This window comes from Triticum urartu, chromosome 5A, assembly GCF_056163025.1.
Source record: "Triticum urartu cultivar PI428250 chromosome 5A, HENAU_Tu73, whole genome shotgun sequence".
NCBI classification, from domain to species: domain Eukaryota; kingdom Viridiplantae; phylum Streptophyta; class Magnoliopsida; order Poales; family Poaceae; genus Triticum; species Triticum urartu.
In genome coordinates this window covers 675,321,368-675,445,292 of record NC_141877.1, presented here as the reverse complement: position 1 = coordinate 675,445,292, position 123,925 = coordinate 675,321,368, and the positions used below count along the sequence as shown (strand labels likewise).

General features: G+C 46.7%; 5 protein-coding genes and 6 pseudogenes across 8 annotated transcripts; 8 read left to right on the top strand and 3 right to left on the bottom strand.

Moving 5' to 3' along the window:
* Window positions 1-45,492: 45,492 nt before the first annotated feature.
* On the top strand, window positions 45,493-46,387 carry LOC147974006 (uncharacterized; annotated as a pseudogene).
* A 539-nt stretch (window positions 46,388-46,926) lies between these two features.
* LOC125507629 (uncharacterized) lies at window positions 46,927-48,245 on the bottom strand (annotated as a pseudogene).
* A 1,422-nt stretch (window positions 48,246-49,667) lies between these two features.
* LOC125507628 (uncharacterized) lies at window positions 49,668-54,385 on the bottom strand (annotated as a pseudogene).
* A 1,804-nt stretch (window positions 54,386-56,189) lies between these two features.
* Window positions 56,190-59,212, top strand: LOC125511597 (uncharacterized). Its single transcript, XM_048677010.2, has one exon. The coding sequence runs from the start codon at window positions 56,190-56,192 to the stop codon at window positions 59,049-59,051; it is 2,862 nt and encodes a 953-aa protein (XP_048532967.2). The 3' UTR covers window positions 59,052-59,212.
* Window positions 59,213-59,372: 160 nt separating this feature from the next.
* Window positions 59,373-63,432, bottom strand: LOC125507627 (sphingomyelin phosphodiesterase). The gene is made up of 4 exons (XM_048672155.2): window positions 62,041-63,432; window positions 61,034-61,186; window positions 60,822-60,938; window positions 59,373-60,348 (listed from the first exon to the last, which is right to left on the bottom strand). The coding sequence occupies exons 1-4, from the start codon at window positions 63,415-63,417 to the stop codon at window positions 59,731-59,733; spliced, it is 2,265 nt and encodes a 754-aa protein (XP_048528112.2). The 5' UTR covers window positions 63,418-63,432; the 3' UTR covers window positions 59,373-59,730.
* Window positions 63,433-65,833: 2,401 nt separating this feature from the next.
* Window positions 65,834-71,063, top strand: LOC125511596 (aspartic proteinase Asp1). Of its 3 annotated transcripts, none has more exons than XM_048677008.2 (9): window positions 65,834-66,358; window positions 67,409-69,019; window positions 69,094-69,220; window positions 69,357-69,586; window positions 69,680-69,913; window positions 70,091-70,232; window positions 70,320-70,514; window positions 70,623-70,698; window positions 70,791-71,063. In XM_048677008.2, exons 2-9 carry the CDS (start codon window positions 68,916-68,918, stop codon window positions 70,910-70,912), a joined length of 1,230 nt encoding a protein of 409 aa, XP_048532965.1. In that variant the 5' UTR covers window positions 65,834-66,358; window positions 67,409-68,915; the 3' UTR covers window positions 70,913-71,063. The 3 variants fall into 3 exon arrangements, with proteins under 3 accessions (XP_048532965.1, XP_048532966.1, XP_048532964.1); XM_048677009.2 differs by having other exon boundaries at window positions 67,401-69,019; window positions 70,805-71,063; XM_048677007.2 differs by having other exon boundaries at window positions 67,401-69,019.
* Window positions 71,064-71,219: 156 nt separating this feature from the next.
* LOC125511595 (aspartic proteinase Asp1) lies at window positions 71,220-76,306 on the top strand. Of its 2 annotated transcripts, none has more exons than XM_048677006.2 (8): window positions 71,220-74,279; window positions 74,364-74,490; window positions 74,639-74,868; window positions 74,960-75,190; window positions 75,315-75,456; window positions 75,597-75,755; window positions 75,839-75,920; window positions 76,020-76,306. In XM_048677006.2, exons 1-8 carry the CDS (start codon window positions 74,173-74,175, stop codon window positions 76,136-76,138), a joined length of 1,197 nt encoding a protein of 398 aa, XP_048532963.1. In that variant the 5' UTR covers window positions 71,220-74,172; the 3' UTR covers window positions 76,139-76,306. The 2 variants fall into 2 exon arrangements, with proteins under 2 accessions (XP_048532963.1, XP_048532962.1); XM_048677005.2 differs by having other exon boundaries at window positions 75,561-75,755.
* Window positions 76,307-91,592: 15,286 nt separating this feature from the next.
* LOC147974005 (uncharacterized) lies at window positions 91,593-93,155 on the top strand (annotated as a pseudogene).
* Window positions 93,156-93,177: 22 nt separating this feature from the next.
* Window positions 93,178-93,922, top strand: LOC147974004 (uncharacterized; annotated as a pseudogene).
* Window positions 93,923-96,217: 2,295 nt separating this feature from the next.
* LOC147974003 (uncharacterized) lies at window positions 96,218-98,103 on the top strand (annotated as a pseudogene).
* Window positions 98,104-100,861: 2,758 nt separating this feature from the next.
* Window positions 100,862-101,554, top strand: LOC147974002 (F-box protein At1g52495-like). Its single transcript, XM_087524868.1, has one exon. It carries the CDS (start codon window positions 100,862-100,864, stop codon window positions 101,552-101,554), a length of 693 nt encoding a protein of 230 aa, XP_087380994.1.
* Window positions 101,555-123,925: the final 22,371 nt, after the last annotated feature.

Below are 123,925 nucleotides of genomic sequence, written 5' to 3'. Positions count from 1 at the left end.
TGTGCTCGCTGACGGAACTATTCTCCTCCATCTTACAACTGTAGAACTTGTCGGAGACTTCACATCTCTCGATCCGGGCCTGAGCTTGGAAAACCATTTTCAGCTCTTGGAACATCTCATATGCTCCGTGTTGCTCAAAACACTTTTGGAGCCCCGGTTCTAAGCTGTAAAGCATGCCGCACTGAACCAGGGAGTAATCATCACTATGCACCTGCCAAGCGTTCATAACGTCTTGTTCTGCTGGGAAAGCAGGTGCTTCACCTAGCGGTGCATCAAGGACATATGCTTTCCTGGCAGCTATGAGGATAATCCTCAGGTTACGGACCCAGTCTGTGTAGTTGTTGCCATCGTCTTTCAGCTTGGTTTTCACTAGGAACGTGTTGAAGTTGAGGGCAACATTAGCGTGGGCCATTTGATCTACAAGACATATTGCAAAGATTTTTAGACTATGTTCATGATAATTAAGTTCATCTAATTAAATTATTTAATGAACTCCCACTCAGATAGACATCCCTCCAGTCATCTAAGTGATACAAGATCCGAGTCAACTAGGCCGTGTCCAATCATCACGTGAGACGGACTAGTCATCATCGGTGAACATTTTCATGTTGATCGTATCTTCTATACGACTCATGTTCGACCTTTCGGTCTTCCGTGTTCTGAGGCCATGTCTGTACATGCTAGGCTCGTCAAGTCAACCTAAGTGTATTGTGTGTGTAAATCTGGCTTACACCCGTTGTATGCGAATGTTAGAACCTATCACACCCGATCATCACATGGTGCTTCGGAACAACGGACTTTAGCAACGGTGCACAGTTAGGGGGAACACTTTCTTGAAATTATTGCGAGGGATCATCTTATTTATTCTACCGTCGTTCTAAGCAAATAAGATGTAAAACATGATAAACATCACATGCAATCAAATAGTGACATGATATGGCCAAAATCACTTTGCTCCTTTTGATCTCCATCTTCGGGGCGCCATGATCATCATCGTCACCGGCATGACACCATGACCTCCATCATCATGATCTCCATCATCGTGTCTTTATGAAGTTGTCTTGCCAACTATTACTTCTACTACTATGTCTAACAGTTAGCGATAAAGTAAAGTAATTACATGACGTTTATGTTGACACGCAGGTCATAAATAAATTAAGACAACTCCTATGGCTCCTGCCGGTTGTCATACTCATCGACATGCAAGTCGTGATTCCTATTACAAGAACATGATCAATCTCATACATCACATATATCAATCATCACATCCTTTTGGCCATATCACATCACACGGCATATGCTGCAAAAACAAGTTAGACGTCCTCCAATTGTTGTTGCAACTTTTTACGTGGCTGTTATAGGTTTCTAGCAAGAACGTTTCTTACCTACGCCAAAACCACAACGTGATATGCCAATTTCTATTTACCCTTCATAAGGACCCTTTTCATCGAATCCGATCCGACTAAAGTGGGAGAGACAGACACCCGCTAGCCACCTTATGCAACTAGTGCATGTCAGTCGGTGGAACCAGTCTCACGTAAGTGTACGTGTAAGGTCGGTCCGGGCCGCTTCATCCCACGATGCCGCCGAATCAAGATAAGACTAGTAACGGCAAGTAAATTGACAAAATCGATGCCCACAACAACTTGTGTTCTACTCGTGCATAGAAACTACGGATAGACCTAGCTCATGATGCCACTGTTGGGGTTCGTAGCAGAAATTTAAAATTTTCTACGCATCACCAAGATCAATCTATGGAGTAATCTAGCAACGAGGGGAAGGGGAGTGCATCTACATACCCTTGTAGATCGCGAGCGGAAGCATTCAAGAGAACGGGGTTGATGGAGTCGTACTCGACGTGATCCAAATCACCGATGATCCTAGCGCCGAACGGACGGCACCTCCGCGTTCAACACACGTACGGAGCGGAGACGTCTCTCGCGCCTTGATCCAGCAAGGAGGAGGGAGAGGTTGAGGAAGAGAGCTCCAACAGCAGCACGACGGCGTGGTGGTGGTGGAGCGGCAGTACTCCGGCAGGGCTTCGCCGAGCTCTTAACGGAGGAGGAGAGGTGTTGGGGAGGGGAGGGGCTGCGCCTTTGATGTGGTGTGCATCCCTCCCCTTGCCGCTCTATTTATAGGGGAAGGGGAAGGGGGCCGGTCCCCTTTAGATGAGATCTAGAGGTGGGGCGGCGGCCAAGGGGGTGGCTTGCTCCCCAAGCAAGGGGGGCGCCCCCTCTTGGGCCCCCCCAACCCTAGGCACATCGGCCCAAGGGGGATGCGCCCAGCCCTCCAAGGGTTGGTTCCCTTTCCACTACGGCCCATGAGGCCCTCCGAGAGAGGTGGCCTGTAACGCCCCGAGACCGATGTGCCAAGTGTTCCTCTACTTATTCGCTATTGTTGCCTTGTCATTGCTTGCGTGTCATGCATTGCATATCATGTCATCATGTGCATTTCATTTGCATACATGTTTGTCTCATGCATCCGAGCATTTTCCCCGTTGACCGTTTTGCATTCCGGCGCTCCTATTTCCTCCGGTGTCCCTTTCTACCTCTTTTCGTGTGCGGGTGTTAAACGTTTTCGGATTGGACCGAGACTTGTCATGCGGCCTTGGTTTACTACCGGTAGACCGCCTGACAAGTTTCGTACCATTTGGACTTCGTTTGATACTCCAACGGTTAACCGAGGGACCGAAAAGGCCTCGTGTGTGTTGCAGCCCAACACCCCTCCAATTTGGCCCAAACCCCACCTAAACCCTCTCCATAATCTAGAGCGTTCGATCACGATCGCATGGCCGAAAACCGCACCTCATTTGGACTCTCCTAGCTCCCTCTACCTATAAATATGTGGCCATCCCCGAAATTTTCGCGAATGAAACCCTAGTGTCTTCCTCCTCGCGCCAACGGACACGTCTAACCGCGCCGGACATGTCCACGCCGCCTCTCCTTCAAACTCCGGCCGCCTCCCCGTGCCTTTCTCCGGCGAACTCCGGCCAGATCCGCCGCCGCTTTGAGAACCGTGCAAACCCTAGATCTAGGTGAGATATTTCTCTAAGTCCCCGAGTTTTCCAGATTTAAATGCCCATGTTCATCATGCCGTATCTTTGCATCCATAGATCCGTTTTGAGCGTGTAGCATATCAAAATGTTCGCCTCAGAGAGCGCATCATTTCATCTCACTGCATCATTTTCATTTGAGCTCATCTTGATGCCCGAAATGCTGTTGGAAGAGTGCTATTTGAGTTAATTGTCAGATCTGCTGCACCAAATAGCTATTTGTTATTTTTGCCATGATTAATGTGTGCATGATATGCTCCTGAGCTCTACATGTGTTTTGTTATGTGCTTTGCCATCTTTACAGAGGTGCTATCCATGTATTTTTGTGATGTGTGTGGTGACTACCACAAGCTTGCAAAGCGGTGCATTCATTAATGCTGATTTCAGAGACTTAGCAATTCCACTAAGTCCTTGATCTGTTTTTATCAATATGCCTTATGTTCAGGTTGTTTCCTAGTGATCCGTGCCTCTTTTGAGGATGATCAGTAAGGATGATTTGTTAATATTGTGGTGCTCTATGCATCCATGTCTTTGTTTGCAATTATGGAGCACCGTAGCTTGAGTCAATCGAGCTCTACTTTTGCTATTTCGTGAATCTGGGCAGATTGTCTACTTGTTAGCAATTTTGCCAAGGATATTGTAGTTGATCCGCGCATGCTATGTTATGGTTCTTGCCATGCCTAGCTTGTATAATGTGTATTCTTGATGGGTGTATGCTTAGATTGTCATGACATGCTCTGTAGTGAGTGCATCGAGCTCGTAAACATGCCTACTTGATATCTGATTTGCATGCTCCAGTTTTTCACTAAGTCTGTAATCTGATTATGTTTTTGCCATGTTCACATGCTTGCAATTGTATTTTCTGATCCCTTTTGGCTCAAGGTCACTAAGGGACTTTTGTTAAGCTCTTTGAGTAGCTCCATGTCATGTCTTTCTTTGCCATGTTAAGTTCCTGTAGCATCTAGTTTTCATGCTCCAAAGTGTGCTACCTGATCTGAAGTCTGAAACCTGTTTACCATTTGCATTTTTGCCATGCTTGTTTGAACCTGTTAATGGATGAATTGGTCGTAGTTCAGTGTTCATATTTTGTCAAGCATTATGAGTGGATCCCTGCCATGTATTTTGTTGTCATGTTTGAGTGTTGTAGCATGTTTAACTTGTTGCATTTAGATGGCTACTTGCTATTTATCGCAGACCGGTGCCATATTTGTTTTGCTTGCCATTTCCAAACCGTGCATCCGATTCCGGTGATCTTTATATCGATTTCAACTGAAATCACCTCACCTTTCCAGTGGCACACTTGGATTTCCATGTTGAGGCCAGGTTCAATCATTCCTTGTCAAATCATACATATGCATCGCATATCGCATCCCTCATATCATACCATGTTCATGTGTTGGTTGTTTACTATGTTGTGTGCTTCTTTCCGGTGTTTGATTCTTCGGGTTGGTTCCGGTAACGTCGCGTTTGTGAGGACCCGTTTGACTACGTCCGTTTGTCTTCTTCATGGACTCGTTCTTCTTCCTTTCGGGATTTCAGGCAAGATGACCATACCCTCGAAATCACTTCTATCTTTGCTTGCTTAGTTGCTCGTTCTTTTGCTATGCCTATGCTGCGATACCTATCACTTGCTTATCATGCCTCCCATATTGTTGAACCAAGCCTCTAACCCACCTTGTCCTAGCAAACTGTTGTTTGGCTATGTTACCGCTTTGCTCAGCCCCTCTTATAGCGTTGCTAGTTGCAGGTGAAGATTGAAGTTTGTTCCTTGTTGGAACATGGAGGTGTTGTTCCTTGTTAGAACATGTTTACTTGTTGGGATAAAACTCCTCCAGCAATGCCCAACATTGGTTTTACCATTTGCCACCTAGCCTTTCCTTTCCCTTGGGTTCTGCAGACTCAAGGGTCATCTTTATTTTAACCCCCCCGGGCCAGTGCTCCTTTGAGTGTTGGTTCAAACTAGAGCCCCTTGCAGCACCACCTCGGGGAAACTCGAGGGCTGGTTTTAGTTGTACGGACTGCTCATCTGAGTGTGCCCTAAGAACGAGATATGTGCAGTTCCTATCGGGATTTGTCGGCACATTCGGGCGGTGTTGCTGGACTTGTTTTACCATTGTCGAGGATGTCTTGTAACCTAGACGCCGAGTCTGATCAGAATGTCTTGGGAGAAGGAATATCCTTCGTTGACCGTGAGAGCTTGTGATGGGCTAAGTTGGGACACCCCTGCAGGGTTTTGAACTTTCGAAAGTCATGCCCGCGGTTATGGGCAGATGGGAATTTGTTAACGTCCGGTTGTAGAAAATCTGAAGTTGACCTTAATTAAAATACATCAACCGCGTGTGTTACCGTGATGGTCTCTTCTCGGCGGAGTCCGGGAAGTGAACACGGTGTTGGAGTTATGCTTGACGTAGGTTGTTCTAGGATCACTTCTTGATCATAGTTTCTCGATCGTGCTTTGCCTTCTCTTCTCGCTCTCATTTGCGTATGTTAGCCACCATATATGCTAGTCGCTTGCTGCAGCTCCACCTCATGCCTTTACCTTACCCATAAGCTTAAATAGTCTTGATTGCGAGGGTGCGAGATTGCTGAGTCCCCGTGGCTCACAGATTACTTCCAAAACTAGCTTGCAGGTGCCGATGAGCCCGTGCAGATGACGCAACCAAGCTCAGGAGGAGATCGATGAAGATCTTGTCCTTTGTGTTGTTTCGTTCTAGTTGTTCAGTAGTGGGGCCCAGTTGGGGTCGATCGGGGACCTTGTCGCATTTGGGGTTCTTCTTTTATTTTGGTTCCGTAGTCAGACCTTGATTGTATTTGGATGTTGTAATGCTTTATTCATGTATTGTGTGAAGTGGCGATTGTAAGACATCTATGTATCTCTTTCCCTTATGTATTACATGGGTTGTGTGAAGATTACCTCACTTGCGACATTGCTTTCAATGCGGTTATGCCTCTAAGTCGTCCTTCGACACGTGGGAGATATAGCCGCATCGAGGGCGTTACAAGTTGGTATCAGAGCCTTCCCCGACCTTAGGAGCCCCCACTGCTTGATCGTTTTTAGCAACCGTTGTTGAGTCTAGAAAAATGTTTTGAGTCATTAGGAATTATATATCGGAGAGTTAAGGAATTCTTTTTACTCCCCAGTCCCCTCATCGCTCTGGTAAGGCATCCTGACGTAGAGTTTGACTCTTCTCTTCTCAAATTTCACTAAATTTTTTTTAGGATCACGCGGGTATCTTGGAATCGTTCCGATGGATTTGTGACGAGAACATTGTTCTTGGTGCCTCATGTCATTTAGGGGTTGTGGCAGTGTCCCGGGGAGTTGAGCTCCGAGGTGTTGTCGTCACAATTTTATCGTTGCAGTTCTGGAATACCTGAGTTTAGTTCGCCGACATCGAAAATCTCTTTTATGCAGTTGTTGGTGAGATAACCTCGACGCCACCCAGTACTGGGGCGGGAGTTCGGGAGTATTGCCATAACTTGTATAATGGATGCTTTTCGAAGGTTGAGGTAGATGATTTCCGAAAGTTTTTTGGTTATGTGTTGAAGGATGGATACAGCTGGATGTAGGATTTGCTAGTTTTGGGTGAGATATTATGCTTCCCCTGTATCCCCAACACCTGATTGCATAACCGTAAAGGTTCGGGAGTTTCATAGGTGGGAATTCAAGTAGCTCTTAGGATATCTTTCTGACGGATGTATGATATGAAATTGGGGTTCGACGTCTAGTGGTCCGCCTATCCACGGTTGGTTTTACAGTGGTCTCGTTGTGTCTTAAAGAGTCCTTGGCTATGCCGACTCGGGGACGCTTCGTATGTCTTGTGCACTGCCTTGTACATGATGGTGCTGTACGATCGAGCCCGTGTAGGCCCCACCACGAAAACTTCGGACGAAGTTTCTATCATATGTTTGTTCCGGCTTATTTTGCAAGCCAATCCTTCGTTTTTGTTTGGAGTTGTGGTATTCGAGTTGCTTCGAAGTTAAATGTTGATTCCATACCTTCCCCAAATGGTGTTCTCATACTCCGATGCGAATACTAATCCTTCAGGATAATCGAGATTGTCATGACAACCTTTCTCAACCGGTGTGCTTCTCTTCAAGTGGATCTGATCATTTCAACATCAGCAAGATCAATTATCAGTTCTTCTCAACGGTGTTCATTTCATTCGCCCCAAGTTGTTTTTGTTTTCCCGCCCACCCACCCTTTTTCTTCATCGACTCAGATTTCTTAATCGAATATCCATTTTATTCATGTGAAGTCTCTTCGTTCTTTTCAGTCAATGTTCGTATCCGGTGATTGCATGAAGATTCTAACGGAGCTTCTAGTTTATCATTCTTCGTTCTTTTCTTCTCCGGTGGATTCAAGTCAAGCCTTGTCGATCATATCTTTTCCTCGTTCCAAATGTTTTCTCTTGCCGGTGCACCTCATAATAATTCACTTCTCACTATTCATTTGTTCCGGCGTGCTCAAGATATCTCAGAAGGATCGTCTTGTCATTCAGGATCCGTTAATCCTATTTTGAGGATGTTATCTCATTCAAGCCTTTTAATTCAACCGGTGCAATCTCTCTTTTTAATCTTTTCAACGGTGTTTCTCTTGAGTGGGCCCTAACCCACATGTCTTTTCCCAGGATCTTACCTGACTCTTCTTATTTTCCCGGAGCTATCCTAAATCCTTTAAAGTTTGAAGTAAGAATGATTTATCATCAGTCAAATGCCTTCTCCTAGATCTTTCACAATTCTTTTCATCGTTGGCTCAACCTCTTCGTTTTGATTCTTTCGGAGTGTCTAAATAATTATTGTTGGTGTTTCTCATCGTCTTTCTCAGGTTTTGAAGACCGAAGAAGAGTTTTTCCTCCATATCTTGCTCCATTCTCTTCAAGATTCGTGATTCTAGCTTGTTGCCATCCTCTCATAATTATTTTTCGATTGTGAGAATTCTTTTCACCCATCCGGAGCAATTCAAGATTCTGTTCAGTTTGATTCTCCGGAGGCCATCTTCTCAGAATTATTTATTCTCAGCTTTCAGCTCTTTTTCTCTAAAATCTTACCGGTGTTTCGTGCAAATGTCCTCTATTCAGTTCGGGATCTTTTCGTTCACTTGTATCTAAATACTCTCAAGTATCGTCATTCATTCTCAAATTCTTCCCGGTGTTTTCTTTATCTTTTCTTCAATCGTTTTCAATTCTTCCGGTGGTTCGTTCAATACCTTCTCAAGTTTACGCTATATATCTCTTAATCCTTTCTATGAGAATAAGTACTGTGCCAAATCCATTGTTTGTCATCAATTTAAATTGGTGAAGGATAAGCATAATGTAATTCTTATTCTTGTTTCATCGAGTGAACTCAATTCCTTATCCCAGAAGTTCATCAAAATTCTTGTTTCCAATTGTTCATCTTCTCTTTTTCTCAGAGTTCCAACCTTTTTCAACTATTTCATCACGGAGATCCATCTAATTCATTACAAGGATTCACCTTGTGCTTTAAACTTCTCTTTCTTTCGTTTGATCATTCTTTTATTACCGGAGTTCTTCATGAAGACTCTACATGTTGGTTCATAAAGGATTTAATTCCATCTAGAAGTTTTTCATTGAGATTCTTTTCCGAGGAGCTCATGCTTTCTTCATCCTGTAATCCGGAGTGCAATTGTTTCTCCCTTATCTTTTGAGGTGGTAATATATCATTCTTCATTCACAAGATTGAGATATTTAAACCCACCAATCTCTTCATTGCAATTATCTTGGGTTATTTTTCACCTAAAGTTTTCCCTAAGGTTTGTTGCTATTTATGGTGCTTATAAAGGACCCAAGTTCTTTATCCTCCCGGCGAAATACTTTCTTGTCTCCTTGCTGATATCAATCCAATTCTTCTTCCCGTGAGTGACAGGTTGTCACCTCATAATTTTGAGATGTATTCCATAAGACCATATCAAGTTTATTCTTCTCATTGTTGGTTTTCCAACAATTCCGCTCGACCCGTCTCCTAAGGATGCCTTCTCAAGCTCTTTTGTGGCAGAAGTTGGCATTTTCTTCTCAATTCTCCTATGGCAATTATCTATCTTCTATTCTTCCGTTCCGGAGGCATTGTGATGTTGCTCTCCTCAACCCGTCTTCTAGGATTGTTAGGACCATGTTTTGATCATGATTATCCTTTTAACCGGAGTATTGTGTTCCTTTGCTCAAGCTCTTTCATTTTATCAAGTTTTCATCTCTTTTAAACCGGAGTGCTGTCCGAGATCTTTCTTACCCCTTGTTCCATTCATTCAATATTTACGGAGGCAGTGTATTGTGATTTCATCAAGTATCTTCTCATCTTATCAAGTTCTTATTCAATTCATTTTCTTTCCAATCAGAGTGCTGCCCGAAGTTGTTTTTCCTTGTTCCTCTTTTCTAACGGAGTGTTTTCAACTTCGTTCATCTTCATTGTATTCTTTTCTCGAAATGGCTTAACCTTTTCAAGGTTCTTTGGTTTCACTCGTTTGTCAAAGGAGCAACTTAGTTTTACCTCTTCTCTTTCTCTTCTGTTGCCCCTCCGGTGCCATTCTAGATCTCGGGACGAGATCCTCTCGTAGTGGTGGAGTGTTGTAATGCCCCGAGACCGATGTGCCAAGTGTCCTCTGCTTATTCGCTGTTGTTGCCTTGTCATTGCTTGCGTGTCATGCATTGCATATCATGTCATCATGTGCATTTCATTTGCATACATGTTCGTCTCATGCATCCGAGCATTTTCCCCGCTGTCCATTTTGCATTCCGGCGCTCCTATCTCCTCCGGTGTCCCTTTCTATCTCTTTTCGTGTGCGGGTGTTAAACATTTTCGGATTGGACCGAGACTTGTCATGCGGCCTTGGTTTACTACCGGTAGACCGCCTGTCAAGTTTCGTACCATTTGGACTTCGTTTGATACTCCAACGGTTAACCGAGGGACCGAAAAGGCCTCGTGTGTGTTGCAGCCCAACACCCCTCCAATTTGGCCCAAAACCCACCTAAACCCTCTCCATCATCTAGAGCGTTCGATCACGACCGCGTGGCCGAAAACCGCACCTCATTTGGACTCTCCTAGCTCCCTCTACCTATAAATATGTGGCCATCCCCGAAATTTTCGTGGATGAAACCCTAGCGTCTTCCTCCTCGCGCCGCCGGACACGTCCAACCGCGCCGGACATGTCCACGCCGCCACCTCACTCCGGCGAATCGCATCGCGCCACGTTGCCCCGCTGCTGCTCTCCTCCAACCCCCGCGCGCCACGTCGCCTCCCACGGGATCTCCTCTCTCCTCCACCGCCGCGGGCCCGCGCGGCCCAGATCTGGCCCGCGGGGCCCGAACCGCCGCCCACCGCTGCCAAGTGCGCCCGCGGCCTCCCGAGGCACGCGCCGCCCGCCGGGGCGCGCCGCCCGGCCGCCTCATCGCCGCTCCGCCGCGGAGCAGATGCTCCGGCCACCACCACTGCGGCGCCGCCCGCCGGACCGCCGCCTCCGCCCTGCTCCGCCGCAGCAGTGCTGCCCCACCGCCGCTTACTCCTCGCCGACGCCCCGCAAGACTCGTCGGCGACCTCTCCTTCCAACTCCGGCCGCCTCCCCGTGCCTTTCTCCGGGGAACTCCGGCCAGATCCGCCGCCGCTTTGAGAACCGTGCAAACCCTAGATCTAGGTGAGATATTTCTCTAAGTCCCCGAGTTTTCCAGATTTAAATGCCCATGTTCATCATGCCGTATCTTTGCATCCGTAGATCCGTTTTGAGCGTGTAGCATATCAGAATGTTCGCCTCAGAGAGCGCATCATTTCATCTCATTGCATCATTTTCATTTGAGCTCATCTTGATGCCCGAAATGCTGTTGGAAGAGTGCTATTTGAGTTAATTGTCTGATCTGCTGCACCAAATAGCTATTTGTTATTTTTGCCATGATTAATGTGTGCATGATATGCTCCTGAGCTCTACATGTGTTTTGTTATGTGCTTTGCCATCTTTACAGAGGTGCTATCCATGTATTTTTGTGATGTGTGTGGTGACTAGCACAAGCTTGCAAAGTGGTGCATTCGTTAATGCTGATTTCAGAGACTTAGCAATTCCACTAAGTCCTTGACCTGTTTTTATCAATATGCCTTATGTTCAGGTTGTTTCCTAGTGATCCATGCCTCTTTTGAGGATGATCAGTAAGGATGATTTGTTAATATTGTGGTGCTCTATCCATCCATGTCTTTGTTTGCAATTATGGAGCACCGTAGCTTGAGTCAATCGAGCTCTACTTTTGCTATTTCGTGAATCTGGGCAGATTGTCTACTTGTTAGCAATTTTGCCGAGGATGTTGTAGTTGATCCGCGCATGCTATGTTATTGTTCTTGCCATGTCTAGCTTGTATAATGTGTATTCTTGATGGGTGTATGCTTAGATTGTCATGACATGCTGTGTAGTGAGTGCATCGAGCTCGTAGACATGCCTACTTGATATCTGATTTGCATGCTCCGGTTTATCACTAAGTCTGTAATCTGATTATGTTTTTGCCATGTTCACATGCTTGCAATTGTATTTTCTGATCCCTTTTGGCTCAAGGTCACTAAGGGACTTTTGTTAAGATCTTTGAGTAGCTCCATTTCATGTCTTGCTTTGCCATGTTAAGTTCCTGTAGCATCTAGTTTTCATGCTCCAAAGTGTGCTACCTGATCTGAAATTCCAGACAAGTGTTAATTTCACTAAGTCTGAAACCTGTTTACTGTTTGCATTTTTGCCATGCTTGTTTGAACCTGTTAATGGATGAATTGGCCATAGCTCAGTGTTCATCTTTTGTCAAGCATTATGAGTGGATCCCTGCCATGTATTTTTTTTGTCATGTTTGAGTGTTGTAGCATGTTTAACTTGTTGCATTTAGATGGCTACTGTCGTGGGAACGATTCCGACAATGGAAAGGGGGTAGGGTAAAGGAGCATGATCTATCGAGATGCAAATAGGTGACACGGTGGTTTTAGCGAGTTCGGGCCTCTCACGGTGGAGATAACAACCCTACGTCTCGTGCTCCGGAGAGGCTTTGTTTATCTGAGTATGTATTCGGAGATTACAATGTGTGAGAGAAAGGGGAGAACGGATCTCCATGCTTGAGCTATGTCCTGAGACTAACGGTTAGAAAGAGAGAGGTGGAAGAAAAGAGCCCCCCCCCCGTCTAGTGGTGGGGGTGGCTTATATAGAGTGCGCCACCCCTCACCTCCTATCTTACAAAGTGGGGCATGAATGCCATAATACCAACCCACTACCAAGCCCTCACTATGAGAATGATGCCGACTGCTTTGCTGTCTGCTGGTCTTCGTATATCCGAGTGAGTCGTACGGTCGAGTGGATGGTATGCTGCTTGGTCGAGTGGATAGTATGCTGCTTGTCCGAGTGGATAGTATGCCTGTATAAAATTTATCTGGACCCACATGTTGTGTGGACCCCATGCTTTATGATATTTCGACCATTCGTGGGCCTACCTATTTTGTGTATCCCCAACATTAGCCCCCGAATCGATTGCGATTTTGCAGAATGAGTTCGTGAAAGACACAATTTGGTCCGAGTGATTACGGAAATACTCGGTACTTGTCATCGTGCTTTCAGACAACCAAGGTTTGAACAAAATCTCAATGGATTCTGATACTGTGCTTCCCGACTGATCTGGGGTAAGTTCCCGCGAGGAGCAACTTGGTGACATTCGATCATCTCTCGGAAGAGGTTAACTTGTGATTAGAGTATGGATGTGTCATTAAATCCGGGCAACAAGATTGACGCATGGACTGTTCTCTCAGAGAGATGCCATTCTTATCCCGGAGGAACGTCAATACAAGTCGGTTCTTGATCCAAACTTATGAGTTTCACGCTTTGAGTCCTAGAAGAAGGCTCAAGACAGGTCCACAGAGGAGCGTTAAACTCACCTTATAGCAATTTTTTTAGGTAGCCGATGGGAGCCTTTAGAACTTGTTTGTTTGTTGTTCATCACTCAGACTGGTCAGGTCGTACCGAGTGGAGATTACTCCAGTGGGGGCACGCTGAGTGCACCCACTGGGTGTAGTCCCCGAGACCGCCGTCGACTGCGGGCAGTCGGCGGGGGTCTGAGAAAATTAAAAATCTTCTTGGCCGGTACCGATTGAACTTGTTCCTCTCCGACTCAGAGGTCGAGTAGTACTTGAGAATATGGTATTGGTCTAGCTTGTTTCTCCTCGACTCGGAAGTCGAGTAATACTTGAGTGATCTGGAGCTGGTCTTGACCGAGCAAAAATGTTTCTTTCTGAGTTCTCTTCCAGTGGGGTCACGCTGAGTGCACCCACTGGGTGTAGTCCCCGAGCCTCTATGGACTAGATGAGTCGGGCAGAGGGTTTAAGTCTCCTGGTAAACCTCCATGCAGTCGACACGGTAAATATCTTTTAGGATGAAATTGAGTGAATCGGATGCATCTTCAGACGCTTGCCATGGTAAATAAGCTCAGCCTGGAGCTAAGTCAGTCGGACTGATCTTCGTGCACTCGGCATGGAATAAATTCAGCCTGGAACTTGGTCAAGCAGGTGAATCTTCGTGCTCTCGGCACGGTGAATGAACTCGGCTTTGAAACTGCCGACTGTAGAAAAAAGCTGGACACTCCAGGGAGTGGTCGTTCCAGTAGTACTTCTTATATTGACCGTTAGATTTTGCGTGAAAGGGGTATTTATCCGAGTGGACGTGCTTCCCAACTGATCTGGGTATGTTGACTGCAAGGAAAAACTTGGTGGCATTCGTATGTCTCCCGGAGGAGATAGACTAGTGGTCTGACATCGACATGCCATGAAACCTGAGTGGCGAGGCTAGTGTGTGGGCTGACTCTCTGGAGAGATACCACTCATCATCCCGGGGGAACACCAGCGCATGCCATCTCTGAGTCCAAGTTTGTGAAACTGACGCCTTGGAGCCTAGGATAAGGGCCAAGTGTATCCATAGAGGACCATTGTTTCACCCTTTTGCAGTCCTGAAGATGACTTCAATAAATGACTTGGACGATCGTCCGAGTGAATGGTACCTACCCTTATAAATTTTCGGCGGAACAAGCATGTATGGTCAGAAAGATACTCCTGATGTGATCAATGGGTTGATCGAATGGGCGTAACCCCTGAGGGCAGCATGGCCAATGGCTGAGTGTAGCCCCCGAGTGATGCTCGAAAGAGGTAAGCTTGCTACAGAGTGTGATATGAGGTTTGATCATATGAGTAACTTAGTCGTTCCCATGCTGGGGGTGTAGAGGTAAAGACATGTCCAACTGATGGTGACGCACGAGGAGGCCGAGGGGCGATGATGTGCACAACCGAGTGACGACGCGCGGGGTGGCCGAGTGGTGATGAGGTGACCAACCGATGGAGACGCGCGGGGCGGGCGAGTGGTGATGAGGTGACCAACCGATGGCGACGTGCGGGGCGGCCGAGTGGTGATGAGGTGACCAACCGAGTGACGACGCATGGAGCGGCCGAGTGGTGAAGATGCTCGAGGTGGCCGAGTGAATGACTACGTGTCCAGCCAAGTGGTGACGCGCGGGGCGGCCGTGTGGTGAAGGCATGCACAACCAAGAGGCGACGCGCGGAGTGGCCAAGTGGTGAACACGTACACAACTGAGTGGTGACGTGCGGGATGGCCGAGTGAGGATGCTCGAGGTGGCCGAGTGAAGGAATGTGTATCCAGCCAAGTGGTGATGCGCGGGGTGGCCGAGTGACGACGCGTGGCGTGGCCTGGTGACGATGCGCGGGGCAGCCGAGTGAAAGATTGTGTGTCCAGCCAAGTGGCTGAAATTGTGTTCAAAGGAGTTAGCCAGATACTTTCGAAGCTAATGCACTGATGAGCTTGATGTAGTGTGGTTGCGACGCAACAAGACCGGCGTGACAACTGAGTTTGAGTAGGAATGAAGATGGCGCGCAGAGCGTCCTGGGTGATTATAAAACTTGTCAAAGTGGCGGATTGAATGCGCTTGTTGAAGTGAAGGATCTGACTGGTGATGAAGTACTCGACCACTCAGGAGAGTGTCATTCCAAATGAGATGCAGTCCCCGAGTGCGGCGTAGCCCCCGAACGTACTACAGGCTTCGACAATGGATATGTCGGAATACGAGAAATATAGTTTTGAATGGATGATTTTCAATTCATCGAGTCGGACTCGGGTAAAGATGAGGAGAAGCTTCCGAGTGATGCTCGAAAGAGGCAAACTCGCAAAGGAGTGAAGTGTGAAATTTGATTATAAAAGGGACATATCTGTCTCATGCCTGACGAGGTCTATATTATTGATACGATGAAGAGGATTCTGCAGAGGGGTTGACCGGATGTGTTTGAAGTCAACAGAGCGACAAGGTCGGTGTTGTGGTGCGCTGGGACCGGTATGGTGACCAAGTCCGAGCAGCGATGAAGTTGGCGCATAGGGCCGTCGAGTGATCGTGTAACTTGTGTAAAAAACGACACAAGCCAACGAAATAATTTCTCGAGGAAATTTGATGTGTGCTGAAATGATTTGTGTGAATAACACCCATAGACACCCGCTGGGAGTGCAAGGGGCATGCTGGTTAACCAGCAAGAGTTTGAAAGAGCGAAGGATCCGTTCGAACTTGTCGAAGCGATGGATCCGATTGAACTCATTGGAATAATGGCTCAAATAAAACGAAAGTGTAGTGTTTCGACTAAGTTGCAGCCCCGAAGGACCGATGCAAACTCGAAATGAAGAACGACACATGGTGTTCATGAATGATGTATGCGAAAAAAATGGAAGTTGGACTCGGGAGTCACATAACCAGTACTAAGCAAGTATGAGAAAATAAGCAGCCGAGCGTAGAGGTACACTCGGTGGCGTGGCCTCCGAGTGAACGTGATGTGTGAATTATGGGACACTCGGGAAGACGGAAATAACAGAATGTAAAATGGCTTAGCTGTCTGAAGGCGCGTGAGTGGCCGAGTGGTGACGAGGCGATGGTGACAGTCGACCTTCGTCTCGGTGTCCTTGCGGATAGGGATGGAGCACACATTATACTTGTGATGTAGCTCCTTGAGTTAGAGGTTTGCTCTTGTCTCAGTCGGATTTTGGCTACTTAGGCGAGTCCTTGGACTACAGCTAAGCCTCCGAGTGGGAGGTTTGCTCTTCACTCGGTAGGATTTTTTTTTAAACTTAGGCGAGTACCAGACTGCAGCTAAGCCCCCGAGTGGGAGGTTTGCTCTCCACTCAGTAGGATTTTTTTCAAACTTAGGCGAGTACTGGACTGCGGCTAAGCCCCCGAGTGAGAGGCTGGCTCATCACTCGGTGGGATTTTTCGAACTTAGGCGAAACAGATTCGCAGCTAAGCCCCCGAGTGAGAGGCTGGCTCATCACTCGGTAGGATTTTTCGAACTTAGGCGAAACAAATTCGCAGCTAAGCCCCCGAGTGAGAGGCTGACTCATCACTCGGTAGGATTTCTTGAACTTAGGCGAAACAGATTCGCAGCTAAGTCACCCACTGGGGGATTTTGCTTACAAGTATAAGCAACAACAATTATTTCAGAAGGAGACGGTAGCAGTCGACCTGCACCTCGTCGTCTTTGCGGGTCAGCGATGGATCGTACGTTGTATTTGTGGCGAAACTCTCCAAGGAGGAGGCGACAGTCGACCTGCCCCTTGTTACTGCAGAGCAGGATGAAGTGCGTGTTGTATTTGTGGCGAAGCTCTCCAAGGAGGAGGCGGTAGTCGACCTGCCCCTTGTTGCTACAAAGCGGGATGTGTTTCAAACTTAGGCGAGTGCTGGACTGCAGCTAAGTCCCCGAGTGGGAGGGCTACTCTCCTCTCGGTAGGATTTTTTCAAACGTAGGCGAGTGCCTAACTGCAGCTAAGTCCTCAAGAGAGAGAACTTAGGCGAGTACTGGACTGCAGCTAAGCCCCCGAGTGGGAGGACTGCTCTCCACTCGGTAGGATTTTTTCAAACTTAGGCGAGTGCCTGACTGCAGCTAAGCCCTCAAGAGAGAGAACTTAGGCGAGTACTGGACTGCAGCTAAGCCCCCGAGTGGGAGGACTGCTCTCCACTCGGTAGGATTTTTTCAAACTTAGGCGAGTGTCTAACTGCAGCTAAGCCCTCAAGAGAGAGAACTTAGGCGAGTACTGAACTGCAGCTAAGCCCCCGAGTGGGAGGACTGCTCTCCACTCGGTAGGATTTTTTCAAACTTAGGCGAGTGCCTGACTGCAGCTAAGCCCTCAAGAGAGAGAACTTAGGAGAGTACTGGACTGCAGCTAAGCTCCCGAGTGGGAGGACTGCTCTCCACTCGATAGGATTTTTTCAAACTTAGGCGAGTGCCTGGCTGCAGCTAAGCCCTCAAGTGAGAGAACTTAGGCGAGTACTGGACTGCAGCTAAGCCCCCGAGTGGGAGGACTTCTCTCCACTCGGTAGAATTTTTTCAAACTTAGGCGAAACGGATTCGCAGCTAAGTCACCCACTGGGGGATTTTGCTTACAAGTATAGGCAACAACAATTATTTCAGAAAAAACTGTTAAAATCTGTGTGGTGATGAGGTGACCAACCAATGGCGACGCGCGGGGCAGCCGAGTGGTGATGAGGTGACCAACCGACGGCGACGCGGGGGGCGGCCGAGTGGTGATGAGGTGACCAACTGATGGCGACGCTGGGGGCGGCCGAGTGGTGATGAGGTGACCAACCGATGGCGACGCGCGGGGCGGCCGAGTGGTTATGAGGTGACCAACCTAGTGGCGACACGTGGGGCGGCCGAGTGGTTATGAGGTGACCAACCGATGGCGACGCGCGAGGCGGCCTAGTGGTGATGAGCTGACCAACCGATGGCGACGCGCGGGGCGGCCGAGTGGTGATGAGGTGACCAACCGACGGCGACGCGCGGGGCGGCCGAGTGGTGATGAAGTGACCAACCGATGGCGATGCGCGGGGCGGCCGAGTGGTGATGAGGTGACCAACCGAGTGGCGACGCGCGGGGCGGCCGAATGGTTATGAGGTGACCAACCTATGGCGACACGCGGGACGGTGGTTCAAGTAGATGCGTCCCGCGAAGTGAGGATGCGCGGGCGTCCGACTGAAGTAGACGAATGCCGTGCAGCGGCGATGCGCGGGGCGTCCGAGTGATGTAGACGCGTCCCGCGGAGTGGCGACGCGCGGAGCGTTCAAGTGATGTAGATGCGTCCGGGCGAAATAGACGCGTACTGCGAAGTGACGACGCGTGGGTAGCCGAGTGTCGAGGACGCGTCCAATCAAATGGCACCGCATGAGACGATCGAGTTGGGCATGTCGTCGAGGAGGCGTCCGACCGAGTGAGAATACACGAATGATCAAGTGCCTGCACATTAGTCGCCTGAACGTCTCCAAGAAAACGATGCGTGCCCGAGTGTTGCATATGTCGAGTGTAGACGTGCACTTGTCCGAGCGTACCAAAGTACCCACTCGGAGTAGCGGACCGGGTGGGCCAGTTTGAAGTCAACGTAAACTGCGTGTGCGCTGGAGGCTGGTGCAGGTGGCTGCGGAAAAGAATTAATCAACGCACCTTGTTTGAATGGCTGATTAATGAGGCAGCCAATTAATCCGGCGTTGAATATTCCTTCCATTTTCAAATATCCCGTTCGTGCAGTTAATTGATGGAAGAAACAGCCCACGTCCTGACCATGTAGGAATATGCAGAATCTGCATGTAAGAAGCATTAATTAGCGCTAATTAAGCCAAAGGCGTTACCGTTCGTGCATTGAAGGAGTTGTCCCCATGCCCAACGCATTGAAGGCGTTGCCCTAAGTCCAGAATCTGCATGCAAATGGCGTCAGTACTAATTAAGCCGAAATTGAAGCATTGCATGCGATGGGCGTTTCCTTTTGAGGTAATATCATTGGAAGTCATAGAACTTGTGTTCGATGTTCAGTTTGGTGCTAAAACTTTAAAAATACGGATTTGTGGTCATCCAACTTGTGTTTTTGTGCAAATACGGTCACTTTGGTCATATTCAGATGTATCCCGCACTTACGTGGCACCCCAGCATGGCTACGGCCCATTGTTAGTGACCGAAACAGCTCGCCGCATTTTTTCTTTGCAGAAGCACCCTTGCTCTGTATTTAATTAATTTAATTGAGCATAATCCTCTCTGTGTGTCCCACTTGTCAGCATGAGGTGGTGTGAAAAATGAAAATAAAAAGTACACGCACAGGGATTTTAACTCCATACACCTCGGGTACATCCATGCACAAGCAAACCACTACACCAACTACATATTCCTTACTGTAAAAAGGTAAACCTGATTTTATATTAGACGCGGTTCTTTCTAGATTCCGTTTTTCCCAGGTTCGGCTAGTAAAAACTGGATACCCGAAAATCTCACCTTTTTTCACCAAAAAGCAATTAAGAAAACTGTTTCAAAATGTATAATGTTTAATCATACCGTACAAAACTTTGTCATGAGCGAGAATTTTTTATTCCATTTTTTCGAGAGGGTTGGAAAAAATCGGGGTTTCAAAATATCTTGGCAATTCCAGCTTTTATCTACCAAAATTTTGAAATGAATTTTGAATTCAAATCTTTTTATCGTCTAAATATATTTAATTTAGCAAAAAAAGTGACGCCTGTTACAGTGGTCAGCTCAACTCCTCTCTTATATAGAAGTTTGCATGTTCAATTCATTGTTACAGTTCGAGACCATTTTTATAAATGAGCATGAATAAAGAAAAATATATTTCACAATACAAGGAATAGAATCGCGGCCCCTGCCACTAAGCTAACTATGTCATTATGATATTGTATGCACACAAAAGTTATTATATTTGACATTGTTTTTGTCGTTTAAATTCAAAATTTCGGGCGACAACATTTTTTCGGGGACCGCCAAATTTTCTGGGGACTGATCGGTTGTCGAAAATTCGGTCTGAGAGAAAAAGAACCTGAATACGAGTAGTGGTCGTGGACAATATATAAAATTGGGCTTCTCTCTTTACAGGCATTGTTTGGTACTTAGTGTAGCGTTTAGCTGCTGTGTGTCCACGCTTGAGGTCGAGAGATCGAATCTGTTGGGCCACCCTTTTTATCACTCAATTTGCGTTGGGGCTTCTGTTTGTGATTAAACGAATTTTAGTTGATCATGTTGAACGTCAATCGGCACTGATGGAATGATGTATGGCGAACTATTTTATTGATAGGTCCCGTGTTTGAACCCCATGTGTGCCATCTTTTTTCATTATATTTGAGGGCTTTGTGCGCATTGAATAAATTGTGAGGGAGTTCTCTGTAAAAAATCCAGTGTGCTATGGTCACCTAGTGCCTTGTGCATTCCCAACCACTGACAAGTGGGCCTCCACCGAGCTGGCACGCCATGTTGACAGGCCATGTGGCTGGATACGAGAGGAAGCACCGTATATGCACGCGGGGACAAGTTATGTGACCATAAATCCGTATTTTTAAAGTTTTAGCACCAAACTGAACATTGAGCGTAAGTTTTATGACTCCTGGTGATATTACCTCTTTCCTTTTCCCACAGGCAGCCCGGGCATAGGATCCCCGTGTCGTGGAGGCCGCCAGTGGGCAGGCCGGCAGGCACCCGGTCGGAGGAGCTTCGCGCTGCCGGGCAGGTTCGTGTCTCTCTGCCGAGCGGCAAGGGAGGAATCTCCCGTCCCAGGTCGGTCGTATGCCTCCACAGTGCGGACACCATCGTTGAGCAGGTGATCGGCTGGGGATGCCCGGTGGCGTGGAGGCCGTCGGCGGGAAGTTGATCGGGCGAAGAAGCTCCGCGGTGCCGACCAGGTTCGTGCCTCTGCGGAGCGGAAAGGGAGGAGTCTCGCGTCGCCGTTCGAGCCTATGCCTGCACGGCGCGGACGCCGCCGTCAAGCTGGTGATCGGCTGGGGAAGCCCCGCGACATGGAGGCCGCCGGCGGACAGTCGACCGGGCAGAGGAGCCTTGCGCTGCCGGAGAGGCGGGCGCCTCCATGGCATGGAAACCGTCGTCGGGCAAGCGAACGGGCGGAGGAGCCTTGCGGCGCTGAATAAGGATGAATTATCTCTCCTCCTTTTTTGTTTAATGATTGATCACGCTTTGGTGATGTCTACAGGAAAAAAGATCAACCCATTGTTAGATAATTAATTCAAAGAAAGACTAGATCAAATAGATACTTTCGTGATCCTTGTGTTTGTACTAATGGCGCGATGCCCAGAATTCCAGCAAGCCAATCGTTCAGCTGTTGCCAAAAATAAATGGAAAAACCATTTGCACCATGGCCCGATAGACGCCATGCCCCACGGTGGGCGCCAACTATCGTGGGAACAATTCCGACAATAGAAAGGGGGTAGGGTAAAGGAGCATGATCTATCGAGATGCAAATAGGTGACACGGTGGTTTTAGCGAGTTCGGGCCTCTCACGGTGGAGATAACAACCCGACGTCTCGTGCTCCGGAGAGGCTTTGTTTATCTGAGTATGTATCCAGAGATTACAATGTGTGAGAGAAAGGGGAGAACGGATCTCCATGCTTGAGCTATGTCCTGAGACTAATGGTTAGAAAGAGAGAGGTGGAAGAAAAGAGCCCCCCCGTCTAGTGGTGGGGGTGGCTTATATAGAGTGCGCCACCCCTCACCTCCTATGTTACAAAGTGGGGCATGAATGCCATAATACCAGCCCACTACCAAGCCCTCACTATGAGAATGATGCCGACTGCTTTGCTGTCTGCTGGTCTTCGTATATCCGAGTGAGTCGTACGGTCGAGTGGATGGTATGCTGCTTGGTCGAGTGGATAGTATGCTGCTTGTCCGAGTGGATAGTATGCCTGTATAAAATTTATCTGGACCCACATGTTGTGTGGACCCCATGCTTTATGATATTTCGACCATTCGTGGGCCTACCTATTATGTGTATCCCCAACAGCTACTTGTTGTTTATCGCAGACCGGTGCCATATTTGTTTTGCTTGCCATTTCCAAACCGTGCATCCGATTCCGATGATCTTTATATCGATTTCAACCGAAACCACCTCACCTTTCCAGTGGCACACTTCGATTTCCAAGTTGAGGCCAGGTTCAATCATTTCTTGTCAAATCATACATATGCATCGCATACCGCATCCCGCATATCATACCATGTCCATGTGTTGGTTATTTACTATGTTGTGTGCTTCTTTCCGGTGTTTGATTCTTCGGGTTGGTTCCGGTAACCTCGCGTTTGTGAGGACCCGTTCGACTACGTCCGTTTGTCTTCTTCATGGACTCGTTCTTCTTCCTTGCGGGATTTCAGGCAAGATGACCATACCCTCGAAATCACTTCTATCTTTGCTTGCTTAGTTGCTCGTTTTTTTGCTATGCCTATGCTGCGATACCTACCACTTGCTTATCATGCCTCCCATATTGTTAAACCAAGTCTCTAACCCACCTTGTCCTAGCAAACCGTTGTTTGGCTATGTTACCGCTTTGCTCAGCCCCTCTTATAGCGTTGTTAGTTGCAGGTGAAGATTGAAGTTTGTTCCTTGTTGGAACATGGAGATGTTGTTCCTTGTTAGAACATGTTTACTTGTTGGGATATCAAAATATGTCTTATTTAATTAATGCATCTATATACTTGGTAAAGCATGGAAGGCTCGGCCTTATGCCTGGTGTTTTGTTCCACTCTTGCCGCCCTAGTTTTCATCATATCGGTGTTATGTTCCCGGATTTTGCATTCCTTACGCGGTTGGGTTATAATGGGAACCCCTTGACAGTTCGCCTTAAATAAACTCCTCCAGCAATGCCCAACATTGGTTTAACCATTTGCCACCTAGCCTTTCCTTTCCCTTGGGTTCTGCAGACTCAAGGGTCATCTTTATTTTAACCCCCCCGGGGCCAGTGCTCCTCTGAGTGTTGGTCCAAACTAGAGCCCCTTGCAGCGCCACCTCAGGGAAACTCGAGGGCTGGTTTTAGTTGTACGGACTGCTCATCTGAGTGTGCCCTGAGAACGAGATATGTGCAGCTCCTATCGGGATTTGTCGGCACATTCGGGCGGTGTTGCTGGACTTGTTTTACCATTGTCGAGGATGTCTTGTAACCTGGACGCCGAGTCTGATCAGAATGTCTTGGGAGAAGGAATATCCGTCATTGACCGTGAGAGTTTGTGATGGGCTAAGTTGGGACACCCCTGCAGGGTTTTGAACTTTCGAAAGCCGTGCCCGCGGTTATGGGCAGATGGGAATTTGTTAACGTCCGGTTGTAGAAAATCTGAAGTTGACCTTAATTAAAATACATCAACCGCGTGTGTTACCGTGATGGTCTCTTCTCAGCGAAGTCCAGGAAGTGAACACGGTGTTGGAGTTATGCTTGACGTAGGTTGTTCTAGGATCACTTCTTGATCATAGTTTCTCGATCGTGCTTTGCCTTCTCTTCTCGCTCTCATTTGCGTTCTAGTCGCTTGCTGCAGCTCCACCTCATGCCTTTACCTTACCCATAAGCTTAAATAGTCTTGATCGCGAGGGTGCGAGAATGCTGAGTCCCCGTGGCTCACATATTACTTCCAAAATCAGCTTGCAGGTGCCGATGAGCCCGTGCAGATGACGCAACCAAGCTCAGGAGGAGCTCGATGAAGATCTTGTCCTTTGTGTTCTTTCGTTCTAGTTGTTCAGTAGTGGAGCCCAGTTGGGGTCGATCGGGGACCTTGTCGCATTTGGGGTTCTTCTTTTATTTTGGTTCCGTAGTCGGACCTTGATTGTATTTGGATGTTGTAATGCTTTACTCATGTATTGTGTGAAGTGGCGATTGTAAGCCATCTATGTATCTCTTTCCCTTATGTATTACATGGGTTGTGTGAAGATTACTTCACTTGCAACATTGCTTTCAATGCGGTTATGCCTCTAAGTCGTGCTTCGACACGTAGGAGATATAGCCGCATCGAGGGCGTTACATGGCCCCTCCCGGTGGACCCCCGGAACCCCTCCGGTGGCCCCGGTATAATACCGATATGCCCCGAACCTTTCCGGTGACCGTATGACAACTTTCCACATATAAATCTTCACCTCCGGACCATTTCGGAACTCCTTGTGACGTCCGGGATCTCATCCGGGACTCCGAGCAACATTCGGTAATCACATACAAGTCTTCCTAATAACCCTAGCGTCATCGAATCTTAAGTGTGTAGACCGTACAGGTTCGGGAACCATGCAGACATGACCAAGACAACTCTCCGGCCAATAACCAACAGCGGGATCTGGATACCCATGTTGGCTCCCACATGTTCCACGATGATCTCATCGGATGAACCACGATGTCGAGGATTCAAGCATTCCCATATACAACTCCCTTTGTCAATCGGTACGTTACTTGCCCGAGATTCGATCGTCGGTATCCCAATACCTCGTTCAATCTCGTTACCGGCAAGTCACTTTACTCGTTCCGTAACACATCATCCCGTGACCAACCGTTAGTCACATTGAGCTCATTACGATGATGTCATACCGAGTGGGCCCAGAGATACCTCTCCGTCATACGGAGTGACAAATCCCAGTCTCGATTCGTGCCAACCCAACAGACACTTTCGGAGATACCCGTAGTGCACCTTTATAGTCACCCAGTTACGTTGTGACGTTTGACACACCCAAAGTATTCCTGCAGTATCCGGGAGTTGCACAATCTCATGGTCTAAGGAAAAAATACTTGACATTAGAAAAGCTTTTAGCAGACGAACTACACGATCTTGCGCTATGTTTAGGATTGGGTCTTGCCATCACATCATTCTCCTAATGATGTGATCCCGTTATCAATGACATCCAATGTCCATGGTCAGGAAACCATAACCATCTATTGATCAACGAGCTAGTCAACTAGAGGCTCACTAGGGACATGTTGTGGTCTATGTATTCACACATGTATTATGATTTCCGGATAACACAATTATAGCATGAACAATAGACAATTATCATGAACAAGGAAATATAATAATAACCATTTTATTATTGCCTCTAGGGCATATTTCCAACAATCTTCCACTTGCACTAGAGTCAATAATCTAGTTACATTGTGATGAATCGAATACCCATAGAGTTCTGGTGTTGATCATGTTTTGCTCGAGGAAGAGGTTTAGTCAACGGATCTGCGACATTCAGGTCCGTATGCACTTTACAAATATCTATGTCTCCATTTTGAACATTTTCACGAATGAAGTTGAACCGACGCTACTTAGTACATGTTTGGTTGGATTGCACAGGTATTGGAAGTCTTGTCTTCCTCCACAGAATCGGTAGATCTTTTATATAAAATTGGATATTGCATGTCATTCTAAAGTGGTCACTTCACCATCAAGTTCGTCAGAATCAGATGATGTACTGAAGTATGTGGCATCAATCCGTGAACAGTTAAAGGTGGATTACATTTGATCTGTGCCTGCGGTAGGAAATTTGGATTTGATTAATACGGTGAAGTTGCTGTCCTAAATGTTTGTATAACCTGTGTGGTCTGTTTCAGTACCGGGAGCATGGTCTCACAGAAACCGATGCAGATGGGTCTTTCTAGCACGACGCATTGTGAACTCAACTGGAAATACTCAGTATATGCAGAAAAGAATAATCATAAATAGTACATGATTTCTGTTGGGTCAAAAGACCGAACAACTTGCGCACCTCCCGGCCGCGTCGAGTTGCTGCTGCAGGATGCTACGAGCAGAACCCGTCGCGTCTGAGGTTCGTCAAAATCTATTAATATGGGATCTAGTTTTAAAGATCTCGGCGTGAGGAATCCAATGATGCAAACGGTTCAAGATTTGGATGCATGGTTTAAGAGATAAAACGTTTTGAATAAAAGGATCTATGAAAAAAGAACTTTCAGATTATGGGCCACTTGCCGCAACATGAAAGACGAGAATAATCTTTGCAATGAGTACTCTTCTCAATCAGTGCTTTCGCTTTAATCGACGCGAGTGGGCAACTTTCGCTGAAGGTATTCCTCCACCTGCGTTGTATTGGGCCGGCCCACTCGCGCGTACAGAAAAAAAATACAAGAGAGAAAATGGGTGAACTACGAGCCGATCCCTGGTAGTTCGATATGTTCGGCTAACCACTCCGCTGAGGCAAATGTTTGTATACGGCGAGCCGGCCGAAAACTGTGCCGGTCGCGCGTGCGCCATGCGATCTCGTGCCATCCAGCGGCCCGCGTCGCGCTCGTGTGAGTTGACTAGTCAACTGGGCCCGCCATAATCCCTTCTCCTTCTATTTTACTTTTTCCTCTAGCGATGGCACTGTCATCTCTTTCCTCTGGTTTTCTTTCTTCCTCTCATTCCTTCTTCTCTCTCTCTTGTGGGCATGGCGAGGCGCACCACCACTGCCACACTTCTATCTCCATTGGTATGGGAGGTCACATCACTGCAAATTTGAGCACTCACCACTCCTGCGAGAGGAGGCGGGCGCTGTTTGTGGGGGCAGATAAGCGAGCTACAACCAGCGGCCAAAAGAGCTGCGACCAGCGTCCAATTTTGCTGGAACCAGCTTGTGTCGGATCTGGGACCTCGTGAAGTCGTGAAGACTAAGTTGCAACCACAGCTGCCCCGAACTACATCCGTTGCCGTAAAAAGCTACATGCAGTAGACAAAAAAGCTTCAACTGAACATTGGCAAACTGAAAAAGTTGGAACTGTTGAAAGAAAAGCTTCAACGGCAGATTGAAAAAGCTTCAACCATAGATAGAAAAGCTTCAATCGGCACTGCCCAACTAAAAAAGCTTCAACCATAGATAGATTTTGCTACTGCCGGCGAGGGTTTTTGCTACATCCATCATGGCGAAGCCGTGACCTCGTGCCGGCAGCGATGATGATTTTGCTGCAACCGTTGTCATTTTTTGCTATGACTGATGATTTTCGTTTGCTACATCCATTCAACGACACATTTTTTGCTACCATGGAAAGCTGCATCCTGCTGTATGTTTCGTTGACGGAGCTACATCCCCGCGACGACGGAGGTTATTTTGCTGCAACGGTCGTCGGCTTTTGCTACGACCAATGAGAACATTTCCTACATCCATTAATGGCGCAGATGTGACGTTGGACGACGGTGACAATGATTTTGCTGCAACCGTCGCTATTTTTTGCTACACCGGCGAAGTTTTTGCTACATCCATCTAAATGGCGTCGATTGGGCGGCCTTTGTTCGTGCAACCTCGGGCCCTCTCGGTAATGCACATCACTTAAGCCTTGCAAGCATTGCAACTAATAAGTTAGTTGCGGGATGATGTATTACAGAACGAGTAAAGAGACTTGCCGGTAACGAGATTGAACTAGGTATTGGAATACCGACGATCGAATCTCGGGCAAGTAACATACCGATGACAAAGGGAACGACGTATGTTGTTATGCGGTCTGACCGATAAAGATCTTCGTAGAATATGTAGGAGCCAATATGGGCATCCAGGTCCCGCTATTGGTTATTGACCGGAGACGTGTCTCAGTCATGTCTACATTGTTCTCGAACCCGTAGGGTCCGCACGCTTAAGGTTACGATGACAGTTATAATATGAGTTTATGCATTTTGATGTACCGAAGGTTGTTCGGAGTCCCGGATGTGATCACGGACATGACGAGGAGTCTTGAAATGGTCGAGACATAAAGATTGATATATTGGAAGCCTATGTTTGGATATCGGAAATGTTCCGGGTGAACTCGGGATTTTACCGGAGTACCGGGAGGTTACCGGAACCCCCCGGGAGCTATATGGGCCTTAGTGGGCTTTAGTGGAAAAGAGAAGGGGCAGCCCAAGATGGGCCGCGCGCCTCCCCCCCCCCCAAGTCCTATTAGGACAAGGAGAGGTGGCCGCCCCCCCCCCCCCTCTCTCTTTTCCCCCTCCGCGAATCCTATTCCAACTAGGATTGGGGGGGGGAATCCTGCTCCCAGAGGGAGTAGGACTCTCCTGGCGCACCCTCCTTGGCTGGCCAGCCTCCACCCCTTAGTCCTTTATATACAGAGGCAGGGGCACCCCAGAGACACACAAGTTGATCCACGTGATCTATTCCTTAGCCGTGTGCGGCGCCCCCAGCCACCATAGTCCTCGATAATACTGCAGCGGAGTTTAGGCGAAGCCCTGCTGCAGTAGTACATCAAGATCGTCACCACGCCGTCGTGCTAACGGAACTCTTCCCCGACACTTTGCTGGACCGGAGTCCGGGGATCGTCATCGAGCTGAACGTGTGCTAGAACTCGGAGGTGCCGTAGTTTCGGTGCTTGATCGGTCGGATCGTGAAGACGTACGACTACATCAACCAAACGCTTCCGTTGTCATTCTACTAGGTATGTAGATCATACTCTCCCCTCTCATTGCTATGCATCACATGATCTTGCGTGTGCGTAGGAAAAATTTTGAAATTACTACGAAACCCAACAGTGGCATTCGAGCCTAGGTTTTATATGTTGATGATATATACACGAGTAGAACACAAGTGAGTTGTGGGCGATATAAGTCATACTGTCTACCAGCATGTCATACTTTGGTTCAGCGGTATTGTTGGACGAGACGACCCGGACCAACATTACGCGTACACTTACGCGAGACCGGTTCCCCCGACGTGCTTTGCACATAGGTGGCTTGCGGGCGACTGTCTCTTCAACTTTAGTTGAACCGAGTATGGCTACGCCCGGTCCTTGTGAAGGTTAAAACGGCGTCAAATTGACAAACTATCGTTGTGGTTTTGATGCATAGGTGAGATTGGTTCTTACTTAAGCCCGTAGCAGCCACGTAAAACTTGCAACAACAAAGTAGAGGACGTCTAACTTGTTTTTGCAGGGCATGTTGTGATGTGATATGGTCAAGGCATGATGCTGAATTTTATTATATGAGATGATCATGTTTTGTAACCGAGTTATCGGCAACCGGCAGGAGCCATATGGTTGTCGCTTTATTGTATGCAATGCAATCGCGATGTAATGCTTTACTTTATCACTAAATGGTAGCGATAGTCGTGGAAGCATAAGCTTGGCGAGACGACAACGATGCTACGATGGAGATCAAGGTGTCACGCCGATGACGATGGTGATCACGATGGTGCTTCGGAGATGGAGATCACAAGCACAAGATGACGATGGCCATATCATATCACTTATATTGATTGCATGTGATGTTTACCTTTTATGCATCTTATCTTGCTTTGATTGACGGTAGCATTATAAAATGATTTCTCACTAAATTATCAAGTAGTGTTCTCCCTGAGTATGCACCGTTGCGAAAGTTCTTCGTGCTGAGACACCACGTGATGATCGGGTGTGATAGGTTCTACGTTCAAATACAACAGGTGCAAAACAGTTGCACACGCGGAATACTCAGGTTAAACTTGACGAGCCAAGCATATACAGATATGGCCTCGGAACACGGAGACCGAAAGGTCGAGCGTGAATCATATAGTAGATATGATCAACATAAAGATGTTCATCAATGAAACTACTCCATCTCACGTGATGATCGGACATGGTTTAGTTGATTTGGATCACGTGATCACTTAGAGGATTAGAGGGATGTCTATCTAAGTGGGAGTTCTTAAGTAATATGATTAATTGAACCTAAATTTATCATGAACTTAGTCCCTGATAGTATCTTGCTTGCTTATGTTGATTGTAGATAGATGGCTCGTGTTGTTGTTCCGTTGAATTTTAATGCGTTCCTTGAGAAAGCAAAGTTGAAAGATGATGGTAGCAATTACACGGACTGGGTCCGTAACTTGAGGATTATCCTCATTGCTGCACAGAAGAATTACGTACTGGAAGCACCGCTGGGTGCCAGGCCTGCTGCAGGAGCAACGCCGGATGTTATGAACGTCTGGCAGAGCAAAGCTGATGACTACTCGATAGTTCAGTGTGCCATGCTTTACGGCTTAGAATCGGGACTTCAACGACGTTTTGAACGTCATGGAGCATATGAGATGTTCCAAGAGTTGAAGTTAATATTTCAAGCAAATGCCCGGATTGAGAGATATGAAGTCTCCAATAAGTTCTATAGCTGCAAGATGGAGGAGAACAGTTCTGTTAGTGAGCATATACTCAAAATGTCTGGGTATAATAATCACTTGATTCAGTTGGGAGTTAATCTTCTGGATGATTGCGTCATTGACAGAATTCTCCAATCACTGCCACCAAGCTACAAGAGCTTCGTGATGAACTATAATATGCAAGGGATGAACAAGACTATTCCCGAGCTCTTCGCGATGCTAAAAGCTGCGGAGGTAGAAGTCAAGGAGGAGCATCAAGTGTTGATGGTCAACAAGACCACTAGTTTCAAGAAAAAGGGCAAAGGGAAGAAGAAGGGGAACTTCAAAAAGAACGGCAAGCAAGTTGCTACTCAAGAGAAGAAACCCAAACCTGGACCTAAGCCTGAAACTGAGTGCTTCTATTGCAAGCAGACTGGTCACTGGAAGCGGAACTGCCCCAAGTATTTGGCGGATAAGAAGGATGGCAAGGTGAACAAAGGTATATGTGATATACATGTTATTGATGTGTACCTTACCAATGCTCGCAGTAGCACCTGGGTATTTGATACTGGTTCTGTTGCTAATATTTGCAACTCGAAACAGGAACTACGGATTAAGCGAAGATTGGCTACGGACGAGGTGACGATGCGCGTGGGAAACGGTTCCAAAGTCGATGTGATCGCAGTCGGCACGCTACCTCTACATCTACCTTCGGGATTAATATTAGACCTGAATAATTGTTATTTGGTGCCAGCGTTGAGCATGAACATTATATCTGGATCTTGTTTGATGCGAGACGGTTATTCATTTAAATCAGAGAATAATGGTTGTTCTATTTATATGAGTAATATCTTTTATGGTCATGCACCCTTGAAGAGTGGTCTATTCTTGTTAAATCTCGATAGTAGTAATACACATATTCATAATGTTGAAACCAAAAGATGTAGAGTTGATAATGATAGTGCAACTTATTTGTGGCACTGCCGTTTAGGTCATATCGGTGTAAAGCGCATGAAGAAACTCCATACTGATGGACTTTTGGAACCACTTGATTATGAATCACTTGGTACTTGCGAACCGTGCCTCATAGGCAAGATGACTAAAACACCATTCTCCGGTACTATGGAGAGAGCAACAGATTTGTTGGAAATCATACATACAGATGTATGTGGTCCGATGAATATTGAGGCTCGTGGCGGATATCGTTATTTTCTCACCTTCACAGATGATTTAAGCAGATATGGGTATATCTACTTAATGAAACATAAGTCTGAAACGTTTGAAAAGTTCAAGGAATTTCAGAGTGAAGTTGAAAATCATCGTAACAAGAAAATAAAGTTTCTACGATCTGATCGTGGAGGAGAATATTTGAGTTACGAGTTTGGTGTACATTTGAAAAATTATGGAATAGTTTCGCAACTCACGCCACCCGGAACACCACAGCGTAATGGTGTATCCGAACGTCGTAATCGTACTTTACTGGATATGGTGCGATCTATGATGTCTCTTACTGATTTACCGCTATCGTTTTGGGGATACGCTCTAGAGACGGCCGCATTCACGTTAAATAGGGCACCATCAAAATCCGTTGAGACGACGCCTTATGAAGTGTGGTTTGGCAAGAAACCAAAGCTGTCGTTTCTGAAAGTTTGGGGCTGCGATGCTTATGTGAAAAAGCTTCAACCTGATAAGCTCGAAGCCAAATCGGAGAAATGTGTCTTCATAGGATATCCAAAGGAGGCTATTGGATACACCTTCTATCACAGATCCGAAGGCAAGACTTTTGTTGCTAAATTCGGAAACTTTCTAGAGAAGGAGTTTCTCTCGAAAGAAGTGAGTGGGAGGAAAGTAGAACTTGACGAGGTAACTGTACCTGCTCCCTTATTGGAAAGTAGTACATCACAGAAAACTGTTTCTGTGACACCTACACCAGTTAGTGAGGAAGTTAATGATAATGATCATGAAACTTCAGAACAAGATACTACAGAACCTCGTAGATCAACCAGAGTAAGATCCGCGCCAGAGTGGTACGGTAATCCCGTTTTGGAAGTCATGATGCTAGATCATGATGAACCTACGAACTATGAAGAAGCAATGGTGAGCCCAGATTCCGCAAAGTGGCTTGAAGCCATGAAATCTGAGATGGGATCCATGTATGAAAACAAAGTATGGACTTTGGTTGACTTGCCCGATGATCGGCAAGCAATTGAGAATAAATGGATCTTCAAGAAGAAGACTAACGCTAACGGTAATATTACTGTCTACAAAGCTCGACTTGTCGCAAAAGGTTTTTGGCAAGTTCAAGGGATTGACTATGATGAGACCTTCTCACCCGTAGCGATGCTTAAGTCTGTCCGAATCATGTTAGCAATTGCCGCATTTTATGATTATGAAATTTGGCAGATGGATGTCAAAACTGCATTCCTGAATGGATTTCTGGAAGAAGAGTTATATATGATGCAACCAGAAGGTTTTGTCGATCCAAAGGGAGCTAACAAAGTGTGCAAGCTCCAGCGATCCATTTATGGACTGGTGCAAGCCTCTCAGAGTTCGAATAAACGTTTTGATAGTGTGATCAAAGCATTTGGTTTTATACAGACTTTTGGAGAAGCCTGTATTTACAAGAAAGTGAGTGGGAGCTCTGTAGCATTTCTGATATTATATGTGGATGACATATTACTAATTGGAAATGATGTAGAATTTCTGGATAGCATACAGGGATACTTGAATAAAAGTTTTTCAATGAAAGACCTCGGTGAAGCTGCTTACATATTAGGCATTAAGATCTATAGAGATAGATCAAGACGCTTAATTGGACTTTCACAAACCACATACCTTGACAAAGTTTTGAAGAAGTTCAAAATGGATCAAGCAAAGAAAGGGTTCTTGCCGGTGTTACAAGGTGTGAAGTTGAGTAAGACTCAATGCCTGACCACTGCAGAAGATAGAGAGAATATGAAAGATGTTCCCTATGCATCAGCCATAGGATCTATCATGTATGCAATGCTGTGTACCAGACCTGATGTGTGCCTTGCTATAAGTCTAGCAGGGAGGTACCAAAGTAATCCAGGAGTGGATCACTGGACAGCGGTCAAGAACATCCTGAAATACCTGAAAAGGACTAAGGATATGCTTCTCGTATATGGAGGTGACAAAGAGCTCATCTTAAAAGGTTACGTTGATGCAAGCTTTGACACTGATCCGGACGATTCTAAATCGCAAACCGGATACGTGTTTACATTAAACGCTGTGGCTGTAAGTTGGTGCAGTTCTAAACAAAGCGTTGTAGCGGGATCTACATGTGAAGCGGAGTAAATAGCTGCTTCGGAAGCAGCAAATGAAGGAGTCTGGATGAAGGAGTTCATATCCGATCTAGGTATCATACCTAGTGCATCGGGTCCAATGAAAATCTTTTGTGACAATACTAGTGCAATTGCCTTGGCAAAGGAATCCAGATTTCACAAGAGAACCAAGCACATCAAGAGACGCTTCAATTCCATCCGGGATCTAGTCCAGGTGGGAGACATAGAGATTTGTAAGATACATACGGATCTGAATATTGCAGACCCGTTGACTAAGCCTCTTCCACGAGCAAAACATGATCAGCACCAAGGCTCCATGGGTGTTAGAATCATTACTGTGTAATCTAGATTATTGACTCTAGTGCAAGTGGGAGACTGAAGGAAATATGCCCTAGAGGCAATAATAAAGTTATTATTTATTTCCTTATAATCATGATAAATGTTTATTATTCATGCTAGAATTGTATTAACCGGAAACATAATACATGTGTGAATACATAGACAAACAAAGTGTCACTAGTATGCCTCTACTTGACTAGCTCGTTAATCAAGGATGGTTATGTTTCCTAACCATGAACAATGAGTTGTTATTTGATTAACGGGATCACATCATTAAGTGAATGATCTGATTGACATGACCCATTCCATTAGCTTAGCACCCGATCGTTTAGTATGTTGCTATTGCTTTCTTCATGACTTATACATGTTCCTATAACTATGAGATTATGCAACTCCCGTTTGCCGGAGGAACACTTTGGGTGCTACCAAACGTCACAACGTAACTGGGTGATTATAAAGAAGTACTACAGGTGTCTCCAAAGGTACATGTTGGGTTGGCGTATTTCGAGATTAGGATTTGTCACTCCGATTGTCGGAGAGGTATCTCTGGGCCCTCTCGGTAATGCACATCACTTAAGCCTTGCAAGCATTGCAACTAATAAGTTAGTTGCGGGATGATGTATTACAGAACGAGTAAAGAGACTTGCCGGTAACGAGATTGAACTAGGTATTGGAATACCGACGATCGAATCTCGGGCAAGTAACATACCGATGACAAAGGGAACGACGTATGTTGTTATGCGGTCTGACCGATAAAGATCTTCGTAGAATATGTAGGAGCCAATATGGGCATCCAGGTCCCGCTATTGGTTATTGACCGGAGACGTGTCTCAGTCATGTCTACATTGTTCTCGAACCCGTAGGGTCCGCACGCTTAAGGTTACGATGACAGTTATATTATGAGTTTATGCGTTTTGATGTACCGAAGGTTGTTCGGAGTCCCGGATGTGATCACGGACATGACGAGGAGTCTCGAAATGGTCGAGACATAAAGATTGATATATTGGAAGCCTATGTTTGGATATCAGAAATGTTCCGGGTGAACTCGGGATTTTACCGGAGTATCGGGAGGTTACCGGAACCCCCCGGGAGCTATATGGGCCTTAGTGGGCTTTAGTGGAAAAGAGAAGGGGCAGCCCAAGATGGGCCGCGCGCCTCCCCCCTAGTCCTATTAGGACAAGGAGAGGTGGCCGGCCCCCCCTCTCTCTTTTCCCCCTCCGCGAATCCTATTCCAACTAGGATTGGGGGGGGGGATCCTACTCCCAGAGGGAGTAGGACTCTCCTGGCGCACCCTCCTTGGCCGGCCAGCCTCCCCCCCCCCTTAGTCCTTTATATACAGAGGCAGGGGCACCCCAGAGACACACAAGTTGATCCACGTGATCTATTCCTTAGCCGTGTGCGGCGCCCCCAGCCACCATAGTCCTCGATAATACTGTAGCGGAGTTTAGGCGAAGCCCTGCTGTAGTAGTACATCAAGACCGTCACCACGCCGTCGTGCTGACGGAACTCTTCCCCGACACTTTGCTGGATCGGAGTCCGGGGATCGTCATCGAGCTGAACGTGTGCTAGAACTCGGAGGTGCCGTAGTTTCGGTGCTTGATCGGTCGGATCGTGAAGACGTACGACTACATCAACCAAACGCTTCCGTTGTCGATCTACTAGGTATGTAGATCATACTCTCCCCTCTTGTTGCTATGCATCACATGATCTTGCGTGTGCGTAGGAAATTTTTTGAAATTACTACGAAACCCAACAGTGGCATCCGAGCCTAGGTTTTATATGTTGATGATATGTGCACGAGTAGAACACAAGTGAGTTGTGGGCGAAATAAGTCATACTGCCTACCAGCATGTCATACTTTGGTTCAGCGGTATTGTTGGACGAGACGACCGGGACCAACATTACGCGTACGCTTACGCGAGACCGGTTCCCCCGACGTGCTTTGCACATAGGTGGCTTGCGGGCGACTGTCTCTCCAACTTTAGTTGAACCGAGTATGGCTACGCCCGGTCCTTGCGAAGGTTAAAACAGAGTCAAATTGACAAACTACCGTTGTAGTTTTGATGCATAGGTGAGATTGGTTCTTACTTAAGCCCGTAGCAGCCACGTAAAACTTGCAACAATAAAGTAGAGGACGTCTAACTTGTTTTTGCAGGGCATGTTGTGATGTGATATGGTCAAGGCATGATGCTGAATTTTATTGTATGAGATGATCATGTTTTGTAACCGAGTTATCGGCAACCGGCAGGAGCCATATGGTTGTCGCTTTATTGTATGCAATGCAATCGCGATGTAATGCTTTACTTTATCACTAAACGGTAGCGATAGTCGTGGAAGCATAAGCTTGGCGAGACGACAACGATGCTACGATGGAGATCAAGGTGTCACGCCAATGACAATGGTGATCACGACGGTGCTTCGGAGATGGAGATCACAAGCACAAGATGATGATGGCCATATCATATCACTTATATTGATTGCATGTGATGTTTATCTTTTATGCATCTTATCTTGCTTTGATTGACGGTAGCATTATAAGATGACCTCTCACTAAATTATCAAGTAGTGTTCTCCCTGAGTATGCACCGTTGCGAAAGTTCTTCGTGCTGAGACACCACGTGATGATCGGGTGTGATAGGTTCTACGTTCAAATACAACGGGTGCAAAACAGTTGCACACGCGGAATACTCAGGTTAAACTTGACGAGCCAAGCATATACATATATGGCCTCGGAACACAGAGACCGAAAGGTCGAGCGTGAATCATATAGTAGATATGATCAACATAAAGATGTTCATCAATGAAACTACTCCATCTCACGTGATGATCGGACATGGTTTAGTTGATTTGGATCACGTGATCACTTAGAGGATTAGAGGGATGTCTATCTAAGTGGGAGTTCTTAAGTAATATGATTAATTGAACCTAAATTTATCATGAACTTAGTCCCAGATAGTATCTTGCTTGCTTATGTTGATTGTAGATAGATGGCCCGTGTTGTTGTTCCGTTGAATTTTAATGCGTTCCTTGAGAAAGCAAAGTTGAAATATGATGGTAGCAATTACACGGACTAGGTCCGTAACTTGAGGATTATCCTCATTGCTGCACAGAAGAATTACGTCCTGGAAGCACCGCTGGGTGCCAGGCCTGCTGCAGGAGCAACGCCGGATGTTATGAACGTATGGCAGAGCAAAGCTGATGACTACTCGATAGTTCAGTGTGCCATGCTTTACGGCTTAGAATCGGGACTTCAACGACGTTTTGAACGTCATGGAGCATATGAGATGTTCCAAGAGTTGAAGTTAATATTTCAAGCAAATGCCCGGATTGAGAGATATGAAGTCTCCAATAAGTTCTATAGCTGCAAGATGGAGGAGAACAGTTCTGTTAGTGAGCATATACTCAAAATGTCTGGGTATAATAATCACTTGATTCAGTTGGGAGTTAATCTTCCGGATGACTGCGTCATTGACAGAATTCTCCAATCACTGCCACCAAGCTACAAGAGCTTCGTGATGAACTATAATATGCAAGGGATGAACAAGACTATTCCCGAGCTCTTCGCGATGCTAAAAGCTGCGGAGGTAGAAGTCAAGAAGGAGCATCAAGTGTTGATGGTCAACAAGACCACTAGTTTCAAGAAAAAGGGCAAAGGGAAGAAGAAGGGGAACTTCAAAAAGAACGGCAAGCAAGTTGCTACTCAAGAGAAGAAACCCAAACCTGGACCTAAGCCTGAAACTGAGTGCTTCTATTGCAAGCAGACTGGTCACTGGAAGCGGAACTGCCCCAAGTATTTGGCGGATAAGAAGGATGGCAAGGTGAACAAAGGTATATGTGATATACATGTTATTGATGTGTACCTTACCAATGCTCGCAGTAGCACCTGGGTATTTGATACTGGTTCTGTTGCTAATATTTGCAACTCGAAACAGGAACTACGGATTAAGCGAAGATTGGCTACGGACGAGGTGACGATGCGCGTGGGAAACAGTTCCAAAGTCGATGTGATCGCAGTCGGCACGCTACCTCTACATCTACCTTCGGGATTAATATTAGACCTGAATAATTGTTATTTGGTGCCAGCGTTGAGCATGAACATTATATCTGGATCTTGTTTGATGCGAGACGGTTATTCATTTAAATCAGAGAATAATGGTTGTTCTATTTATATGAGTAATATCTTTTATGGTCATGCACCCTTGAAGAGTGGTCTATTCTTGTTAAATCTCGATAGTAGTAATACACATATTCATAATGTTGAAACCAAAAGATGTAGAGTTGATAATGATAGTGCAACTTATTTGTGGCACTGCCGTTTAGGTCATATCGGTGTAAAGCGCATGAAGAAACTCCATACTGATGGACTTTTGGAACCACTTGATTATGAATCACTTGGTACTTGCGAACCGTGCCTCATAGGCAAGATGACTAAAACACCGTTCTCCGGTACTATGGAGAGAGCAACAGATTTGTTGGAAATCATACATACAGATGTATGTGGTCCGATGAATATTGAGGCTCGTGGCGGATATCGTTATTTTCTCACCTTCACAGATGATTTAAGCAGATATGGGTATATCTACTTAATGAAACATAAGTCTGAAACGTTTGAAAAGTTCAAGGAATTTCAGAGTGAAGTTGAAAATCATCGTAACAAGAAAATAAAGTTTCTACGATCTAATCGTGGAGGAGAATATTTGAGTTACGAGTTTGGTGTACATTTGAAAAATTATGGAATAGTTTCGCAACTCACGCCACCCGGAACACCACAGCGTAATGGTGTATCCGAACGTCGTAATTGTACTTTACTGGATATGGTGCGATCTATGATGTCTCTTACTGATTTACCGCTATCGTTTTGGGGATACGCTCTAGAGACGGCCGCATTCACGTTCAATAGGGCACCATCAAAATCCGTTGAGATGACGCCTTATGAAGTGTGGTTTGGCAAGAAACCAAAAATGTCGTTTCTGAAAGTTTGGGGCTGCGATGCTTATGTGAAAAAGCTTCAACCTGATAAGCTCGTACCCAAATCGGAGAAATGTGTCTTCATAGGATATCCAAAGGAGGCTATTGGATACACCTTCTATCACAGATCCGAAGGCAAGACTTTTGTTGCTAAATTCGGAAACTTTCTAGAGAAGGAGTTTCTCTCGAAAGAAGTGAGTGGGAGGAAAGTAGAACTTGACGAGGTAACTGTACCTGCTCCCTTATTGGAAAGTAGTACATCACAGAAAACTGTTTCTGTGACACCTACACCAGTTAGTGAGGAAGTTAATGATAATGATCATGAAACTTCAGAACAAGATACTACAGAACCTCGTAGATCAACCAGAGTAAGATCCGCGCCAGAGTGGTACGGTAATCCCGTTTTGGAAGTCATGATGCTAGATCATGATGAACCTACGAACTATGAAGAAGCAATGGTGAGCCCAGATTCCGCAAAGTGGCTTGAAGCCATGAAATCTGAGATGGGATCCATGTATGAAAACAAAGTATGGACTTTGGTTGACTTGCCCGATGATCGGCAAGCAATTGAGAATAAATGGATCTTCAAGAAGAAGACTGACGCTGACGGTAATATTACTGTCTACAAAGCTCGACTTGTCGCAAAAGGTTTTCGGCAAGTTCAAGGGATTGACTACGATGAGACCTTCTCACCCGTAGCGATGCTTAAGTCTGTCCGAATCATGTTAGCAATTGCCGCATTTTATGATTATGAAATTTGGCAGATGGATGTCAAAACTGCATTCCTGAATGGATTTCTGGAAGAAGAGTTATATATGATGCAACCAGAAGGTTTTGTCGATCCAAAGGGAGCTAACAAAGTGTGCAAGCTCCAGCGATCCATTTATGGACTGGTGCAAGCCTCTCGGAGTTCGAATAAACGTTTTGATAGTGTGATCAAAGCATTTGGTTTTATACAGACTTTTGGAGAAGCCTGTATTTACAAGAAAGTGAGTGGGAGCTCTGTAGCATTTCTGATATTATATGTGGATGACATATTACTAATTGGAAATGATGTAGAATTTCTGGATAGCATACAGGGATACTTGAATAAAAGTTTTTCAATGAAAGACCTCGGTGAAGCTGCTTACATATTAGGCATTAAGATCTATAGAGATAGATCAAGACGCTTAATTGGACTTTCACAAACCACATACCTTGACAAAGTTTTGAAGAAGTTCAAAATGGATCAAGCAAAGAAAGGGTTCTTGCCGGTGTTACAAGGTGTGAAGTTGAGTAAGACTCAATGCCTGACCACTGCAGAAGATAGAGAGAATATGAAAGATGTTCCCTATGCATCAGCCATAGGATCTATCATGTATGCAATGCTGTGTACCAGACCTGATGTGTGCCTTGCTATAAGTCTAGCAGGGAGGTACCAAAGTAATCCAGGAGTGGATCACTGGACAGCGGTCAAGAACATCCTGAAATACCTGAAAAGGACTAAGGATATGCTTCTCGTATATGGAGGTGACAAAGAGCTCATCTTAAAAGGTTACGTTGATGCAAGCTTTGACACTGATCCGGACGATTCTAAATCGCAAACCGGATACGTGTTTACATTAAACGCTGTGGCTGTAAGTTGGTGCAGTTCTAAACAAAGCGTTGTAGCGGGATCTACATGTGAAGCGGAGTAAATAGCTGCTTCGGAAGCAGCAAATGAAGGAGTCTGGATGAAGGAGTTCATATCCGATCTAGGTATCATACCTAGTGCATCGGGTCCAATGAAAATCTTTTGTGACAATACTAGTGCAATTGCCTTGGCAAAGGAATCCAGATTTCACAAGAGAACCAAGCACATCAAGAGACGCTTCAATTCCATCCGGGATCTAGTCCAGGTGGGAGACATAGAGATTTGTAAGATACATACGGATCTGAATATTGCAGACCCGTTGACTAAGCCTCTTCCACGAGCAAAACATGATCAGCACCAAGGCTCCATGGGTGTTAGAATCATTACTGTGTAATCTAGATTATTGACTCTAGTGCAAGTGGGAGACTGAAGGAAATATGCCCTAGAGGCAATAATAAAGTTATTATTTATTTCCTTATAATCATGATAAATGTTTATTATTCATGCTAGAATTGTATTAACCGGAAACATAATACATGTGTGAATACATAGACAAACAAAGTGTCGCTAGTATGCCTCTACTTGACTAGCTCGTTAATCAAGGATGGTTATGTTTCCTAACCATGAACAATGAGTTGTTATTTGATTAACGGGATCACATCATTAAGTGAATGATCTGATTGACATGACCCATTCCATTAGCTTAGCACCCGATCGTTTAGTATGTTGCTATTGCTTTCTTCATGACTTATACATGTTCCTATAACTATGAGATTATGCAACTCCCGTTTGCCGGAGGAACACTTTGGGTGCTACCAAACGTCACAACGTAACTGGGTGATTATAAAGGAGTACTACAGGTGTCTCCAAAGGTACATGTTGGGTTGGCGTATTTCGATATTAGGATTTGTCACTCCGATTGTCGGAGAGGTATCTCTGGGCCCTCTCGGTAATGCACATCACTTAAGCCTTGCAAGCATTGCAACTAATAAGTTAGTTGCGGGATGATGTATTACAGAACGAGTAAAGAGACTTGCCGGTAACGAGATTGAACTAGGTATTGGAATACCGACGATCGAATCTCGGGCAAGTAACATACCGATGACAAAGGGAACGACATATGTTGTTATGCGGTCTGACCGATAAAGATCTTCGTAGAATATGTAGGAGCCAATATGGGCATCCAGGTCCCGCTATTGGTTATTGACCGGAGACGTGTCTCAGTCATGTCTACATTGTTCTCGAACCCGTAGGGTCCGCACGCTTAAGGTTACGATGACAGTTATATTATGAGTTTATGCGTTTTGATGTACCGAAGGTTGTTCGGAGTCCCGGATGTGATCACAGACATGACGAGGAGTCTTGAAATGGTCGAGACATAAAGATTGATATATTGGAAGCCTATGTTTGGATATCGGAAATGTTCCGGGTGAAATCGGGATTTTACCGGAGTACCGGGAGGTTACCGGAACCCCCCGGGAGCTATATGGGCCTTAGTGGGCTTTAGTGGAAAAGAGAAGGGGCAGCCCAAGATGGGCCGCGCGCCTCCCCCCCTAGTCCTATTAGGACAAGGAGAGGTGGCCGGCCCCCCCTCTCTCTTTTCCCCCTCCGCGAATCCTATTCCAACTAGGATTGGGGGGGAATCCTACTCCCAGAGGGAGTAGGACTCTCCTGGCGCACCCTCCTTGGCCGGCCAGCCTCCCCCCCCCCTTAGTCCTTTATATACAGAGGCAGGGGCATCCCAGAGACACACAAGTTGATCCACGTGATCTATTCCTTAGCCGTGTGCGGCGCCCGCAGCCACCATAGTCCTCGATAATACTGTAGCGGAGTTTAGGCGAAGCCCTGCTGCAGTAGTACATCAAGATCGTCACCACGCCGTCGTGCTGACGGAACTCTTCCCCGACACTTTGCTGGATCGGAGTCCGGGGATCGTCATCGAGCTGAACGTGTGCTAGAACTCGGAGGTGCCGTAGTTTCGGTGCTTGATCGGTCGGATCGTGAAGACGTACGACTACATCAACCAAACGCTTCCGTTGTCGATCTACTAGGTATGTAGATCATACTCTCCCCTCTCGTTGCTATGCATCACATGATCTTGCGTGTGCGTAGGAAAATTTTTGAAATTACTACGAAACCCAACACGAGCATCGACGACGGCGGTCAGAGTTGCGGCCGGCGACACGGTGGTGCTGCGACGGACGTGATATGGCGGTGACGGCTAGGTGTTGCAAGGATAGGGGACGTTGGGCGTGATGGCGACGCCGTCCTGCTGGAACCGGCGAGGACGGTGTGCTGCGACGGCGAGCACCAGCGACGAGGGCGGCAAGCACCGGCGACGAGGGTGGGGACCGGCGGAGGGAGGAGTTTCAGGCGAGGTGCTGGCGGTCGGCGGCCGAGATGACATCCACGCGAGCAGGGGGCGGCGCCTGGGCAGCGCACGAAGAGGACGAAGGAGACGGAAGTCAACAGACAGATCGGACGGGGAAGCGCACTGGATCTGACGGCTGGTGCTGGACCAGCCCAACAGTTGGGCCGGCACACCGGCGCAGATCAACGCCCCAACTTAATTGCCAACTCTGTGTGTCGTGTCCTACTTGATGTTTTCAGAGCTATTTTTTCTGTTTTTCCTTTTATTTTTATTTTTTTTTCTTCTTCAATTTTTTCATTCTTTGTTGCATTTTGTTTCTTCGTCTTTGGATTTTTGCCTTTTGTTTTGTCTCCTTTTTTTAACAAGTGATCAACATTTTAGTACACATTCAACATTCTCCGAAGGCTTATTGAACATTTTTTTAAATACTTGCCCAACATTTTAATAGTTGTTCAACATTTTTAAAATACTTGTTCAATACTTTAATACTTCTTCAATATCTTTTAAATACTTGTTCAACATTTTTCATAAACTCGTTCAACATTTTTAAATATATATTCACCATTTTTCAAACACTTGTTCAATTTTTTTAATACTCAGTCGACATTTTTTAAATACTTGTTTAACATTTTTCAAATACATGTGCAACATATTTAATACTTGTTCAACATTTTCAAATACTTGTTCAACAATTTCTAATACTTGTTCAACATTTTTTAATGTATTTTTGAAAATTGTTTTTTGTAATATATACATACATATATATATGTAGAATATTTGAAAGCATAAAGAAAAGTACAAAAATAAAGCAGAAAATAAGAACAGAAACCAGAAAAAAAAAGGCTGTGCCTCTCCGCGGCTGGGCCGGCCCGTTTAGGGCGCCCAAGAAGCGAGCACAGCGCCCTGGTTCGCTGAATGCGCTAAATCTGTATCCGTGACAATATCATGAGTTAATTCGAGCAGGGTTGGATCAGAAAATTAAAAAAGACTGTTTCGTTCCATATGTTTTAAACTGGGAGCTCCTCATTGTTTCAACTGTTTCTGGTTTCTCTAACTTTTTAAGTAACTTTTAACAAAACTGATGAACAAATCAGAGCAGAAAAAATGAAGAACTCTGAACTAAAAAACTTATATAGAAGGAAGTGTCTTCTGAAACGCAGAATTCGACATCATGTCAACGGCTAAAATTTCTTCTGCGAGAGGCACGGTTTTGCCGTTGACATGACGCTCATCAGAGTATCGCGTGCTTGTAGCAATCAGCTTTTCTGTTCACTGTGTACTGTCCAAGAAGTATTAGGCCATACATTTCTGTGCTGAACACTTCATCTTCTGTGATGATTGTTTTGTCAATGGGCAGAGGTTTCTGCAAAAGAGACAAGCTACAGTACTGGATGAATAAAGTACTGAAATACTGGAGAAGTTTTGTTATGATACATCCACTTACATGTTTGCTTGGATTACACAGGTATTGGAAGTCTTGTCTTCCTCCACAGAACTGGTAGATCTTCTATATAAAGTGCTGAGGCTCAAGAGGGCGCACAGGGTGAAGATCAATCTGGGAGTTACTCCGCTTGGAAGAAGCTGCTGGCTGGCTGGCTGGCTGACTCTGCGCGGTGGACCGGTGGTGTGGAGAGTGCATGCTGAAGAGGTTGGCACTCGTGTAAACCAAAGGCAAGATGTTGATGGGAACTTGCGGTTTCTTTCTAGTCCCCATCCCCAGAAAAAAGAAAGCATGCAGGCTGGCCGTTTTGCGAGTTAATTGCACAGAAGTACCACAATTCGGGCATCACATATAGATTGGTACCATGATTGCTAATTTTTGCGTGTCAGTACCAACATTGGTCTAAGTTTTTGCAAATTAGGCTAAAACGCGTATTTATACGTATTGACGCCCGATCCGACAGCTCGGGCCCACCCGTCAGGTGCCACGCTGGCCAATCAGCGTGTGCCCGCGCGCTGACTAGGACGAGCCGGTGCGCTGCTGCTCTCCAACCTGGTCCGGTCGCACCAGCTCCAGCCCGGCCGCACCATTCCCCTCCCCTCCTCCTCCTCGCTCGTTTCCTCCGTCGCCGCCGCCCGCGTCCCGACTGCCGGCCGCCGCACCGCCCCGCCGACGCCATGGTTTTGGAGGACGAAAGCAGCGACGACCATTCTAGCCTCCCGTACATGCAGTCTTCCTCCACAGACGGTCTCAGCGAGGTCAGTACAGGGTTAGGGTTAGGGTTTCAGATTTGGGATTTCTTGATTTGGTTGATATCGCTAGGTTTTGATTTGGCCATTGTCTTTGTGCGAGCTTCTGCAGGTCCCTTTTAGCATTGAAGATCCAGATTACAAGGGGCTTGAGCTGGATGTGATGTCTCCATGTGAGAAGCACGGCATGGCATCTGAGAGGCTTGTTGCCTTTGAAGGAACAGACACAGGCAGGAGGTTTTTAGCATGTGCACAGCCGGTATGGATTGTAGGATTGTAGGCATACTGATTTTTTTTCTTACTTGGTCAGTGCCATATTGAACTCTGTTTGCTGGAGTACTCTGCTTGCTGTCAACATTTTGGTTCATAGTGGTTAGAGTAGCTTATTTAGGTCAAGCATGAGTATATTTTGCTGGAGTACAATGGCATAGTAATTTATGTTAATAGTAATTTAGCTCAAGCATGAGTATATTTTTTCTTACTCAAGTGGCTGCTCCTCTTGTTAAATGTAGTGGTCTGGTGCTAACATAGTAATTTATGTTAATAGTGGTAGTAGAGTAGCTTACAAATATTTGAACACTCCTTGATATGAACAGTACAGTAACTAAATTAGTCAGTCAGCTACTCAAGTGGCTGCTCCTCTTGTTAAATGTAGTGGTCTGATGCTAAATTTAGACATTCTGTGTAATTACTTGATGTATGAACTGTTTTGTTGTTGTTGTTGTCAGTCAGCAACTGCAGTGATTTTGTGTAATTACTTGATGTATGAACTGTTTTGTTGTTGTTGTTGTTTTTGCAGGAAGGTAGCAATTGTGGCTTTGTTGAATGGGTTGATCACCAGTGGCCCCCAACAATGCAGAATGCATTGTTGAAGCTATGGGCAATGGTTGAAGATGCCAAAAGTGCTAGGGTGAATAACAATCTTGAAAGTTCTTTCACTATCCACCATCTGACAGAAGAGAAGAACAACCTGGAGGCCAACTATGACAAGCTAGTCCAAGATGTGCATCAGCTTATGAGCTTCCAGGAGGATAGGGTGGTGGATTTCAGACATCTGCAGTTTGCCATTACATATCAGCATGAATGCAGAAGTGAACTGGTGGCTGATATGAATGCAAAGATGGCAAAGAAAGATGCAGAGTTTGAGAAGTTTAAGTAGAATTATGATGTGCTACTGAACCTGACAAGAGCTCAAGCTACAGTCATCCAGAACCTGAAGTTGAAGCATATTACTGATAAGCAATTGCTTACTGAAGTTAAGATGAACTTGGAGTTGAAGAATGCAGAGCTCACAAAGTCTGAGGAGAAGCTCACCCAAGATAAGCTAGAGTTGAAGTTTCAGGTTGCTGATTTGCTCAAGGGAAAGGAAAAGTATGGTGAAGAGAAGGGGAAGCTAGAGCTTCAGATTGCTGGGTTGATTAAGGCAGAGGAGAAGCTGAAGGAGAAGATCAAGGGGATCCAGGCCATCTTAGAGAAGTGAAGAAAATGAATATGAGAGTAGTGGGCAATGCTGACCTTTTGGGCATGATGGTTGTGTAGTGTATGGCTCTACTAAATGTGAACTTCTCTAAGATGAACTATGGCTGTGTATGTATGTAGTAGATATGCTTTTCATCCTTTTGTGAGAAAAGGATGAACTATGCATCTAAACTCCACTATGTATTGTGAACAATGGTTGTGTACTTTATAATATGTTGAACTGTAGTAAGTATTGTGTGTTATGTGTGTTATGTTTGCTGGATCAAATATTCTGTGTTATGTTTGCTAGACTTCAGATTATGATTTCTCATGCACTAGGTTTTGATGATTATGTTAGCATTGGAAGACTATTTGATGGTTATGTTAGCACTGGATTATTAGATGGTTATGTTATATCATGCATTGGAAGCCTATGTTTAGGTGGCTCCGTCGACCCCGAGTCACCATAAACCCTAATGGTTAGGTTTAGGTGGCTCCATCGACCCCGAGTCATCGTAAACCCTAATGGTTAGGTTTAGGTTGCTCCGTCAACCCCGAGTCACCGTAAACCCTAATGGTTAGGTTTAGGTGGCTCTGTCGACCCCGAGTCACCGTAAACCCTAATGGTTAGTCTTAGGTGGCTCCGTCGACCCCGAGTCACCGTAAACCCTAATGGTTAGGCTTAGGTGGCTTCATCGACCCCGAGTCACCGTAAACCCTAATGGTTAGGCTTAGGTGGCTCCGTCGACCCCGAGTCATCGTAAACCCTAATGGTTAGGCTTAGGTGGCTCCAAGAAACTCCAAGAACTCCAAACTGCCGATTCTCTCTGGAATGCTGCCCGACAGGTAATTTTTGGACAAGTTGAGAAACCGGAGACCTTTGAGGTATGCTAGTTCATCCGGGATGTTCTCCGTAAGTAAATTGCATGATAGGTCGATACCTGCTAATAACCCGATGCCATCCTGGAAAGTTTGTTCACAGCCTTTCCAGGATATGTTGACCGACAGTTGGAAATCCCAACTTGGTTCGACCAATCGGGGAAGATTATGCCTCATGGAGGTCAAGTTGCCAAAGGCTACCGGAATTGATCCTGTCAAGCTATTTTTGGCCATATCGAGCAGCTGAAGTTGCAAAGCCTCGATAACTCGAGGGGGATATCTCCGGTGAAATTGTTTGATCTAAGTCTAAGGATATTCAATAATGGAAGCTGACTCCCGATCCATGTAGGGATACCACCAAAGAACCAGTTGTTCCCGATGTCCAGGTTGACCAGTGAGTTGCAGCCTTGCAGGAATGGCGGGAAGGTGCCTGCAAAGCCATTGCCGGCCAGATGGACCGACTTGAGAGAGCAGTTTTGGTTTGCCACGGCCATGAGGATCTCACCTGAGAAGGAGTTGCTGGACAGGTCCAGGACTTCCAGATCAGAAAGTTGGGATAACTCGGGTGGAACAACACCACTGAAGTTGTTGGATGGGAGGCTCAGAATTATTAGAAGAGGGACACTGGTTCCAACCCAAGAGGGGATATCACCAAAGAACATGTTGTTCCCAAGATCTAGGATGATGAGATCTCTGCAGGTTTGAATTACGGATGGAAAAACTCCAAGAAAGCAATTGTTAGCAAGAAAAAGTGACTCGAGTTTAAGGTCCAGGCTCGTTGATATAGGAAGTTCACCTGAAAAGCTATTGTTGGACAAATCCATAGTCAACAGAAGTTTGAATTCCCACCAGGAACTTGGGAGCTCCCCGGTGAATTGGTTATTTGATAGATCCAGAGTCAGGAGAGAGGTCAATGGGCAGAAGGTTGCATCAATATTGCCAGATATTCGGTTACCCTTCATGTTTAAGTGTTGAAGATTTGTGCACATTGACCAGTCAGACGACCACTTCCCTGTCAGCTGATTCCCAGAGACATCAACGTTCTCCATGTTGGGATGGACACCAAACACCTCAGAGATGTCGCCGGTGAATTGGTTGCCATGCAGCCACACCCAGGACAACTCTCTGCAATTTTTCAAGCCGGCGAATTTTATTGAGCAAGGTTGAGTGTCGGAAGATATTACTCCCTCCTTCCCAAGATATTTATTTCTGATCTTCATCGACTGTGTTTTTTTAATTACCGTATGTACACAGTTACTGTAAAGACTTGTGCAATAAAATTGACAAATACGATGATAGTACCATTTATGCATATTCAATCCATTAAAATGTTTGACTGACATTGCAGAGCAATGATGCCCACTGTTCGCGGAAACAAGAGTTTACTCTGCTTCTGCCTGCCTTCGTTGAATCTAATTAGGGTTCGATTCATAACCTGGCTTCGTTGAGTCTAATTTGTAAATTCACGAACATTACCTTGTGCATGCTGGTGAGTTATTTTTCATTTGTGCTCTGCTTGTGTATTTTTCTTTCATATTTTTCTAAAAGCTAAACAAGGGTGGACGCTGATATTAGTTTTTCATTTCTCTAAAGCTGCTTCTGATCCGAGCAGAGTTGGAGATACAACGCCTACCAGGCGACACAGTACAAGCTCTCCAGTTGTTGGATCTGATAAAATCCCGGATGAAAAAGATCTTCCCAGGGCCGCATTGAAGGGCATCAACATCCGGGCCGCGGCGAGATATTTACACCCAGGCACCCCTGTTCGGGGACGAGCAAGTTCGGGGAGGTCACATACAGAGGTGACTGGATGAAGAGGCCCATCTCAGAGACTGTAGTGGCCCTGGCTCTCGAGGAATCTGATCCGCCTCTCTGACTGGCTGAACGACGCCCTTCGACTTAGCCGCTAGCCCAACGTATATCAAGTTTGACCAGCCGGAACGAGCTGACCACCATCTGGGGGGTGAAGGACGCCGCGAGGATGGCCCTCGTCGCTGTCTGTTCGCTGCTTGCGGTTATGGGGCAGGCAGTGTTGAGGTTCATGAGGGCGCACAGGGTGAAGATCAACCTGAGAGTTTTTGCTTCGAAGATGCTGTTGGCGGGCTTTTTGTTGCTGTATGCGTTGGTGGTGGGGACGAGGAGAGCTTTTTATTGAGCTTTACATGTGTCGCTTCCAGCACCAGCGCCGCTGCTAATGCTTCAGTGATCTTCACAGAAGCTCCCAAAGTTGGAGATGCTGGTGCATGTGATGTACAAAACCGATAGGAAGGAAGGATAAGATGGAACTCACAAAGGGATCAATTTGTTAGGTGTGTTTGCCGTGGAGACTGAGGGCAAGAGGACGGCGCCTGTTGGCTGGGTTCTTGTTAGAGAAGTGCCTGGCAACGGGCCAACGGTACTTGTCAGGTTATACTGTTTCGATGGGCCCTAATCCTAACCCTCCTGCTGGTGGTTGTGTTCCGTCCGGTACCAGCCTCAAACATTGCTCTGGAATTGTAGGCAGGTAACAAAACTACATCTGTAGTAATATTACCCAATTATTTTACTGCTATAGTCCAGTTTAGTGTTACAGCCTAAAAAAAGCAGCATACAGTACATAATTGATGCTAATGTCGTTTGCTGCTGATTTACATGTGAAGGCCTTAGCGCCTGACAGCAGCTATCTTGATCCCTAAGCTGTCAACAAAATCGAGAAAGGAAAATCTCCACTGTTGCAGGAAAAGCAGAGCTCCAAACCAAAGCCAGAAGCCGGAAACAATGCCAAGAATTACAGAGTAACACAGCCCCAGGTCACCGACTTTTGAGTGGTCTGCAGTTCCCTCGCCCAATGCAGGCTCACACACGCTCAATGGGAAGCCACAGAGCCCCAGATTGTTGCCATATATTGATGGATCTGTGAGTGTTTGTAACTGACTCCCGATAGGTATGCGGCCCCATAAGTGATTGTTTGAGAGATTTAACATGCCCAGGGACAGCAGATTTGAAATGCTAGGAGGAATGCCACCTGAAAGGTCATTGCTTGAGAGGTCAAGGAACTCCAATAGCTCCAAACTGCCAATTCTTTCTGGAATACTGCCTGATAGATCATTACTGGATAAGTTCAGAAAACGGAGACCTTTGAGGTATGTTAGCTCATCTGGGATGTTCTCCATAAGTAAATTGCATGATAGATTGATACCTGTTATTAACCCGATACCATTCCAAAAAGTCTGTTCACGGCCCTTCCAAGATATGTTGACTCTTTCAAGATGGAAAATCTGACTTGGTTGGAACAATGGGGGAAGATTATGCCTCATGGAGTTCAAGTTGCCGAAGGCTACCGGAACTGATCCTGTCAAGCTATTTTTGGCCATATCGAGCAGCTGAAGTTGCGAAAGCCTCAATAACTCGGGGGGATATCTCCGGTGAAATTGTTTGATCTAAGTCTAAGGATATTCAATAATGGAAGCTGACTCCCGATCCATGTAGGGATACCACCAACGAACCGGTTGTTCCCGATGTCCAGGGTGGCCAGGGAGTTGCAGCTTTGGAGGAATGGTGGGAAGGCGCCCACAAAGCCATTGCCAGCGAGATGAAACGACTCGAGAGAGCAATTGTGGTTTGGCATGGCTGTGAGGATCTCACCTGAGAAGGAGTTGCTGGATAGGTCCAGGACTAGCAGATTAGAAAGTTGGGATAACTCGGGTGGAACGACACCATTGAAGTTGTTGGATCGGAGGCTCAGAACTGCTAGAAATGGAACACTCGTTCCAACCCAAGAGGGGATATCACCAAAGAACATGTTGTTCCCAAGATCTAGGATGGCGAGAGATCTGCAGGTTTCAATTACGGATGGAAAAACTCGAAGAAAGCTATTGTTAGCAACACGAAGTGACTGGAGTTCAAGGCCCAAGCTTGTTGATATGGGAAGTTCACCTGAAAAGTCGTTGTTGGACAAATCCATTAACCACATACTTTTGAGTTTCCACCAGCAACTTGGGAGCTCCCCGGTGAATTGGTTATTTGATAGATCCAGAGACCAGAGAGAGATCAATTCGCAGAAGGCTGCATCAATATTGCCAGATATTTAATTACCGTTCATGTTTAAGAGTGTAAGATTGGTGCATTGTGACCAATCAGATGATAAGTTCCCTGTCAGCTGATTCCCCGAGACATCCAAGTAGTCCAAGTTGGGATGGACACCAACCACCTTGGAGATGTCCCCGGTGAATTGGTTGCCGCCTTCCAGCCGCATCCGGAACAACCGTGTGCAATTTTTCAAGCATGATGGCAGCCTGCCGCTGAAGTTGTTGTGGTTCGCCGTGAAGTTCTGCAGCGCAAAGCCATCACACAGTCTCTGTGGCAGCTCGCCGGAGAAGCTGTGCGAAACCGGCATCGGTTAAGCTTAGCCCCTTCCCAAGGTCGGGCGGTATGGTGCTGTTGAAGTTGTTGTCAAACAGGGCGAGGTATTGGAGATTCCTAAGCGATGTGATGGTGGCGGGTAGCTCCCCTTCTAAACTGTTGGTGTTGACATCCAAGACTTGCAACGCCGTCATGCTGCCAATCTCCGTCGGGATCACACCAGTGAGCCGGTTAAAGAAGAGCGCCAGCCTCGTGAGTTGCGTGAGGTTGCCGAGCGAGCTGGGAATCGATCCCGTGAGAGAGTTCACCGACAAATCCAACTGATTCGATCTCACAAGCTCGCCCAGCTCTGCAGGAATATGGCCAACAAGGTTGTTGCTGAAGAGAAACAAGATTATGAGCTTGGTTGCCTTGCCGATCTCTGGTGGAATCTTCCCTGAAAACGAGTTATTCTGCACTTGGAATGATATGAGCTCTGGCCAGCTCGTGAACAAAGCCGGTGGAATCTGACCGGCAAGTTTGTTCGACGATATGCCAAACTCACACATTTGGCGCATCCCGGCCAACTCCGGTGGCAAGCCACCTGAGAGCTGGTTCATGGACAGGTCGATAAAATTGACATTGCCAAGGTTGCCTAGCTCCGGTGGAATAGTGGAAACCAACCCGGCGACCTTGACGTCAAGGTGCTGTAGCATTTTGAGCCGGCCAAGAACTGGCGGGATCGATCCACCTAGCTGGTTCCCATAGAGAACGAGAACTCTCAGCTGGGACATGGACCCAAGGAACTCGGGGATTCCGCCCGTCAGATTGTTACCGCCAACACGCAGGTCCTGGAGCTTCCCCAGCTTCGACAGCGACGCCGGTATCCGCCCGGAGAAGGCATTGATGGACAGGTTGAGGTACATGAGGTTGGGGAGGTTCTCCGGCAGCGAGTCCGGTATTGGTTCAGAAAGAGTGTTTTGCGACAGGTCGAGGTAGGTGATGTTGCCGCTTTGGAGGATGAACTCCGGGAAACTGCCGTCGAGGTAGTTGAGGTAGAGCGAGAGGAAGGTGACGGTGGGCATGGGCGAGAACCTGTGGTAGTCCTTGTGGTTGGTGAGGAAGTTGGAGCCGAGGTCGAGGTGCGTGATCCTGGGGAGCCTGGTGAGCTGATGCGGGATGTCACCCATCCTGACACTACTCCAAGCTGAGCACGCTTAACTTTGGAGTTCTGTCTGAATGGGCTCCCGGAAAAGAAGGAATTCCTTATTGATATGAGTAGTCTATCACCCCTAATAAGCCAGGCCATCACATGCATATCATCAACATCCGTCTGGTCCTGAAGGCGACAGCTCATCCATCTGCCCTCAGACACAGGATCCGGAATACCTCCAAAAGCGATGACCTCCTTCCTGGTCGCCCCATTTGGGGTAAGGCATCCTGCCCCGCCCCTAATGGACGGCCCGGCAAGAGGAGTCAAAGAGCCGCAGACCACCGCCGGCGAGCGTGGGGCTAGTGAGGGTTGGGCCGCCTGCCCAGACTCTCCCACCAGGCGTCCCGCGAGGAAAAGAGAGGGCGGGGGCCGCCTGCCCCCGTGCCCCACCCGACCCGACAGTCGGACTCGACTTGGGTCGTGAAGCCAACCCAGCGGCGTCAGCTGATCAAACGGCGCCGCAGGTTCGGCCACCCTGGCCATCGCAAAAGAGGAGGGAGTCGAGGCCTCCTGCCCGAACCCCCTCCCAAACCAGGCTTGTCACCGCACGGCGACACCGCCACCACAGCGGCCAGTCCCGACGGAGTCCTCCCAAGCATCGAACCAGCAGCAGAGGAGGGAGAACGGGAGGTCACCTGCTCAAGACCGTCCCTCCCATCTGGAGAAACCGTTTTTTCAGCAAAGTCCAGCGGAGGTAACATGCGCTCAAACACATCCTCAGATTCAACCCTGTCGCTCCACATCCTGGGAGACGCGGAAGCGGGCTGAAAAGAACCGAATCTCAAGGTACTCATAGGCACTGACGGAGAGGGTGCAGCCCCATTCCCGGGCGTCTCAGGGTCAGTACCCGGGCCATTGGGCAACTCATGCCCTGTTGGGGTTCGTAGCAAAAATTTAAAATTTTCTACGCATCACCAAGATCAATCTATGGAGTCATCTAGCAACGAGAGGGAGAGGAGTGCATCTACATACCCTTGTAGATCGCGAGCGGAAGCGTTCAAGAGAACGGGATTGATGGAGTCGTACTCGACGTGATCCAAATAACCGATGATCCTAGCGCCGAACAGACGACACCTCCGCGTTCAACACACATACGGAGCGTAGACGTCTCCCGCGCCTTGATCCAGCAAGGAGGAGGGAGAGGTTGAGGAAGAGAGCTCCAACAGCAGCACGACGGCGTGGTGGTGGTGGAGCGGCAGTACTCCGGCAGGGCTTCGCCGAGCTCTTAACGGAGGAGGAGAGGTGTTGGGGAGGGGAGGGGCTGCGCCTTTGATGTGGTGTGCAGCCCTCCCCTTGCCCTTCTGTTTATAGGGGAAGGGGGAAGGGGGCCAATTTGCAAAAACTTAGACCAATGTTGGTACTGACACGTAAAAATTAGCAATCATGGTACCAATCTATATGTGATGCCCGAATTGTGGTACTTCTGTGCAATTAACTCGCAAAACGGCCAGCCTGCATGCTTTCTTTTTTCTGGGGATGGGGACTAGAAAGAAACCGCAAGTTCCCATCAACATCTTGCCTTTGGTTTACACGAGTGCCAACCTCTTCAGCATGCACTCTCCACACCACCGGTCCACCGCGCAGAGTCAGCCAGCCAGCCAGCCAGCAGCTTCTTCCAAGCGGAGTAACTCCCAGATTGATCTTCACCCTGTGCGCCCTCTCGAGCCTCAGCACCGCCTGTCCCACAACCGCGAGCAGCCAACAGACAGCAGCGTCCTTCCGCCCCCTGATCGTCGTCGTCAGCTCGTTCTGGCCAAACTTGATGTACATCGGGCTAGCGGCGCGATCATCGGCACCGTCACGGCAGTCTGAGTCGGAAGGCGTCATTCAGCCCGTCAGAAAGGCCGGTCAGGATCCTGTGAAATATATTAATAACCGTTATAAAATGACTAGGACTAAACAGCCTGAATTACTAATCAAACAAAAAAAAAGTCTCGTTGTCTGCTGCTGTGGTGTTGCGCTGCAGGATGCTATGAGCCGAACCCGTCTCCGTGTGCTGCGCCGCCACGGAGCACGCCGCAGAGAGCCTCCCTGTAGACCGTTGGTGGTTGCTGATGTCGCGTCGGTGTGCCGCCGTTTTCCGAAAGGAGTCGAGCTTTTTGCCGGCCCGCCGCTGAAGCAGGGCAGACGCTGGAGGAGGCATCGAAAAGGTGCCGGCGGAATCGGGGAGCATGTCGACCGTCCGTTGGCCGGAGGAGCCGCTGGCGCGGCGGCGGAAACCGAACGAGCCAGCGAGCCATACGCACGCGGTTTTTTTGCTTTTTTTTTATTTTGAGCCTGGTAGGGCCTGATATCGCTCGGTATCTCTCCGCCCACGACGCAGGCCAGTCCCCAGCAAAATTGATGCTCAGCAAATGTTACTTTCAAACGCATTTTGAAGCTCTGATTTTTCTTTCCTTTTTTTTTGCCACGGCTTTCAACAATGTGATTTTGTGATGAAATTTTACATGCACAACAAAGCATTTCTTAAAGTTGCCAAATAAATTTCAGAACCTTTTGACTAATTTTTAATTTTACTATTCACATCAGGAGCATTTGAGCCCAGGTACATTCACATCAGGGTTCCTCTGGTTTTAAAGTTCAATGAGATGCTTGCCCAACACACGAAGGAACATTCTCAACTAGCTCATCATCGGATCGTAATTAGATTTGAACCCAGACTGAAGCAGAATAAACTCTTCTTTCAGATCACTCAGCGAACATTTCTGTCCTGTCCATCTAGCCCAGCCAACATACTCTCTCCTGGGCCAGAAAAATCAGCCCCTGTGTCTTCAAGATAAAAAATGCCATGAACAAAAAATGTCATGTGAACACCAAAGAAAAAAAATGCCATGATATTATGATAAAAAAAGAGTGCCATCTAAAAAGCCAGAAATGTCATCTCTTAAATACAAAATGTCATCTCTTAATATAAAAATGTCATCTCCTAAAAATAAAAATGACATCTCATAACAAACAAAAAATGACATCACTTACTGTAAAAATGACATCTCTTAATAATGATATAAAAATGCCATCATGGTTAAACAGCCATGTTAATTTTTTCTAGAAAAATACCATCATGGTTAAACTGCCATGTTGCCATGTAACATATTTCCAAAAAAAATGTGAAAAACTGTTGTGGCAAATTTTCTATAAAAAATGCCATGTAGCAAAAAAAAGAGGGCCTGGGATTCTAACCGAGGTTTATCATGTGCAAAACTTGCGGTGCGTGCAATTGATTTTTTAAAAGTAAAGCGCGACAAATTCAAGATTTTTTAAAAGTAAAGCGCGGACAAATTCAGAATCTGACGTAGCAACAACCCTGCTCTGAGAGCCGTGCGACAGATCAAACGGTAGGAAGGGGGTCGCCCGCATCATCCTCCTCGCTGACGGTCGCTATGATTTTCGCAACGCAGAGTATTCATGCGCTACAAATGAAAGGTAGTGTGGATGTCCACCTTATCAGTACGAATGTTTTCAGCAGTAAACGTAAAGATCCCCCCAATCATTTGGCGCCAAAGACAGGATGGAAAAGAACGACGACTGGCCAGGTGGCCTGTGGAAGTCACACCACACAAACCCGGGAACTCGCTCTCTGCTAGCGTGTGCCGTCCGGCATTTCCAATCCAGCAGCATCTCAGCCAGGGACATGGCGAGACCGGCGTACGCGCACCTCCTGCGCGCCACCACCACGCTCCTCCTCCTGCTGGCGGCCACCGCGCCGGCACCCTCGCAGGACGATGCCCTTCTGGCATGGAAGGCCAGCCTCGGCCACCCAGACGTGCTGTCCAGCTGGGCTCAGGCCAGGCCGGTCTGCTCCTCCTGGATCGGTGTGGCCTGCGACGCCGCCGGCCGCGTCACGGCGCTCACCCTCAGGTCGCTCGGACTCACCGGCACGCTCGATGCCCTCGACGCCGCGGCGCTTCCAGCCCTGACCGTGCTCGACCTCAGTAACAACATGCTCACAGGCTTTATCCCTGCAGAGCTGGGCGAGCTGGTGAGCCTGGAACAACTGGATTTATCCATGAACATTCTCACAGGGCCGATCCCCAACTCGTTCGGCAACCTCACGCTTCCAGCCCTGACCGTGCTCGACCTCAGTTACAACAACCTCATAGGCTCTATCCCTGCAGAACTGGGCGAGTTGCGCTCCCTCAACTTGCTCGACCTCAGTTACAACAGGCTCACAGGCTCCATCCCAGCAAGCCTATCACGGCTACACTCGCTCAACTTGCTCAACCTCTGCAGCAACATCTTACAAGGCTCCATCCCCCCACAGCTCGGTAGCCTCTCTGGCCTCATCGACCTCCGCCTCTACTACAATAACCTCACCGGCCACATCCCGCACCAGCTCAGCAAGGCAACCAGGCTGAAAATCATGCATCTCTTCAGCAACAACCTTATCGGCTCTATCCCTGCAGAGCTGGGTGAGCTGGTGAGCCTGGAACAACTGGATTTGCCAGTGAACTCTCTCACAGGACCGATCCCCAGCTGGTTCGGCAACCTCAAGCAACTCACAAGGCTGTCGCTCTCCTTCAACCGGTTCACCGGCATGATCCCGCCAGAGATTGGCAGCATGACGGCGTTGCAAGTCTTGGACCTCAACACCAACAGTTTGGAAGGCAAACTGCCCCCCACCATCACATCACTCAGGACTCTACAACACCTACACCTGTCAGATAACAACTTCACCGGCACCATACCACCGGACCTTGGGAAGGGGATAAACTTAACCAATGTAGCCTTCGGGAACAACAACTTCTCTGGTGAGCTGCCGCTGAGACTGTGTGATGGCTTTGCGCTGCAGATCTTCACAGCGCACAACAACAACTTCAGTGGCAGGCTGCCATTGTGCCTCAAGAATTGCATGGGGTTGTTCCGGGTGCGGCTAGAAGGCAATCAATTCACCAGTGACATCTCCAAGGTGTTTGGTATCCATCCCAACTTGGACTACTTGGATGTCTCGAGGAACCAGTTGACAGGGAAGTTGTTGTCTGACTGGTCACACTGCACCAATCTTACACGCTTGCACATGAATGATAATCGAATATCTGGCAATATTCATGCAACATTCTGCGGATTGGCCTCTCTCCACGACCTGGATCTATCAAATAACCAATTCAACGGACAGCTCCCAAGTTGCTGGTGGGAATTCAAACTTATGACTGCTATGGATTTGTCCAACAATAGCTTTTCGGGTGAACTTCCCATATCAACGAGCTTGGGCCTTAAACTCCAGTCACTTCGTCTTGCTAACAATAACTTTCTTGGAGTTTTTCCATCCGTAATTGAAACCTGCAGAGATCTCGTCATCCTAGATCTTGGGAACAACAAGTTCTTCGGTGATATCCCCTCTTGGGTTGGAACAAGTGTTCCCCTTCTAACAGTTCTGAGCCTCCCATCCAACTATTTCAGTGGTGTTGTTCCACCCGAGTTATCCCAACTTACTAATCTGCAAGTCCTGGACATGTCCAGCAACTCCTTCTCAGGTGAGATCCTCACGGCCATGGCAGACCATAACTGCTCTCTCGACTCGTTCCATCTTGCCGGCAATGGCTTCACGGGCGCCTTCCCGCCGTTGCTGCAAGACTGCAAGTTGCTGGCCACCGTGGACATTGGGAACAACCAGTTCTTTGGTGGTATCCCTGCATGGATCGGGAGTCAGCTTCCATCACTGAAAATCCTTAGGCTTGGATCAAACAATTTCACTGGACAAATCCCCCTAGAGTTATCAAGGCTTTCGCAACTTCAGCTGCTCGATATGGCCAACAATAGCTTGACAGGATCAATTCCTGTAGCCTTCAGCAACTTGACCTCCATGAGGCATAATCTTCCCCCATTGGACGGACCGAGGGATTCCGCTCCTTTGCAGATTATGCCCAATGGACGACCAAAGGTGGATCAGTTCCCAGAGAGAGTCAACATATCCTGGAAGGGCCGTGAACAAACTTTTCAGAAAAGCATCGGGTTAATTACAGGTATCGACCTATCATGCAATCGACTAACGGAGAACATCCCGGAGGAGCTAACATACCTCGAAGCTCTCCGGTTTCTGAACTTATCAAGAAATGATCTATCAGGTAGTATTCCAGCGAGAATCGGCAGACTGGAGCTCCTGGAGTTCCTTGACCTCTCATGCAATGAACTTTCAGGTGGCATTCCTCCCAGCATCTCAAATCTGCCAGCCCTCGGTGTGTTAAATCTCTCAAACAATCACCTACAGGGCCGCATACCCACCGGGAATCAGTTGCAGACACTTGCAGATCCATCAATATATGGCAACAATCTGGGGCTCTGCGGCTTCCCCTTGAGCCCGTGTGAGCCTACATTGGGCAAGGGAACTGAAGATCACACAGAACTCATAGACCTGGGGCTGTGTTACTCTGTAATTCTTGGCGTTGTTTCTGGCTTCTGGCTTTGGTTTGGAGCTCTGTTCTTCCTGGAGCAGTGGAGATTTTGTTTTCTCCGTTCTGTTGATGGCTTAGGGATCAAGATAGGTGTCACCAGCTAAGGCTTTATATCATCACATGTAAATCAGCAGCAATGACATTAGAGTCAATTATGTACTGTATGCTCCTTTTATTTTTTTACAGTTGTAACACTAAACTAAACTATGTTAGCAGTAAAATAACTGCTGAACTATAGAAATAAGATATAACTGGGTAATACAGATGCAGCTTTGTTACCTACCATTGCAGAGCAATGTTGGAGAACGCAACCACCGGCAGAAGGGCATATCCTGAGAAGTAGAGCACAGCAAGAACTCATTAGTGCAACCACCTCGTTATCAGTCTCATTATAGCAAATGCAATTCTCCATGACAAACAAACCATAAACAAAAACAACTGGCGAGCCAAACAGCGAACCAGGTTTTTCTTTCTTTCTCCAGGACTACGAAACCCTGTATTACAACATAAGTTTACATCATTTTTCCTTTCATTTTACATGAGTGCCGTTGCCAGCCACTTCTCTAACAAAGAGCAAAACAAGAACCCAGCCAGTGGGCACCGTTCCCTTGCTCTCAGTCTCCACGGCACACACTAACAAGTCGATCCCTTTGTGAGTTTCCACCTCTTCCTTCCTATGGGTTTTGTACATCACATGCACCATCATCTCCAACTTGGGAGCTTCAGTGAAGATCACAGAAGCATTAGCGCCGGTGTCGGTGCTGGAAGCAACACATGTAAAGCTCAATAAAAAGCTCTCTTTGTCCCTGCCACCATCGCGTACAGCAACACGAGGCCAGTCAGCAGCTTCTTCGAAGCAAAAACTCTAAGATTGATCTTCACCCTGTGCGCCCTCATGAACCTCAGCACTGCCTGTCCCACAACCGCCAGCAGCGAACAGATAGCCACGAGAGCCATCCTAGCGGCGTCCTTCGGTCCCCCTATTGTCGTCAGATCGTTCCTGTCAAACTTAATGTACGTCGGGTTAGCAACGCTATCATCAGCAGCACCGTCACAGCCAAGTCGAAGGGTGTCGTTCAGCCGGTCAGAGATGTGGATAAGGATCCTCGCGAGCCAGGCCACTTCAGTCTCCGAGATGGGCCTCTTCATCCAGTCGCCTCTGTATCTGACTTCGCCAAACTTGCTCCTCCCCGAATGGGGATGCTTAGGTGTAAATATCTCGCCGCGCCCTGGATGTTGATGCTGCAACTCCTGCGCTGAAGTATTCTGGTGGTGGATGCCTTCAATGCGGCCCTGGAAGATCTTTTTCATCCGGGATTTTATCAAATCCAACGACTGGAGAGCTTGTACTGTGTCACCTGGCAGGCGTTGTATCTCCAGCTCTGCTCGGATCAGAAGGAGCTTCACAGAAATGAAAAACTGATATCAGCATCCACCCATGTTTAGCTTTTAGAAAATTATGAAAAAGAATATACACAAGCAGAGCACAAATGAAAAATAATTCACCAGTATGCACAAGGTAGTGTTAGCGAAATTACAAATTGTTCTCCCAGTCCCTCAACATTGATACAAAATATAGATTAAGTTATAGTCTTAATGAAAGTGTAAGTTATGCCAGACAAATCACTAAACTATCCTCCAGTAATATAAGGCAACTCCAAATAAAATCCTCGCTACTAGTTCTAAATCATGATAATCCTGTAACTCAGTTGATTTGTTCAGCAGTACAACTCAAGTACTAATTCGGCTGAACTGAAAATGGACACATATACTGGAAGTGGAATCAAGCATGTAATGATGTGCGATATAGTAATCATGGTTAAAGTGACTAGAACAAACAGGCTAAATTACAAATCATGTAACAAAATGTGTACCTGAAGCAGATGATAAGCCCCGTCCTCACCACTATTGAAAAGTCTTAGATCAGAGTTCCAATGCTCATGCAAGAAAGATCCATCTGCATCAGTTTCTGTCAGACCATCCTCCCAATCCTGTAACAGACCACACAGGTTACACAAATATTTAGGACAGCAACTTCATAATGTAATCAAATACAATTTCAAATCACAATTTAGCTGTAACCCACCTTTAGCTGCTCACGGATTGACGGAACATACTTCATTGCATCATCTGATTCTGAAGAAGTTGACAGTGAAGTAACCGGTCTAGAATGATAGGCAATATCCACTTTATATAGAAGATCCACCAGTTCTGTTGACGAAGACAATACTTCCAATACCTGAATGATACAAAACAAGCATGTAATTGGTCACATAATACTCAAGGATAGTGCAAAACAGAATAAACAAAACAGTTCTTGTATTTCATTAATTTATTTATCTGAAGCTGACTAGCTTGCTTCTCCCTGTTGTAATGGAAACATTTGAATTGCACATAACCACAATAGGCACAAGGTGCTCCTTGACAAAACAATTATCATAGACTGTTCGGGCACAGAAATGCATGACTAATACTTTGGAGAGTATACATTGAACAGAGAGCCTTAAAACACTGTGCAATAAAGTAAGAACATCCAACAAAGGACCTTAAGCATGTTACAGACTCGCACATTTACATTTATGTTTGGCAAACTTAGCAGGACAGTGTAGGAGGCTTAACTATTGAAGACATATAGATATAGGCACAACATCACTGGTGGCAGGTTATCACATTATATGTACATAAACAGAAATGTGCAGACACTATTAGCTCAAAAGCTTACAGATCGACATACCTACCAAGGATGCTCCATTGACAGACTATAATATCACAGATCTCTATCTCCTTGTGGTTCATCTTGGCCATATTGGCCTCCTTATCATACACCAAAGCGTGAAGCTAAAAACACCGTCATGAGCCTAAAAATTATTTTTAGTTACAAAACATGTACTGAGCTAGTAAAACAACTAAGACCCTGACACCTGCAAGGCGCAAATCCAGCACCCTCATTTCTCATGTTTCAGTTATCACAACTTCTTGGCATTAATGACCACCAGGTAATATGAGACCTCAAGCGGCTAAATCTAACGCTAAACACAAATTCAATCATGTATGGCATGGCAACAGATGTAAAACTCAGGAGCCAGGACTAACCTTTAAAATCATCACGAGCACTGAGGAGACATCAGAATGGATAAACTTGTGTGCAAAACCCAGGAAATGCACCACCATCGAGCTATAGAACAGGTAATTGGACAGCACATAATTCTTCCACGACAGAGTATACAGCAGCTCTCCTTTCTGCATCGCCTGTGTGCCCGTCCCTTGCATCAGGGACACATCATACTCATCCAGCTCCTGTTGTGTAACCTTCCATGGCTCCATATATGCCAACCACACAGAGAAGACTTGTGTTGCATTTTTTATCACCGCACCAATGGGGCAGAACAAGAAGGCCCTCAACACAAACCGATACATAGGCCTCTGTATCAGGGGATTCCAGAATCCAACCTGGCTATCGCAGACCACATTCCTTGCTGTCATTCCTTCAAACACCATGCGTGCAGGACCACCAACACAGCAGTTGAGGTACATGACGAGCAGCTTGACCGCGTCCCCGAGCCCAGGGGACGGTGGCTGCTCGCTCAGCTCGGCGCGAGCCCGGGACGGCAGCTTGAGTCCGAACGCGCGGTACGTCTGCACAGGCAGCGGCGAGAAGTCGTCCCCCACAAGCCAGAACTGGACGAGCGTGTGGAGGAAGAACTCGGCGCGAGCAAAAGGGTCAGCGGCGTCAGCGCCTTCTTCGCTGGCGGTGCGCTGCAGGAGGGTGCCGGTGAGCCGGCGCACCGGCGTGCATGCGGCCGTCGGCACGAACTCCCTGAGATAGGCGTACAGAAGCTTGAGGTACAGACAGGGCTCAGGCTTCTGCCCCGGCTTGCGTGTGCCGCCGGCAGTCGGCGCGAGGGTGGAGACCCAGGACTCGATGCGGGAGCGCGATTTGTGGGTCGGAGCAGAGGCGGAGGCGGCGGGATCGGCGGAGGAGACGGGGTAGTAGGCGAACCAGAAGAGGAAGTACTCGAAGACGGAGAGGTGGAGCTCGGAGCCGACGCGGGCGGCGAGGAGCGGGGAGGCGAGGGCGCGGCCGGGGGCGTCGGCGTCGGAGTCGGCGAGCGCGACGCGGAGCCAGTAGGGGAGGCGCTCGGAGGGGAAGACGAAGCGGATGAGGGCGCGGCGGTCGGCGGCGGCGGCGGCGGCGAGGAGCGGGCCGGAGGGGGCGAGGAGGGCGAGGAGGAGGCCGGCGAGCGCCGGGTCGGGGTCGGCGGCGGCGAGGTCGAGGAAGGAGGGGGAGGACGGGGAGGAGACGAAGAGGCGGTAGAGGACGGCGGGGAAGGCGTCGGCGAAGAAGGCGCGCGGGTGGTCGGCGGGGGCGTGGCGGGCCAGGTAGTCGAGCACGGCGGAGGCCGCGGCGGCCGCCGCCGGGGGCGTGGCCGCGGAGAGCACGGCGGCGGCGAGCGCGGCGGCGTCGGCCATTCTGGTGGGTGGGGGTGGGGTGGGGGTGGGGGCTAGGGTTTTGGAACGGCAGCGCAACGGCGGGGAGACGGGGTGGGGGGAAGTGGGGCCGGGTCGGGAGGACGACGTGGCGTATCCGTCGGGCGCCAGAAGAATCCGGACTATGAAGAGTGTCTCGTGGACCAGTGGCAGTGTACTCTTGCTGCACGCTCTAAATTTCTGCACTTTTTTTTATCACATTCTAGTACTCCCTTCGTTCCAAAATAGATGACTCAATTTTGTATTAACTTTGTATTAAAGTTGGGTCATCTATTTTGAAACGGAGGGAGTAACTCTCATCTTCAAGATTTTGTCTTCGTTATAACTTAAAGTAGCTATGACCCAAAGTAGCACGTCTGGGTTGGACGTCGAGATGAATAAACGAATCTCGAATCACTCGAGGTTGGTGTTAGAAGGTGACCGCCACAACTCGCCCTCTTCGCCCCCTCCGGCGAACCCATACACTCCTAAATTTTACCCCGAACGGTTGGTGTTGAAGGTGACCACCATATCTTTACATACGTTTCCGGAGCACACCACAAGCAAAGAAATCTTTTGAAGGAACCTCTAACCGTCTAGGAGCACAAACTCCAAGAGTAACAACTTGGCGAAGATGAGGGAGTTGGGGAGCACAAGACAGTTTGGTAGGAATGTAGATCAGATGAATCTCCTCCAATCCCCGAAGAATCGAAGTGTTTGGATGGATGGGGGTAGAGATCTCAAGATTTCAGGGTTTGGTTATGGTGGATGAGAGCTGGAGAAAGATTGGCGTCGAAGTTAGAAGAAGGTTGGGTATATATATACCCTCCAAGGGAAAAGTGACCTTTGCCTCCGGGCACCAGGACCATCCATAGGAAATAAGATAATTAAGCCCAGGCACTCGGAGGGCAAGGACCCCGTGCACTAGGACAGACCCATGAGGAAGCACCAGGAAGCGTCGGGTACCCCGGGGTTCAAGAACCTGGGCACCCGGACCAACCCGAGAGATAACCTCCGGGCAACTAGAGAAAAGTGACTCCGGGCATCCAAACTTTTGGATGAAGTGCTCTTTCTTGGAAATCCTTTTTAATATCTCTTGATATAGATGGGAAGACAATGAATGAAAATGGAGTGAGTCTCAAAACTTCCTAGTCTCCACAACCCTACTTAATAGTACAGTTTTCTCCTATGACTCAAAATCAACGGAAAAACTTTCTGAGCCACCGAAGAAAGCATTGTATTTTGTTTTTTTTTTGTATAAAAGGTCACATAAGTCTGTAGGCGAATAAGAGATACCAATATCGTGAGGTAAACTTGACAAATGACATTAGATCTTGCTAATGCTATTGTTACAGACGCCAAAATCGTAATTGAGTGATAATGCACTTCCAGAAAGGGGGTGGAGATGCTCAAGGTAGGTTATCAAGTGAGCGTGTCTTCTTTTAGGTAGATCAAATGATGCTGTGTTTTCTCAGTAGCAAAGAGCTTCTAGCGGACAATCAAGTACAATTTTGTTGAACCATAGTCACGTATAGCATTCACGGGTTAAAGGGATAATTTGGTTTGTACCACATTTACTTTATCAACATTATCTTCTTCATTCAATGGTTATTTTATCACCGCCAACTTCTTTTCTGGCATTGTTTACTTCATCATCGCCTCTAGTTCAACACCTATCTCTCTTATTTTTCTCTCAGAAGCCAACGTACATGCCCCCAGTCCAAGCTCGTCATGTTTGTGACGACTTTCAACCTTTGACCTTAGCATCAACCCAATCATCCAATGAACCTCGATTATAGCCTCTCTTATCATATTCTCTCCAACAACCTCTACTTCCTCAGCTTTGTCATTGTGAATCGTTTTTGCGTCGTTGTTGCTACCGCCTCGTAGCCTCACCCGTGCCACGCATGTCATCAAACAAGGAAGAGGAGCACATGAATATTGATCAAACATCAGTGAAATCTCTTGAAAAGTTAAGATTCTAAGCGACTATGGGCTACCAAACAACTAAAAAAATAGCATCATTTACACGAAAGGACACAACATAAACCCTTCGTCGATTTAGTGACCCTCACATACATACTTTACTCAATAGTTGTCCTGAGAGGTTGAGAGGAATCATGAATTAACCTTGCAACTAGTCTTGGAGGAAAACTCAAATACGAATGTCTCTTTTCTGTTCGCCGATTCTACTCATATTCTCCTTTGCCACCCCCTCCCCCTGGTCGCCGCCGCCATGTCCACTCCCTGTCACCTCCGTCGGCTCCACGGGCCAAAGAGAAGGGAGAGAGGGCGTGTATCCTTTGCATCCCTTCTTGCATATCCTTTCTGTTGACATGACATGAAGTTTTTTTTGAGGGATTGACATGGCATGAAGTTGGATGTGGTCATGTGGAGGTACTCGCCAAAAAAATGTGACGAAGGCGTAACCTGTTCTGGAAGGCGTAATTGGTTTCTATCTCTGAAACTTATCTGAATCTCTGTGTAGCTATCTCGTGCTCACGTCCGGCGGTCGCCGCGGCGGCAACCCCAACTCGCCTCCCGTTTGTGACGCGGATGCGGCGCCGCCATCGGATGACGCCGGAGACGAGGAGAATCCTCCCGCCTCATCTTCTCCGCGGGCTCCAGCCCTCTCGAGCAGCGAGCTGCCTGCGGGGGAGGAGGGGCAGCGTCGGCGGGGCAGGGGGCAGCTGCGGTGGAGGAGCGGCCGGAAGTACAAGTCGCGACGCCGGATTCAGGGGAACAGAGGTGCCGCGGCCCGCGGTCAGTGGCAAGTGCGCGGCATAGTGGCAGAAGGAATGCCTAGCACCCGCCTGGTGCCGGCGGCGGGGGCAGAAAGGGGCGGCGGCCGGTGGGGCTCTAGCACCCGCTGCCACATCAAGCTCGGCCAGCTCCAGCTCCCTGGACATGCCGCCGATGTGCCGCTCTTTCAGTGAAGTAGTTGGTATTGTTCTTGTCTCATAGTGTTTACTGAAGACTTCTTTTTTATGCAACTTACCTCATGCAAAATCACCAGATTGTTTTGACAAGCTGCACAAGAGTTCTGCAACCTGTCTTCTTTAGTTGGGTTGTACAATCTTGGTTATGGTAAAATACTTGAAATGTGATTAAGAAATAATAATGTACAAAGCTGCTATCGACCGGCTGCAAAGCTTAATCAAGCTCTGTGTATCTCTTTGTTACCTTTGAATGGAACCTGAAATGTGATCAAGCTCCTAAGATTGTTGAGCTGTTATACTTTAGCCCGATTTTCAGAGTTCATTCCTTTCTGCGGAAAAGCTCTCCAGATTGTGTTGATTGTTCGGAATGACTAGTGCCACTTCAAAAAAAAAAATTCTAGCATTAGACTTGCTTGGAGTTTCTATTTTTTTCTGACTTTCGATCCTCCAATCTGGAACAAACCGCCCTGATGGAGCTCACCTTGGCAGATTTTGTGTGTGGACATGTAGCTTGATTAATTTGTATACTTTGTGTCAACGATGAAACAACATTAATAAGCTTATGAAGACTATCCTGGTCAGTTTGTTTAGTTTGGAGATTAAAATGTCTGGAGTTGTACAGTGAATAATATTTGGTTTCGTTAAAGTTACAATGAACTAACGTGCCATAAATGGTTTCGGATGAAGTAGTATGCTGTGTGGAGTACCACTTGGAGATAGTTTCAGGCAGTACAAAGACCAGGTTAGTTTCAAGTGAAAGAAAAATCAGGAGTAGGTTAGAAAAATGAGTCAAACATGATTGCTTTCTTTTTCTGTTTGGAGAGCTCATATGCTTATTTGGGCTGCGGATGACGTGCAGCTTGATTCATTTTTGTACTTTGTGTCAACTATAAAAAGCATTAACACAGGCTTATGATGTCTGTCCTGCTCAGTTTGTTTAGTTTGGACATTAAAATTTCTGGAGCTTTACTTGTTTTCCACATTTATTTTCCCTTTCAGCTTTTCAAACCAATGAATAATATTTTGTTTCATTAACATGCCGTAAAGGATTTCAGATGAATTATCATGCTGCGTGGAGTACCACTGTGAGACAATTTCAGGTAGCAGAAAGATCAGGTTAGTTTCAAGAGAAAAGAAACATCAGGAGCAGGTTGGAAAAATGAGGCAAACAAGATTGTTTCAAAATTCGTCAATGTAAAATACCTAGAAATCCTATGAATGAATGGCTGATCTGATCCGTCAGTACTGCCCCAAATCACTAGAAAATTGCACCGCGGAATCTCTCTCAAATAATTGTTGCTTCATGAGGTGGAACTTAAAACCGTCCTCACTACATATTTAGTACGTAGTTTGCAATGTCATGTTCCTTTCAGTGCGGACCTAATTGAGAAAAATAAAATGACAGAAAAAGGGAGAATCTTTCTAAACATAATGAATTATTCGAGGTGTGATTGCTACACTTTGTTACATCTAACTGAATGCTTCTGTTGCCATCCAAACAAAGTCTGGACCGTCTTAACATGTTTGGCCAAAATGAGGGATGAGTGGTCACAAAGATGAGGATGTAGTAGAGACAGCTAGCAAGTCGCTGAACTGTATGCTCTTCCTGTTCATAATAACATGCCTGCAATTTCCACAATGAGTCATTAGTGCATATTTTGCAATGTAACATTTCGTCGCAAACATAATTGTGGAAAGTGTGCTTAAAGAATGGTCTAGACAGAATGGTAACCTTTCTACTCTAACATACTGGGAAACACTGATTATGAGTTATGCAGTTATCAGGAATGAATTGGTTTTTGGATTTCTGAGGTCAAAGTTTGAGCTGAAAAAATGTGACACCTCATTAGCTTGCTACACATGTTTATAATTGGGCATGCCATCATTTATTTGAAATGTATCTTCTATATAGTATCTTGATGGAAACGTTTAATTCATCTAGCCATAAAAACAGGTACACTATCACAAATCTGTGAGTGTCATGCACAGCACCACTATTTACTGGTCTCATTTATTTATGTGAATTTTTAAAAATGGATGGGTGGTTTAATTATATGACCACCCAAGTGATATAATATTTTGGTGTCTAAATCTTCTTGCCGGCCTTAACTTCACCAAGCCTGATTCAGAACACATGAAATTCACATAAGTCAACAGAATTTTGTTCTATCCTGCTGGAATTGGGGAAAAATCATTTGCTCCAAACAAGGACAAGGTAGTCAGGTAACTCTAGTGCCGCACTAGTAGTGCAGTTTGTTCATTATGAAAGGTAGGGGAGTAATTTTTAGAAAAGATAATTATAAATATGTACCTGCGGCCCACAGAAATTGCTAAGCCCGAATATACATGACTTGAGAAGAAAATCAATATTAAAAACCCACAAAAAAATGCGTAAGAAAAATAAATTAAGGCACACAAAGCAGAGGAGGAAACTAAGCTTGGCAGCCAACGGCTATAAATACCTCACCACCTTGTTCGCACCATCCAAAGAAACAGATAGTTCCAGCAGAGAAGAGGTGAGAGGCCAGAGTGTAAACCACAGATCTGCCTTCTTCCCCCATCATGGCTGCCATGTGGTGTCCGATCATCGGTCTCCTCCTCCTGCTCCCACTCGGGCCCTCCTCCGCCATCAAGTTCCCGCTCATAGGCAACATCTACCCTGATGGGTATGCTTCTCTAATCCCTTCTCAGACTTGAGGTTTTCTCCATATATTTGACACTCTTTTCTGTGCCTGTGCAGCCACTTCTATGCTACGTTGCAGATTGGTAAGCCCTTGAAGCCCTACTTCCTGGACATCGACACTGGCAGCAACCTCACTTGGCTGGAGTGTAAGCACCCCGATCACGGATGCAACGGCTGCAACCAGGTAACAACACTCGATTCTGCAATATCACGTATTATCTTGCACTTGTAATACTCTGTGTTTAAAGCTACATGTTCAATCAGAGGATATTGGTAAAGAATGTACTACACAATCTTGATATAGTGCTTTGTTTTGCCAGAGGACACCACACCCGTATTACAAGCCAGCAGCTCATAACTTGATGGTGAGATGTGAGAGCTGGATATGTGCTCAACTGCGCAAAGACCAGCCTGGTAGTCCTCCATGCCCCAACAGCGATCCACATCGATGCCACTACGATATCCAATATGTCTCCGGGAGGTCAAAAGGCGACCTTGCCAACGACATGATCTTTATCAATAGGAGAGATGATATGAACTACGTTTTTGGGTACCACGCTAACTGAATACTAATGTTGCATGCTCAGTACCCACCTGGATTTGGATGTTGATGATGATGAATGGTCACTCTCTTTTTGCACAGATGTGGATACGAGCAGGAGGAGCCATTAGAGCAGCCATCGCCACCGGCGGTAGATGGCATCCTTGGACTCGGCAGGGGAAGTGTAGGATTTGTTGCGCAACTTAAGGCGCAAGAGAAGATAGTCAGGAATGTCATTGGACATTGCCTCAGCATCCATGGAAATGGGAACCTGTACATTGGGGACTTCAGGCTGCCCCCAGGCGACGTCACCTGGGCACCCATGAGTACATCATTGTAAGAATTGTCGCTCATGAACTTCTTGTTTGTGATCATGGCTTTCATTTTTAGTTTGTGGTTTCCGTGCCCATGCTAGCATTGCATAAATCTAACATGTGTAGTTAGAGAAGACTATGGTTGATAGTTGTTTTCTGTTCAATTGGTTCCAAACATTATACCATCGTCTTCTCCCAGGCCTTACTACTCACCCGGACCAGCAACACTGCTCTTTGACGAACAGCCGATAAGAGGTAGTCCAGCATTCACCACAGTATTTGACAGTGGAGCCACCTACACCTACATGCCTGGCCAGATATACAATGGCCTTGTTTCAAAGGTATATTTCAAACCACAGTGCACTTTGATGCCCATACATTTGAATAGAGATAATAAACATGGAACTCATGACATTTGATTCTTTCAGGTTCAAGACACCCTCCACAAATCATCACTTAAAGAGGTGAAGGATCGTGCTCTGCCTCAATGCTGGAAAGGAAAAATGCCATTCAGATCTGTCGACGATGTGAAGAATGAATTCAAGCCACTGTCACTAAAACTTACCCATGCCCGCGGCACCAGCAGCCTGGACATCCCTCCTGAAAACTACCTCATCGTGACGGTAAACATTCAATAGCTCAACTAATAAGCAATTAAGCATCACTGGACAGTGAATCATTGGAGCTAATTAAGGACAATGGTTAACATGTCTCTGTATGTTCCGTGGCAGAAAGACGGGAATGCGTGCTTGGCCATCCTCGATGGCTCGTCGGATCGTGTTCTGAGGCATCTCATCTTAATTGGAGGTATGAAGCTCAGATTTAGATATACATTGTCTAGGTCCTGAAACTAGTAAGCCTTGCGTGTTTTTAAAGATTTTATATTTTGATCTTCGCAGATGTTACGATGCAGGATCTGTTTGTGATATATGACAACGAGGTCAACCGTCTCGGATGGGTCCGTGCACAGTGTGACAGGATGCAGGACCTTGAGTCTGTCATCATCGGTTCACGTCTCTGAATAAAGTACGAATCGACATAGACAAAAACCTTAGCAACAACAAAAGAGTGCTCTCGTACGGTATTCAAAAGGTTGTATGACGCTCCCGTTTATAATGAAACATGATGACATGTTGAGGAATAAATAAAGTGTAATTGCTGAAGTTAAAAAAGCGTGATAGCTAATATATAACTGGATGCTGCATAAAAGAATCTGAGTAATCTTTGCTGACAGTAAAGAGGGAATCAAGTGGACATGACTTGACAGGCATTTCTCATTCTGATATAAAGAGAGAATCAGGATAGAAGAAAATAAAGTAGGTAACTTGGACCATATTAACCCTGAGAAAATAAAATCGAAATCAAGTTTGTGAATGTAAAAATCCTAAAAGGCCAATGATTGGACGGCTGACCTTATCTGTTACTACTCTGCCAAATCACACTGTAAAAAATCTCTCTCATATAACGGTTGCTTCACTGAGTGGAGCTTGAAACTGTTTGTGCCCTCACTACATATTTACCGTTTTGCAATGTAACTCCTTTCAATGTGAACCTAATTGAGAAAAAGATAGAAATGACAGGGAAAGGAGAATATTTTTTTCTTCAGAAAATGAGGGGTCTTTCTAAACATCATAAATTATTCCAGATGAGATTGCTACACCTACATTGATACATTTTTCTTTTGCAATGAAATACTACAAATAGAGTCAGGTGTTACTATCCAACTGAATGCTGCTGTTGCCTTCCAAATAAAAGTCTGACTGTCTTAACATGCCTGGCCAAAACGAGGGATGTAGTAGAGGCAAATAGTAAGTTATTAACGTGCATGCTCTGCCTGTTCGTAATATGATGGAGTTTTTGATCTTGTTTCCCACTTACTTGAAGCTCTAAAAAAATTCACAATACATATTTGATTCTTGCTTTCTTTTCAGTTTTTTTAAAGATTATTGTGCTTTATATCGAGTTCAGAACTGTAATCTTCCACTGGATCAGGCAGGTAACGTTGTGACTTGGCCTTCTGTAACTCTATATTTCCCCGCTCAGATGCGTTCACATTAGACAGGACGGCTCTAGTTTCAAGAGTGAGTAGCATGCTGAAATTGCATTCTGGTTAATGTGGATTACTTATCAAATCTGAGAAACTGTAAAACCAATCCTGATTGCTGGCTGATGATGTTTATATAGTGAGTTGCAAAAGTGTTAGTTGTCAGTTCTTGTCTTTTTCATAGTATGATGCTTGCTTCCACGTCTTTCTAATTTCAAAATAATTGTTGCTTGATGGTGTGGAGATTGAAGCCGTCTCCATGTTCCTTATCTATTTCTGTGGTTTCCAGGATGAGTCATTAGTACATATTTTCCTATGTGACATGCATATCCTTTGATTGTGGACACAACCATGAAACGTGTGCTTGAAGAATGACCAAGACAGAAATGGGAACCTTTCTACTCTTAACATTTTGGGAAAACATTATTATAAGTTTTGCGGTTATCTCACTGGAAATGAGCCACTGTTCTCATTACTCTTCATGCATGCTACATATGCTTACACAATTAAAGAATTTCTGCAGTAATTAGTATCCACATATCTGGAAGATGCATTACATTGCATATATGTGTATCATGTAAAGCAAGTAGACCAAAATAAATTGATTTTCGAATTTCCACAGTCAAAGTATCTTGGGTCATGGTAAAACACTGAAATGTGATTGAGAAATCATATGCATGTACGGGAAGCTGCCGATTGGATGCAAAGCTTAATCAAGCTCTACATATTTCCTTGTTACACTGAATGAAACCTGACAGGATCAAGCTCCAAAGATTGTTGAGCTATTATACTTCAGACCATTTTGCAGAGTTCATTTCCTTCTATGGAAAATGTTGTCACATTGTGTGACTAGTGCTGCTTCAGATGTTTTTAGCATTATACTTACGTGGAATTTGTAACTGCTTCTGACTTTTGATTGTTATGCTTTATTTGGACTCAGAACTGAATGCTCCACTGGATCAGATAGGTAACATTGTGAGTAGGCCTTATGCAACCGTATATTTTCTTGACCAGATGTGTTCACGTAGGCAGGATAACTCTAGTTTCGAGGTTGAGTAGTACGCCGAAATAGCATTCTTTTAAATATGGGTTAATACTTCTAAAATATGAGAAACTTTCCTATTCTGGTTGCTGAGTACTGACTGATGCTTTATAGTATATAGTAATGTTATATGAAGATGAAATGCTTGTGTGTCTGCAGCAGTTACACTTGAGCAGTAGTACTGCATACCGATTTTTCAGATCAAACCTGAGCAGTTACACTTGACACATGATGAGCTTTAATAGGCATGAGTTGCAACAGTATATGTTGTCAGTTCATGTATCATATTTTTCCTTTTTATACTATGTTGCTTGATGGGGTGGAGATTGAAACTGCCTTCATGTTCCTTATCTATTTCTGTGGTTTCCAAGATGAGTCACTAGTACATATTTGACTAGCAATATGCATATCCCTTTCGTAGCGAACATAACCGTGAAACGTGTGCTTGAAGAATGACCAGGACAGAAATGGGAACCTTTCTACTCTTACCATTCTAGGAAAACATTATTAGAGTACAAGTTTTGCAGTTATCTCACTGGAAATGAACCACTGTTCTCATTACTCTTCAGCTACACTACATATGCCCACACAATTAAAGAATTTCTGCAGTTAATAGTATGCATATATCTGGAAGATGCATTACGTTGCATATATATATGTATCATGTACAGCCAAGCAGAACAAAAATAAAATTGACTTTTAATTTCCAAAGTAAAAATTGAGTTGCAAAAATATGATGCCTTATTATTTTGCTAGTCATGTATCATTTGGCTTGCCATTATTTATTTGAAATTTATCTTCTCTACAGTCTCAGCAATCTTTGAGTGTCAAGCAGAGCATCACTATTCACTGGTCATTTATTTGTGTGAATTCTATAAAATGGCTGGCTGGTATAACTATATCACTACCCATCGAACTCAATTGAGTGATACGATTATGTCAATCCAAATAACTTTTTTGTGCTGTCTAAATCTTCTTCTCGGCCTTAATTTCATTAAGTCTTAATTACACATCATTTGAGAAGAAAGTCAAAATTAAAACCCACAAAAAATGCACAATAAAAAGAAAGCAGCGGAGGAAACTAAGCTTGGCAGCCAGCGGCTATAAATACCTCACCACCTTTGTTCGCACCATCCAAAGCAACACAGAGTTCCAGCAGAGGAGTGAGACCACAGCTCTGCCTTCTTCCCCCACCATGGCTGCCATGTGGTCTCCGATCATCGGTCTCCTCCTCCTCCTGCTCCCAATCGCGCCGTCCTCCTCCATCAAGTTCCCGCTCGAAGGCAATGTCTACCCTGTTGGGTATGTTTCTCTGAACCCTTCATGGCCTTCTCAGTCTTGAGGTTTTCTCTGTATATTTGACGCGCCTTTTCTGTACCTCTGCAGCCACTTCTATGCTACGTTGAACATCGGTGAACCCGCGAAGCCCTACTTCCTGGATGTCGACACTGGAAGCAACCTCACCTGGCTGGAGTGCCACCACCCGGTCCACGGCTGCAAGGGCTGCCACCCGGTAACAACTAATAACACTCGGTTCTGCAATATCACATATTGCCATCCAATTTGTAATACTTTGTGTTCGATGCCACATGTAACGATACTTCTGAAAAATGTTTGGTATGATCGATCTTTGCTTTGATATATGTTTCGTTGTACCACAGAGGCCACCACACCCATATTACAAGCCAGCAGCTGACAAGTTGAGGGTGCAATGTGGTGGCCCGCTATGTGCTGCAATGCGCAGAGACGTACCTGGGATCCCTGAGTGCTCCAGGAAAGATCCACATCGATGCCACTACGAGATTCAGTATGTCACCGGGAAGTCAGAAGGTGACCTTGCCACTGACATCATTTCTGTCATTGGGAAAGACAAGAAAAACATCGCTTTCGGGTACGGCGCTAACTGAAATATTAGTGTTACATGTTCAGTGCCTAACTGTATTTGGATGCTGATGATGCATGGTCACTTTCATTTTGCACAGATGTGGATACAATCAGGAGGAACCAGCAGACGCACCGCCCTCGTCGGTAGATGGCATCCTTGGACTCGGGAGAGGAAAGGCAGGCTTTGCCGCGCAACTCAAGGGGCTAAAGATGATAACAGAGAATGTCATTGGACATTGCTTCAGCAGCAAAGGAAAGGGCGTCCTCTACGTCGGGGACTTCAATCCGCCGTCCCGTGGCGTAACCTGGGTACCCATGAGAGAATCCTTGTAAGAATTTCTTTGTGATCATGGCTTTCGCTTTTTTGTTTTTTTGGATCTAACATGCATCGTCAGAGAAGAGTGTCATTATTGCTTGTTTACTTTTCATTTGGTTCCAAACATTTTTCCCCAGGTTTTACTACTCACCTGGCCTAGCAGAGCTGTTCATTGACAAACAGCCGATAAGAGGGAATCCAACATTTGAGGCTGTATTTGACAGTGGTACCACGTACACCTTCGTGCCTGCCCAGATATACAATGAACTTGTTTCAAAGGTAAATTTCAAACCACAGTGCATTCTGAATTTCTGATGCCCATAATTTTTGAACAGAGATAATAAATAAAATAAAATGGTACTCATGGGATTTGAGTCTTTCAGGTTAGAGGCACTCTCAGTGAATCATCACTTGTACAGGTGAAGGGTCGTGCTCTACCTCTATGCTGGAAAGGGAAAAACCCATTCAGATCTGTCAATGATGTGAAGAACCAATTCAAGGCACTGTCACTAAAAATTACCCACGCCCACGGCACCAGCTACCTGGACATCCCTCCTCAAAACTACCTCATCGTGGAGGTGAACATTCGACAACCCAACTGATAAGCATCACTGAACAATTAATGGCTAACATGTCTTGTGTATGTTTGTTGGCATGGCAGGAAGACGGGAAAACGTGCTTGGCTATCCGCGATGCCTCCTCGGATCCTGTTCTGAAGGAACTGAACTTTATCTTGATCGGAGGTAGGAAGCTCAGATTCAGATGCAGATTGTCCAGGCTCTTGAAACTAGTAAACCTTGCCTGTTTTTAATAGATTTCTGTTTTGATCCTCTGTTCTGCAGCTGTCACGATGCAGGATCTGTTTGTGATATACAACAACGAGAGCAAGCAGCTCGGATGGGTCCGTGCACAGTGCGACAAGGCGCAGGAGCTTGAATCCGTCATCCATTCGCGTCTCTGAATAATGTTCGATCAGATCGACATAGGCAAAAACCTTAACGAGAACAAATCAGTGCTCTCATATGGTGTTTGAAACACTGTATGATGCTCCCACTTATAACGAATAAAATGTTGGCATACTGAGGAATGTGTACCTTCTGCATATATTTACATTCCTGATATGATATTAGATTGACTGTGTGCATGGTCCTCCTACCAAGAAGCAAACTAATTTTTCGGAAAGAATATAACACACTTACAGAAATAAGTTACAGAGCTATTGCATGCACAGCTGGATCTGAACCCATGAGCATGCATGTGGGGAAGGCAGGTTTTTCTTTTGAGGGTTCTTATCTTGTTCTTCATGTCACTACAAATTTGTGAAATCTTTGAAAATGTCCACACAAAAATAAGTACAGGAAATTAGAGGAATAAGGAGAGAGTGAGAAAAGGTTTGCGGTGGGAAAAATAAAATGACAAACACTAGAAAATTAGGCTTGTAGAAATGCATTTTGTACAAATTTCAATACCGTAATCTTATGTGGTTTTGCCTGTGATTATTCATTTTTTTTCCTTTTTGCCACGGTCGACTGTGTTTGTGTATTTCAGTCAATTCCATCTCAGTTATGTACGCTGCTATAGCTTGGATCAGTTCACACTTTAGAACAACTGGTGGTCCTTTTGATAATTTACATGCCTTTTCTTGTAATTTTTTCCTGCTATATTCAGGTTGCAAGGATTACATTCAGGAATGGTAATCTTTTGTCCCTTATATTTTTTATTTGAGGTGCACTTTTCGTCTACAGCAGTCGCACATTTTCTTAAGTGTGTAAAACTGTAAATATTGTACTTGTAATGTGCAAATCTATTTAGTTGCTTCTTTTTTGTTTTTGAGATTGACTTGATTCTTTTTATTTGTACGATGGGTCTCCAAACTCTGCTTGGTATGTTGCCGACATGTCAGTCACATAGGGCTTTACTGTTGCCGATATGTCGGGTTTTTATTTTCCGTTTGTGAGACAGTTCGTGTCGTGGGTTTGTCACGGCAGATGTCCTAGAGAAAGGACTTAGTCGTGGAGCCATCGCGACGGGTTAGCTTGAAGGGGTTAAAGCGGACACAAGGACGCAAGAGAGTTTATACTAGTTCGGCCCCTTCAATGAAGGTAAAGCCTACGTCTAGTTGTGATGGAATTGATGGGTGTTTCGATGACTAGGGAGCAATAAGCTTCGCCTATGTCTCGAGTTGTTGTCTGTCCTCCCTGAACCGCCGCCGGGTCGTCCCCTTATATACATGGGTGACGCCCGTCGGTTTACAGCGTCCCAACACCGGCTCATAGATGTGTCCGGTTTGGTCTCTACTTATTCCTAACTTACAATACAAGTTACATATTGATGCCGGTTTACGGCTACGGGCTCTCAACCGATTATGGGTCTTGAGCCCTCATCTACCTTCATGGGCTTTAACATGCTTAACTACTGACGAAGCTAATCCGGCCCAGATAGGCCGGTTTACGCCCAGTAGTAATATCCCCAACATTAGGCTCCAGATTGATTTGAACAGGTTCATGTCAATCCTTAGCAAAAACTTCATTTTCAACATCTTCTTGTAGTTTGGTGAACCGCCGTGATGTCATCTTCTCTGATTGCTGTAAATCGGCATGACGTCATCTATCATAAAGAAACTATCCGTGATACCTTCTTGTTTAATAGATCCGCGATAATCGAGGCGACCGCTCTGTTTCCAAACTTGCGGCTCCTTGATTTTCGCGCCTGACCCATGTCCCTTGCTTTATAAATAGGACCGAAGGGTCATTTCTTTTTCCCCTGCTTGCCCTTCTGCTTCTTCTTCCTCGCGTCGCCCAGTCTTCGGAGCTCCGCCGTTGTCGTCGACCTCTGCACCAACTTTGGCCGCTGCATCACCCTGAGCGTACCAGAGCACCGCGGCGACCTTCCGCTTCTTCCTCAGCTCCGGTAAGTCTTCTATCCCTTTCATCATAGATCTGTTCTAGGGTTTCCATGTTCTCGGCTGTTCATGGCTTGCTTCTTGTTCATATGATAGATCCTTAGACGAGTCTGTGAATCTTCGCTCTGTGTAGCAGTAGTTTTCATCCTCCATTTTCACTTTCGCATATTAAGACCATAGATCTTATCCGTACCTTCGCTTACTGATTCGGCACTGCTCCTTTAGGGCCTTGAATATTTATCTCCTTTATAAACATGTTCCAGATCCAAAGCTGTAGTATAATCTTGTGAAATATGTTTTTGTGTACTTACTCATCTGCAGTCTTGACTGTTCAATGCTTAGATCAGGCGGTTTAACTTTGTAGAAATTTTTTACGAACCGGTATATACCATTAGTCCCCTTGCTGAACCGCCAGATGTTGGTTGCTTCATGAAACTCCGGTTCAGATAGTTTTGTCTCCGGTTTAACAGTGTCCATACCAACGTATCTTGATCAAATGCATTTTTGAACCGGGATCTTCTACCTTGTAGATTCCATCATGGCCAAGCAAGTGTATGAGTGCAATTGGGTCCCTTCTCGCGTCACAGAGGATCAACTGGACGATTTAGTCCTGATTGGCGCCTTGGGCAGCAAAGATACCATCCATTGGAGGGCTCCTGGCAAAGAATGCCCCCCACACCTCGAGAAGGATAGGTTGTTGTTTTCGTAGATCACCTAGCCCGGGGCTTTAAACCGCTCGGTTCTAAATTTTACTGGGATGTTTTAGCCGATTTTCAACTCCATCCGCAAGACACTGGCCCCAACTCTGTTACTAATATGTGCCACTTCCAAGTACTCTGTGAGGTGTTCTTTCAAGAGGAGCCCACAGTGGAATTATTCAGAGATCTTTTCCATCTAAACTGCCGTACCGAGTTTACTGATGGCTCTAATACGGAGTTGGGTGGCATGGCAATTCAGAAAAGGAAAGAGGTCACATACCCTCACGCCAAGCTGCACAGTCACCCCAAGGAGTGGAATCAGACATGGTTCTACTGCAAAGACACCTCCCCTGCTGGTGAGAATCCCTTGCCTGGCTTTCGTCCGGAGCGGCTCAGCAATACACACCCTTTTCCTCAGAGATTGACTGCCCAGGAGAGAAGCAAATATGCTCCCCAGTTGTCAAAGCTCAGAGCCTTTATGGCCAATGGTTTAACCGGTGTTGATCTCGCTCGCTGTTGGATATCATGGAGCATATTGCCCCTTAGTCAGCGCTCCGGTTTGATGTGCGAGTATACTGATAATGTTGATGACCCACTGCGACATTCAAAACTCCAACTCTCTGGTGAAGAAATCACAGAGGCTGTGCGCAAGATACTGAATGAACCGGAACATGTCTGCGCTAGAACCGGCCTGCTTCCCTTCTGTGCCACCAACAAACCGCCAGCTGTAAGACTTTGATTTTTTTTCTTTGCTGAATCTGTTATTGACATGTCTGGTCATTGTTTGTAATATCAGTGTCTGTATAATCAGGGCGATGATCCGTTTTGGAGCAAAAAGCTGCCGCAGGAGAAACCAGAGAAGGCAGACAAACCGGAAAGAGCAATCTGGCAAAAAACTAAAGCTGTGAAGAAGACTGCCCACAGGAAAAGAACCACTGCATCTTCTAATCCGGCCCCTGATGATGAGGTGGATAATCCGGACTTTGAGGTAGAGCTTGACTCACTTGGTTTATTTTCCATGCGTCTTATTGATGATGATATTTGTCAGGATGATGCCGAAGCCAGCCACGCGGATGTTGCAGAGGTAATTATTCTCTCTTCCGATTCAGAAACTTTGCCTTCACAAAAAATCCGTCAGGCAAACCGGAAAGTTAAATTTTCTCATCCTCTTGCTTATTTGGATCCTAAACTTCTTATGAAGACTCAACAACGCGAGGCTCGCCGCACCACCCGGCACAGCGGCCAGGTAGTTACCTCCGCCGGTTTACCGAACAGTCCGGTTCGGAAACGTCATTCCGAGGTCTCTAACTCGCCTATCAGTGCTTGTCCTAAAGCGGGCTGCTTTCGTCAACCTCTTAATCCGTCTGACTCCGATTACCAGGTTATTTCCCACTCATCTTTTGGTGGGTCATCGGCCACTCAGCTCCCACCGCTCAAAACGGTGCTTGGGTAAGCTATATTTATTGTGATGTTTGCAGTATATTGCCTTAGAACATATGCTATATTTAATTTTGTTATTCTTCTCAGGGCCAAACCTAGGCCGAGCAAGAAGGCCCGCCTGGATAAAGCGGCCGAAGAAGATGTCATTCTTTAACCAGGCACCACACCCAATCTTGAAGCGGCTATTCCTGAGGATATTCCCAATGATCCACCGCAGCCAGATGATGATCTTACTGTTGAGGAAAGACCTACTGATACCTCAGGTCCTATCCATCAGCCCACAGGTTCCCTCCGGGTTGAAAGCTCCACCGGTCCCGCAAAACCTACTGACAAGCCAACAGCTCCAGTGCAAACCGGCGGTACCAATGATGATGAAGTTGTCATTACTGGCACTGGCCATACTGAGCCAAGCAATCCTGTCGCTTTATCCAAACATTCTGCTAAAGAAGAATTAGCTGCTTTTGGTAAAGGCAAGTGGAATGCTGATCTGACGGCTTACGCTGCTCTGAACGCCCAAGATATCCATTCCGGCTATCTGAACCGGCTGTATACTAGCCGTGACTATGAAGCCGGTCTGGTTAACATGATGAAGGATAAATATGAGGTAGCTTCCATATGCTCCTTCCTGCTTGTATGCTTTCATTCTTTCTGACTCTCCTAGCCCCTAAGGGCCGATTTGAAATATCCTTTCAAACCGGGACAATAATATGAATCTTGATGCTTTGAAATTTGCTGATGTAGTCCCCAAGGGCCGGTTCAACTTAGCGTAGTTAAACCAGTACTTTAAGTAATTGAAACTGCCGCATCAGAATACATATGATCAAATAGCCATTAGCCCCCAAGTGCCAAGTTGAATACTTGTATTGATCTTGGGACTTTGTAAACAATTGAAAGATGAAGATCGAATATGCATTAGCCCCCAAGTGGTAAGCGCATAACTTGTTATGTGGTTGGTACTTGAATCCTTCTACCGATTTGTTGAAACATATATCTGTATGCCTGCAGGCGGAGCTGAAGGCGAAAGAAAGCCAAGTCATCGATCTGCGAGAAAACCTGAAAACCCAACAGGCTGAAACCTCCAAGGCAAAAGAGGAATTGGCCAGTGCCTTAAGCGCCATGGAACAACTTAAAGAGAACTTCAAGAAGAAACGGGCGGATTGGGCCACTGAAAAGTCCGCTTTGATCAAACGAGCAGAGGATGCCGAGGCTGCACTGAAACCAGTGACGGATGAACTGACCAGCATAAAGCGGCACGTTCATGCCATGACTACTGCTATCTTTGGTAAGCCAGCTTGCCTTCTGAATTGGTTCTGCCTTCTTACAGAGTCGCCGGTTTATTAACCTTTTATGGTATTTCAGGGACACGCATTGGTCACTTGGGGTCAGATGTGCGGAAGAAATTGAAAGCCGCCTATACCTTGGTTGAACAATTGCATACTGGTGCCCAGCGGATCATCTGTACCGCGTCTCATAACAAACCGGCGCCCACTTTGATTCAAGATACTTTGATGAAACTGTCAGTGCTTCCTGCCCGGGTTGAAGAGCTGAAGAAATCTGCCGCTCGAACCGGTGCAATCAATGCTTTAATCCGGGCAAAAGCCTGGGTGCCGGATTTTGATCCTATTGAAGCGGCTCAAGGTTATCCCAGTTTGAAGGAAGACGGGTCAGAATTTGGTGAAGCGGATCTGCGAGCCATAAACCGGGAGGTACGTCCGTTAGCTTGTCAACTAGCTGAGGAAGCAGATTTGTCTCATTATCAAGCCCAATATGACAGCCAGAACAAGCGAATAGCTGCACCAATCCATGAATCGGAAAACCTGATCCCTCCAATCCGTAAGCATACTTACGCTCCCGATATTGACCCGTCTTCGCTAATCCATGACGAAGCTGTTTTTCAAGCATTGATGGGAATCGACTGGAAAACTGTGGATTTTCAGCCACTGGGTAGAGAAACGGAAGCTGAAGCGGCGCAGGATGACCCACAACCATCAGGCCAGGCTGGTGGCCAAGCTTAAACCGAAAGCCGGTTTTAAAACTATCTCTCCTTTGTGCAAAACAATTATGCTATTATGGGCACCATGTTGCCTTGTAATAGGCTAGCTGATACCTTTGATGTTGATATGCCTTCGCGCATAACTTGTTCTTCCTGTGGTAATGAACTTTCCAAAATACTTTCTGAAATAAGAAATTCATTAAGTGCCACCGCGGTTGTACCGTCAGGCGGAATATGATGTTTGTATATATAAAGTCAAAACATCCAAAACAGCATAAGTATATAATCAAAAATTTTGAGATACATAATACCTGCCACCATTGAGTGTGAAGTTGGCTTGGCCAACCTTGAAGCGGAGCTTTTGCAAACCCACACTGTTGGAGGAAATAAAAACCCCTGTATATGTATATGACACTGGTTACCATGTAAACCGTGCCGGGTTATAATGAACACCGTGTTACTCCATAAGAGGATGTTAACAACAAGGATCAAACCGGAAAAATAGTCTCCGGATTGACGTGAACTGTGTTCCGTCAATTGATTGGCTAAAAAACTTTGTCGGTTTTAAAGAACACAATAAAAAGCAAAAACCCCCCTTCAAAGAAAAGTATGAAACAAAAACAACGACAAAAACGTTTGCCAAAAAAGATTTATTTAAGCTGATCAAATGGCGTAACCATGGCCAAACACGACCAAGCTCCCGTTAGGTGTAACTATGGTTCTAGTTAGCCAGGTCCCCAAATGATTCTTGTGGCATTTATGCCGACCAAATGGCGTGGTCATGGTTCGGGTTCGACCAAGCCCCCAAGTGATTCTGTGGCCTTAGGCCGATCAAGAGGCATGACTGGTTCAGACATGACCAAGTCCCCAAGTGATCTGGTGGCTTTCGCCTATCAAGAGGCATGGTATTGGTTCAGACACGACCAATCCTTCAAGTGATATAACATGATGCTTTTAGCAAAGCGAACTCAAGGGGTAAACCGGAGGCCGCTTTAGAGCAACTCCATGTAACCTCACATGATGTAAAAGAACAGATACCCCGCTTTAGCTGAGGTTCCGGTTTATTATACTTAATCATAATATATACATTGTATGTACATAAGTATAGCCAATGGCTCAGGTATAGTAAGGCCGAAGATGAGCTATATTCCACGACCTGTTAGTCTCTTCCTCTGATGTACGTGAGTCCTTATGCTCTCAAATATCGATCAGATAGTACGACCCGTTGTGCAGATTCTTGCTGACCACGAAAGGCCCCTCCCAAGGTGGGGATAGCTTATGCATATCAGTCTGATCTTGGATGAGCCGAAGCACCAAATCTCCTTCCTGGAAGGCTCTGGTTCTGACTCGGTGACTGTGATAACGACGAAGATCCTGCTGGTAAATCGCCGATCGGGCGGCTGCGATGTCACGCTCTTCATCCAACCGGTCCAAAGCATCTTGCCGTGCTGTCTCGTTGTTCGCTTCAATATAAGCCGTGACACGAGGTGAATCATGACGGATATCACTGGTGTGTATCCTGTTGATCTGTTGGGTGTTGTATTGATGCTCCATAACACAGATGGTAATTCTTCTACCCAACAACCCGGCGTTCTCTGCAAAGGAACCATGAGCCGGGGCTTGATGCCTCTCAAGATCTCTTGATTAGCTCTTTCTGCTTGACCATTGGACTGTGGATGTGCCACTGATGAAACGTCGAGCCGGATGTGCTCCCGTTCACAGAACTCCTTCATAGCACCTTTGGATAAATTGGTACCATTATCTGTGATAATACTGTGCGGAAAGCCAAACCGGAAGATCACCTTTTTGATGAACTGAACCGCCGTGGCTGCATCACACTTGCTAACAGGTTCTGCCTCTACCCACTTTGTAAACTTGTCCACCGCCACCAGGAGGTGGGTCTTCTTATCTTTGAACCTTTTGAAGGGCCCAACCATATCCAGCCCCCAAGTCGCAAACGACCAAGTAATTGGAATCATCCTCAATTCTTGAGCCGGTACATGAGCACATCTTGAAAACCTTTGGCAACCATCACATCGTCTGACCAGATCCTTCGCATCAGCATGAGCAGTTAACCAATAGAAACCATGGCGAAACGCTTTAGCCACCAGAGACTTTGAACCGGCGTGGTGACCACAATCTCCTTCGTGGATCTCCCGCAAAATTTCACGGCCTTCTTCAGGAGACACGCAACGTTGAAAAGCTCCTGATACACTGCAATGATGCAACTCACCGTTGATGACAGCCATGGACTTGGATCGCCGGATTATCTGCCGGGCCAGAATCTCATCTTCTGGCAACTCGCCCCGGTTCTTGTACGCCAGATAAGGAAGCGTACAATCCGGAATAACATGAAGAACTGCCACCAATTGAGCCTCCGGATCAGGAATGGCCAAATCCTCTTCACCAGGGATCTTCACCGACGGGTTGTGCAGCATATCCAGAAAAACATTGGGTGGGACCGGTTTGCGCTGAGAGCCCAGCCGGCTTAAAGCGTCTGCCGCTTCATTTTTCCGCCGGTCCACGTGGTCCACCTGATAGCCTCTGAAATAACCTGCAACAATATCCACCTCACGACGATATGCTGCCATGAGTGGGTCCTTGGAGTCCCAAGTGCCAGACACTTGCTGAGCCACAAGGTCCGAATCACCGAAGCACTTAACTCGACTTAGATTCATCTCCTTAGCCATCCGAAGACCATGGAGCAAGGCTTCATACTCAGCTGCATTGTTAGTACAAGGGAACATTAAACGGAGAACATAACAAAACTTATCACCTCGTGGGGAAGTTAATACGACTCCAACCCCCGAGCCTTCCAACTGCCTGGATCCGTCAAAATGGATGGTCCAATACGTATGATCCGGTTTTTCTTCAGGTGCTTGCATTTCCGTCCAATCATTGATGAAATCAACAAGTGCCTGGGACTTAATCGCTGTCCGAGGCACATATTTCAAACCGTACGGCCCCAGCTCTATAGCCCACTTTGCAATCCGGCCAGTTGCTTCCTGGTTCTGGATGATATCTCCCAAAGGAGCAGAACTGACCACCGTAATTGGGTGCCCTTGGAAGTACTGCTTAAGCTTCCGGCTTGCCATAAAAACTCCATACACCAGCTTCTGCCAATGCGGATACCTTTGCTTGGACTCAATGAGTACCTCGCTGATATAATAGACCGGACGTTGAACCGGATGCTCCTTACCTGCCTCCTTTCGTTCCACCACAATAGCCACGCTGACCGCACGGGCATTAGCAGCAACATATAGCAGTAACGACTCCTTGTCAATGGGAGCGGCGAGCACAGGCGGATTGGCCAATTGCCGCTTTAAGTCCTCAAATGCTTCATCAGCAGCAGAACTCCAGACGAACTGATCCGTCTTCTTCAACATCTGATACAAAGGGATCGCCTTCTCACCAAGGCGGCTGATAAACTGGCTTAACGCGGCAATCCGACCTACCAGGCGTTGAACATCATTGATACACTTCGGTTTAGCCAGGGAGGTGATGGCTGTGATCTTCTCCGAATTAGCCTCAATTCCCCTGTTGGACACCAGAAAACCCAATAACTTGCCCGCCGGTACACCAAAGACACACTTGTCCGGATTAAGCATCATCTTGTACGTCCTTAGGTTATCAAATGTTTCCTTCAAATCATCAACCAGAGTCTCTTTCTCCCTGGATTTAACCACGATATCATCCACGTAAGCATGTACATTATGGCCAATCTGCTTGTGAAGACAATTTTGTACACACCGTTGATAAGTTGCCTGGGCACTTTTGAGCCCAAAGGGCATAGATACATAGCAGAAGGCTCCAAAGGGAGTTATGAATGCCGTCTTCTCCTGGTCCTTAACTTCCATTTTTATCTGATGATAGCCAGAATATGCATCCAAAAAACTTAAACGCTCACAACCCGCCGTAGCATCAATGATTTGATCAATACGGGGGAGGGCAAAAGGATCTGCTGGACAAGCTTTATTAAGATCTGTGTAATCCACACACATACGCCAGGTGCCGTTTTTCTTAAGGACTAGCACCGGATTGGCAAGCCACTCAGGGTGAAAAACTTCAACAATAAAACCAGCTGCTAAGAGCCTGGCTACCTCTTCTCCAATCGCCTTGCATCTTTCTTCGTTAAACCGGCGGAGGAACTGTTTCACCGGTTTGTATTTAGGATCCACATTAAGTGTGTGCTCAGCGAGTTGCCTCGGTACACCTGGCATGTCAGAGGATTTCCATGCAAAAATGTTCCGATTCTCACGGATGAACTCGATGAGCGCTCTTTCCTATTTCGGATCCAAGTTGGCACTAATGCTAAACTGCTTGGACGAATCGCCAGGTACGAAGTCAACAAGCTTAGTTTCTGCTGCCGATTTGAACTTCAGGGCCGGATCATGCTCCGTATTTGGTTTCTTCAACGGAGTCATGTCCGCCGGATCAACATTGTCTTTATAGTACTTCAACTCCTCGGTGGCATAAACCGACTCTGCATAAGCCGCATCTCCTTCCTCGCATTCCAAAGTGATTTTGCGGCTTCCGTGAACCGTTATTGTCCCCTTGTGACCCGGCATCTTGAGCTGCAAATACACATAATAGGGCCGAGCCATAAACTTGGCGTATGCCGGACGCCCAAACAGGGCATGATATGGACTTTGGATTTTCACCACTTCGAACGTTAATGTCTCCGACCTGGAATCATGATCATCCCCAAAGGCCACTTCAAGAGCTATCTTACCAATGGGATATGCTGATCTGCCAGGCACTACACCGTGGAATACTGTATTGGACGGTTTGAGATTCTTATCTGTTAGTCCCATACGACGGAATGTCTCATAGTATAGGATGTTAATGCTGCTCCCTCCATTCATGAGCACCTTGGTGAACTTATAACCTCCCACCTGAGGCGCCACCACCAGAGCCAACTGACCCAGATTATTGATCTGGAGTGGGTGATCCTCTCTGCTCCATATGATTGGCTGTTCAGACCAACGTAGATAACGGGGTGTGGCCGGTTCAACAGAGTTGACTGCCCGCCTCTGAACCTTCCGGTCTCGCTTGTCCAAGCTAGTGGTAAAGACATGGTACTGCCCACTACTCAACTGCTTTGGGTTGCTTTGGTAACCTGACTGTTGCTGCTGTTGGTTGTAACCACCCTGGTTGTTCTGACTATTTTGACCATTATGTCCGCCCGGATTACCATTAAATCCTGAACCGGAACTTCCTCCACCGTAACCCGGCCCGGACCCTGAGCCACCGCCAGATTTGTGATCATACCAGAAATTATTAGAATTCTTGAACTCCTGCATAATAAAGCAATCCTTCCAAAGGTGGTTTGCTGGCTCCTCCTTCGTCCCATGTTTTGGACAGGGCTGGCTTAGCAGATAGTTCAGGCGGTTTGGGTTGGGGTTAGGTGCTCCACTATGATTTTTCGGCCTACCCTTGCGCCGCTGGCCATTGTCCTGTACGTTGGTATTAGCCACAAAATCCATGTTGCCATCCGCTTTATGCTTGCCTCCTCCGCCATTGCCTACCCAGTGATGCTGCTGACCTTTGGAGCTGCTGTTCTTCTTCCCCTTCCCTGTCTTGTCATCATCAGATTCGGGATCCTTGGTACTATCAGAGTCAACATATTTTACCAAAGCGGCCATGAGGGTCCCCATGTCGGTGCAATGACGCTTCATCCGTCCCAATTTCAACTTCAGGGGCCCAAACCGGCAGTTGCCTTCTAGGGTTAATACTGCGGTGTCAGCGTTGATGCGGTCTGAGGAGTGCAACACTTGTGAAACCCGGCGCACCCAATGAGTCGTTGACTCTCCTTCCTCCTGGACGCATGCAGCTAAGTCCACTATCGACATAGGCTGTTTACAGGTATCCTTGAAATTGTTGATAAACCGGGCTCGTAATTGGGCCCATGAGCTGATAGAATTAGCGGGCAAGCTTTTTAACCAAGTACGGGCCGTTCCTTCAAGCATCATGGTAAAGTATTTCGCACACGCCGTATCATCCACATCAAGCATCTCCATGGCCATCTCATAGCTCTCTACTCATGTCCCTGGTGGTTGATCCGCCATATAATTTGGTACCTTGCGTGGGCCTTTGAAATCCTTGGGCAGGCGCACATTGCGTAAAGCGGGGACGAGGCAAGGCACCCCCAAATAACTAGAAGTAACACCAGGTTCGATCGAAATGGTTGGACGAACCGGCGTGAGCTACCGAGCCTGATGCTGTGCGGCTAACTCGGCCTCCCTGCGCGCTCGGGCCCGGTTCACCACTTCCTGAGCGTCATCAGCTCCACCCGTCAGGTTGTTACCACGGGGTGCTCCACGTCGTTCATTACTCGACACTGCTGGTTCATCCATATGCCTGCTATAACTCCGGCTTGGACGGAGGGTCGAGTGGATCCGGTCACGGCTGTACGAGTACGCTTCCTGTTGGGCCAAAGCTGTCCTTAGAAGTTCCTTGACCCGTCGCGTCTCTACTGCTTGCGGCGAGTCACCTTCAACTGGAATGGCCTCCAGTCGTGCAGCAGCGGCAACAAGATTGTCCATTGGGTTGGAGTAGTGACCCGGAGGTGTTAAAGCATCCCGAGGTATAACGGTGTTTTGACAAGGCGGGTCCATCTGACGGGGCTGAACCGGTGCACCGGTCCCAGGGGCTTCTGCCCGGTTCCCCTCCAGCGGATTACTGGCTCTTGGTCCTGGAGTGTTGAAAAGGTCTCTGGCCTCGAAAACCGGAGGTAAGCGGGACCGGTGCTTCCTCCTCATGACTTCATGTGACGCGCTCTGATCCAACATAAGCCTGTAGGCCTGTGCGTCTAAAGCGGCCCGCTCTGCGGCCATCCTAGTGTCCTCAGCCGCCAGATCCGTTTTGGCCTGGGTGATTTGTTCCTTTACCTTTGCAATCTCTGTGTTGTGAGCGTCCTGATCTGGCGGATTAACTCCTGCCATAAGCACAACCAACGCATCAAATAGTTCTGATAGAACCTGAGCCGGCGGGCGCACATGGCCTCCTGCCCCGGCAACCGTTGCCGCTGCTGAACCAGAGATTGTTGCCGCAGCTGTCGAAGAGTGAAGCACTCCTTGTGTTCCGGTCATGAATATTCCAACCCGGTTAGGCAGATCAGAGGGGTCCGGAATACTGTCGCCATCGGAACAGCTCTCAATCCGGCCATCTTGTAGCTGATAAAGAGATTCGGTTTCTCCGGCCGAAGATTCGTCACCGGAACGAACGGCAGTCGCCCCGTGAAGCTCCGATCCGTCCTCATAATTCCCTCCATGGATCATTCCCACGAAGGCACGCTTCATGGCCGGTTTAACCCGGGCGGATCGCGCACGCTGAGCCATCTCGACGAGGTCGGTGCAGATGTCCGGCTCAGGCCCCGGTTCACCGATCTTGCCAATGAGAACGTGAATGCTACCAAAGGGGACCCGGTACCCATACTCAATTGAGCCGGCCTCGGGGCCCCAGCCTACGTCGTCGATGTAGAGTTTGCCGCGATGACTCTTAGTCATCCGGCCTACAGCGTAGCCCTCGAGTCCTTCAAAGCGGCCCTCCAAGAACCGGAAACCATCGTGCGATAGCCCCACGGTGGGCGCCAACCGTCGTGGGTTTGTCACGGCAGATGTCCTAGAGAAAGGACTTAGTCGTGGAGCCATCGCGACGGGTTAGCTTGAAGGGGTTAAAGCGGACACAAGGACGCAAGAGAGTTTATACTAGTTCGCCCCCTTCAATGAAGGTAAAGCCTACGTCTAGTTGTGATGGAATTGATGGGTGTTTCGATGACTAGGGAGCAATAAGCTTCGCCTATGTCTCGAGTTGTTGTCTGTCCTCCCTGAACCGCCGCCGGGTCGTCCCCTTATATACATGGGTGACGCCCATCGGTTTACAACGTCCCAACACCGGCTCATAGATGTGTCTGGTTTGGTCTCTACTTATTCCTAACTTACAATACAAGTTACATATTGACGCCGGTTTACGGCTACGGACTCTCAACCGATTATGGATCTTGAGCCCTCATCTACCTTCATGGGCTTTAACATGCTTAACTACTGACGAAGCTAATCCGGCCCAGATAGGCCGGTTTACGCCCAGTAGTAATATCCCCAACAGTTCGTGTTTTGGCTATGTGCATCTTTGATATGCAGGGGTCGGGTGTTGCTCATCATGATTGTATCCACTTGATGCTACATTTTGAGTTAATAAAAATGTCATTTATCGGAAAGAAAAATCTGCTTGGTCTATGGTGCTTCTAATATACATCGGTTGCACATTTTGAAGATGTGGCAACCATGTACTTGTAATGTGCAACTCGTTCATTTGATTCTCTACTCTTACATTTGATTTTTAAAGTTAAATTATACATTGTTTTATTTTGTTTGGAACGCTGCACTTTTAATATAGACCAGTGGCATATTTCCAAATTGGCAACCCGTTTTTGTGCTATTGAATAATATTTATTCTACTAATGTGCTACTCCCTCTGTCCGGAATTACTTGTCGGAGAAATGAATGTATCTAGACATATTTTAGTTTTAGATACATTCGTTTTATCCATTTCTGTGACAAGTAATTTTGGACGGAGGGAATACTAGATAATGTCTTGTGTAGTAAAGAATGGCAATGAAGGGAATTGTCCAAAATTGGTAAGAGAATCGTACGATCTAGAGAGGTCTTAAAATTATTTAGGAACAATAGTAACTGTTCGATGTCAAACTAGTAAGGGATTGGATGGATCGGGTCAAGTAACACCGACGCTAAAATACTACTACTTAAAATCCTCTCCTCCTCCATGGAGAGGTCTATATACATGAGTGTGCAGTTACTTACTACTCCTACTTAAAATCCTCCTCCAGGGCACATACACTTCAACACCGTCACTCATGAACTTTCTGGACTGGCGTCATGCCGCTTCCCCTCTCTCTTTCTCCTGCCACCTCCCCTGCTTTCTTTCTCTCCAGCTTCCCAATTCGACCGAAACACTAAGCACATCCCTAGTTCCTCTGCTCTCTCCCTTCTTCTCCTTCGCTCCTGTCTGTCTGTAGATGGAAGGCCAAGACTCACGAAGCCAGCCGCTGATTCGTGTTCCTATGCTGTCTGCTCAGAATCTACCTCCAGATCCGGGGATTGAGATAGACATGCAAAGTCTATCGCTGCAAGATCCTCAAGTTCTTCAGATCTAGATGCACCAAGAAGAAAAAGAGGAGCAGCCGCAAGATTCTCGTTACAATATCCTGATGAAACTAGCAGCCACAGGAGGATCCCCAAGAGTTATCACTCTCAGCATGCTACAGCAATCAATGGCAAGAGCTTGGAGGGATAATTATCAAGGTATATCACAGCTTTCTAAATACATCTTTGTTGCTCATTTCCAAACCTTGGATGCTGCCATGTTTGTTTTCACTCGTCAGCCTTGGAGTCTGGGTTCTGACAATCTTTTGGTAGAGTTTATGGATCCTGATGATCGAACAAAAGATATTCAGGATTACAAGTTTGATTCTGTTTTTGTTACCGTTCGAGTGTATGGTGTTCCTCCTCGGTTCAGATCTCAGCAGCTTCTGTACAAGATTTTAGATAGTCTTGGTCAGCAATCTGAATTTCACCCTTTCAGTCAAGCTATGCTTTCTGCCAAATCTGACTATATGTGGGGTACGGTTAAAATGAAAGTTGCCAATCCAGTTAGAGACAAAGTTTGGGTTTCTTTTCATAAAGATTCAGCTGCCTGGATCTATCTGTTTTATGAGAAAATCGGACGGATATGTACTTTCTATGGTCTGATGTTCCATAGTGTGCAGCACTGTGCTTCTAGGAATAATATCCTAATCTCTAGGCAGAGACTGCAAATTCAACTGGAGCACATTCCCTTAGCTCGTCTGGGTCCTTGGATGAATAAATCTGAGCTTATTCCTAGAGTCTTAGATGATCTTGCTCAAGAACAGCAGACTTCTTTCTCAACTTTTCAGAATCCTTAGTTGGTCAGGCTGCAGAAGCAATCTCTGGAGAAAGGAAAGGATGCAATGAAGGAGACCTCTAAGCATCATGATTTGTCTGTGATAGAAGCTAACATGCAGATTCAGTTCATGCAGAAAGGGAGTTCTTCCAGAGAGGAGATTCAGAAACAAGATGAGCAGCTTCGCAGTACTGTTCATCAGATTACAACTACTGTTCACACTCAGGGCGGTGGAGGTACTGCTCACTTACCTACTGCAGTTATTTCTCTGCCAGGGATAGAGCGGTGCAATAATGCGGGAGACAACTCTATTCAAGTGTCTGACAGAGCAGCTCAACTGACTGCCGACTTGCCGGTCCTGGAGAAGGCAAATGTTTTAGTTCTAGGCCCATTTTTGATCCACCCAATCGGCCCACAGTCCAATTCTGGAAAGGAGAGGAATATCTTGCCAGTTACTTCTGGGCCACTTTTGGCCCAACAGCCTGTTGGAGGTGTCCGGTCTTCAAAAGGACAGTTCGGTAATTTCACCACTACCACATCGCTTGCCCTTTTGTCTTCAACCCTGAATACCGCTCGTCAGCACGATCCTGCAAATCCTATTTCCTCCCCAAATCTGCATGTTCTGCAAACACAGTCTGCTCCTCTCACTTCCCAGTTCTGCTATTCCCCTGCTTTCACTGCCAATATGGAGAATTTTTCTGTCTCTGCCACCATCACTACTACCCACCCACAGAATCCTTCTCCACCAAAATGCTTCCCCAAACGACCTCTTGCTGCGCTCCCAAATCCACCTCTGCCCCCATCCAAAAGGTTTGAGCTCTCCACTAATGGAGAACGACTCGAGTCCTCCGAGAGGGAGGAACCAGTCGGGGGCGCTCCTTTGAGTCTGCTTGGAGCCTCACCTTCGGCGCCCCGGCGCAGCCTTCGCTGGGTAGGGCCTCCTCAGAGCACCACCGCTCGGAGCGGCCTCCTTTCCCACGGTCGGTGGCAGGCCGGCCGGTGAAGCTCCGGCTGGATTTAGCCCTATGGGCTCCGCCTCTCACCTCTCCGCAGGATCTCCTCGAGCAGACCGACCTGCTTACTCCGTCTTAAGAAACAAATCTGGATCCTCTCAACAAGCCGGCGCATTTCAGTCGACAGGCCGCCGCCGATCTGCTGCTAGTAAATGGGATGTTCCCCCAGTCGGGCGATCTGGAGGTATGCATCCTTCTTTTGGTGGGTTTCATCGCCGTAGCTATGGTGCTACCACTTGGCACCGTGACAGTGACACCGGTCCATTGGATGGCAGCAATTCTATGTGCAGAGGCCGCGGCAAACTTGTGAAAAATCTGGGTGTCGCTGTTCATGCTGACCAAGGCAGAATCTCTCAGGAACATGGCAATGAAGCAGGAGCAAGCTATGATCCTTGCCCAATCAGGACGCCTTCAAATTCTCTTAGTGTAGATGCGGACAGCTCCTATCAAGGTCCTATCTCTCCTCCTAGGATCGATCGCCTCCACCACATGGATCTGGATGTTCGTGCTTGTACACATGGCGCCAGAGGTGAAGCTGCGGTGGAAGATCAAGATAACATTAGCTCCACTGGCCAAAGGGATGCAGATTATCTCTGTGAAAATCAGCAACAGCCTAACAACTCCAATTCTATTCAGCAAGGCGAAGGGATGCATTTCAACCTGTCTTGGGCAGCGGCGCAAGGCCCTAACGCGCCTCCTCCGCCATGAAAGCTATTGCTTGGAACTGCCGAGGTATAGGCAGGGGCCTTGGCAGTGAAAGGATGCTTTACCTTGCTAATCTTATGCGGTCTACGAGAGTTCAGGTAACTTTTGTTTCTGAAATTAAATCTTCTAAGGTTACTTCTACTGATCTTGTTAATAGGTTTGATGTAGCTAATGCTTGTGTTGTTCCTTCTAGAGGTGCTTCAGGGGGGCTTTGGCTTATGTGGACCAATGAGCTCAAAGTTACTATGCATACTGCTGCTTTTCACTATATTTTAGCTAATGTAGTTCACGTGGCGTCTGGGGTCAGCTTTTGTCTCATTTGTATATATGGTGACCCCTATCATAAGCAGACTAATGTCATCTGGGACCAAGTAGCGTCTTTTGTTTATGATAACCTAGGTAAGCCCATGGTTTGTATGGGAGACTTGAATGATATCCTGTATGAAGTCGACGGTTGTAATGGCAATATCAACTACTACCGTATGCATGCCTTTCGTTCTATTGTCAAGAACTATGGCCTTTTCGATATTGGTTATAGTGGTCCTGCTTACACTTGGAGTGGTAGACAAAATACTTCCAAGCCTATTCATCGTCGTCTAGATCGTTGTTTGGTTAATTCTGATTGGTGCGCTCACTTTCCTAACACTAAAGTGCTCAATCTCCCCATTATTCTTAGTGACCATGCGCCTATTTTGATTTCCACTGATAGTCACTTTGTCAAGCCTAAGCAGTCTTTCAAATTTGAAAATTGGTGGCTTTTTGAAGATGACTTCAATTCTTTTGCTAAAAATGCCTGGAAAGCTACTACTCTTAACTCTTTTACAGCTAAATCAACTTCATTGGCAAATACTCTAAAGGCATGGTGTAAAAAAAAGAAGCCTTTACAGCAGACTCTCAATATGTTAGAGGCCAAAATCAATGATTTGCAGAAATTGCCTCTTCACCATCAGAGTCAAGACTTGGAGCAATCCCTCATTGCCAGGTACGAGTTTACTCTCAATCAACTGAATCAATATTACAGACAACGTGGCAAAAAGAATTGGGTGTCCAAAGGTGATAGAAACACTAAGTTTTTCCATCAGGCTGTTATCAAGCGTAGAAAAAGAAATACAATCTGTTCTGTTAAAGATGAGAATAATGTGCTCCATTATAAACCTGCTGCTATCATGCAAACTTTTGTTAATTATTTCAGATTCATTTTCTCCTCTCCTAATGATGTGGTGTGCAGGCCTTTTCTCAACTCAACTCCTTTGAACATAATGATGACTTCACCTATTCCGTTCCTGATAAATCTGAATTTTTTTAGATTCTTAAGGATATGAAACTAAATGCTTCACCAGGTCCTGATGGCTTCAATGTGGAGTTTTATCTGGAAACTTGGGACTAGATTGGTGATGACGTAACGCAGTTGGTGTCTTCTTTCTATGCCACAGGTATTCTGCCTCCACACATTAATGACACTAACATTGCTCTCATTCCTAAGAAGTTAGTCTCTCTTGTTCCCATGGATTATAGACCAATTAGCCTTTGCAATGTCATTTATAAAATTATTGCTAAATCTCTGGCAAACAGACTTAAGCCCCATCTTCCAGATTATGTTGATCCAGCTCAACAAGCTTTTATTGAGGGTAGACGGATTACTGACAACATTATTGTTGCTCAAGAAATTTCTCACTCTTTTACTCTTAGGTCTTGGAAACACAATGCCTTCATGCTAAAGATAGATCTGGCTAAAGCTTTTGACCGTCTAGAATGGAACTTCATTGTCTCGGCTCTTTCTCGTAAAGGGCTACATGGTCATTTCATCAATCTTGTGCATGCTTGCATTTCCTCACCCATTTTCTCTGTCCTCATTAATGGTCAGCTGTCTCCCAAATTTAAGTCTCACAGAGGTATCAGACAGGGTTGTCCCATGTCTCCTTACCTTTTTGTTCTTGCCATCAATGAACTTTCTATCATGCTTAATGAAGCTGCTCAGGACAATCATTTGCAAGGCATTTCTCTAGGCCCAAATTTCCCTCCTATTCATTCTCTCCTTTTTGCAGATGACCTTTTAGTCTGTGGTCAGGCTACTACACAGGAGGCTCAGACTATGTCAGATTTGATTCAGCACTTTTGTTCCCTTTCTGGTCAAACTCCTAATTGGGACAAATCTGCTATTCTGTTTAGCACTCATACTCCTCAAAATGTTATTACTAATATTAAACAAATTTTCCGAGTTGCTAATCTTGATGATAGATTCATCCACCTTGGTCATCCTTTGATTTTACCTGCTAAAAATAGAGCCTCTGCTTACAACTTTGTGATTGACAAGTTCTCTAACAAGCTGCCTTCTTACAAAGCTAATATGCTCTCCCATGCAGCTCGTCTGGAACTTATTAGGTCTGTTTTTTCTGCTATTCCGGTCTATTACATGGCAAACATTTTGTTCTCCAAAAGCTTATTGCTAAGCTCACAACTATCATTAGAACTTTTTGGTGGACAGGTATTAGGGAAGATGGCTCAAGGAAAGGACTGTGTCTCAGAGCTTGGAAAGATATAGCAAATTCAAAAGAAGAAGGAGGTCTAGGGATTAGAAATCTTAAAGCCATCAATGAAAGTCTCATCATTGCGGCAGCTTGGAGGTTAGCAAACAACCCCTCTTCTCACTTATACTGTATTCTTCGGGCTAAGTATTTCCCTACTACTACAATCTGGAGGGCAACTTCTTCTCCTCCTAAGTCTGGTTTTTGGGCTTCAATTTTAAAAATGCTTCCCAGGCTTACTCAGCATGCCTTCTATCACCTTACTAAAGGCAACATTTCTTTATGGAGCATGCCTTGGTGTCCTCTTTGGAGATCTATTCATGATTTTCTTATTCCTCAAACCACAGGATTTGTTTATCCTTCTTTGGTTAATGACCTGTGGCTCCCAGGACAGAAAGCTTGGAACCATGACCCTATTTTTAATCTGTTTGATCAAACTTTTGCTTCTTAGGTGGTTGCTATAGACATTATTCACGACGACATCGACGATCCTCTTTGCTGGCCTTTGGCCACTAATGGCTTTTGTTCTCCTAAATCTGCTTACAAGCTTTGTTTGCAGGAGATACACAACAATTCTGTTACAGCTCCAATGCAGGTGTCCTCGGAGGTCAAGAACTTGCTTACGACTATTTGGCGTGATAAAAACCTATTGCCAAAGGTTCAAACTTTTGCTTGGAGACTGTTGAGAAGAGCTCTGCCAACAGGTATGAGAGCAGGTCATTTTTCTGTTCATATTTCTCAGATTTGCTCCAGATGTGGCATGCAGGAGGATGATTTGCATCTTTTTTTCCTTTGTGACTTTGCTAGGGCAGCCTGGTTCTCTAAGCCCTGGTTTATTAGATCACATGCTATAGTTCAGGGCCTCAATTCTATGCATTTGGTTATTGCTCGTCTTCTCTCCTTTAATCACCCTCATGCTTCTTTAAAAAATATTCTTAATTTCTTATGGTGCATGTGGAAAATTAGAAACGACTTCCTGTTTGAGCGTAAGAAGCACCAACCTTACCAGGTTCATATTTTAGCTGCTGCCTTGGATCATTACTTGCAAAATGATTCCCTGCTAGATTTGAGCAAACCTAATAACCTCAACAACCAGAATGTGTTGCAACATTTCCCCCCTCAAGGTAGCACCATTAAGTCTGTTATGCTCCTGAAAGGTCCAAAAATCTACACTGATGCTGCTTTTAAAACTAAAAAAGTTCTAGGCATTTACTATGGGCAGCCTCGAACAGGCATTGGGGTGTATTTCTGTCTTCCTTTATCCCAAGGAGAAATAAACATTCAGGTCCAAGCCTCAGCTCTGCCAACAACAAGTCCTCTCCATGCAGAAGTGCTTGCACTGGAGTTTGCATCACATCTGACGAACATTCTGCAGATTCAACATCCTGTCTTCTTAACAGATTGTCTTACACTTGCTTCTGTGATTGCTGCCAGGAACTTCTTGCATTCTGCTGCGCCCTGGAATATTAGGAAAAATCTAGCTGATATTCTCAACTTAACGTCTCATATGCAGGCTCAGATTTTTCATATTTCTAGGAATAACAATGGGGTGGCTCATAATCTTGCCAAGCAGGTCTTTCAGAACAACTACGGAGCGCTTATGGACTGTTCCCATAATTCCCATACAAATGCTCCTTGCCCTGTTATTTCTTCCTTGCAGAACATTGCTCTTTCAGGTTTTCATCTACATAAGGTGTACTGCTTCTAATATCCTGTACTAATTTTGCAGATTAAAATCTCTATGACTTTTCTTTCCAAAAGATATTCTCAGGATGCTATCACATTTAACAGGACGAAGATTCGCTATTTCTCTGAGAGATCACTTGTCACTCTGCGCTACATGTGCTTCCTTTTGATCAGATGGTCTCTATGTGAAGGACTTTATGTATCTTTAGCACTCCCTATGTTTCTTCTTTTCTTTCTAAGCTAGTAGATGTTCATCTGGTTGATCTCCTTTCAACCTATCTTTGCTTCTTCCTCCAGCAACTCTGTTTTGGCTGTTCTCCTCTTCTAATCTTTAGGCCAATGTAATATCTCCTGTACTATGGTCAATGCTGGAAATGAAATTGGGCACCCTCTGGGTGCCTTGCTTTGTTCAAAAAAAAGTAACACCGACGCAAGTCAATGATCTACCCAGGTCTTCCAGACATGCTCTCCTTTCCATCGGCCTTCAGGCAAGCCGTGGCGTCGGCGAGGATCGAGTGTTTGGAGATAGGCGGCGGAGCCCAGGAGGCAGGAGCGCAGCTTCCTTGGGGGCTCGTCCACGAAGGGTGACAGGCTATTGACCATTTTGTCAATTTGTGAAAGCTGGGATGTGTTGTTTCTTTCATAGGCTTAATTGTTGTCTCTTGTGGTGCTCAAAGATACATTCAGTATCTCCGGTTGTGCTTGGATTGGATCCTGCCCTTGCACGCTGGGGATGGTTGGATGGCATGTCCTGTCATGTCTCCCGGCCTTTTACCCTTGCTGCTCCCGGTCTGATTCGTTCAACGGTAATGATTTCGCCTATGGCAGCCACCTTGGAGATCCGCAAAGCTGCATATCAGCGATGGAGCCGCATCAAGCTCGGGTGTGGAGGCGATCCTTTAGTTTTTTCTTTGGTGGTTGTTGTGGTGGTTTCAAAGGCAGGTGACGGGTGTTGGTGTCAAGCTCAGAGTTGTCTTCAGTCTTGTTCGTAGTTTAATTCTTGGCTGGTGTTTCTTTCCTTTATGCAAAGGCTAGCATTCTGCTATTTGTTTAGTTTTGTCAGGTTGGTATGTACATGATTTATACAATGTTTCGTATGATATAAATAAGGGCGATGCTAGGCGTCGACTCACTGGCCGAAAGTTTTGGTCGGTCCTTCCCCAGCCCTTGGATGCGAGCCTGCTTGGCCATTGGATGCAGCAAAAAAACCGATTCGTCCTGGGCTTCTTCTACCTCGGGTTAGATCTGTAGCTCCTGCTCGGTGTCCTCGTCGCCGCGCCTCCAGTCCCCTCTGGTGACCGTCCTCGTCGCCGGTCCCCACCCTCGCCGTTCGTCCTTGTTCGCTAGTCCCCATCCTCGCCGGATGGCCATCCTAGTCGCCAGTCCCCACCCTCGTCGGCTGTCTTCGTCGACGTTGAAGCTTTTCTAAGATTGGCCTGCCATTGCAGCTCTCGATGTAGCCATTGCAGCCTTCCACGGCGACAGGTGTAGCTCCGCCGCTGCCCCTCGCCGTTGATGCTCGCTGCAGCCGACGACGACGGCCACCCAGTCAATCAACACCATTGAAAAACCGTCGCAAGCCCCCTGTGTTGCAAACGCTGAAAAAAAGATTCAACCCCTAGATGGAAAAGCTTCAACCTCTATATGGAAAAGCTTCAACCGGCACTGCGAATCAGGGGGAGATGCAACCGCTCGCACAAATGCTTCAACCTTAGATTGAAAAAGTTTCAACCAAATGATAGAGAGAGCTTCAATCAAGCCCCGCTCAAGAATGAAAAAAGTTTCAAATCGTTTACAGAAAAGTTTCGATCGTGGATGAAAAAAGCTTCAACCGTGTATGAAAACAGCTTCAACCGTTGGAAAAAAAGCTCCAACCAGACACTGCAAACCAGAGAAAAGTTGCCAACGTTGACAGAAAAAGCTTCAACCATATATGGGAAAAGCTTCAAACGGCTATCGGCGACAGAAAATCTGTGGTTGCAGTCCGCGGTCACCTCGGTCATCGCTGTCGCGCACCCCGGCTGCCGCAGGGTTGCAACACATTGACATCTCCGTGGTAGCACCCCGTCGTCCCCAGTTGCAGCATCTCCTGTGGTCACCCCGGTCGCCGGTTCGATCTTGCGGATGCAGTAGCTCCATCAACACCCTGCATCGCCCCATCTAGCCCCTCGTCTCTGCCATTGCAGCTCCTCCCCTCTAGTCTCCTACCTTGAATCATCGAGGGTTGGCGCGGCTCGGAGCTCACCGGAAGCCATGATCATGGGGGAGGGGTGGAGGAGAAGGAGGAGGCCACGGCGGCAAGCATGGGAAAAAAAAGGAGAGGAGAGTGCCCGGCAATGGAGACGCGCACCGGAGCGAGAGGAGGAGCGCGGCCATGGCTGCCCACATTGGGAGAGAGAGAGAGTTCCTGAGAGGAAGAAGAAGATAGGAAAAAGGCGAAGCGGTACATATGGGCTCGCAAGGACGCGTGGCTCCGTGGTATTGCTGGGTGTGCTAGGCGCGCGGGAGCGAACGACACGACCAGCCGAAACTTCGGCCGGTCTGCCGATAAAAAACATTTCCCTATAAATAAGACACATATTACCATGAAAAAAAGACATTGTACTTGTTGTAGACTGTGGGAGAAGTGGACTCTAGCTTTTTTTAACCTTGTGTACCATGCCGGCTGGCTTCCTGCACAACCTTAGAATATGCATAAACGATCCGATCCGATCCATCCATCCATCCAACGGGAGATCGATCGTCTGCGTAGCGAAGCCTGATACGGGTCGGATCGCTCCATGGAGCGCCGCCTGCGGCAGCGAGATTGCGGCGACCTACCCGACGACGTGCTGGCCGACGTTCTCCGCCCTCTCCCACCGCGCTGCCTCGCCGTATCGCGGTGCGTCAGCAAGGCCTGGTGCCGCGCCGTCGACGAGCGCCGCCTCCTGCGCGCAGACCTGCTCCCGCTTTCGCTCGCCGGCATCTTGATGCACTTCAACTGCCACACGTTCTCAGAGTTCTTCTCCCGTCCCTCCTCCTCTTGCAAGAAGATCAACCCCAAGCTCGACTTCTTGCCTCCCATCGAGGACGATCCCTATGAGGAGGAGGACTACTCCGTCTTCGAGCATTGTAATGGTCTGCTCTTGACCAGCGAGTGCGTGGTCAACCCTGCCACGCGATGCTGGGATCCTTTGCCTCCGCTCATGCCCTTCATCGACCCCATGGGGATGAGCCGTGTTTTCGGTCGGTATCTAGCTTTCGATCCCACCTTGTCGCCTCACTACCAGGTGTTCAGGGTCCCTTGTCTGCCCCCGAGGCCTTGTCAGCCCAGAGACCGTGGCTACCGAGGTCCTGAGGATTATGTAGACCCTTTGGTGGACAAATATGAATGGCCGCCATCTACATGCATCTTGAATGTCTTCTCCTCAAAGTCGTGTCGTTGGGAGGAGAGGTCTTTTGCTAGACAAGGTAATGCTGCAGGGATTGTGTAACGTCCTCGATGCGGCTATATCTCCTACGTGTCGAAGCACGACTTAGAGGCATAACCGCATTGAAAGCAATGTCGCAAGTAAGGTAATCTTCACAATATCCCATGTAATATAGATAATAAAAGGGAAAGATACATAGTTGTCTTACACTCGCCACGTCAAACAAAGTACATAAATAGCATTACATCATCCAATCACTCATGGCCCGACTACGGTGCCAAAATAAAAGATCAACCCAACATGCGACACGGTCCCGATCGCCCCAACTGGGCACCACTACTGATCATCAGGGAAAGACACATAGTAACGACGGGAAGCTTCATCGAACTCCCACTTGAGCTCAAGCGCGTCATCTGGAACAGAGTCATCAGGCCCTGCATCTGGTTTGGAAGTAATCTGTGAGCCACAGGGACTCAGCAATCTCGCACCCTCGCGATGAAGACTATTTAAGCTTATAGGTAAGGTAAGGTAATATGTGGAGCTACAGCAAGCGACTAGCATATATGGTGGCTAACATGTTCACAAAAGAGAGCGAGAAGAGAAGGCAAAGCGCGAACGAAGAACTAGAGAACATCCTGCGGCAAGCATTACTCCAACACCGTGTTCACTTCCCGGACTCCGTTGAGAAGAGACCATCACGGTAACACACACCGTTGATTCATTTTAATTAAGTTAAGGTTCAAGTTATCTACAACCGGACATTAACAAATTCCCATTTGCCCATAACCGCGGGAACGGCTTTCGAAAGTTCAAATCCCTGCAGGGGAGTCCCAACTTAGCCCATGACAAGCTCTCACGGTCAACGAAGGATATACCTTCTCTCGAGACATTCCGATCAGACTCGGCATCCCGGTTCTACAAGACAACTCCGACAATGGTAAAACAAGTCCAGCAACACCGCCCGAATGTGCCGACAAATCCCGATAGGAGCTGCACATATCTCGTTCTCAGGGCACACTGGATAAGCTAAGCGTACGGGAGCCAACGTAACCCAAGTTGCCAAGGGACGGCCCCGCACGGTGCTCTAGGTTGGACCAACGCTTAGAGAAGCACTGGCCCGGGGGTTTTAAAATAAAGATGACCCTTGAGTCCGCGAAACCCAAGGGAAAAGGCTAGGTGGCAAATGGTAAAACCAAGGTTGGGCATTGCTGGAGGAGTTTTATTCAAGGCGGACTGTCAAGGGGTTCCCATTATCACCCAACCGCGTAAGGAACGCAAAATCCGGGAACATAACACCGATATGACGGAAACTAGGGCGGCAAGAGTGGAACAAAACACTAGGCGAGAGGCCGAGCCTTCCACCCTTTACCAAGTATATAGACGCATTAAGATAACAAGATAATATAATGATATCCCAACAAGAAAAATAATGTTCCAAGAAGGAACGGTCTCAAATCTTCACCTGCAACTAGCAACGCTATAAGAGGGCTGAACAAAGCGGTAACATAGCCAATCAACGGTTTGCTAGGACATGGTGGGTTATAGGTTTGACATGGCAATTTGGGAGGCATGATAAACAAGTGGTAGGCATCGTAGCATAGGCATAGCAAAAGAGCGAGCATCTAGCAAAGCAAAGATAGAAGTGATTTCGAGGGTATGATCATCTTGCCTGCAAAGTTGTCAGAGTTGACTGGATCCTCGAAAGCAAACTCAACGGGCTCCTCGTTAGCGAACTCGTCTCCCAGCTCTACCCAAACAAGACAAACAAGCAAAAGGAACGCAATCAACCACGTGCAAAGCTCAAACAATATGATGCAAACATGGTATGCTATGCGGGATGCGATATGTGATGCATATGCAAGATTTGACAAGGAATGAAAGAACCTGGCCTCAACATGGAAATCCAAGTGTGCCACTGGAAAGGTGAGGTGATTTCGGTTGAAATCGATATAAATAACACCGGAATCGGGGACACGGTTTGGAAATGGCAAGCAATTCAAATATGGCACCGGTCTGCGATATACAGCAAGTAGCCATCTAAATGCAACAAGTTAAACATGCTACAACACCCAAACATGGCAACAAAATACATGGCAGGGATCCATTCATAATGCTTAAAAAAAGATGAACACTGAGCTATGGCTAATTCATCCATTAACAGGTTCAAATAAGCATGGAGCGAGGAGGCGGCGGGGAGGACCCGGGCCGCGGGGGCCTGCCCCGGGCTCGGCGGGCCGGCGGCACGGCGACACGTGGCGCGCGGGGATTCGTCGGGTGGCGGCGGCGCGCTTTGTCCGGCCGGACCGGACGTGTCCGGCGCGGCGCGAGGCGATTTTTAGGGTTTGGGGAAGAAGGACCCATGGATTTCGGAGGGGGGCTATTTATAGGCATAGAGGGAGCTAGGAGTGTCCAAATGAGGTGCGGTTTTCGGCCACGCGATCGTGATCCAACGCTCTAGATGATGGAGAGGGTTTTGGTGGGTTTTGGGCCAAATTGGAGGGGTGTTGGTCTGCAACACACACGAGGCCTTTCCGGTCCCTCGGTTAACCGTTGGAGCATCAAACGAAGTCCAAATGGTACGAAACTTGACAGGCGGTCTACTGGTAGTAAACCAAGGCTGCTTGACAAGTATCGGTCCAATCCGGAAACGTTTAACCCCCACACACGAAAAGAAGGTAGAAATGACCACCGGAGGAGAACGGAGCGCCTGAATGCAAAACGGACAACGGAGAAAATGCTCGGATGCCTGAGACGAACACGTATGCAAATGCAATGCACATGATGACATGATATGAGATGCATGGCAACAACAACAACACACGGAGACAAAAATCTGAACCCGAGGAAATAAAATAACTTAACGCCGGAAACGGTAAGAGTTGGATTACATATTAGGTAAATCATATCCGGGGTGTTACAACACTCCACCACTACGAAAGGATCTTGACCTGAGATCTAGGGCTGAAAGAACGCCGGACACTCAGAACGGAGGTGATCCTTGCGTTCCCAGGTGGCTTCATGGTCGGAATGGTGTGACCACTTGACTTTGAGGAATTTGATTGACTTATTGCGAGTCTTGCGTTCAGTCTCTACAAGAATAGCAACGGGGTGCTCACGATAAGAGAGATCTTCTTGGAGCTCAATGTCTTCGAAGTTGACGGTGCGTTCAGGAGTCTTGAAGCACTTGCGGAGCTGAGAGACATGGAACACGTCATGCACATTTGCAAAGTTTGAAGGAAGCTCGAGTTGATAGGCGAGATCACCTCTCTTGCTGACGATCTTGAAAGGTCCCACGTATCTAGGGGCAAGCTTCCCTTTGATACCGAAGCGACGAGTACCTTTCATTGGAGAGACGCGGAGGTAAATATGATCTCCGATCTCAAAGGCCAAATCACGGTGCTTACTATCATACTAGCTCTTCTGGCGCAATTGCGCTGCTTTGAGGTTATCTCGAATGACTTTGCACATTTCCTCTGTCTCTGTGATTAAGTCATTTCCCAGAAGTTGTCGTTCACCGGTTTCAGACCAGTTGAGAGGGGTACGGCACTTCCTGCCATACAGAATTTCGAATGGGGCCTTGCCCGAACTTGCTTGAAAACTGTTGTTGTAGGAGAATTCAGCATATGGAAGACAATCTTCCCACTTCATGCTGAAGGAGATCACACAAGCCCTGAGCATATCTTCAAGAATCTGGTTGACACGCTCGACTTGACCGCTAGTTTGAGGATGGAAAGCTGTGCTGAAGCGGATGTTGGTGCCCATGGCCTTCTGAAAAGAATCCCAAAACTCGGAGGTAAAAATGCTTCCACGGTTTGAAGTGATCACCTGTGGGATACCGTGCAACGAGACAATCCGAGAGGTATACAGCTCCGCCAATTGAGCTACAGTGATAGACTCTTTGATAGGAAGAAAGCGAGCCACTTTAGTGAGTTTGTCGATGACAACGAATATAGCATCATTGCCACGTCTGGACTTTGGAAACCCAGTCACGAAGTCCATCTCAATGTGGTCAAACTTACATTCTGGAATGGCAAGAGGTTGGAGGAGACCAGCTGGCCTTTGGTGTTCTGCCTTCACTCTTTTGCAGACATCACATTCATTCACGAACTGAGCAATCTCGCGCTTCATTCGAGTCCACCAATAAGCCTTCTTGAGGTCCTGATACATCTTCGTGCTCCCAGGGTGGATGGATAGGAGTGAATTGTGAGCCTCGTTCATGATCACTTTACGAAGATCACCTTTGGGCACAACAATACGATCCTCGAAGAAGAGAGTATACTTGTCAAGGCGGTAGCACTTGTACTTGGGTTGGCTCTTGGCAATCCCAATGTTCACCTTCTTCACCATAGCATCAAGAAGTTGAGCCTCGCGAATCTGGTCTTCCAAGGTAGGAGAGACTTGAAGGTTGGCGAGGAAACCTTGAGGAACAACTTGCAGATTAAGTTTGCGGAAAGCTTCACAAAGCTCGGGTTGATAAGGCTTGAGAATCAGACTGTTGCAATAAGCCTTCCTGCTCAATGCGTCAGCAATCACATTGGCCTTGCCTGGAGTATACTCGATACTTGGATTATACTCTTGAATCATTTCGACCCATCGAGTCTGCCTGAGGTTGAGATTAGGCTGAGTGAAGATGTACGTGAGACTCTTGTGGTCAGTGAAGATGTCCACTTTTCTTCCCAATACGAGATGTCTCCAAGTCAAAAGAGCATGCACAACTGCCGCCAACTCGAGGTCATGAGTGGGGTAGTTCTTCTCATTGGGCTTCAACTGGCGAGAGGTATAAGCCACAACTTTCTTCTCTTGCATCAACACTGCACCAAGACCTTGAAGAGAGGCATCGCAGAAGACCTCGAACGGTTTGGATTCATCAGGAGGAGTCAGAACTGGAGCAGTGACCAATTTCTCTTTCAAAGTGTTGAAAGCGATGTCACATTACGGAGACCAAACGTACTTGCGTGCTTCTGGAGAAGATTTGAAAGAGGCTTCGCGATCTTTGAAAAGTTCTCAACGAACCTTCGACAGTAGCTTGCGAGACCGAGGAAGCTACGGAGTTGCTTCACGTTCTGAGGTGGTTCCCAATTCACAATTGCAGACACCTTCTCAGGATTCACCGCAATGCCCTTGGCAGAGATGATCTGCCCAAGATAAAGAACCTCCTCGAGCCAAAATTCGCACTTTGAGAACTTGGCATAGAACTGATGTTCCCTGAGCTTATCGATTACCAAACGCAAGTGCTTGGCATGATCTTCCTGTCGTCGAGATAGAACAAAACAAAGTCATTGGTGTAGGCATTGAAGATGAAGTTCATCATGCGAGAGAAAGTCGGAGGAGCGTTGACGAGGCCAAAAGACATGACAGTGTATTCATATGAACCATAGCTTGTCCTGAAAGCCGTCTTGGGAATATCTTGCTCACGGATTCGAATCTGGTGATAACCCATGCGGAGATCAAGCTTGGAGAATACTTGGGCACCTTTGAGTTGTTCGAATAGCTCGTTGATGTTGGGAAGTGGGTATTTGTTCTTGATAGTCTTCTTGTTCAATGGACGGTAGTCAACACAAAGTCGGTCCGTTCCATCCTTCTTCTTCACAAAAAGAACACCACAACCCCACGGAGAGGAACTAGGTCGGATGAGACCCATTCGCTCTTGAATATCGAGTTGCTTCTTCAGCTCCTTCAACTCTTCAGGTCCGAGCTTGTAAGGACGTTTGCACACTGGTTCCGTGCCAGGCTCAAGATCGATGACGAATTCAACTGGCCGGTGCGGAGGCATTCCTGGAAGCTCTTCTGGAAAGACGTCTTGATATTCGCAAACGACTGGAATTTGCGAGATGGCATCCAGTTCACCCTTCTCATTGAGAAAAAACAGACGGATTGTATCATCATTAGCGGCAAAGACAATTACATCCTCAGACAAATGAGTCAGTTGAATCTGCCAAGCAGCACAATCAAGCTGAGCCTTGTGCTTAGAAAGCCAATCCATTCCGAGAATAAGATCAATATACGAGTTACCAAGGACCATTGGAGAAGCCAGAAACTTGAAATCACCCATCATGATAGAAACATCCGGGACTATTGAAGTAGCCCTCATAGACTTAGCCGGAGAAACCACTCCCATAGGTTTACCCAACATTTGCGAAACGAAGTCATGCTTGGAAACAAATGATCTTGACATGAAACAATGCGATGCACCAGTGTCAAAAAGAACTTTTGCGGGAAAAGAGTTAACTGGAAAGTTACCCATGATGACATCTGACGAGTCCTCTGCCCGAGCTGCATTCAGCAAGTTGACCTTGGCGTTCTTGGGGTTATGCATGACCACAGCTGTACTTGCCGATCTCACAGGAGGAGGAGGAGGGAGACGCCTCTGATTGAAGCATTTGTTGCCATAGTGACCCTTCTGTTGGCACCTGTTGCACGTGACCTCTGAAAGCGAACGGTGATACAGAGCACTCGATCTTGGAGCTTGAGACGAAGTCTTGTTCTGAAAGCCAGGTTTGGGTGGGTGGGAAGATCCACTGCCACCTTTGCTCTTCTGATATGGCTGACGGAATGGAGGAGGAGGAAGCCAATACTTTTGCTACTTGGCCACTTGAGTAGAGGAAGAAGGAGTAGCATCTCTGACTCGCTTCTTGGAAGCATCACACTTCATTTGAGCAGCCTCTTGCTTCAATGCCATGTTGTAGAACTCATCGTACCTCAAGGGCTCAAAGAGAACAAGAGCTAGCTGGATTTCTTCTCTGAGACCACCCCTGAACTGGTATATCATGCTCTTCTCATCAGGGACGTCCTGCTTAGCAAAGCGGGCGAGCTTCTGAAACAACTTGTTGTAGTCATAGACAGACAAAGATCCTTGCTTCAGGTTGCGGAATTTCTCACGCTTGCTTTCAACCACGCTCTGAGGAATATGATGAGCTTTGAAGTCTTGATGGAATTCATCCCAGGTAATCACACAACCTCCTCCGGAATCTTTGTACTGCTGGAACCATTCTGCAGCTTGGTCTTTGAGTTGGAAGGAAGCGAACTTGACAAAGTCCTCAGGCCTGACGTTACTGCACTCGAAATGCTTGCATAAGTCCACAAGCCAATCGTCAGCATCAGTTGCCTCAACACAATTGCTGAAGGTCTTTGGCTGGTTAGCAAGGAACTGGTTGAGTGTAGCAAAGTGATTCTGATTGTTGCCTTGGTTGCCTTGGTTCGCTTGATTGCGCTCTTGAAGAATTTGCATGATCAACTGCGTGTTTGCATTGGTAGCGCCCATCACAGATTGCCATGCCTCCGGAGGAGGGGGAGGTGGTGGCGGATCCTGATTCTGATTGCTGCTCTTAGCGGGAGCCATCCTGAAGAGGGTGACATCCGTTAGCACATTGACAGATAAAATGAAGCTGAATCAAACGGGTTGAAATTGCAACATATAGTCTCCACATCCGAACATAAGAACAAATGCATTCCACTAGAAATGGTCACATATCCATAAATTGAGAAGCCACTTAGAATTTAGGTAGAGGAATAGATCAACAAGGTACGGATCAAGAACGAATACTCGGTAAGAAATCCCAATCTCAAACCAAATATCCGTGGAAGAAGAACTAGAGCTACAAGAATTCCCACCTATGAAACTCCCGAACCTTTCCGGTTATGCAATCAGCTGTTGGGGATACAGGGGAAGCATAATATCTCACCCAAATCTAGCAATTCCTACATCCAGCTGTATCCATCCTTCAACACATAATCGAGAAAAACTTCGGAAACCATCTACCTCAACCTTCGAAAAGGATCCGTTATACAAGTTATGGCAATACTCCCGAACTCCCGCCCCAGTACTGGGTGGCGTCGAGGTTATCTCACCAATAACTGCATAAAAGAGAATTTCGATGTCGGCGTACTAAACTCAGGTATTCCAGAACTGCAACGATAAAATTGTGACGACAACACCTCGGAGCTCAACTCCCCGGGACACTGCCACAACCCCTAAATGACAGGAGGCACCAAGAACAATGTTCTCGTCACAAAACCATCGGAACAATTCCAAGATACCCGCGTGATCCTAATTTTTTTAGTGAAATTTGAGAAGAGAAGAGTCAAAACTCTACGTCGGGATGCCTTACCAGAGCGATGAAGGGACTGGGGAGTAAAAAGAATTCCTAAACTCTCCGATATATAATTCCTAAATGACTCAAAACATTTTTCTAGACTCAACAATGGCTGCTAAAAACGATCAAGTAGTGGGGGCTCCTAAGGTCGGGGAAGGCTCTGATACCAACTTGTAACGCCCTCGATGCGGCTATATCTCCTACGTGTCGAAGCATGACTTAGAGGCATAACCGCATTGAAAGCAATGTCGCAAGTAAGGTAATCTTCACAACATCCCATGTAATATAGATAATAAAAGGGGAAGATACATAGTTGTCTTACACTCGCCACGTCAAACAAAGTACATAAATAGCATTACATCATCCAATCACTCATGGCCCGACTACGGTGCCAAAATAAAAGATCAACCCAACATGCGACACGGTCCCGATCGCCCCAACTGGGCACCACTACTGATCATAAGGGAAAGACACATAGTAACAACGGGAAGCTTCATCGAACTCCCACTTGAGCTCAAGCGCGTCATCTAGAACGGAGTCATCAGGCCCTGCATCTGGTTTGGAAGTAATCTGTGAGCCACAGGGACTCAACAATCTCGCACCCTCGCGATCAAGACTATTTAATATGTGGAGCTACAGCAAGCGACTAGCATATATGGTGGCTAACCTGTTCGCAAAAGAGAGCGAGAAGAGAAGGCAAAGCGCGAACGAAGAACTAGAGAACATCCTGCGGCAAGCATTACTCCAACACCGTGTTCACTTCCCGGACTCCGTTGAGAAGAGACCATCACGGTAACACACACCGTTGATTAATTTTAATTAAGTTAAGGTTCAAGTTATCTACAACCGGACATTAACAAATTACCATCTGCCCATAACCACGGGCACGGCTTTCGTAAGTTCAAATCCCTGCAGGGGAGTCCCAACTTAGCCCATGACAAGCTCTCACGGTCAACGAAGGATATACCTTCTCCCGAGACATTTCGATCAGACTCGGCATCCTGGTTCTACAAGACAACTCCGACAATGGTAAAACAAGTCCAGCAACACCGCCCGAATGTGCCGACAAATCCCGATAGGAGCTGCACATATCTCGTTCTCAGGGCACACCGGATAAGCTAAGCGTACGGGAGCCAACGTAACCCAAGTTGCCAAGGGACGGCCCCGCACAGTGCTCTAGGTTGGACCAACGCTTAGAGAAGCACTGGCCCGGGGGTTTAAAATAAAGATGACCCTTGAGTCCGCGAAACCCAAGGGAAAAGGCTAGGTGGCAAATGGTAAAACCAAGGTTGGGCATTGCTGGAGGAGTTTTATTCAAGGCGGACCGTCAAGGGGTTCCCATTATCACCCAACCGCGTAAGGAACGCAAAATCCGGGAACATAACACCGATATGACGGAAACTAGGGCGGCAAGAGTGGAACAAAATACTAGGAGAGAGGCCGAGCCTTCCACCCTTTACCAAGTTATAGATGCATTAAGATAACAAGATAATATAATGATATCCCAACAAGAAAAATAATGTTCCAACAAGGAACGGTCTCCAATCTTCACCTGCAACTACCAACGCTATAAGAGGGCTGAGCAAAGCGGTAACATAGCCAATCAGTGGTTTGCTAGGACATGGTGGGTTATAGGTTTGACATGGAAATTTGGGATGCATGATAAACAAGTGGTAGGCATCGTAGCATAGGCATAGCAAAAGAGGGAGCATCTAGCAAAGCGAGGATAGAAGTGATTTCGAGGGTATGATCATCTTGCCTGCAAAGTTGTCAAAGTTGACTGGATCCTCGAAAGTTAACTCAATGGGCTCCTCGTTAGCGAACTCGTCTCCCGGATCTACCCAAACAAGACAAACAAGCAAAAGGAACGCAATCAACCACGTGCAAAGCTCAAACAACATGATGCAAACATGGTATGCTATGCGGGATGCGATATGTGATGCATATGCAAGATTTAACAAGGAATGAAAGAACCTGGCCTCAACTTGGAAATCCAAGTGTGCCACTGGAAAGGTGAGGTGATTTCGGTTGAAATCGATATAAATAACACCGGAATCGGGGACACGGTTTGGAAATGGCAAGCAATTCAAATATGGCACCGGTCTGCGATATACAGCAAGTAGCCATCTAAATGCAATAAGTTAAACATGCTACAACACCCAAACATGGCAACAAAATACATGGCCGGGATCCATTCATAATGCTTAACAAAAGATGAACACTGAGCTATGGCCAATTCATCCATTAACAGGTTCAAACAAGCATGGCAAAAGTGCAATTGGTAAACAGATTTCAGACTTTGTGAAATTAACACAAGCCTGGAATTTCAGATCGGGTAGCACACTTTGGAGCATGAAAACTATAAGCTATTAGAACTTAACATGGCAAAGTAAGGCATGGCATGGAGCTACTCAAAGAGATTAACAAAAGTCCCTTAGTGACCTTGAGCCAAAAGGGATCAGAAAATACAATTGCAAGCATGTGAACATGGAAAAAACATAATCAGATCTCAGACTTGGAGAAAAACTGGAACATGCAAATCAGATATCAAGTAGGCATGTTTACGAGCTCGATGCACTCACTACAGAGCAAGGCATGACAATCTAAGCATACACCCATCAAGAATACACATTATACAAGCTATACATGGCAAGAACAATAACATAGCATGCACGGATCAACTACAACATCCTTGGCAAAATCGCTAACAAGTAGAGAATCTGCTCAGATTCACGAAATAGCAAAAGTAGAGCTCGATTGACTCAAGCTAGGGTGCTACATAATTGCAAACAAAGACATGTATGGATATAGCACTACAAGATTAACAAATCATCCTTACCGATCATCCTCAAAAGGGGCACGGATCACTAGGAAACAACATGAACATATGGCATATTGATCAAACAGTCCAAGGACTTAGTGGAATTGCTAAGTCCCTGAAATCAGCATTAACGAATGCACCACTTTGCAAGCTTGTGCTAGTCACCACACATATCACAAAAATACATGGATGACACCTCTGGAAAGATGGCAAAGCATGTAACAAAACTCATGTAGAGCTCAGGGGCATACAATGCACACATTAATCATGGAAAAATGACAAATAGCTATTTGGAGCAGCAGATCTGACAATTAACTCAAATAGCACTCTTCCAACAGTATTTAGGGCATCAAGATGAATTCAAATGAGAATGATGCAATGAGATGAAATGATGTGCTCTCTGAGTCAAACATTTTGATATGCTACACGCCCAAAACGGATCTACGGATGCAAAGTTACGGCACGATGAAATAAGCAAAATAGTTAGGGTTTGAGGCAAAAAGTCAATCGAGAGAAAAGCTCAGATCTAGATCTGGCTGGGCGCGCGGAATGAGGATCGCCGGACTTCGAGCTCCTGTTCGCCGGAATCGTCGGGGATCGCCGGAGGAGGGCTGGCCGGAGCTTGGAGTGGGCGGCGCGGCGAGGGGAGAGTGCGGACGGTGGCGGGGCTCGGCTCCCGCGGTGCGGGCGCGCGGCGGCGAGGTCTGGCCAGCGTCGGGTGGTGGCCGGCGCGGAGCTCCAAGCTCACCGACGAGACGGCATGGCGAGCAGCTCCGGCGTCGGGGCGACGCGCCTGGAGCGAGGAGGCGGCGGGGAGGACCCGGGCCGCGGGGGCCTGCCCCTGGCTCGGCGGGCCGGTGGCGCGGCGACACGTGGCGCGCGGGGATTCGTCAGGCGGCGGCGCGCTTTGTCCGGCCGGACCGGACGTGTCCGGCGCGGCGCGAGGCGATTTTTAGGAGGGGGGCTATTTATAGGCATAGAGGGAGCTAGGAGTATCCAAATGAGGTGCGGTTTTCGGCCACGTGATCGTGATCCAATGCTCTAGATGATGGAGAGGGTTTTGGTGGGTTTTGGGCCAAATTGGAGGGGTGTTGGGCTGCAACACACACGAGGCCTTTTCGGTCCCCGGTTAACTGTTGGAGCATCAAACGAAGTCCAAATGGTACGAAACTTGACAGGCGGTCTACCGGTAGTAAACCAAGGCTGCTTGGCAAGTCTCGGTCCAATCCGGAAATGTTTAACCCTGATACACGAAAAGAAGGTAGAAATGACCACCGGAGGAGAACGGAGCGCCGGAATGCAAAACGGACAACGGAGCAAATGCTCGGATGCCTGAGACGAACACGTATGCAAATGCAATGCACATGATGACATGATATGAGATGCATGGCAACAACAACAACACACGGAGGAAAAAACCCGAACCAGAGGAAATAAAATAACTTAACACCGGAAACGGCAAGAGTTGGATTACATATTAGGTAAATCATATCCGGGGTGTTACAACACTTCACCACTACGAAAGGATCTCGACCCGAGATCTAGGACTGAAAGAACGCCGGGTACTCAGAACGGAGGTGATCCTCGCGTTCCCAGGTGGCTTCACGGTCGGAATGGTGTGACCACTTGACTTTGAGGAATTTGATTGACTTATTGTGAGTCTTGCGTTCAGTCTCTTCAAGAATAGCAACGGGGTGCTCATGATAAGAGAGATCTTCTTGGAGCTCAATGTCTTCAAAGTTGACGGTGCGTTCAGGAGTCTTGAAGCATTGCGGAGCTGAGAGACATGGAACACGTCATGCACATTTGCAAAGTTTGAAGGAAGCTCGAGTTGATAGGCGAGATCGCCTCTCTTGCTGACAATCTTGAAAGGTCCCACGTATCTAGGGGCAAGCTTCCCTTTGATACCGAAGCGACGAGTACCTTTCATTGGAGAGACGTGGAGGTAAACATGATCTCCGATCTCGAAGGCCAAATCACGGTGCTTACTATCATAGTAGCTCTTCTGGCGTGATTGCTCTGCTTTGAGGTTATCTCGAATGACTTTGCACATTTCCTCTACCTCTGTGATTAAGTCATTTCCCAGAAGTTGACGTTCACCGGTTTCAGACCAGTTGAGAGGGGTACGGCACTTCCTGCCATACAAAATTTCGAATGGGGCCTTGCTCGAACTTGCTTGAAAACTGTTGTTGTGCTCGAAAACTGTTGCCTGAAAACTGTTGTTGAAGGAGATCACACAAGCCCTGAGCATATCTTCAAGAATCTGGTTGACACGCTCGACTTGACCGCTAGTTTGAGGATGGAAAGTTGTGCTGAAGTGGATGTTGGTGCCCATGGCCTTCTGAAAAGAATCCCAAAACTTGGTGGTAAAAATGCTGCCATGGTCTGAAGAGATCACCTGTGCGATACCATGCAACGAGACAATCCGAGAGGTATACAGCTCCGCTAATTGAGCTGCAGTGATAGACTCTTTGATAGGCAGAAAGTGAGCCACTTTAGTGAGTTTGTCGATGACAACGAATATAGCATCATTTCCATGCTTGGATTTTGGAAACCCAGTCACGAAGTCCATCTCAATGTGGTCAAACTTCCATTCTGGAATGGCAAGAGGTTGGAGGAGACCAGCTAGCCTTTGGTGTTCTGCCTTCACTCTTCTGCAGACATCACATTCATTCACGAACTGAGCAATCTCGCGCTTCATTCGAGTCCACCAATAAGCCTGCTTGAGGTCCTGATACATCTTCGTGCTCCCAGGGTGGATGGATAGGAGTGAATTGTGAGCCTCGTTCATGATCACTTTACGAAGATCACCTTTGGGCACAACAATACGATCCTCGAAGAAGAGAGTATCCTTGTCATCAAGGCGGTAGCACTTGTACTTGGGTTGGCTCTTGGCAATCCCAATGTTCACCTTCTTCACCATAGCATCAAGAAGTTGAGCCTCGCGAATCTGGTCTTCCAAGGTAGGAGAGACTTGAAGGTTGGCGAGGAAACCTTGAGGAACAACTTGCAGATTAAGTTTGCGGAAAGCTTCACAAAGCTCGGGTTGATAAGGCTTGAGAATCAGACTGTTGCAATAAGCCTTCCTGCTCAATGCGTCAGCAATCACATTGGCCTTGCCTGGAGTATACTCGATACTTGGATTATACTCTTGAATCATTTCGACCCATCGAGTCTGCCTGAGGTTGAGATTAGGCTGAGTGAAGATGTACTTGAGACTCTTGTGGTCAGTGAAGATGTCCAATTTTCTTCCCAATAAGAGATGTCTCCAAGTCAAAAGAGCATGCACAACTGCCGCCAACTCGAGGTCATGAGTGGGGTAGTTCTTCTCATTGGGCTTCAACTGGCGAGAGGTATAAGCCACAACTTTCTTCTCTTGCATCAACACTGCACCAAGACCTTGAAGAGAGGCATTGCAGAAGACCTCGAACGGTTTGGATTCATCAGGAGGAGTCAGAACTGGAGCAGTGACCAATTTCTCTTTCAAAGTGTTGAAAGCGATGTCACATTCCGGAGACCAAACGTACTTGACGTGCTTCTGGAGAAGATTTGAAAGAGGCTTCGCGATCTTTGAAAAGTTCTCAACGAACCTTCGACAGTAGCTTGCGAGACCGAGGAAGCTACGGAGTTGCTTCACGTTCTGAGGTGGTTCCCAATTCACAATTGCAGACACCTTCTCAGGATTCACCGCAATGCCCTTGGCAGAGATGATATGCCCAAGATAAAGAACCTCATCGAGCCAAAATTCGCACTTTGAGAACTTGGCATAGAACTGATGTTCCCTGAGCTTATCGAGTACCAAACGCAAGTGCTTGGCATGATCTTCCTTGTTCTTCGAAAAGACCATAATGTCGTCGAGATAGACCAAAACAAAGTCATTGGTGTAGGCGTTGAAGATGAAGTTCATCATGCGAGAGAAAGTCGGAGGAGCGTTGACGAGGCCAAAAGACATGACAGTGTATTCATATGAACCATAGCTTGTCCTGAAAGCCGTCTTGGGAATATCTTGCTCACGGATTCGAATCTGGTGATAACCCATGCGGAGATCAAGCTTGGAGAATACTTGGGCACCTTTGAGTTGTTCGAATAGCTCGTTGATGTTGGGAAGTGGGTATTTGTTCTTGATAGTCTTCTTGTTCAATGGACGGTAGTCAACACAAAGTCGGTCCGTTCCATCCTTCTTCTTTACAAAAAGAACACCACAACCCCACGGAGAGGAACTAGGTCGGATGAGACCCATTCGCTCTTGAATATCGAGTTGCTTCTTCAGCTCCTTCAACTCTTCAGGTCCGAGCTTGTAAGGACGTTTGCACACTGGTTCCGTGCCAGGCTCAAGATCGATGACGAATTCAACTGGCCGGTGCGGAGGCATTCCTAGAAGCTCTTCTGGAAAGACGTCTTGATATTCGCAAACGACTGGAATTTGCGAGATGGCATCCAGTTCACCCTTCTCATTGAGAGAAAACAGACGGATTGTATCGTCATTAGCGGCAAAGACAATTACATCCTTAGACGAATGAGTCAGTTGAATCTGCCTGGCAGCACAATCAAGCTGAGCCTTGTGCTTAGAAAGCCAATCCATTCCGAGAATAAGATCAATATCCGAGTTACCAAGGACCATTGGAGAAGCCAGAAACTTGAAATCACCCATCATGATAGAAACATCCGGGACTATTGAAGTAGCCCTCATAGACTTAGCCAGAGAAACCACTCCCATAGGTTTACCCAACATTTGCGAAACGAAGTCATGCTTGGAAACAAATGATCTTGACATGAAACAATGCGATGCACCAGTGTCAAAAAGAACTTTTGCGGGAAAAGAGTTAACTGGAAAGTTACCCATGATGACATCTGACGAGTCCTCTGCCTGAGCTGCATTCAGCAAATTGACCTTGGCATGCTTGGGATTATGCATGAACACAGCTGTACTTGCCGATCTCACAGGAGGAGGAGGAGGGAGACGCCTCTGATTGAAGTATTTGTTGGCATAGTGACCCTTCTGTTGGCACTTGTTGCACGTGACCTCTGAAAGCGGACGGTGATACAGAGCACTCGATCTTGGAGCTTGAGATGAAGTCTTGTTCTGAAAGCCAGGGTTGAGTGGGTGGGAAGATCCACTGCCACCTTTGCTCTTCTGATACGGCTGACGGAACAATACTTCTCCTGCTTGGCCACTTGAGTAGAGGAAGAAGGAGTAGCATCTCTGACTCGCTTCTTGGAAGCATCACACTTCAGTTGAGCAGCCTCTTGCTTCAATGCCATGTTGTAGAACTCATTGTACCTCAAGGGCTCAAAGAGAACAAGAGCTAGCTGGATTTCTTCTCTGAGACCACCCCTGAACTGGTATATCATGCTCTTCTCATCAGGGACGTCCTGCTTAGCAAAGCGGGTGAGCTTCTGAAACAACTTGTTGTAGTCATAGACAGACAAAGATCCTTGCTTCAGGTTGCGGAATTCCTCACGCTTGCTTTCAACCACGCTTTGAGGAATATGATGAGCTTTGAAGTCTTGACGGAATTCATCCCAGGTAATCACACGGCCTCCTCTGAAATCTTTGTACCGCTGGAACCATTCTGTAGCTTGGTCTTTGAGTTGGAAGGAAGTGAACTTGGCAAAGTCCTCAGGCCTGACATTACTACACTCGAAATGCTTGCATAAGTCCACAAGCCAATCATCAGCATCAGTTGCCTCAACACAATTGCTGAAGGTCTTTGGCTGGTTAGCAAGGAACTGGTTGAGTGTAGCAAAGTGATTCTGATTGTTGCCTTGGTTGCCTTGGTTCGCTTGATTGCGCTCTTGAAGAATTTGCATGATCAACTGCGTGTTTGCATTGGTAGCGCCCATCACAGTTTGCCATGCCTCCGGAGGAGGGGGAGGTGGTGGCGGATCCTGATTCTGATTCTGATTGCTGCTCTTAGCAGGAGCCATCCTGAAGAGGGTGACATCCGTTAGCACATTGACAGATAAAATGAAGCTGAATCAAACGGGTTGAAATTGCAACATGTAGTCTCCACATCCGAACATAAGAACAAATGCATTCCACTAGAAATGGTCACATATCCATAAATTGAGAAGCCACTTAGAATTTAGGTAGAGGAATAGATCAACAAGGTACGGATCAAGAACGAATACTCGGTAAGAAATCCCAATCTCAAACCAAATATCCATGGAAGAAGAACTAGAGCTACAAGAATTCCCACCTATGAAACTCCCGAACCTTTCCGGTTATGCAATCAGCTGTTGGGGATACAGGGGAAGCATAATATCTCACCCAAATCTAGCAATTCCTACTTCCAGCTGTATCCATCCTTCAACACATAACCGAGAAAAACTTCGGAAACCATCTACCTCAACCTTCGAAAAGCATTCGTTATACAAGTTATGGCAATACTCCCGAACTCCCGCCCCAGTACTGGGTGGCGTCGAGGTTATCTCACCAATAATTGTATAAAAGAGATTTTCGATGTCGGCGTACTAAACTCAGGTATTCCAGAACTGCAACGATAAAATTGTGACGACAACACCTCGGAGCTCAACTCCACTGCCACAACCCCTAAATGACAGGAGGCACCAAGAACAATGTTCTCGTCACAAAACCATCGGAACGATTCCAAGATACCCGCGTGATCCTAAAATTTTTTTTAGTGAAATTTGAGAAGAGAAGAGTCAAAACTCTACGTCAGGATGCCTTACCAGAGCGATGAAGGGACTGGGGAGTAAAAAGAATTCCTAAACTCTCCGATATATAATTCCTAAATGACTCAAAACATTTTTCTAGACTCAACAACGGCTGCTAAAAACGATCAAGCAGTGGGGGCTCCTAAGGTCGGGGAAGGCTCTGATACCAACTTGTAACGCCCTCGATGCGGCTATATCTCCTACGTGTCGAAGCACGACTTAGAGGCATAACCGCATTGAAAGCAATGTCGGAAGTAAGGTAATCTTCACAACATCCCATGTAATATAGATAATAAAAGGGGAAGATACATAGTTGTCTTACACTCGCCACGTCAAACAAAGTACATAAATAGCATTACATCATCCAATCACTCATGGCCCGACTACGGTGCCAAAATAAAAGATCAACCCAACATGCGACACGGTCCCGATCGCCCCAACTAGGCACCACTACTGATCATCAGGGAAAGACACATAGTAACGACGGGAAGCTTCATCGAACTCCCACTTGAGCTCAAGCGTGTCATCTGGAACGGAGTCATCAGGCCCTGCATCTGGTTTGGAAGTAATCTGTGAGCCACAGGGACTCAGCAATCTCGCACCCTCGCGATCAAGACTATTTAAGCTTATAGGTAAGGTAAGGTAATATGTGGAGCTACAGTAAGCGACTAGCATATATGGTGGCTAACCTGTTCGCAAAAGAGAGCGATAAGAGAAGGCAAAGCGCGAACGAAGAACTAGAGAACATCCTGTGGCAAGCATTACTCCAACACCGTGTTCACTTCCCGGACTCCGCTGAGAAGAGACCATCACGGTAACACACACCGTTGATTCATTTTAATCAAGTTAAGGTTCAAGTTATCTACAACCGGACATTAACAAATTCCCATCTGCCCATAACCGCGGGCACGGCTTTCGAAAGTTCAAATCCCTGTAGGGGAGTCTCAACTTAGCCCATGACAAGCTCTCACGGTCAACGAAGGATATACCTTCTCCCGAGACATTCCGATCAGACTCGGCATCCCGGTTCTACAAGACAACTCCGACAATGGTAAAACAAGTCCAGCAACACCGCCTGAATGTGCCGACAAATCCCGATAGGAGCTGCACATATCTCGTTCTTAGGGCACACCGGATAAGCTAAGCGTACGGGATCCAACGTAACCCAAGTTGCCAAGGGACGGCCCCGCACAGTGCTCTAGGTTGGACCAACGCTTAGAGAAGCACTGGCCCGGGGGTTTAAAATAAATATGACCCTTGAGTCCGCGAAACCCAAGGGAAAAGGCTAGGTGGCAAATGGTAAAACCAAGGTTGGGCATTGCTGGAGGAGTTTTATTCAAGGCGGACTGTCAAGGGGTTCCCATTATCACCCAACTGCGTAAGGAACGCAAAATCCGGGAACATAACACCGATATGACGGAAACTAGGGCGGCAAGAGTGGAACAAAACACCAGGCGAGAGGCCGAGCCTTCCACCCTTTACCAAGTATATAGATGCATTAAGATAACAAGATAATATAATGATATCCCAACAAGAAAAAAAATGTTACAAGAAGGAACGGTCTCCAATCTTCACCTGCAACTAGTAACGCTATAAGAGGGCTGAGCAAAGCGGTAACATAGCCAATCAACGGTTTGCTAGGACATGGTGGGTTAGAGTTTTGACATGGCAATTTGGGATGCATGATAAACAAGTGGTAGGCATCGTAGCATAGGCATAGCAAAAGAGGGAGCATCTAGCAAAGCGAAGATAGAAGTGATTTCGAGGGTATGATCATCTTGCCTGCAAAGTTGTCAAAGTTGACTGGATCCTCGAAAGCAAACTCAACGGGCTCCTCATTAGAGAACTCGTCTCCCGGCTCTACCCAAACAAGCAAAAGGAACGCAATCAACCACGTGCAAAGCTCAAACAACATGATGCAAACATGGTATGCTATGCAGGATGTGATATGTGATGCATATGCAAGATTTGAAAAGAAATGAAAGAACTTGGCCTCAACTTGGAAATCCAAGTGTGCCACTGGAAAGGTGAGGTGATTTCGGTTGAAATCGATATAAATAACACCGGAATCGGGGACACGGTTTGAAAATGGCAAGCAATTCAAATATGGCACCGGTCTGCGATATACAGCAAGTAGCCATCTAAATGCAATAAGTTAAACATGCTACAACACCCAAACATGGCAACAAAATACATGGCCGGGATCCATTCATAATGCTTAACAAAAGATGAACACTGAGCTACGGCCAATTCATCCATTAACAGGTTCAAACAAGCATGGCAAAAGTGCAATTGGTAAACAGATCTCAGACTTTGTGAAATTAACACAAGCCTGGAATTTCAGATCAGGTAGCACACTTTGGAGCATGAAAACTATAAGCTACAGGAACTTAACATGGCAAAGTAAGACATGGAATTGAGCTACTCAAAGAGATTAACAAAAGTCCCTTAGTGACCTTGAGCCAAAAGGGATCAGAAAATACAATTGCAAGCATGTGAACATGGCAAAAACATAATCAGATCTCAGACTTAGAGAAAAACTGGAACATGCAAATCAGATATCAAGTAGGCATGTTTACGAGCTCGATGCACTCACTACAGAGCAAGGCATGACAATCTAAGCATACACCCCTCAAGAATATATATTATACAAGCTAGACATGGCAAGAACAATAACATAGCATGCACGGATCAACTACAACATCCTCGGCAAAATCGCTAACAAGTAGACAATCTGCCCAGATTCACGAAATAGCAAAAGTAGAGCTCGATTGACTCAAGCTAGGGTGCTACATAATTGCAAACAAAGACATGTATGGATATAGCACTACAAGATTAACAAATCATCCTTACTGATCATCCTCAAAAGAGGCACAGATCACTAGGAAACAACATGAACATATGGCATATTGATCAAACAGTCCAAGGACTTAGTCCCTGAAATCAGCATTAACGAATGCACAACTTTGCAAGCTGGTGCTAGTCACCACACATATCACAAAAATACATGGATGGCACCTCTGGAAATATGGCAAAGCATATAACAAAACTCAAGTGGAGCTCAGGGGCATATCATGCACACATTAATCATGGCAAAAATGACAAATAGCTATTCGGAGCAGCAAATCTGACAATTAACTCAAATAGCACTCTTACAACAGCATTTCGGGCATCAAGATGAACTCAAATGAGAATGATGCAATGATATGCAATGATGTGCTCTCTGAGGCGAACATTTTGATATGCTACACGCCCAAAACGGATCTACGGATGCAAAGTTACGACACGATGAAATAAGCAAAATAGTTAGGGTTTGAGGCAAAAAGTCAACCGAGAGAAAAGTTCAGATCCAGATATGGCCGGGCGCGCAGAACGAGGATCGCCGGACTTCGAGCTCCTGTTCGCCGGAATCGTCGGGGATCGCCGGAGGAGGGCTGGCCGGAGCTTGGAGCGGGCGGCGCGGCGAGGGGAGAGTGCGGACGGCGGCGGGGCTCGGCTCCCGCGGTGCGGGCGCGCGGCGGCGAGGTCCGGCCGGCGTTGGGCGGTGGCCGGCGCGGAGCTCCAAGCTCGCCGGCGAGACGACGTGGTGAGCAGCACCGGTGTCGGGGCGATGCGCCTGGAGCGAGGAGGCGGCGGGGAGGACCCGGGCCGCGGGGGCCTGCCCCGGGCTCGGCGGGCCGGCGGCGCAGGAGGCGGTGTGGCGACACGTGGCGCGTGGGGATTCGTCGGGCGGCGGCGGCGCGCTTTGTCCGGCCGGACCGGACGTGTTCGGCGCGGCGCGAGGCGATTTTTAGGGTTTGGGGAAGAAGGACCCATGGATTTCGGAGGGAGGCTATTTATAGGCATAGAGGGAGCTAGGAGTGTCCAAATGAGGTGCGGTTTTTGGCCACGCGATCATGATCCAACGCTCTAGATGATGGAGAGGGTTTTGGTGAGTTTTGGGCCAAATTGGAGAGGTGTTGGGCTGCAACACACACGAGGCCTTTTCGGTCCCCCGGTTAACCGTTGGAGCATCAAACGAAGTTCAAATGGTACGAAACTTGACAGGAGGTCTACCGGTAGTAAACCAAGGCCGCTTGGCAAGTCTCGGTCCAATCCGGAAATGTTTAACCCCCACACACGAAAAGAAGGTAGAAATGACCACCGGAGGAGAACGGAGCGCCGGAATGCAAAACGGACAACGGAGAAAATGCTCGGATGCCTGAAACGAACACGTATGCAAATGCAATGCACATGATGACATGATATGAGATGCATGGCAACAACAACAACACACAGAGACAAAAACCCGAACCCGAGGAAATAAAATAACTTAATGCCGGAAACGGCAAGAGTTGGATTATATATTAGGTAAATCATATCCGGAGTGTTACAGATTGTTGCTGAGCTGCGACTGCGAATGCAGCATGGGTGGAACTATGGTGCCATCTATTGGCGACGAGCACTTTACGTGCACAGCCAAAACATTTTTTTCTTGAGGTATATATGTACTCGACCCGTTCCATTACTAGCTAGTTTGATCACGTCGATGCTTATTATAACCATAATAAAATGGCTACTCAATTAGTCTGTTTATTTTACATATTCATAAGAGTTATTTGATTTTACAGGATATCCTTGTCAGACGATACGTACCATGTGATCAAACCACCAACGGATATGGATATCAGGGTGCACTCTTATCTAGGAAAATCCAAAAAGGGGGTGTACATTGCATCATTCATTAAGGATGTCTTTCGAGTTTGGATCCTGAATGAATTGTGTGGTCAGACGAAGTGGGTGTTGAAGGGTGAATATGATCTTAAGCGTGTGCAAGCATTTGATAAGGATGATCATGGTCCC

Excerpts from the sequence above, each read along its gene's own strand:
- LOC125511596 (XM_048677008.2), top strand. The coding sequence starts at position 68,916 with ATGGCTGCCATGTGGTGTCCGATCATCGGTCTCCTCCTCCTGCTCCCA. Across the intron at positions 70,233-70,319 it reads ACAATGGCCTTGTTTCAAAG|GTTCAAGACACCCTCCACAA; the intron begins GTATATTTCAAA and ends TGATTCTTTCAG. Across the intron at positions 70,699-70,790 it reads GCATCTCATCTTAATTGGAG|ATGTTACGATGCAGGATCTG; the intron begins GTATGAAGCTCA and ends TGATCTTCGCAG.
- LOC125511597 (XM_048677010.2), top strand. The coding sequence starts at position 56,190 with ATGGCGAGACCGGCGTACGCGCACCTCCTGCGCGCCACCACCACGCTC.
- LOC147974002 (XM_087524868.1), top strand. The coding sequence starts at position 100,862 with ATGGAGCGCCGCCTGCGGCAGCGAGATTGCGGCGACCTACCCGACGAC.
- LOC125507627 (XM_048672155.2), bottom strand. The coding sequence starts at position 63,417 with ATGGCCGACGCCGCCGCGCTCGCCGCCGCCGTGCTCTCCGCGGCCACG. Across the intron at positions 60,939-61,033 it reads CAATCCGTGAGCAGCTAAAG|GATTGGGAGGATGGTCTGAC; the intron begins GTGGGTTACAGC and ends GGTCTGTTACAG. Across the intron at positions 60,349-60,821 it reads GGGCTTATCATCTGCTTCAG|CTCCTTCTGATCCGAGCAGA; the intron begins GTACACATTTTG and ends ATTTCTGTGAAG.
- LOC125511595 (XM_048677005.2), top strand. The coding sequence starts at position 74,173 with ATGGCTGCCATGTGGTCTCCGATCATCGGTCTCCTCCTCCTCCTGCTC. Across the intron at positions 74,491-74,638 it reads GCTGCAAGGGCTGCCACCCG|AGGCCACCACACCCATATTA; the intron begins GTAACAACTAAT and ends GTTGTACCACAG. Across the intron at positions 74,869-74,959 it reads AAGAAAAACATCGCTTTCGG|ATGTGGATACAATCAGGAGG; the intron begins GTACGGCGCTAA and ends CATTTTGCACAG.